The sequence below is a fragment of the Misgurnus anguillicaudatus genome, chromosome 11 (genome assembly GCF_027580225.2).
Source record: "Misgurnus anguillicaudatus chromosome 11, ASM2758022v2, whole genome shotgun sequence".
In the NCBI taxonomy this organism is placed as follows: Eukaryota; Metazoa; Chordata; class Actinopteri; order Cypriniformes; family Cobitidae; genus Misgurnus; species Misgurnus anguillicaudatus.
In genome coordinates, this window is record NC_073347.2 from 5,045,897 (window position 1) to 5,190,075 (window position 144,179).

The following is a 144,179-nucleotide window of genomic DNA, read 5'->3' on the forward strand; positions in this document are numbered from 1 at the left end:
TAATGGCAGTCTATGGGAGATGTTGCTAGGGTGCCAAAAATGGTTGCTAGGGGCGTGGCTTAATAGCTCTGGGACTATCCTGATAGACTGATTGGATGTCTGAGTAAAATGAGCCCACCCCCTTGTCTCTACGACATTTAAAAGCGAAGATATCCTATCTGGAATTTTTTTATTCCCTTATATGGTCGTGTTCCTTGCCCAATTATAAGTCAATGGGAAATTTCGGGTGCCTCTTACACCCCAGGGGTACAACTTACACCCCAATGTGATGTATGTTCTTACAGAGCTTACCACCCTCTTTAAATAATGTAACCCACATGTTTCTACAAAATTCTCGATCGGACCTATGACCCGTCAAAATTTGGCGCAATGTTAAGTCAATGGGATTTTTTGGGTCGTTTTTCGCCCCCCTTTCGGAAATCCTGCACCAGATCGCTTATAAAAGATATAGCACACCATTCCTCATTAAACCGGTCGATTTGAGCCCTCTTTCATGGGTCTACGACAAACCGTGCGAGACGAGTTACGCGCCGAAATTTTGTCCAGATATAAGAATAATAATAAGTATGCAAGATAATAATAGTGATGCCTTGCATAAATGCAAGCACCACTAATAATAATAAGTTTAAATACAATATCAGTATGTTGGCTTTGTCAAGCCAACATAATTAATACCCAGAGGAAAATTCTTTTGGAACTCTATTATCGAGAATATTAATGGGAAAACAGCTTGGTTAATTCCCTTTAAATATTGTATAAATAACAAAACTAAAGAAATACATTTTAAGATTTTGCATACCATTTACCCTGTTAAGTCAATAATTTCTAAATATTCTGATATTGATGATTTATGTTCCTTTTGTAAAATTGAGAAAGAAGTGTTAACACATTTATTTTTTTATTGTAACATAACCCAAGTTTTTTGGAAAGAATTGGCAACCTATATTTTTAGTAAAGTAAAGGATGATTTTTTTCTTTAAAGGATATAATTGTACACTATGAAAACAATGCTAACAAAGATCTTGAGTATATCGTTAATTTATTCATATTACAGGCTAAATTCTATATACATAAACAAAAGTATTTAAATGCATCCCCAATTTTCAATGTGTTTTTAGCAGAATTTGAATGTTTTATTTCTTCTTTAAAATTGTTAAAAAACAAAAAGTCATTAACATGTTTAAAGCACTATGACATTATTTTCAAATGCCCGATGTCCAATAGAGGGGTTGCAAGTTTACAAACATTGCAGGGTGCGCGCGCATCCAGGAGGCAGAAAGCCCGCTTGGTGAGCTGATCTGCTACTGCAACAACAATTGAAGCGTTCTTTATTATTTGTATATAAATAAGACTTGATTTTAGATGGATCTGTTATTCTGTCTTTATTTTTGCAGTGTTACTGTGATACATGTATGAATTATAATGTTATAATTATAATGCTAGTAACGTAATAGTCGCATCTACTGGTATGTTAACATCAGGCACCAAGCACTGACTCTGTTGGTACTATTTTCCACGCAAAAATTCCTTGGCATTTTGACTTACAGACAACGCTACTAGCATACAACACAATGCACGTCTCTTCTTTCTGCCTCTCGGTTGCGCGCGCAACCAGTTAGTGACGTCGCCGTGCAACCCGTCTATTAACACTATATTTTGTTCTGTATAAAACTGTATATATGGCAAGTCATAAGCATATTAACTGATTACGTATCAGTTACGTATTACAATATCAACGTTAACTTTAAATAAGACGTCTTATATGACGTATGCAGCCCACATAAGCGACCTCCGGAGGCTGCAGCCTTCCGATTGGTATCACGGTATCTTGTTGGTCACCATGGTAGCGTGCGCGTGTCCTGACGCGGCTGCCGTAGCCCGTGCGCGGAAACCCCGCGGCATCACACGAGCCGACGATCAGGTGCAGGAAACACAAGATGGCGGCGATCGGCAGATAGTCAAACGCTGGCGGTCAGAAACAGAGTGATGATAATAAAACCAAACAAGAGACCTAAACGCCTGTCTAAATAAGACATTAAGAGCATTATGTGAGGTTGTGTGTGTAGATTAGTGATCGAGTTTTCAGCCGCTTTTTTTACTTAATCAGTTTGTGTGCCGGACTCGGGCTTATTCGAGGTAAACTACCACGGTTTAGTTCAGTTAAAGAGGATTTAAATGCCGGTGTGATTGATTTTATTACGTCAGTCAGGTAAAGTGTCTGTTATCAGAGGTGAAGAGTCTGTAAGTGGGTTTTCATGAAGTTTTGCGGTCCGTAGATCAGGAAGATCCTGAGGTAAACTGGTAACGTTAGTGAGTGAGTGGATGTTTTGTTACCGAGTTAAAGTAGTTGGGTTTGTTGTGTGTTTATTGAGGTTTAGTTGACTGAGAGCCAGCTGTGTGTATAAAAGTGATGACGGTGATAGTCCAATGCTGTTTTCTGTTGTAAATAACCCTGATAATATAGTTTAACGGCTGCTGGTGTTAGAGTATTAGACTGCTGGTTATCTGTGGTAAATATGACAGATAATAGAGTCTGAATTATGCTCGCGTTAGTCTTTTAGACTACTGGTTATCTGTGGTAAATATGGCACACAGTAGAGTTTGAAGGCTGTCATTGTTAAGTTTAGTGTCTTGAAGATGAGTGACACTCGTCGTCGTGTGAAGGTCTATACTCTGAATGAGGACAGACAATGGGAGGACAGAGGTACTGGACATGTGTCCTGCTCTTATGTGGACACACTGAAGGACACATCACTAACCGTCACTGCTGAAACCGATGGTAGGATGCATAACCATTATCACATTCACTGCTATAAACATTAACCATATATGTTATAGTCCTTGTCTAAAGAGCTGTGTTGTTGAGATCATACCAAAAATATGCATGATACATAAAAATACTATATCATAGTTAATTTCAGTAAATGTTTTTTTTTTACACCTTTTTTATTCATAATTCACTCACAAATAGGCATGAGGTTTTTAAAAGATATTAATGAAATGCACACATTTATTTTAAAAATGATTTATTTAGCGGTAACGTTTTAGTTGCAGACTTTACTCTTATGCATTTTTTCTGTCCTTAAATAAATAACACCATCTGAACATCAAAGACCACTATCCGAATACAGAAGAGTCAGTCCAAGGATGGGCTACCATTAGGGGTGTAACGGTTCCCAGTGCTCACAGTGCGGTTCGTATCATGTTTTTGTGGTTGTGGTACGGTTCGGCATTGGCAATGTTCTAGTAAAAACTTCTACTGCCAAATCAACAAAACACTCTTGAAGGACAGGTTTGGTATTTTGCACTTAAAGCTGTTTTCGGATTGTTGGTGGTGGGGTGGAGCGGTTTTGGCTGGGATTTGGACGTGTGGTGCTGGCCCGAGAATTTTTTGTGTTTGTTGTTTCACCTCCCATCTCTACAATTAGGGATGTTAACAATTAATCGATCTTCGATTAATTGTCGATAAGAATTTACTCGATAAAACTTAACGATTGTTGAAAAACAAGATCATGCACGTGTGTGCGGCGCCTGCGCAAAACACATACAGTTGGAGGAAAAAAATTAAGCGAGCGCGCAAAAGTTAAACTACTAGCTATGATCACAACGATGCTCGATGCCAAGCACACGCATGTGCTTTTTAAAGTCATGCGAGACGAGGCTGGCTGGCTGCCAACGCAACAAAATTACATCCGCAGTGGATCTGACAGGGTCCGACGCAGAAAATGCAAATACGTTTAGGATACTGAAAGCAAAGACCCTCTTCGGGGAAACCTGCAAGATTAGCATAGCAACGCTGCTTCATACAGAGAAGGAGACCAGAAGCCGTTTTTAATGAACAGATTAAAATGTAATCTTAAATTATGGCAAGAAACTGTCAAATGTAAACTGTAACTGATTGTCGTTACACCCTGAATGCCCACAACATATATCACTGATCATCATTATTGACTGGCTGAGGCGCTGCGTGTTTTCTAATGGAAGGTTGGCATCTCCGTAATATAAGCATCTTTGCTGAAAGTACGTCTAAGCTGAGGTGACGACGAGAAAAGTGCCCTGCGTGTGCTTCTTGGATATAATTACAAACAGTGTATCAACGACTCGGAAAGCGAGGTAAACAACTTGATAAATAACACTTGATGATAATAAAACTGTTATTTTGACATGGACTTTCATGCGTCTGTTGCAGAGTGCCCATGTGAGGCGGAGTTTACTGTGTCTATTAGTCATTATATTTCATTACGAGATAAGTTTAAATTGATGATTTTATCAAAACAACAACTACATTGACTCATTTTACAATCCCACTAGCATGTTATTTAGACAAAATAAAATCTTTTAATTCGCGTGAGGAAGCTGACGTTTTTATGCACACTTTTATGTCATTGGCTATATGCCACTGCAGTGAAGGCTTATTGCACTATTACTGTTAACGATTATTCGATTGATTGATCGTTAATTTAAATGATCATCCAGTGTTTCCCACAGGATTTTGAGGAGACTGTGGTGGTGATGACGTCACCCGCTAATTAGCATATATGTGACGTCATCATGTTGTGTTTGCGTTTGATCTAGTGTTGGCACCTGAAATATGTTTCACTTCTACTCTTTGATCTGTATCTGTATTTGATCTGTATTATATATAAAATTATATTTTAAGCCGAATTAAGCTGTTTTAAATTGTGAAATAAAAATGTAAATGGGAATCATGAAAATTCTATTTGTGGGGGCCAGTGTTGATTCTGTGGTGGGCCACCACAAATAAATCAATGTATGGGAAACACTGTCATCGAATATGGGAAATTGCATAAATTGACACCCTATCTACAATGGGTGTATAGGTGCACTGGAACAATCCTTACTAAAATGCATTGAACTTTCGTTGACAAAGAGTGGTCGGGGGTGTTCACTGATGTGCTCGCACGGGGATCGCTGCAGAGGATGCTTTCCAACAGCTGTTTTAGCATTCGTTGTTAACTTGTGGACCTATTTTTCCAAACGCCTCACACCCGTATATTCTTCCGCTTAGAGCTTGAATAATAGACACTCCAGCCCAGTTGGTGGCGATAATCCGCCTTTGCCGATTGCAAGAATAGAAACAACGTTCCCGGCGTGGAGTAATACCGTACCTCACAGCACATCTAATACAAGTCAATGGAGTTGGCAAAAACTACGATAAAACCTGTTGGAGGACATCTTTTGCGGCGGTTTTTGTGTGAGCATACCAGTGAACACCCCCGACCACTCGGCGAGCCCCACGTCCCTGCAAACGAAAGTTCAATGCATTCCAGGAAGGATTGCTCCAGTGCACCATTAAACCCATTGTAGAGATGAGAGGTGATACAAGAAACACTCGAAAATTCTCGGGCCAGCATCATATGTCCAAATTTCAGTCAAAACCGTTCTATTTCATCATAAATAATCTGAAAACAGGGCGTTAAGTGTAAAATACCCAACTTGTCCTTTAATCTCTGGACTCCTGAATTACGTCTAATGTCATACAGTAGCATTCGGGAGTTGTCCGCAGTTTTGTTTTGAATTTCATTACTGTGTGCCACCAGACAGTGAATTTATGATGTTATCGGTCAAGTGCAGGTTCATCAGCACAGTTGACTGGACAGCTCTTCTTTAATGTAAAGGACGTGAGACACAGATGATCTGTTTCTACAGTACTGTCATGCGCAGTGGTTAGCGGAGCTTTGATTGTTTTTGTTACTTCACCAAAATATCCATTATAGATGCGTTAATGAACCGCGGTTTAAACGCATACCGATCCAAGGAAGGTGAACGGCATGGTTCAGATTTTTACAGAAAACCGTTACACCCCTAGTTACCTTACATTGGCCAATTAAATTATACTTACTTTAATTTTTAGTCAGTGTACATCTCATAAATAATCAGTGTTAAGGGATTAACTAATAAGCGGTTGAAATTGCGGCAAATGTTTGTGATTTTATTGATGTGTTTTGTGGTCTATTGTAGGATCATTATTACTGGAGTCTAAAATTAATCCCAACACTGCTTATCAGAAACAACAGGTGAGCACGAGCATCCATCAATCCTATCACACACGGTTTTTTACAAGTGTAAAATCTGTAAGTTAATGTCTTTAACTCTATGTTGTGATATATACCTCCTCAGGACACGCTCATTGTTTGGTCTGAAGCGGAAACCTACGATCTGGCGCTGAGTTTTCAAGAGAAAGCTGGCTGTGATGAAATCTGGGAAAAGATCTGTCAGGTTCTTTCACTTTACGTACATTATCATGAGTTGATTCATTAAGAAACTTCACTTATTAACTTCACTTGTTAATTTTTGTTCACAAAAAGGGATGAAGACAGTTGACCGACCAATCATTAACAGCAATTTAAAAATGATAACAAAACTAATTCTTGAAATTCTTGATTCTTATTGGTCATTTGTGATGTTCTATGTAAGAGATAATGTACAGCTAGACAGTTGTTATTGCAGATTAAGAGATAATTATTGCACGAGTGAATATATGGACACAAAAACATTGATTTAATCATTTCTGAAAAACGCACACCTTATACACAACAACAAATTCTTACGACTTTAGGCCAAGACGGAAAGTTAAACAAGACGTGCATGTAATTTGGTTCAGTCACCACTTGTAAATAAAATGTTATATTTTATTACATATATATTTATTTGACAAAGAGCAGGCTAAAGCACGCACATCAATTTAAATTGGGTGCTCGACAAAAAAAACGTAATAGTAGTAATGCGGGGTCGGCAACACCAAAGCTCCAAAAGTATCAAAAATATTTATTGATTAAAAACAGTGTTGGCATCAGATGCCAAGCACTGTTTTTAATCAATAAATATTTTTGATACTTTTGGAGCTTTGGTGTTGCCGACCTTACATCACTAATATATATTTATTTGTAAATATCAAACTGCACCTGTCAAGATGACCGGCAGTAACAGGATTAGGCTTTGTTATTATTTCAAGCAGTTGCTTTCTGGGAATAACACACTTTGGAATGTTGTCACTGGCAAATCAGAATTAAGTATTAGCGTGTAACAATCAGTGATAACAGTATTGAACAATGAGAGCTAAACTGATGGATTTGACCGTACACAGATTAGAAACCATTGGGCACATATAGTGCACACACAGCTTTTTATCAGTCGAATGATGAGTTGAATGCAGTACTTTGACAACAGCACATTCCAGCATTCATATTTTGAGGACATGGTGTAGATGACATGATTGGTCAAAAAGTTTGTGTTTGCCTTTAGCGTGGTGGAAATGAAGCTTTTAAATAAATTAGAATTTGCCATTCCTACTTTCAAGTTGGAATGTAATTGTATTTTTGCTTGTGTTCAGGTGCAGGGGAAAGATCCATCCGTGGAGATCACTCAAGACCCCATTGATGAATCTGAGGAGGAGCGTTTCGAGGAGATCCCAGAGACCAGTCATTTAGTGGAGCTTCCACCCTGTGAGATGAGCCGGCTAGAGGAGATTGCCGAGCTGGTGACGTCTGTGCTGTCGTCGCCCATCCGAAGGGAAAAGCTGGCTCTTGCCCTGATGAGCACGGGATACATGAAGAAGTTGCTTCAGCTCTTTAGGGTGTGCGAGGACTCGGACCATAGAGAAGAGTTGCATCATCTGTACGAGATTGTACGTGGCGTGCTCTTCTTAAACAAAGCCACCCTGTTCGAGCTCATGTTTTCAGATGACTGCATTATGGATGTGGTGGGCTGTTTGGAGTATGACCCGGCACTGGTTCAGCCCAAGAGACATAGGGAGTTCCTCACGAAGACGGCAAAATTCAAAGAGGTGATCCCCATCACAGACTCGGACCTCCGACAGAAGATTCACCAGACGTATCGAGTACAGTACATTCAAGACATCATACTGCCCACACCGTCTGTCTTTGAGGAGAACTTCCTGTCCACGTTAACCTCGTTCATCTTCTTCAATAAGGTGGAGATTGTCAGCATGCTTCAGGTGCGTGTCCTCAATCACTAAGGGTGTAACTGTGTTTGTCACTTCTGCCATATTTGCACCAAATATTGTTGGAAAAAGGTGAAGTTGGAAAAGTTGGAAAAAATTTTGATTCAGTATGTATTCACTTCTAGTTAGGCCCTATTTGTTTAACACATCACTGCATAAATTCCAACTCACCTTTTGTTCAGTGTGAGAGATTTTTTTTAACATAACAGTGTTTACCAGGTATAACAGTGTTTACCAGGTATCCGCACCGAAACCCGTGGACTGGGGTTCATGTATAAACTCAGTTCTCGTGTGTTTTTAGATGCATTCATGGCAGTCGAAAGGCAAGTACCATTTTCTGTGTTAGGGGTTGGGCAAACTTCCTAAAAAAATCATATACCAACCAAGGGTTTGACAATCAAACTGTTCTGGGAAAAGTGTTGATTGCATTTTCTGATTTCTGTATAACGACTGATTAAGTGCTTTTTGTAAGCACACACAGCTGCTTTGTTTTCTGGGTAATGCTGGGAACCACTGTACAAGCGTCATCTACTGTCAGAGATAAAATATGCGCTTTTAATCATATCGACTGATGTTTTTGTTTTCTGCTGGTATTTTGTTTGTCAAAGGTTTTACTTTTGGTACCAGTTCCTGAATGGTACTTTATTTTTTCACTAGGAGCACAGTAGCCCCTAACTGAAAATTTTAGGGGCACACACCGTAATCAACATGCTAACCAAATACTCACATTTCTACTAATTTCCACTGTATTTATTCAGGGTTCCCACGGGTCCTTGAAATCCTTGAAAGTTTGTTAATATACATAGATACAGGTCATTAAAAGTGCTTGAATCTATTTTATGCCAGAAGTTTTCTGAAAAAAATAAATCCAAATTATTCCCTGTGTAGTGTAGGATAATATCATAACAATTCTAGACTTTTTAAGCACACATGCTAAACTGTTTACTTTAAATGCTTATATCTTCTGTATGCGAATGTTGATTCATACCAAAATGCTTTTTTGCATAGTTGTGTTTGACACATGAAAACGTCTCCCTTGCCATACTTCCTGCGTCCCTGTAACGGTCTTTGGCAATATTTCAGATAGCAATATACTTCCTGGCTCCTGCGTTACCCTGTCTTTGTCGTTAAACCTCACCATTGGTTGAATTTGATATACACATTCAGACGCACTTACACCTGGAGGCGTCCCCAAAGTGTCACCGCAGTAACGCAGCATGAGTTCCCTCGAAAGGGAACTGTAACAATGTATCTTATAAAGGTAACACGATGTAACTTTGCTCTCACTTGAAATGTGTCCCCACATTGGGTCCTTAAATTTGAGGGTATTGCACCAGGAAAGTCCTCGAAAGGTCCTTGAATTTGAAGTAAACTAAGGTGTGGGAACCCTGTGTATTACTAATAAATACTATGATGATAGATGCAGAAAGTACAACGTGCTGTTTCAAATTCAGTGTCACATCACAAAAAAAGGTCAAATTTACTGTTCGCACATGTGCGACTGGATGTAAAATTCAGTTTAACACTCTCAAATTTTGGTGGCAGTCTGTAGCCCTGTTAATAAATTTAACTCGACAAAAGCAGGTGCCACCAGGGCTTGTGTGTTGAAGGAGGTTTTGTGTAAGGACATCTCTAAAAAGGTTACCGGACAGGCTCTGTCTTCTTACAGTCGAAAGTCGGAACAACTTCCTACTCTTTAGTGTATTCCATCCATGCACATTAGGGTGGTCCTTAGAATGGGTCAAAATATTTTTTTTAAATGTTCAACTCTCACCATCTAAATGTGTTAGGATATCAATAAAAACACACTGCAAAATTTTGAATTGTTCCTACAATATCTAGAGGTTGCTCTAAGCCTTTGAATATTTCCGAAATCACATATTTTTGCAAAACTGTACCATTTAAAAACGGACAACACACATAAAACTTGCTTCTTGGAGGGTTACTTTGTTCAAGTTATTTTAGTCTCTTCTGATCCGAGTAACCATATAGCAGACTTGCTGTGTTTTGCTTTAGCTATTGTCTCAGTGTATATTGTCTATTGTGCTTCATTCACATTTAAGCTTTTTTGCTTTGAAAGACATATCACAACTAAAGCAGGAGTTTTAATTGCATGGAGCATTGTCAAATAAGTCCATTGCTGCCATATATATTATTAAACAATTATACACATGCTAGCACAAAGTATCACATAATACGCAAATGTGTTAAACTTCAAAGGCCTTGAGGAACCTCTAAATGTTAATTAATATTGAAAAAGAAATTATTTATTTATTCAAACATATTAGTGGGTTGACATAGGGGTGGGCAATATCTCGATATTCAAACTATATCGATATATTTTTAGAACTCGAAATGGATTTTGACATATCGTATATATCGATATAATGTTTATATTAAATTCTGATTTCGCCACTTTGCTGCTTTGCCTTTTCTGTGTGCTGTGCTCGCCCCCACCTCCTTGCCTTCGTTCCCCCTCCCCTCGCGTGTTGTCTCATTTAACATGGCGGCGCCCGTCACGGAATCAACACTGGCCACCACGAATAGATCTTCCATGATTCCCATTTACATGTATATTTTACTGTTTAAAACGGCTTAAATTCGTTGATGGGAGCGTTCAGCGCGCCCCTTTCTCTCTCTCTCTCTCTCTCTCATTGCGTGAAGTGCTTCAACAGTGCGCATCTCTCTCTGGTAACAGTGAAAAGGTGGCAGTGCTTTAATGTCCGTTTCTCTGTATACTTTCTTTTTCGCATAAATGTCACTGACAGAGAAGACTACTGATCTAGTTTATCAACACAAAACAAAGGTTAGCAGTAGTGCTTCACACACACACAGACACGTTTTCTTGATGTGAGAGCTTTTTCTCTCCCTATGATGCGGTGTGCAAGTGCATGTGTTCTGTAGTTTTCTGTGTAACAACAATAGTGTTTTCTCTCATATTTAACCCATTTACTCCTAAAACGCCTAAAACCTATGTTATTCCAGGATAAATACCCTTATCTCCTGAGGGTTTTCAGAAAAAATACTAAGAATTGTCAACGTCTACCAAAAACTTAATATCTGAAGTTGAGTTGTTTTATTTTTGAATAAAAAGAAGACTATGTATTTTTTTAATTTATAATTAAAGTATAATTTTTGTATTTTTTTTAAATGTTGCAGAAGCACTTTGTTCCTACGTGAACTACCTCTTTGCACTTCAATAAAAAAGACCTTGTGGATTTTGACATATTTGTTTTGCAGCAGTTTTTTGGGGAGGGTATTTTTCACGCAAAGCCATCGAGATATAGCAAAATATATCGAGATATAATTTACACTCCATATTGCCCAGCCCTAGGGTGAGAGCATGAACTTTTAAAAGTTGAAAAATAAGGACCACCCTAGTGCACATTTTTCCGTCTTGACAGCATTTTACTTTTTCACAAAAAGTCACATTTTCATGATGTGTCCCCTTTAAGATGCAGGTTTGGCTGTTTTAATTTTAAATTGCTCCAAAATTTTCAAATACTATTTGAGCCTGTTAACAAGCAAATAAACATCTTGTTCATGTACTCTTTTAGTCTTTCTTGTCTGTTGCTTAAAGGAAAATATTGGAATCAGCTCATTTGCATAAAAAAGAAATACATAAATAAAAGAAAAATAATGATCGATCCATCATTAGTCAATATGCTGGTTCTTCTCAACAAAGACAGAAAACAGTACCAACACAATAACCATTTGGCAATTCCAGCTTTATGAAATTTTTAGTCATAACTTTAAATATAAATACTTAGAGACTGAATTAACACCAATATATTTCCATTTTATTTATTATTTTGTCCTAAACCCTTGATGATTGAGGCCAGACATCAAAAAAATATCAGTCTATACTCATGTTTTCTGTTTTAGATGAGGGAAACATGGATGCGTTATTGATGTTCCAAAAAAGGACACAACATACTTTGTAGGAATTCTGAGAATTAAAATGCACAAACCGAAAGCAATAATACCAACCAAATGGAGAAAGGACATCTCTTCAAAAAGTATTTAAGCTTTATTAAAATTTTTGTATACGCATTTCTGAGAAACTCTCCTGCAACCGGGTTTATAAGTTACTTTCACCATATAAATAGTACTACAGAAAAGGATTTGAAACATGAATGAATCTGCGTATTTGACTGCCACTTGTTTGTTTTTATGAAACGTGTTTTATAACTGATTAGGATTTGTACTTTTTTAGATTTGATTTATTAGATATTTGTGTTTGTTTTCATTTGAGTGATATTGTGTATTGTTTTTGTAATTTTTGTTGTCCTGTGCTGCCTATCTTGACCAGGACGTATAATATATCTCAATGAGACCTTCCTGGTTAAATAAAAAAGTCATAAAAGAAAATATGGCCCTTGCACCTGAATGTTTGCCTTGCATTTCTCTCATAGCAGATATTTTCTATAAGGTTATTTGTTTGAATGCATAGGAAATGTCAGGTTCTGTCTTAAATTATTGTTGTTTGTCTGGCTCAGGAGGACGAGAAGTTTTTAACGGAGGTGTTTGCTCAGCTGACTGATGAAGCCACAGAGGAGAATAAGAGAAGAGAGCTGGTACATCATACAACAAACACACACAGAGACCCATGTGATGATTTTCACAGAGCTTCGTTTCTCACGTTCACCATCTTGTTTGTGTTTCACTTTTGCTGGTCAACTTCTTTAAAGAGTTTTGTGCATTCTCACAGACACTGCAACCACAAAACAGGGATGCTTTTTTCAAAACGCTGGCAAATCTTGGAATTTTACCTGCACTAGAAATTGTTATGGTGAGTTAAATAAGTTTAAGCACTTAAATAGGTTTAGGCAAAAAAAAAAAAACGAAGTTAACAGCGATACATTTTTCACAGTACAAAATAAAACCAGACATAAGCCCTATATGCACAGTAATCGTTTCTAATGAGGCTGTCTTTAAAAATATATGTGCATGCTTCCTCCACGCTAAAACGCATGCATTCGGATAAAGATAAGTTTGCAGTGGGTGTGTTTATACAAGTTTATAATTTATAACACCTGGAAATGTGCTGCACGTGTGGTTAATAACATGATCATATACATGACTGGGATATTTGATTTTACTGTTGTGTAATTGAATAAATATTACAATTGTGTTTAGCACTTGTTGCTGCTGATAGTAGACATTTTAAATGTTTTTGTGATTTTTCTTTTCTTTATTTATATCAGCCCACTCGCTGTAGAAGGGCAGTGACAGCTTATGTCCATTTAACATGCTCGCAAAGAAAGCCGCTTCAATGATGCAAATAAACACAAAGCGAGTGACCATACGCTGCTTTTTAGTGGTCTAAAAAGATGTGCAGAATCACTTTTGCATTGATCCCATTTTAGAAGCTGAGAGATGTGGATTCCGACGGCAATTAAATTACCACACAACCTTGGTGTTTGTCAATAAACATTAGGTAATTTGGCCGTAAATTTTTAAGCGAGTGGTCAGAAAAAAACACTGACATTCTACCTAACGTCCCCAAGAGAAACAATTACCGTCCGAATAGGGCTTTATTCAGTCCTTCTAGAAAAACGCGGAGTTTTTTTGTGATTGTTGCAGGCAAAAATCCACGATTATGCGGCACGTTTTCTTAAAAAATGCGATGGAATATGCGGGATATTTATGCAATGGAATTGCGGGAATTTGCTCAAATTGCGGTACTTGCAAAAACTGCGGAAACTTGCAAAAGCTGAAATGATGTTCACGTCACATAATCACGTCACTTCATAACGTTCCCATGGCAATAGAGGACACGGCTGCGCTTTTGGGAAGTAAATGCAACATTTTTCAACTTTCTGCTAATATATATGTGACTTTTTGCTACGAAAATGCAGAGATTATGAAATTATGCAAGCCCCGCATATTTTGTGCGTGGAAATATGTAATTAATGCGGCGAAAGTGTGTCGTATTTGGAAAAAATGCAGCCCCGCATAAATATGCGGACTTTGGCTGATTATGCAATATATCGCGCGATCGCGTTTTTCTGGAGGGACTGTTTATTACACAAAATTTGTACAAACTATTCTAGATTACTCGCACACCTTGCATGCTTATTCTGATTTGAGTTTCATCAAAGTTTCCAAAAGATGAATCAGACTCAACTTTTCTTTCATCGGTTCTTCAGATGAATCTTCAGATCTTAAGTAGAAGTGGCATTTTTGCTTAAAGCTCCAGTGTGTACTTTTTTTTAGTTAATTCTTAGCAAAAACCCATGTTTTCTTCCAAAAGTATGTGCTCATTCATGTGTAATTACTTCCACCCCACTAATCAAAGTATTCTCGTAAGTGTAGAATCTGCTATTTAAAATACATACGATCGAGTCGCTCTCTGGCTGAATCCATGTTGTGCCTCCATCTTTGAAATACATTCGCCGACGAGGGACATTCCTGAAATTCAAGCTCCGCCTTTCGCGCTTTCAGAGTACACTCAAGCTGGCCGCGAGCTGAAGCCTACGGAGGTTGCATGTGTAGGCGGTATACGTCATCAAGACAGTCTTATTTCAGAATATTAACAATTATAAAGCTGACATTTATTCTTAGTTAATTGTAAATTGATGTAATATGCTTATGACTTGCGAATGTAATGCTCAGTTAATTTAAATAAACCAGGCTTGATGACGTATGCAGCCCGGATATGCGACCTGCGTTAGACTGAATCCTTCGGCCGCACGCCGTGATAAACCTGCGTTGAAAGCCTGTTAAAGAACTATTCTCGAGGACATTAAAACAAGTCGCCAAGGAAGCGAAACAGGGATTTTAAACGACAACGCGACAGGAAAAACATCAAGACCAAAGTCAATATTGGAGTTAGTTTTCCAAGATGGGTCTCATTGGACAATGAAGTTGCTAAGTTATCTTCACCACAGGTAATTCAGCATATTCGTTTACATATACAGTTTATGTTGTAAACTTGAAGTTTTATAGTTCCTTGTGTAACTATAGCATGGGTATGCGTAACACTTGTTAGTGTAAACATGCATGTGGTTTAATGTCTTGGAACAGCCACACGCCGTCTCTCCGCCCATTTATGTAATCTGAGGTACTGAGATAAATGTTTTTCATCTTTTCTGACCTCTAACACAAATACACGGTGTACAGCGCTATTTTTAGCCTTTCATTGATAAAAGCGTCTGATCTGCGTGTCTTCCGTTTCATTTTACAAGCGTGTGAAAGTTGAGCGATCTTATTTCACCAATATCAGAGAAAGCTCTTGCATATACACGGACATGTAACGTTTACTTAAACATAAGCATTGGACTCTGACATATTAGTTCTCGTCCATTTAAACCCGTCATTACTCTAGCTCATGAGTAAATGACAGGAGAGGAACTGGTCCACAGACCATCTCCTCAGTAATCTGAAGAGAAGCGGTCGAAAATGGACAAAAAGAGACGGATTTAAACACCAAGTGTAAACGTAATGTCTCTCTCTCGTCCACTTGTGATCTGATTGACGAAAACGCATCTAAATACCAAGTTTAACAGCCCCTGTGATAATTTCCTCGCGTGGATGAAAAAGGAGTGTCTAAGCTACGTTTATGGTTGCTTTTTGTATGTGATTTTAAGCGGATATATACAATCAGACTTTTTCCACGTTAAACATAAATCTGTGTGCTTTGATGGATCACACGCAAATGACATTGCAAATTGTTCATTTTTTTCATTGCTTTTGCTTTGTAGCTACTGGAAGCCATGTTAACCTTGGCATGACACGGCCGGGCCACCGTACGAGTTAAAACGCGTTCCGAATGGGGGGGGGGCTAGAAAGTAATATTCAGTTGGTTGTCATATAGACTTTCACCGCTTGATGGGAGTAGATCCTACACAGTGGAGCTTTAAAAGGTTTTGCAATATACAAGTTGTTTGTCAAAATGATCTGCACTTTGTGTGTGTTTATTCTGTGCCCTTGTGTCTTTAATGTTTGTAATACACACATCTGTTTACATCATCTGAGAATATATATAATGGTGTCATAATTCTGAAGGTGTGTTGTTGTCTTTTAGGGTATGGATGATGTACAGGTGAAGGCTGCCGCCACTGATATCTTCTCATATCTGGTGGAGTTCAGTCCGTCTATGGTTCGAGAATTTGTCATGCAGGAGCCACAGCAAGCTGATGATGTAAGTAGGATTTTGGTCAAATGCCATTATTGGGTTTTGTCTGAAAGAAAAAATGTCCGAAAATAAAAAACTAAAAATAAATGTTTCTCTGCTTGGCAGATTTCAGTCTGACTAGAGCCTTTATTGCAGCGCTACACGGCACAACTAACTGCAGACTGTTATTTCTCAAAATATACATTTATCAGGGTCCCACGGGGTCTTAAAAAGCCCTAAAAGCATTGAATTTATTAATTTGGAAATAATACCTTAAAAAGACTTAAAGTCTTGAATTTTGATGTCTGGATCTTAAAAATTGTGCTGTATGTAACTTCTCCATATTGTATTTTTCCTTACAAGTTTCATTTGTCAAATCAGGGATGCAAACACAGCGCTTTTTGGCGCCTCCCGCTTTTTATTATTAATGGCATTTTGCGTGTGAGCACATCATGTCTCTTCCGATGAGTCTGCTATACGTTCACATGCTCTCTGTTTCTCTGTGAATTGGGTGCGACATGAAGCGAGTTCAGCGTCACATGTTTCTGAACTTGAGCTTGAGTTGTATGCATTAGAGGTTTTTACGGAGGACCGGGTCCGATTAACATTGTGTGGAAAATGCCCATGATCAGAGTAAGTCAGCGCTAATGCATATGTGCAGTTTCAAGCTGCGTGCCTCCGTTTCTATGGCGATAACAACAACTGATTGTTTTGAAAGTCACGACCACGCGCTGCACTTTCTTCCTCCCTCCCTTTGTTTAATAAGATTATTGTCAATGAACCATCTTTTTATATCTAAAAAGTTTGCTAAAGATCACAGAGATGGTAGCAAAAAAGCAATGTGAATGTCAAGCCCATTGCACGAGCAAAGCTCAAGCTGACTCAAGATATAAAAAACGCAAAGCTGTAATGTAAAGTCACCAGTCACTGGGACAGCAAGTATACTTTTGAATCTAAAATAATAAGTGTATTAAGCTCTTCTGCAAGAGAGGAATTAAAAGAGAGGCACTTTTACTGCTTTTTACTCTGTCTAAAAAAGCGAAAGAAAACAACATAAACCATTATAACACACTGGTCACATTTATAATCTTTAGACCTGCACTTTCTATCATTAATTACTATACATATTATTCTGTAAACCAGAGGCAGGCATCATGCAAATGTTTTACTTGGTTACGTAGATTTGTAAAAGCTAAAGCAATCGAATGACTGACGACTCGTTACGGTCATTCAGAATCGACTCCCTCTTTTAAATGTATGAATCGTGCACTTTCAGATGAACTACTGCAGATCGTTTACGTTGATGGACAGCTACATTACACACTGCAGTAAAGGTAATTTTAGAAAATTCATCTGAGGGGCACTTTAAAATTACTCGCGCGTTTGACTCCTCTGAAACACAACAGTATATCTAATAATACGAATGAAAATTAGCCCTCGGCTAAATCCGGTACAATACATGAGATGAAAATTTTATGTTAAAAATTGTGCAGGGTCCCATTATAAATGAATGAATGAATGAATAAAAGTTGTTAATGTTCATCATGTTTGTCACTGATGATGAAGAGCAAAGTTTCAGTAACTCACGCGGGACTGTTTTTGACACCTGCCACCACCAACTGTATTTTAGTCATTGAGGATGATAAAAAGAAAAGTTTAGCTTCCAGAACAAATCCAGGACACCCATGGCCGCACGTCCGCACCCAAAAGAAGTTTTTGTGATAAAAAATTCAAATTTACAGTAGTATTAAAAATGACAGTATGTGATTAAGTCGTGTCAGCTTTGCTTGCCTAAACCATTCAAAATGTCAGCGTTTATTTGACATAAAACATTTGAATAAACATATTGAGGTGAGTTTCAGATGCCTAGGATTTTTGTTTGTATGTATTTATGCATGTATGTATAAGGTACCGTTACTGGAATCGGGCAGTTTGCTTGTAAAAGAAAATTTGAATCGGACGTGAAAAATCAAGATCGTGCATCCCTAGTATGAATTTACTGTACTCCTTCCACCCCTGTTGGTTTGTAGTCCAACTCAGAGTAATTTAATTAATGAAACTGAAAAAGTCTTAAATTAATACAATTATACAACCATTTTTAAAAAGTCATTTTTGGCCAAGTGCATCCAGAATTTTCGGTATCGGTTTCAGACAATAATTTTCATTTTATTGCATCACTAGATGTAAGTATGACACATTGACTGTATGATGATGACACAAAGATCCGGTTTGTCTCAGGTATTCATTTAGGGAGAAGCCTTTTGAAACATGTTATTTTATGTCAGTAGCATTTGAATGTGCTTATGTTTTTCTTTGTGTTTAGGATGTTCTGCTGATTAATGTGGTAATAAAGCAGATGATCTGTGATTCAGACCCTGAGCTCGGTGGTGCTGTGCAGCTTATGGGTCTTCTGCGGACTCTCATTGACCCGGAGAACATGCTCGCTCCAGCCAACGTGAGTGTGTCTGTTTGTTACCTTAATTTAAAGTCAAATAAGTATTTTAATTGAAGTATAAAACATTTCTTAATTCAGAGTGGCACACAAATTAAACATCATTAAACATCAAATATCCTAAAAATAAATAGCTTCAAATTCTAATTTACCTTCAAATTAAAAAAGGAAGGAAAGCTTTATTGGCAGGGAAATGTTTTCTCTTAATTGACGAGATAACTCATCAATGGCAGGGAAAGAGTTAACACACTAGCAATTAGTTATGAGTAACGTATATGTTTGTATTTACAGAAGACTGAGAAGGGCGAGTTTCTGAGTTTCTTCTATAAGAACTGCATGCATGTGCTCACAGCTCCACTGTTGGCCATCACCACCGAGGAGAGCGCTGGTAAGATCTACATTACACAAACACTCAAATAAAACCATCAGCCATTATATAACGCGTGTCTTTTCACTTAAACCTTTACCACAGATTTGACTGAGGGATCCACTAAAGTCAATCCTGTTTGTCCAGGTACATATCATTTGAGTTCACACTTGACTCATTTTACCTGCGTGTCTATGAGTTTATCATCTGGGTTGTTTTATCTCTCAGATAACTTCCAGACGGCTCAGCTTCTGGCTCTGATCCTGGAGCTTCTGACCTTCTGTGTGGAGCACCACACGTACCATATCAAGATCTACATCATGAACAAAGACCTGTTGAGGAGAGTGTTGACACTCATGAACTCCAAACACACCTTCCTGGCATTGTGTGAGTATCTCTGCTCTCATCTTGAATAATTAAGGCATGTCAAAAAATTTCAAATCAAAGTGCTTTTTCACACACCATGCCACCTAAGGCGGTTGTCGTGACTACCGCACCACAGCAGCGCAATCGCAGTGGTGAAGTGCGACCCACAGTAGTTTGCATGTCACAAACTATAAAAAATATAAAGTACAATCTTGCCCATTTAGAAGGCAAATGGCCAGCAGACTCGGTTAGCAAACTATTTGCTAAAGGAGGGGCCTCTGATATCAGTGATGACCTGCTGGGCACTGTCTTGGAGGCACAACAATGATGGTCGGGCAACGAGTATATCCGCGGGTGCTGCGTATAATCAGTGGAATTGGGTAGGGTGTTAAAAAACGTTTTGATTAATTGTGGGTGGATAAAATCAGTGCGATCAGTGATCAAATTCAACTGCATACTCTAGACATGAATGTGCTTTAAATGTATTTTGCATTAGGCAGACCGACAGACTCTAATAAAAATATGTGGTTAAAGAACAAAAATGAGTTGAAGGGTATGTAATAAATATGCAACGTGTGCGTGTTTGGGATGTCGCAGTGACAGAAACTATGACAATTCAGTTAAAGTCTGAAGGGATTAAAGCTTGTGTTTATGCTATTAAAAAGGTCATTGTACTATGTTTTGGCATGCACGTTTGTTAAGATTGTTGTTTTACATTTCTGTATTTCAAAATATGTGTATGCATTATATATAAGCCTAAATGCATCAATGTGTGGGCACATTCAATAACTACCGCACCAGAATTGGTAAATTGAGGCATTACCATTGCGGTGGTAAAATACGGCCACCATCACAGCACTAATGCCACCACTATGAAATTGATTTTATTTGATGAAATTGAGCTGGTTACGTATGCCCGTATGTTACGTGACCAATATTTTGAGGTTGCTTTCTCCTCTCTAAACTGTTGCTACGTCCTGCTGACTTATCACCTGTTGACGTATCACAACACTACAGAAACCGAGGCGTGTGTGTCATGGAAGTCACATGGAGCATAACATGGAGCTATCTTCCACTAAGTTATTACAAATCCATGGGTGTCGGAAACCAAAAAAAATTTGGGTGGGTCCAAAGTATTTATTGGAGTAGATATTAAATAGCATAGCACAGGGAACTACACTGCGACCATTTTGGTCGCATATGCAACCTTTTGAAATGCCATTGCGACCCTAATTTTTAATGGGTCGCAAATGTATCACTGATTATTTTTGTACCTACCTTATGTTTTAGGCAATATGCTATGATTTACTATAAGCATTTATTAAAACAGAAATGTGTATTTTAAGAATACGTTTCATAACATGCTCTGAGCCTTCAACACGGTGAGCGTTCGCGTGCTTTCTGTTTCTCAATGAATTGGGTCGGTGCGACGCGACGCGAAGAATCTGTCACATTGTATCCTTCCATGTGTCTGAACTTGAGCAGAGTTTTACCATTAGAGGTCTTTGCGGAATACCCGTGACCCGTGCGGTTCCAGTTAATATTTTAAATGGTCAGTCGCGTCGGTGTCGGTCCTAGTTTAATTACTTCGGGTCCCAAGTCTGATTAATACTTTGTGTAAAACCCGAGTCGATGGGAGAACAGCCTCGAGCGCTACCGCGTTGAAGCTCGAGTGAAGTTTCAGCGTGTCTCTGGTTTCTATGGCGATAACAACTCTTGTTACGACCACGTGCTGCATTTTCTTTCTCCCATTTTTTATAATCTTATTATTAATAAACCATATCTTTTCTTAAAAGTTTGCACAGATATGGTAGAACAAAGCAATGTCAAGCATTGCACTGAACGAGCAAAGCTCAAGCTGACTCAAGATATAAAAAACGTAAAGCTGTAAGTAAAGTCACCTGTCACCGGGACCGCAAGTAGGCTTTTAAATCTGAAATAATAAGTGAATTAAGCTTTTTTTAATCGGTAAGAGAGACATGTAAAGATAGAGCAGAAGCAGTAAAAGTGCCTATCTAATAGAAATTATAACCGTCATAACGTCACATTTATAATCTATAGACCTGCACTATACATAGTATTGTATATTGAGTTTGAATATAAAAGGGTCATCTAATGGCTTCATATATCAGTGCAAAAACAGTAAGTGTTTTCGTGGTGCTTTGACAAACAGTGTCAGCTTTGTTCAAAGAAAGTTTGGGGTGGTTAGATTAATGAAATATAATGTGAAATTAATATTAATGTTCAATAAATCAAAGTATTGTGTTGTGTCACACATTATAAGTTCTTTGTCACATGTATAGTAGACCATTTTTTGTCGGTGGGTAATGATTGCCCTTTTCCCCAGCTACCACCACAAGTAAATTTCAGATCTGTGGGAAACACTGCAACGTTAAAAAAAAACAAGGCGGCACGTGGTTTAAAAGATGGCAAGTAAAATTGCATGTAATACAGTTTCATTATTGTTCATTATTATCCATAATATAATATAACTAATTTGTGCGACCAAATCATGTTTTGCGCCAGTAACTGAAAAAGTCTTTCAAATAATTATAGGATTGTAAATGACTGAATTGATGAAGAGCATACAATGCATTAGGTTAACCTACCCAAGTAGTATATACTATATATGTCTGAGACGATGATCATTTAGTTTCATAAATGACAGGGATTAAAATAAACCAAACATGTCATACCTGGCTTACAAAGAAATAAAGAAATTATTTAAAGACCAGGGGATAATAAAAAATACAATTTCTAATCATACCATAAAATGCACATTTGCATCAGGTGTCTATAAGATTGTAGTCGGGCCAATATATTAAAATGTAAATTAGTCAGCAGTCTCTTCGTAAGCAAACCAAAAGTGACAGTAACAGAACCGAAACTCCAAGGTTGTGTAAGTGAAGAAATAAACCTTGAGAGAAACAACACTCAACCTGAAGGATCAGTTCTCCTCTGAAGGTTTAAAACAAGCTGCCTATCAGCGTGAACAGAATCAAGTTAAAACGGTCATGGCTTTTAGACACGCAGTCCACCCGAGCCTATTGATTCCCGACCTGTATCCGCCCCGCAAGTGACCCTTTAATATTATACCACACGTTACATCAAGTATTAGAAGTTCACTTGTGTTTGTGCAAGACTCTGGTAAAGGCTAATAAATCCTATGTGATTGTTCAGGTGTTCTGCGCTTCATGAGAAGAATCATTGGGCTAAAGGATGAGTATTATAACCGCTACATCATGAGAGGAAACCTGTTTGAGCCGGTTATCAACGCTCTGTTAGACAACGGGTCCAGATACAACCTCCTGAACTCGGCCATCATTGAGCTCTTCGAGTTCATCAGAGTGGTAAGAAACTCTTTCAGAAAAACATCATGTCTGGTACTCCTGTTCTGCTCGGGTCTGATGAATCTTGTTTTACTTCAGGAGGACATCAAGTCTCTGATCGCACACATTGTCGACAACTTCTACAAAGCGCTGGAGTCCATCGAGTACGTGCAGACGTTTAAGGGTCTGAAGGGCCGATACGATCAGGAGAAGGACAGACAACAGAGTCGAGGATTCAGCAGGTGCCCGACCACCGCAGAAACCGACTGCATCTGCGTACACTCGGCATGAACAAACATATTCATGAATTCATGTCTTACAGGTATCGCAGGGACGGACGCTCATTTGAAGAGGACAAGGACATGTGGCTGAATGAAGATGAGGAAGAAGAAGAAGAAGAAGAAGAGGATACAGAAGCAGACTTGGACAAGTGCAAGACAGATTATGGGAAGTACATGGAGAATGAGAAAGGTATTTCTGCATTTGTCATCGAGTGAACGGTGTCAATGAACTTTTTGTTGAACTGCTTCCTTCTCTCTATTTGAACATTTATGTGGGTTTTGTATCTCTTTTCAGTTAAAGAATGTCAAGACAAAGAGAATCAGCCCAAGCGGACGTCCACAGGCAGCTTTAAGTTCACCATCTCTCATTCTTCAGGGGCTGCGAACAGCTCCAAACCTCCACCCTCGGCTTCCTCCAACAGCTCCAAACCAGCCACACCCACCTCCAGCCAGACACCGAGGGTACGTTACGCATGTTCTTAAAGACGTAGTACTGACATACTTAATGTTCATAAAATGTGTTTTATCTTTTAACGCTGCTCGTGTTCATCAGACTGGACTGGTGGGCCTCGTGGACTATCCAGATGATGATGAAGATGAAGATGAAAAGGAGGAAAGTGATGAAGAGGAGCAGTCCCCAAGGAAACGGCCTCGTCTAGGTTTATAAGACCGGTTGCAGTCCTGTTTCCTTTGTTTAATGGTACTGCTGTCTCTCATCTCCTACCTCCAATCACAACAGCAGCAGCAGTCGTCTTCATGGCGTCAGGGCTCATGGGACAGCCACACACAGGCTAGCAGGACTAGCCACAGTACTGAATGCTGACTGGCTGTAAGAGTGACATTAGCACAACTTTTGCAGTCCTGAAAGTACTGTGTAGTTTTCTTTTCACTTTTTAATTGTGTTCTGAGTGTTTTTTTATTATTTAATTAATAATGAGCCCCTGCCAGTGTCGTGTCTTTTGCACATCAGCGCAGGCCCTTATTAACCTTTTAATCAGTTGTCTGTAATACTGTCTGAAACATCACATCGCTGGTTTTTAAAACATGAAATTGTGGCAAAGTGTTTTTTTGCAGCCGAGTAGCAGTCGTGTGATGTGAACTGTTTCTGAAGGCTTGAGAGGTTACAGCAGTGTTTCCCATCAGGATGTGTCGGATAACAACACATCAAGCTCTTCAGCAGAGAAAGAAGATGAGCTTTTCAATCCAAATAATAATAAGATAACCGAAAGTGTTTTCATAGATCTGCATTCTTCTTAACATTGGACCTGACATCTTTTAAAATGTTCGGATCTAAATATTAAAAACTGTTTCTTCATTTTTGTGTAATTTCCTACTAGTACCACTTCCGTTAGAGAGCATTTGTAAAAGTTTAATATTTTTTACAGTTTTCTGATTAAATTTGGTTCTGAATTAAACAAATGAATCATGTTTTTGACTAGCTGCTCACAAAGAGGGTTAGAGTTCGATGAGAAAATGTTTTTAGGAGGGTGTGGGGTCTCTCAGGCTGAATTGTTATTTCTTTCAAACAGCAGAGCTCTGATTGTAGACTCACGAGTGTAAATGAAGGACTGCGTTTGATAAATGTGCTCTCATTGTGTCTTTGCAGTGCCTGCCAAAGTTGACATGGCAGTTTCTGTTATCAAATGCACGTCTTGCGTTCTGTGTCGGACTTTTTTAAAAACCCTTTCTGAGCTTTGCATTTAGACACAAAGATGTGTTTTGTGTGAATTGGCCTGAGAGAGACCGCTGAATGAGTGTGTTTAATGCTGCCTTCATGTGCTATCAGAATTAGCATATTTATGAGTTTCCTAAGTTGAAATTGTGCATGAATGTCCTCTGATGTTATGTTTACATTTGATACCCAAATTTCCAAGATGGGCAGGCAATACTTTACATGTAAAAAGCTATACTAATTGGGACATTTTTTATTTTTAATGATATTTACAAAACAAACAAACATCAATCAAGTTGAAAGTAATATTAGTTACCATTTGCATGTTTCTTCTTTCGGTTTATCTAGCATGTTGCGGTTATAGGCCTACATGCATTTAAGGTCACAAGTGTAAAATTTTGATCATTGAGTTTCAACATATAATTAAATAGACAAATGTGATGCTATTTAAATAATTAAGATGATGAATCACATCACATCTGTTTATAAAGGAAAGACCAAAGTTTGCAAACACTTAAATTTAAAAAGGCCATGGCTTTAAAATTTGACTCTTTCCATGTTTAAGTGCTATAATTGGGTCCCCGGTGCTTCTATCAACCTAGAAAATGTGAAAAAGATCAACCCAGTAACTTCGTTTTGGTAAACCGTTCTCTGCCAAGTGGCAATTTTAACATGTTATTATTATAAATTATTTATATGGTATTTTGAGCTAAAACTTCACACGTGCTTCAAAGATTTAGTTGATGTCTTGTGACATGGCCCCTTTAACAAGAATACTTTGATGATCAAGCCTGTTATATAATTCTTATCTGCCTGGTTGCCTGCTACCTGTATTGTCTTATGAGATATAATCATATTATTTAGGGCCTTTTCACACCTGGTTACTTCATGTGTTTTCTCTGATCGCATAGCCATCTAATTCATTTACATTCGGCCACATAAATGCGTCTTCATTGGCTTGAATGGATATTAATACAATCTTCTATTCCTGCGCAAAATTATACAACGAAAGGCAGCACTTAGATTTACATTCCAAGTCGCTTTGGATAAAAGCATCTGCTAAATGAAAAAGCAATTAGAGCAACACAAGAACAGCAATACATAAGTGAACTAGAAGTAGTCTCATCAAATCTAACACAGAGTAACATATACATAGCCATGGTTTATTTTTTTGAAGGACTGAAAATATAAAGATAGAAACTAGAAAAAGATGATAAGTGAGGTGTTGGCAGAAGATATTTTAAAGACGGCTACAGAATCAGATCTTGTCGCAACTGGCAGATCATTCCACAGATGTGATTTTTTTTCCTCTTTTTTGGGATGGTCGTTCTTTGGCACTTAGGCTACTGTATGTTGGGCAAGGGCACGAGCTGGAGCGCGCAGTGCTGTAGTAGAGCAGCAGAAGATTGAGACAGCTCCTGCTCTCCGACTACCGTTATAAGATCTTTTAACAAAGTGAATAAAATGTTTACTTATTTGTCATTTTGTTTTTACCCGAGTTTAACATTATTCTAGCGATTTGTTTTTCTTTCTTCATTTAGTAACTTATCTGAAAACAAAAATATATATTTTAAGGATTTCCGTGAAGAGAATATGATGTTAGAAGTTTTTGATTGTTTTAAAAAATGGAGAGCTAGGCCCTGCTGAAAAAAACAATATAACCATTACAGAAAATTCTAATGGTTTCCATTAAAATACCAATAGGAACAATTAGCTTTTACCATTAAAACCACTATACTGTAGTGTGTTTTGGGCCATACTCCATTAGAACCAATAAAATTCCTAATACAACCAATTTTATTGTTTTTTTCAGCAGGGTAGGCGGCTAAACTAATGTTAATCTAGAATAACGTTCTCATAACAAGAAAACTTGGAAAATAACGTTATGGGAACCAAAAATTGTTAGCTGGGTTACGCATACGGGGCAATATGAAACTAGAGAAGTTGCAGACGTGCAGGTTTTTTTGGTTATACGTGAGCAGCATGTTTTTATGTTTACTCGCACATTTCTTAAGTACCTCTAAATAATACTGTTCAATATGTACCCGAATTAACTTCTTTTCTTGAGATTGATGACGATTGACCAATCACGATCGTTCAGAGTGGACCAATCATAACCCTCGCGCGCTGTATACCGAAAGAGCGCATGCGTGAATTGTGTTTTCACGATGGCGTCAGTCGAGCTGAGGAAACATTTAGAGGAGTTTCTCGATCGTGTTGGTATTGAGACGATCTGTGTTGATCATCCTGAGGTGAGACGAGATGAATATAAAGAAATGAGTTCGGCTATCAGAATGAGAAGAGTTTACAGAGATCAAACTGCTGCTGCAAGTGCAGAATACAATGTGACAACTCTCTCTCTTCACTCAGGTTTAAACCCTTAATCAATAATAACTCATGCATTTATTCATTCTCCGAGCTTTTTTTAAGGTTAATGTTTTATCGACTAAAAGCGAGGCTACTTTTCTCTACAGTTTTTACATACCACATTACTATTTCTCAGTGAGAATAAAACTAAATGAAAACTCTAAACCCCAGCATATTTTATATAATTCACATAATTTGAGTGATTCTGTATAATACTTGCACTTGTGTGCATACTATAATGAAATATGAACGTGCTTTACACGTGCTGAAGTGCTCTTCTTCTTCTTGACTCGCGTCATTTTGCTCATAGCTGATTGGTCCAGTTTGGGTTTTCGAGCTCTGCTCTGGATCAGGTTAGTCTTGTATCATAAGTTAAAATGGCAATAATAATAAACTGCTTTAAATCAGTCCACTTTCACGAGTTTCACAGTGTTGAGATTGCAACATTAAAATGTGTCCTTTTCAAATGTTGGCTTTTTAACTGGACACAAAAGGCTTTTTTTACCTGGCATACATGCATTACGTTGCTTTTTAATAATTTAGTTTTGTAATATATAGTAAATGTAAATATCCAAACAATTTCATGACTTGATTTAATTACATTTTGTATAAACACAGCTAACCCATACTTTGGAAACAGTATCACAGAAAATTTCAGTGGTTTTGAAACTTTGGCTCTTTAAAACCTTGGTATACCTTGAAACTGGTAACCGGCCCATGTCTAGCTTAAACTAAACTTAAACTTACCTGCAACTTTCATTTTAACTTCCTTTGCTGCAGATATGAATGAAGAACTGTAGCAGATTCTGAAAACACAAACCGACCCAATATTTGGTGGTTTAACAATGCAGACTTTACCATTACTTGATTACATTGCTATTCTAGTTATTTAACAAAAACAAATTGTTAAGGTGAGCAATTTCTTATGAAAAAAAAATGTAGGTGTTGTGTGAAGTCGTGACTCTTCTGATTCTATAGACAAAATAAAATAATCACTTAAAAATCTGAGACATTTATACAGATAAATACAGTACAAACATCACAACATGACTAAATCAAAGAAATTATTTATTAAAGGTTTTGTTTCAGCAGTATAATTCACTGAATAATTCCAGCAGTTTTTCAATAGACAGGAACTTTTTTTATTCACTCTTAAGTTGAATGACTCGCACACAGTTAAGCTTGTTTTACAGTTAGGCGTCAGTTTATACTTCTGTGTTGTTGTGCGGTTACTACAGTATGAACTATATGTTGTCTTGTGTGTTAAAGGTGTTCACTGTTGATGAGATGATGCCTCATGTGTCTCATCTGAGTGGAATGGTCACGAAGAACCTCTTCCTGAAGGACAAGAAGAAGAAGAGTCTTTGGCTGCTGTCAGCGCGACACGACCGTGAACTGAACCTCGGTGACGTGGCCAAGCGTCTGGGGCTCGGCAGCGGGAACCTGCGGCTCGCCGAGGAGTCTCTGATGCTGGAGAAGCTGAAGGTCGGCCGGGGTTGTGCTACAGCTCTCTCTCTCTTCTGTGATGAAGACCAAAGTGTGAAGGTGGTGCTGGACAGAGATCTGACCAGCGGGGGACACGAGAGAATTTATTTCCATCCCATGACCAACAGCGCTACCATGGGCCTGAAACCAGACGATCTGCTGAGATTTCTCAAGGAGACAAACCATGAGCCCATCATCCTAAACTTTGATCAAGCGTCCTGATCCTCCAAAGTGTCAAACACTGCTGATCTTTGAGCTTCGTGAAGACGGCTTTCTGACTATAACTGCTCAGTGGACTAGCGTGACATGCTCGGGCTGATTTAAACTCTTATTACATTTATGGATTTAGCAGACACAGACTATTCAATCTACACATTGTTTAATGGGTGTGTACTGTATGTGCTCAACAGTTTTTGTAATGATTAGCAGCAGGTTTTTGGTGTTTATCTGATTAACAGTTTTTATTTCCTGTTGTGTTTTAAGATTTTGTTGAATGAACTGTAAACTGAAAGTGCTTTTAGGCAATCTTACAAAATTTGTTTTGCACCGTTTATCCTCAAACACCTCTAAAATAAACATTTAGGGCTTTAAAAAACTTTAATATATTATTTTGTTCTCTTATTTTCTCAATTGAGTTTTATCACAATGTTAATAAACATACAAGTACATAGAAATGCATGCCAACACGTCTGTGTAATCCACGTGTTAATAAACATGACAGTTCAATTATCAGTGAAAGATTGTGAGGCTGACAGTAAAGATGTTTGAATCACTTATCTACCTGATTGATGAAGAGAAAACTGAAGCTGTATAAAGTCTGTAATACACAGAAGAAACAGGAGCGGAGCAAATACTTTTTGGTCAGTTTTTCTATGGTTTTCAGTCCTTTAGGGTTTGGATTTATTCTTCTGCAGATGTATGAAACACACATGCAGTCACACCTGTCATGTAAAGATGAGTTTATGATCGTCCATCTGTATGTGCTGTTAGAAAGCTCATTGATTATAAAGATGTGGAAATCTCTCAGAAACACCAACAGATCTTTTAAACCACATCAGATTTCACTTTATTTCTGATGAGGAATCTTACTGGTTCCTTGATTCAAGGAAAATGTCATTTTTGAGTCCAGGAATAAAATGAAAAGAGAGTCATCGTCTTTTTCATGGCAGGATATTGTGGAATGGTTGAGTCATCGAATTGACGTTTCTCTCTTAAAGCTATCAGCAGATGGAAATAAAGAGAAAGAACAGATTAGAGACAGAAAGAAAAAGAAATGAACATATACAGACACATCTGGTCACATAAAAGACCTTTACTATAGTATAGAAATGACCTTAGGATTAAACACATTTTTCTGGAAGTCATGTGTGCTATATTTACTGATTTAAAGGGGACAGAGAATGAAAAACCATTTTTACCTTGTCTTTGTTGAATAATGGTAGTCTACCCGCATTCACAAACATACAAAAAGTGCTAAACATGCTAAACATCTCAGTCTCATAGAAATTCCTCTTTTAGAAATGTCAGCCAGAAAACAGCCCAATCTGAAAAACTGATGCTTATCACAGGCATCTAACTGCCCCTCCACTTTAAAATAATTGGCTACATTTTTTGAGTGGCAGCAAAGTCAGCCAATCAGTAATGAGATTGCAAGTTAAGCCAGTAGGGGGAGCCAAATAGGTGCAAAACCACTTGTTTAAATTCCCCCACCATAATAGAGCTATCTGAGAGAGGTTTTTAGGAAGCTTCTAAGGCATTACAGACCCAAACAAAAAAAAATTTGTCTACATGTCACATCACAGAACAAGGATAAATACTCTGTTAAAGGTGACATAGAATGATTGATCGGACACATTTATGTTTCAATGCTGATTATGGAAGTTTGATATTGTTTGTTTTTATGAGACATATATATTTTTCTTATTTCTCAGTTGCGTTGAGTGATGAAGAGATGTGGTTTACTCATTACACATTGAAAAATTCTTGTACTGAATTTAGTTTTCATAAATGTAACTCCGTTTGGTGTGTAAATGAAAAATCGATTTAAATGTTTGGTTTTCAATGCCATATCCATTTGTCATCATTACATTTAATAATATAAAAATAAATAAATTCTACTTAAATGAAAATGTAATTTCTGAGAATATAAACACTGTAAGAAATCACCTACTTCCATACTATAGTAAGTGAAAGTCAATATGCGAGCTGAGTATTATTTGAAGAAGTGTAGGTGAAATGTATCTGGATGACCAGGCTAGATTTGTGTGTTTTCAGTGGACATTTAACAATCCTGTGACATCACACAAGCTGAGACTTATCTAGCTATATCATATATATATCTACATGCACATAAACAGTCGCTCCAGAAAAAGATATAATGATATTGTTTTTCATTGCTCTGTTCATCAACTATATTTCAATCGACCATAATATTAGACTGGAGTTTACACATCAAGAGGAATATGGCATAGGTATGGTCACTTCCGATTGGCCCGAAGTCTTAAGAATTGAATGAAAATGACATGCAGGTGTGTTTGGAGATGAACTTTGCAGAACTTAAGTTGCCCATCCCTGCAGTAGACACATAATCGATTTCAGTACATACATTATATAATATCAGATGCAGCGAGAGAGAGAGACAGACACAAACTCACCAGATTATTTCATTATGAGCTTTGAGCTTCAGCTTTGCTTTTAGATTTCCTCTTTTCCTCATCTGCAGAACAAGAGCAGGTCATAATTCAACTGAACATTACAAAAACAAACTTCATGATTATAATGAAGAATATAACATCACAATCACTAGATTAATACTTGCACCTGTATTGAGGGGTTAAATCGGATATGCCATCTCATCCCTGCAGGATTGTGTGATTCTGAATTTAATGGAAAATCAAGCAAATGGCATCTTGCAATTTTTAGAAATTGCTGTGGATTTTCCTGCAGAATTTGACCCAGGACAAGTTACGTGACATCATCATATTGTGCGATGCTCAGTCTGCTTAATAGTAAGAGCATGTAATGTAAGTACAGCTATAAAAGATCTCATATAGATCACAGAATTGATAGATAAGTCAAATGTGAGAAACCGGCTTGCGTGTCCATAGCAATGAGCCAACTCGTTTCAATGATGCTCAAAATGCCAAAACTTATCTGCATTGAGTTATGTCCAGTGTCCTAACGCGTTATCCTACCCATCAGATTGTGCTACCTTCAAGTTGTAGTGCTTAGAAGTTCTTCCGCTTCGAAATCATGGAGGGGTCTAATGATACATCTGCAAATAAGTATTTGAACACCTGTCTACCAGCTAGAATTCTGACCCTCAAAGACCTGTTAGTCTGCCTTTAAAATGTCCACCTCCACTCCATTTATTATCCTAAATTAGATGCACCTGTTTGAGGTCATTAGCTGCATAAAGACACCTGTCCACCCCATACAATCAGTAAGAATCCAACTACTAACATGGCCAAGACCAAAGAGCTGTCCAAAGACACTAGAGACAAAATTGTACACCTCCACAAGGCTGAAAAGGGCTATGGGGAAATTGCCAAGCAGCTTGGTGAAAAAAGGTCCACTGTTGGAGCAATCATTAGAAAATAAGCTAAACATGACTGTCAATCGTACTTGGCCTGGACTCCATGCAAGATCTCACCTCGTGGGGTCTCAATGATCCTAAGAAAGGTGAGAAATCAGCCCAGAACTACACGGGAGGAGCTGGTCAATGACCTGAAAAAAAGCTGGGACCACCGTTTCCAAGGTTACTGTTGGTAATACACTAAGACATCATGGTTTGAAATCATGCATGGCACGGAAGGTTCCCCTGCTTAAACCAGCACATGTCCAGGACCGTCTTAAGTTTGCTAATGACCATTTGGATGATCCAGAGGAGACATGGGAGAAAGTCATGTGGTCAGATGAGACCAAAATAGAACTTTTTGGTCATAATTCCCCTAAACATGTTTGGAGGAAGAAGAATGATGAGTACCATCCCAAGAACACCATCGCTACTGTGAAGCATGGGGGTGGTAGCATCATGCTTTGGGGGTGTTTTTTTTGCACATGGGACAGAGCGACTGCACTGTATTAAGGAGAAGATGACTAGGGCCATGAATTGCGAGATTTTGGGGAACAACCTCCTTCCCTCAGTTAGAGGATTGAAGATGGGTCGAGGCTGGGTCTTCCAACATGACAATGACCCGAAGCACACAGCCAGGATAACCAAGGAGGATAACCTGGCCTAGCCAGTCTCCAGACCTAAACCCAATAGATAATCTTTGGATGGAGCTCAAACTCAGTGTTTCTCAGCGACAGGCCAGAAACCTGACTGATCTAGAGAAGATCTGTGTGGAGGAGTGGGCCAAATCCCTCCTGCAGTGTGTGCAAACCTGGTAAAAAACTACAGGAAACATTTGACCTCAAACAAAAGCTACTGTACCAAATATTAACATTGACTTTCTCAGGTGTTCAAATAGCAGCTGTATCATACAAACAGTTAAAAATCATACATAGTGATTTCTGGATTTTTTGTAGATTATGTCTCTCACAGTGGACATGCACCTACGATGACAATTTCAGACCCCTCCATGATTTCCAAGTGGGAAATCTTGCAAAATAGCAGGGTGTTCAAATACTTAATTTCCTCACTGTAGGTGTTGGGTTGGGGTTAGTTTTGTTTTCTATAGGAGGTAGCAAACTATTGAGTATAATCTGCGGTATTTCTCAATAACGTAACCAGTCTGATTATAATGAAAATGTCCAAACTGGATTTGAAATGAATGCAGTAATGTGTAAACAACACGCAGCGTGACAGCTTGTGTCAGAGAATGAGAGAGAAAGAGAGAGAGAGAAAGATTTTTAAGTGATATTATTTCTGAATGAATAACTAGCTTTACATAGGAATATTCAAATCAGTTGAATTTCAGTGCTTTTTATTTTTATATGAAATGAAATGTTGAAATGTATTGTTATGAATTGACGCCAGAAAAGGAATTAAAATGTGTACTGAATGTTGTCTGTGGTATATCTTTCAATCATAACAAGTGTTTAAAAGAATTATCCTGTGCTTGCCAATTCAAGTAATTCTTTAAAAAAGTAAAAACAAATCCCAGCAATTTTTTGGCGATGAAATCATGAAAAAACAGTGAAATCACATTGGGACTGCAACAGTCGAGAAAATAACATTGTGATGCTTTAGCCACATGCAATAAGTATATGGACAAAATAATTAAATAACAAAGACATATTGAAGGAAATGCTCATTTTAAGACATCAATCGAAAGCTTGGGACTAAGCGATAGGGGTAAAGCCATGCAAACATGATCTTCAGAATAATACACACAAACATAAGAGTAAACAAATGCACCATAAACATACAGCATGTCATTTAAATAAAATAAAGCAAATGAACGCAGCTCAGAGGAGCAGACTTGTTCTACAAGCCTCAGATTCATAAATATTAAAGTAGGTCCATCTGCTTCTTAACCATCTGTTTTAAAATCTGCCAAATAAAAAAAGAGACACCCGATGGAACGAATTCAGTCATTATTACAAATGATGAAATCTCACACAAACTCAACGTGTTAAAGCAATAATCACATACTATCATGATTATCATGTGACTGGATAAAAACACAGAAACGTGACAATCAATCACTCCATCATTCAAAAGTCATGCAGACAAGAGCTCAAATGACTCGGCAGTTAGAAACTTGACAAGAAGATCCCAAAAAGTGTCAAACATTCGTTCGGCCATTCGGACAGGAAACAAATGAAGGTGATGTGATTGTCAAATGTTCATGCAGGTGGAGGGAGAGGTTACACACAGCCGTACTCATACCACAGCGACTGGCCATCTTCTGAGGGGAAACACTGATCGGGGTCAGAGGCGGGCGTCTCACCACTCGGATCACTTTGTTTACTTTGAGGGGCTTTATGGGGAGGGCCACTAATGTTGCTAACCAGAGACGTATTGAGGGACAAGATGGCTGGATTTCTAGCGCTGCCCTTTGCCACTGGCTCACAAAAGATGGAGTCCAGAAAGATGGAATCTACAGTGAAGGAAGGACCTAAAAAAGCTTGCAGACTAGACAGCTCGGGCTCCTCTACGCTGCCGCAGGGCATGCTTGCGGACTTGGGCAGGGTTGTGTCGGGACCGGGTGCTTGGGAAACGGAGCCGTACTCACTGGATGCCCTCGGAGTCTTGGACCTGGAGGGCGACGGGTCCACCAGGACGGGCTGACGGATGTCTTTGGACAGCAGATCGTGGATGCTGGTCCTCCTGACGGTGCCCTCGGCTGTGGAGATGACGCTGCTGGCGCGGGGCAGCCCGGAAGATGAGGACGCGTCCAGCCTTTCGGACACCGAGGCGGCCCTGCTCTGGGACGAGAGGCCGGAACGGGGCGGGGCCGAGCCTTTGACGCGCGTGCTCTCGGCCTTACGCAGACTCGGACGTCCCGGTTGGCCGGATTGAGTTGAATTTGACTTCGGAGCTTTCCCGCTGGCTGAGCGCAAGATGCCCCGCCCTTTCGTGCGCTCTCCAGACAGACGTGGTGATTGTGTTGGGAGGCCGCTCTACACAGCAGAAGACAAAAGGTTTGACAATCAGCAGAGTCTAAATTCATTTTCATTTAAACTACTTTAGTTTGGTTATTAGACTGGGTTTGGTGAGATTTCCTGAAATTCTTCACCTAGAAGAGCTGGCTTTTTACGTTTCTTTAGATAAACACATGCTATAAATGCCTAAATTCAGTGTAACTAATATCTTGGTACTCATTGCTTACTTGTAATAAGTAATAGGTACTTTTACAGGAGTAATTTTTGTCTACTCTACCTGCCTCTGGTAACAACGCCTTATATACATTCAGACATTTCACTGATCAGACAGCTGAAGCATATCTTAAATCACACATCACAGCAAAATGGATATAAAATAAATCTGCTCTTGTGGCTTCAGCTCATTTACTTATCACTACATGACAGATTTGTGGTGTGATGTGTCTTTTTTATGTCTCTCAATGTTTTTATCTTTTCTCCAAATCATTATTTTCATTTATCGTATTTCTGTTTTTTTCTGTTTGTGCCAGAATTCTTTCTGTAAAGCTGCTTGTCAGTGAAGCACATTGTAATATAATTCCTAAAGGTTATTCAAAAAGTGCCAGCAGTGCTATTCTGCTTTGTGTGGTGTAAAACGTTGAAACTTGATAAGATGCACAAGGCCACAGTCATCATAACTACATTATAAACTCACCTCTGCTGGGTCTGTGCTCTCATTCAGAAACTGCTGCAGGGAAACCATCTCACCGCCGGTGGATTTAGTCCTGCGTTTGCTGTCCGGTGGGATCGCCAAACAGTTCAGAAGCTCTGTGTCTCCGGCGCCGTCACCTTGAGCTCGAGCCGCACTGCCGTTCATCACACCTGTTGAGATGTCAATGAAACGCCACATAACATTATCAGCTAAACTCACTGCAGGCATTCAAATACACACCGATGCTTTTTAAAGCTCATATTCAGTCAAGAGCAGAGAGAGATTCTTTATTTGTTTATTTAACTTTTTCCCCGCCAGCGTTTTTTAAAGTTGCCAGCCAGCGCCATCATGTTTTATGATTTTCACAAAAGTTGAATGCTTTCCAGAAAATGTTCTTCTTTAAATATGTAAACATACAATAATCAAATGAAAGAACAGACCCTCTGCTTTCAAAATAATTAGTTTGTTCTCTTTTTATCACCCCTTTCTTCAAAAATACCACATTTGAGCAAAAAAATTATATAGACCATTGCAAAAGATGTAAACAACGCTGGTCCAGAAGCACTTCCTGTTTCAGCTTTTAACACTATAAACGTTGGGATAAAATACACCAACAGAACATATAAACCTGAATTAATTGAAGTTAAACAAACATCTTAAAGGTGCAGTGTGTACATTTTAGCAGCATCTAGTGGTGAGGTTACGAATTGCAACCAACTGCTTAGTCCACTGCTCACCCCTCGCTTTTGAAACACATAGAGAAGCTACGGTGGCGGTCACCCAAAAAACATGTAATCGTCGGAGACAACCTAGTAAAAAAAGTTTGTCCGTTAAGGGCTTCTGTAGAAACATGCCGGCCCAAAATGGCGACTTCAACGTAAAGGGACCCTCTGTGTATGTAGATAAAAACATCTCATTCTAAGGTTATAAAAACATAACAGTTCATTATAAAAAGGTCTTTATAAACCCCTGATCATATAGTTTTGTATATTATTTTGCATTTCTGTCATGAGATCCTTCTAAAAATTACACACCGCACCTTTAAAGATAATGATATATGTGAAATAAAAAAAACGGTCACAAACTGTAACAGGAAGCATTTCTGGACCAGTGTTGTTTGTTTACATCTTTTGAAATGGTCTATAATAGAATTTTTTAAAGGACTTTTGTTAGAGATCAGATTCAGAGCGATGATCAAAACATACACAGAGTTTTTACTGTTTTTGGATCAGTGGATGCTTAAGTGTTTTATCAGTTTGGTAAGAACGCCACCTAGTGGATAATAGCAGAAATATAGATTGCCATAAAAACATGACTTTGGCAGGAAAGTGTTTTCTCTTAATTAACAAGATAACTCAACGGCGAGGAAAGAGTTAATAAAAAGATTGTAGCACGGATCCAATATTTTTTCCACTGCTGATTACATACACTTAAAGGAACACGCCCACACTTTGGGAATCCAGCCCATTCACCGCACCCCCCAGAGCCAGACAAGTCCACACACACCTCCCCCATCTCCGCGCGCGCTGCAACTCCGTCCGACGCAGCCCCCGCTAGCTTAGCTTAGCACAAAGACTGGAAATGCATGGCTCCAGCTAGTATACTGCTCCCAATAAGTGACAAAATAACGCGATCATTTTCCTATTTATGTGTTGTGATTTGTATAGTCAAACCGTGTACAAATAACAAGGTGATATGAGACACAGCGATCTTTTAACAGTATACATACTGAGAACTATATTCTCTGAAGACGAAGCACTGCCGCATGGGCGGAGTGATCTGCTCGCAGCACACGAGAAGCCCCTGGTGAGGAGCAGAGAGTTCGGTCAGAGTTGTGCAAATCACTCCGCCCATGCGGCAGTGCTTCGTCTTCAGAGAATATAGTTCTCAGTATGTATACTGTTAAAAGATCGCTGTGTCTCATATCACCTTGTTATTTGTACACGGTGTGACTATACAAATCACAACACATAAATAGGAAAATGATCGCGTTATTTTGTCACTTATTGGGAGCAGTATACTAGCTGGAGCCATGCATTTCCAGTCTTTGTGCTAAGCTAAGCTAGCGGGGGCTGCGTCAGACAGAGTTACAGCACGCACGGAGATGAGAGAGGTATGTATGGACTTATCTAACTCTGGGGGATACGGTGAATAAGCTAAATTCCCAAAATGTGGGCGTGTTCCTTTAAGACCAAACTCATTAGCTGCTTTCGCTCTAATGCTGCGTTTACACCAATCGCATTTGAGGCGTCAAAATCCTAGTTTGCCGCTTGAACAGTTTGAATGCATTTGCATAATTGACGACTCAGAGGCAAAATCCGCTTCTTGTGGGAGGGGCAAGTGCAATGCGGTTGTCTGTTTGTAAGATGGTTGATGTTGATTGTGCATTTATCGAGAGAGTTACCGGTTTGTATTTGGTAACCTTACTATAGGGGGAAAATAAATGGCACGGGTCGATAAACATCACTTGACTCAAAAGTGAAATGTGTATTTACAACTTACCAGGTTGCCCAATGTCCTCACTGACACTCTTCCAAGCGAGATCCTTTTTATTCCTGTCTCTATAGAAATATGAAGTTATGTCGTATAGCTCCGGGTGACTGCTTACCGACAATATCAAGTGTTCCTTCATGTTCAATGAGTGACTCCGGGCGGGGCTGCCGCCACAGCAGCAAGCAAGCTCCTGATTGGTTAACGGGGTGTGAAAATCTGCCAAAGTTCAAATTTTTCAACGTGGTCGTCAGCCGCAAATTCGCGTCAAACGCAAAATGCACAAAAAGCATTTTGTGAGGTGGAATTATGTATACTGCGCCTCGCCAAAAGCCTCATCCGCGCTGCGAGACCTCACATTGTCTTAACATTGAAATCACTTGCGCTTCACGCCTCTACAGAGGCTGGAGTAATCGCAGCAAAAGGCCACAATTACACTGGCTGTTTAAAGTGACTCAATACCGACTGACTTCTCCTAGACAAAGTAAAAGAACAGGAAGTGGGCAGTATCCTGCATGTTATGTTATGTCAATGGCAATTGTTAATATAGTTTGTTTGGCAAAAGTAAATCATGTGTAAACTTACACTATACTATACCTTACAGAAAACTATTTCTATGTACTCAGATTGGCACTGATCACTAATATGTGCACCTATTCGTGAACAACACACAACACAAAGCATATACACAACCTGTATTTTTTATCTAAGATGGCACAGTACCCACACATATACTTAAAGCATAAACCATAACCAACCCAAACCAGTTTTATTTTTATTACTTAAAGAAACATGTACAACCCATCATCATAGCATGTTATTGAACACCTGGCATCGAAAAGCAGCACAAGCCCATCTGGATTTATGATTGATTTGGTTTGATGATAACGTTATGAACATGTTTCATAATCAGGTATGTGTCGCTATAAATGTGATTTAACTGTTGATAGAGCAATAAATTCATGAGATAGTGTTCAGATACAAGGTTGGGAGTAATAGATTACATGTAACGGGATTACATTATCAGGATAAAAAAACTAGTAAGCGTAATCTGTGATGGACTAACCCTGAGCTTGCAGCAGACTGGACTCCTGTGATGATAACACTGTGATGTCTTCACTCGATTCATTTTCTACAAACAACAAATCAGCATAAAAACTCATCAAATCAAAGATAAAAAGAAGTCCAGGTCATTGACAGTTATACAGCAGATGAGTTGAGTTTCACAGATTCACAATGACTCACAAAAGACTCTTGCAATAAATGTTTAAGTACAGTAAGTGAACCTTTAAAGAACTTCCCACTGCAAAAACAAATGAATGATTATACAAAATACAAAACACAAATGATTTGATATTGACAGCAGTCATCTACCTTTACCGCTCATGTATTTGGCTCTGTGGCTGTCAGTGGCGGTAAGCATGGCGTAGTCTTCAGCCACACTGCAATAGTCCACAGATCCAAAGTCCTTCATGCGCTGAGAACCGATGGCCGCAACGTCAGGGGCTTCTAGATGATCGGTACTGCTGGACCATTGACCTTCAGGCAGTGCTATCGTCTGCAGCAGGTCATTCATCGCTAAGACAGAAGAAAATAAAGATTCATGGAGGAACACATCAGGATGCACGATTAAAAAATAATCATCACGTGTGCCACAGAACAGGTTATTTTTTAAAGTTGTTCAAATGTTTTTTCTAAAGAAAACTGGTTACTTTGTTAATATCAATTTAACTTTAATTATTGCCAATGAAATCATTTAAGTGGGAACCTTTTTTTAATTTTGTAATCTAAATTTAATAAATCTGGAATTTTTGAAATATGATGCAGGGTCACTAAACTCAACAAAATCATTTAATATGAGCAGATCGCGTACAAAAATACTTTAGATTTAAAAAAACACTACACTCTACCTGTGAACACTCTACAGATCGATGTGTCATATACACTCACTTAAAGGATTATTAGGAACACCTGTTCAATTTTGTCATTAATGCAATGGTGTAATGGTGTGGGGGATGTTTTCTTGGCACACTTTAGCCCCCTTAGTGCCAATTGGGCATCGTTTAAATGCCACGCCCTACCTGAGCATTGTTTCTGACCATGTCCATCCCTTTATGACCACCATGTACTCATCCTCTGATGGCTACTTCCAGCAAGATAATGCACCCTGTCATAAAGCTTGAATCATTTCAAATTGGTTTCTTGAACATGACAATGAGTTCACTGTACTAAAATGGCCCCCACAGTCACCAGATCTCAACCCAATAGAGCATCTTTGGGATGTGGGGGAACGGGAGCTTCGTGCCCTGAATGTGCATCCCACAAATCTCCATCAACAGCAAGAATCTATCCTATCAATATGGGCCAACATTTCTAAAGAATGCTTTCAGCACCTTGTTGAATCAATGACATGTAGAATTAAGGCAGTTCTGAAGGCGAAAGCAGGTCAAACACAGTATTAGTATGGTGTTCCTAATGATCCTTTAGCTGAGTGTACAGGTCATCTATCCTGAATAACCCAAATTTAATAAATCCCCTTCAATGAGTTATCTATGGACAGTGTTCTACATAGACGTTTTGTGTGAACTATTACTGCTGAGTAAAACAGCTTTAAAGTTTGCACTAAGAAAAACATTATTTTTCTCAGTGCTGTAAAAATCTACTTGAGGTAACATTAATCTTGACTGAGCCATTTTAATAAAAATGGTTGCTAGCTAGTTGCATCATGCATATTTCCAATAAGTTTTATTTGTTTTAGGAAAACATTTTGCTTGTCAATCACAGAGGTGGGTAGAGTACCCAAAATCTGTACTCAAGTAAAAGTACAAGTACTTATACAAAAATGTACTCAAGTAAAAGTAAAAGTATCAATCTAATTATTTACTTGAGTAAGAGTAAAAAAGTATTAGATGAAAAAACTACTCAAGTAGTTAGTTACTCGTTACTTCCGATCTGATAGAGAAGTAAGCGCAAAAGCACTGAATTTCAGACTACTTGGAGGGTTTTCACAAACCTCTCCTTAAAATTCTCATTGTTCTGCTTATATAGAAGTAAAGCAGCCTCTCTTAGTCCTGCAATGGGTACATTAACATCACATAACGTGTCATTTGAGAAAAAAATCTCAAACACACACACACACACACAGATGTTTTTCTGACGGTTAACTCTGTATTTATTTTCATGTTCACAACACAAACTTGTCAGTATCTGCCTTTAAACATGCAAACAGTAAACAAAAAAGAACGTGTGTGTCTGTTTGTTATCATGTTTTTATATGAATAGATTATTTTCATTGCCATTAAAGTGCAATTACTGAACATAAACAGGAGCTTAATAAAAATGATCATTTAAGAATTTCATATGGAACTTATCTGTTTGTGCAAATCAACTCTACATTTATTATAATATATAATACATGTTTCTTTAAATTCAAACTTTATTCTTTTATTTTTTATTCATTCATTCTGTAGGAAGGATTTAAATAAAATACAATCCCGTTTTTATTTGAATGTATTTTCTACACATTAGTGAGGTCTCCGGATTTGTGTATAAATGCGAGACGTCCTTACATTATGCTGTTCAGTTTGTTTAGTTGTGGGGAAATTATATGCAAATGTGCAGATGTGAACGTGCTGTTTCAGGTTTAACTTACACTTGTTTGGTCATCGCTTGCACAAGAGTGCATATGGCAAAAAAACTCAGTGTGTGAAATTACCAGTGTTCAAATAGACATTACTGTGACTTACCACTTCAGGTTGGATCTTGAATTCCTGTACGCTGAGATGTCAGCTCGTTTATTGAACAAAGCATGCATCGCATTATGAAACTATTCTTTTTGACCTCTTGGAGTGAAAACATAGACCGAACTTGAAGCCGCCATGCATGATCTGTCTCTGATATCTCGCACAACGCACACGCGCCCTCATCTGCTTCTCCTATCATCTACGCGCGGTCCCGCGCGTTAGGGTGTGACCGCGCGGTCGCGCGCGCTAAAGCATGACGCAGCCTGTCTCGCGAAACTTTCAAACACGCCCTATAAACTTTTTTTTTTTATATATTCATTAATTAATACCATTTGACAGTAGCGCAGTAACGCGGCCGAATGTAGCGAAGTAAAAGTACAGTTTTTTCACTAGAAATGTACTTGAGTAAGAGTAAAAAGTACCTATCCTTAAATTTACTCTAAAAGTACTAGTTACCCAAAAAATGTACTCAAGTACATGTAACGAAGTAAATGTAATTCGTTACTACCCACCTCTGGATCAACATATAAGCACATAGGCTGACTCTTGTGTAATGTGTGTACAGTTCGAAACATGAACATACTAGCATACTGCTACTGGCCTTTATACATTATGTGCAGTCAGATGAGAACAGAGGACGTGAGGGTGACAGAAGATTGATTATCAGATGTCTTACACATTGAGCGGCGGTAGACGGCCTTCTCTCTGTCTTTCTCCTTGGATCTGTTCCTCATGAAGGGAAGCTTTTTAAGGGCTGTCACCGGACAGCAAGGCAATGAAACGCAGCAGGTGGAAGAAAAAACAGAGGCATGTCATAATTAAAGCAAATCTCCATACCACAGTCACACGTCACAAACAAACATACTAGTGAAACACGTGACACACTGATGAAATACACAGCGTCGTCTGATGCCAACATCACAACAGAAAGATGATCATTAAAGGGTGCAATGCAGGAAACTGATCAGATATCCTGTGGCATTAATGATGAGAAATAAAACTAAGACTGGGAATGAGCGCTGGACTTCAGTTTCACATGCTTTATGCCTACTATATTGCACCTTTTAATTAATGTGAACACTGAACACACGGCTCACTGACCATTAGAGGAAGCCTGTGTCTGGCTTTTCTCAACTCTCTTTCCTTTGCAAAGAAAGCAAGAAAAACAAAAGAAAATGTTAGACCTGAACCACACCGGCACAGATCATGGCGATGTGAAAACAGCAAAGATCTCATACAAGAGCTTAGGGCCTCTTCATGTGTTTTCTGATTTGTTAAAAATGTTCCATTTACATTTGGCCACATAAATGTGTCTTGGCAAAACGAATATGAATCCGATCTTCTACTCCTGCGCAAAACGCAAATATACTATTCATTACTCCGCCTTAAAAAACTAAAGATGATGTTTATTCAACAAAAGGCAGCACTTACGGTATGTTTTACTGTATGTTGGGTAGGGGACGCGCGTCTCCTTGCTCGGCATGAACTGGAGCGTGCAGTATAGAGAAAGAGTGACGGCGCTGTGATTTAACGTACAGGTCCATGAGGGGGAAAAGCGTTTACAAAACTCTCTATCAAGGTTTTATTTCTTTGTTTAATGTCATTCAAGTTTGTCATTGGACTCTTTTATTGGTTCTAGAAAGCTTTTTTACCCGCTGCCGTCGCTCCATAAAGCAATAAGCGTGGCGTCTTTGTTTGCCTCTTTGCCGGTGTTGTGTCGAAGTCTGTTCCCCCTATTTTTCCCTTCAGTGTAGTGTTTTTATGGCGTTTTTATCACGTTATAGGTTTTATTATTTATATATTTAAAGTTTTAATGGCTACTGAGACCCATATGTGTGCATTTCTGTAATGTATCTGTGTTGTTCTTAATGGTAAATCAATTATTTTTACAGTATGAATCATATTATATGTATAATATTTATTTAATTATGTATGCAAACTAGGGCTGTCAATAGATTAAAATATTTAATCGCGATTAATCGCATGATTTCATGAGTTAACTCGCGATTAATCGCAAATTAATCGCACATTTTTATCTGTTCTAAATTTACCTAAATGTAACACTTTTTAAGTTTTTAATGCTCTAATCAGCATGGATTTGGATAATATATATGCTATATGCAAATGTATGTCTACAACAGACTGTTTACATTTTCAACAGAACCACTTTTGCTTTTGAGCCTTGTCACTCTTAATAACTCTTTTAACATCAATCAGATCCCGAACTTTATCTCTCTTAATAATTATTTTAACATCAAGAAAGTCCTGCAGTCTATTTTCTATCATTTCTGAATGCTTTAAAAACGAAACTAAAAAGTAAAGGAAGACGCATATTTGCTTCTTTATATGGATTTGGGACGGTACACCTCACAGAAAACGTGCAGATAAAGAAAACTGCACGTGCAGAAAACGTGGATTTTAGATGTTTAATGACCATTTAGAGCATTGGATTCGCTAGACGAGAGCTTAATGTTCTTATTTTTATGAAAAGCTCCGACTCATCTAGACAGCGCCTGTCACTTGCTGCGTCTCAATTCATCCAGCTGTGGGTCAAACACAAATTGCGTGTTGCATTAATCGCGCGTTAATAAAATTAGTGCCGTTAAAATGAATTTGCGTTAACGCGTTATTAACGCGTTTATTTTGACAGCCCTAATGCAAACATTAAATTTTTAAAACAACCAGTAAAGGAAAAAAAAGAAAAAGACAGGCTATATTTTAAAAGAAATACCCTAATAGAAAACTGTCAAATGTATGAAATATTTAATAAATTGTATTATAAAATACATGATATTATGCCTTTTTAGTATAACCAATTCAAATCTTTAATATTTCTAAATGTAACGTGATAAAAACGCTATAAAAGCACTACACTAAAGGGAAACATAGGGGGAACTGAGTTCGACACAACACCGGCTAACTTCCGGGTGGCGTGCTTACGTTTGGGTTTGAGTTATGCGCTGAAATGTGGTTTCATCAACCAGATGTATTTACACTTGTCCAGTTTCATCTGAAATGCATCCCAAATCACCTCCTAAAGTGGTTTGAGCGATCGGGTCTCGAGAACGTTTTGGAGAGCATTTACACCTGCTCTTTTTACCATCGGATAACTATCCGATCAGAAAAAACACATGAAGTTTCCAGGTCTAAAAAGCCCCTTAGGGGCTGTTTACACTTGGTATTAAGACGTGTTTTCGTCAATCGGATCACAAGTGGATAAGAGAGACATATCACGTTTACTTATTTTAATCCGTCTCTTTTGTCCACATTCGACCGCTTCTGTCCTGAATACTATGAGGGGGTGGTCTGTCGAGACGGTGGGCGAGTCTCTCTGCTGTCATTCAAAAGTGAGCGGAAGTAATTATGAGTTTATATGGAACCGAAGTAATATGTCAGAGACCACTGCTTGTTTAGCAAGTAAACATGCTGCACCGTGTTTTGTATGTGTATATGTTAGAGCTTTCTGTGAATTTTCTGCGCAATTGATGAAATAGGATCGCGCAACTTTCACACGCTTGCAAAATGAAACTGCGGAGATCAGAAGCTTTAGTTTTATCAATGAAAGGCTAAAAATAGTATTACGATGTATTAGAGCAGTTAGCAGTTAAAATGTCATGCTTTTAGTAAAATACTCTTTGTAAATTACTCATTGCTTTAGAGGTTGCGGAAGCAGAAGTTCAGATTGTCAGTGCTTAGACCATACGCAGCAGACTGCAACAATCTGGTTTGCATGGCCGTCACCATGTTGGACACCATCTGAACCAAACAAGTTTGTTTTGTTTCACAGACCACATGACATGGTTCCAGTAATTCATGCTCTTGGACAGGTTGTCTTCAGCAAACTGTTTGTTTTCTTTCTTGTGAGCCAGCTTCAGAAGAGGATTCCATCTGGGACAACAGCCATTCAAATTGAATTGTTGCAGTGTGTGGTGTATGGTCTGAGCACTGAAAATCTGAACTTCTTCTGAAACCTGTAAAGCAATGTAGGCAGCACTCAAGTGCCTGTTTATGAAGCACTTTCAAGAAAAAATCCTTTTGAATAATGTGCAGGTCTGATTCAGAACTACTGAAAAGCTTTCTTGAAGTAATTGCTGCCAAATGAGGTTTAACAAGCTATTAAATACAAGGGTTCACTTAGATTTTCCTCCAGCACTGTGAATGTTTACTGGGTGTTTTCAAAAAAGACACAAGAAACTAGAATTATTTGTTTATGCACATTGTGTTTGTCTACTGTTGTGACCTAGATCAGATCACAATTTACGGCAAATCACTGTAGAAAACAAGTTTATTCCTAGGGGTTCACATACTTTTTCTTGTATTATATGCAGTATGCACCTAGCCACATCTCCAAAATGCCTTGTTCTTTTATGAATCTTTCATTGTGAACAAGGAGTAAGAATGCTAAGATGTATTCCCTAAACCGTGAACGAGTCAAGGGTCACGTTGTAAAACACGATCTCTGATACTCACTGTTGGTGCGGTGGCTCAGTGTATCCTCCAGCGAGTTGGACCCGGAGCCCACAGATGAACTGTCCTGACTGTCAGGATGAGGCAGCGTCAGGAAACCTTCACTGGACTCGGAGCGGGACGGGGTCTGCGTGAGAGAGCGCACCCGCTCACGACTCTTGGGCTTAATGAGTTTCTTCATCTTCAGAGTGATCCAGTTGCCCCTCCTGTAGAAACATCACATCATTTACATTACTTGTGTACTCTTAAAAAAACACACGGCATGTTCTTAAGATGATGATGCTGGGCCAATGACTCCTATCACCTAGTAGCTTTACCTTTTCTCTTTAGTCTTTAGTTAGCAGATGCTCCCAGTTCTTAAATTTGAAATATATAATGCGACGCAGATGTGCGACCCCCTTAAAGGGGGGTTCACCCAAAACTGATCCATTTACTTCCATAGTATTATTTTTTCCTACTATGATCAGTTTGATTACAAACTTTTCTCAAAATATCTTCCTTTGTGTTTATAATTTTTTTAATAAAGGTTGGTAACGACATAAGAGTGAGTAAATGATGACATAATTTTCATTTTGGGGGTGAACTATCCATTTAATGTATGTGTGTTGACTGCATCTGAATGAACAAACATTCTTATCTAACGTTGATACGTGATTGTTGTTGTGTTATTCAAACATGAATGGGCTTTAAGGCTATGTTTACATTAATGTGTTTATCCTTTAAAACGTGTTACTTTTGCTACGTTTACGCCTTTCATTTACACTACACCACCGTTTCTGACCCTCATAAACTGATTCGTTGGTAAACGCTGCAGACCCTGTTTTAGTTTGAGAACTCAGACGTCGCGCTGCATTGTAAATGAACGTAGACAGAGTCTTATTTAAACGAACAGCTGATGTTAACGTGACAGCACATCATTTTCAAAGTAAAAATTATTTTTATTCAAGTAAATGGAGGTTTTGCCAAAAATAGTAAACATCTACCAACCAGCTATTATAAAGGCTATATCAGATTGTTTTAAAATGTATCTTTATAGATAATGTCCGTTTATAATTATGTTTGAGTATTGTTGGGTTTGAATATTGTTGTAATGTTGTTTATGTTTTGTTTAAATTTAGACTTTAGAAAGATAGACTTTAATTTTAAATGCCATATAGGGCGTTGTAAAGGCCAATATGAAGGGAGAATTGTAATGGCTCAGACATTATTTTCAAGTTTAATTTAAGTTTTGTTTTACTTTAAAATGAATTTCGTTTTTAAGATAATTTGTCTCTTAATTTTAATCAATGTTTTGTTGATAAGTTTTGTGAACATAAAGTAATAAAAACAACGTCATATTAAAGCAATAAGCCCCAAGAAGCAGTGGGTTACCAGTGCATTTTATAACGGCTAAGGGGCGTTGTTAGGCACGACGCGAAGCGGAGTGCCTAAAACCCCCTTAGCCGTTATAAAATGCACTGGTAACCCACTGCTTCGCGGGGCTTATTGCGTTTATAAAACGGTTGCTTCAAATTATGTATAGCAGGATTTCATATAATAAAACACAGCAAATAAGTTGTAATTATATTAGTACAGATATTAGTCTTCCGCCAAACAAAGTAGTTCCTCAGACTCAAGTGTGTCTGCAACAGAGCGGTTCCCAAGCAAAACAGACGGAGCAAAGACACAATGAAAATATGATTCATTAGGACTGTGGTGTTTATTTTCATAAATTAACATTCATCTAATTTATACATTAACATTTATACCGTGCAACTGTTGACGTGTGGATCAAATATGCTTGGAAGCATGCTTAACACTTTCCCTGCCAGCGTTTTTTTAAAAGAGTTGCCACCCAGCTTTAGTTAAACATTATTGCCTTCCAGAAAAATGTTCTTCTTTAGATATATAAACATACAATATATCAAATGAAAGAACAGACCCTCTGCTTTCAAACAACAAAATAAAAACGTTTCACCCTACCTTCAATTGTTCTTTTATCCTCTCAAATTTTGAGCAAAATGTTGGGATAATTCCATTTCTGTGAATGACTTTTGTTAGAGATCCGATTCAGATCGCTGATCCAAAAATACACTTGAGGTTTAAAGTGTTGAGTGAAAGCATCAGTGTTTATGTTGTTGTGTAAGATCGCCACCCAGTGGATAATATACGGTACAACTACTCCTCACGGAAGCATTAACAAGAAAACTCAACAATATTTATTGACACTTATCTGGATATCGCCATTAATTGTTCAATTGTTGAGGATTATAATTAATACAATATAATATAATTAGCCCACCCAATAAATCAAAATTGACAACAAAATCCGACATTTTGACAGTTATTTTCTACAGTACACAACAACAGTGGCGCAGTGATACAAGCTATGTAATACGGTTTGAGCCGTGGGTTTACCGGTGAGTTTTATCACAGCTGAGAACGCGTTTCAACCAATCAGAATGAAGAACCAGAACTGGCCGTTTTATAATAATATTTAATTCTTATTTAGCCGATTTCGCTTTTTGCTATTTCTGTGTTGATAGCGGAGGACGTGCATGGACCTCGCACACTTTTAAAAATTAACGTCATATTAATTTTTAATTAATTGATTGCACACTGAACAGTGAAAGGTGTTTTTCTGAAGGATCCAGTCAGTTTGTACGAAAATTTTCAAATGGACTATAAGATCATAAATATGAACTGCGAACAATGAACTAGGCTATTATAAATATAACAGCGTAAAAATGTCTGAAGAGGAACTCCCTACATTAAAGCAATAAGCATTTCTGTAGGCTAAAGCTATACTTCACCTCTTATTATGTTTGATTGAAGTTTGCATTTGCTGAAATGTATTTTTGCTTCAAGTTCGCTACTGTTTAGTACTGTTCACTTGAATGCTTCCTTTTTAAATCATAAAGACCTTTCTGTTTGGTTTATAACATCATCATTAACCTATTAATCATATTAATATGTTGTAGGGAGGAGCTAAAACAATATAAGACTTTCCCAAACACATTTTTATAGTCTGTTATAGTTGCCCGCAGGGCCTGAAGTTAACTTTTTTGACCACCAGCCACTGTGGCAGGTGGATTTAGAAATCCACCTGCCACAGAGACTTTTTACCAGCCAGTTTTTTTTTGCCTGAATAGTGAATGATAACGCTGTCTTTATTTTATGAATTAAATATATTTTTTTTTCAGAGCTACAAAAGTGAATTTCTCTTTGTCTTAGGTTGTTTGATTAACATTAATGACACAGACTTAAGTAGGTTTATTGAGGTTACTGTCTCTTTAAGACCAGCACAGACTGGTTTTTGAATCTCTATACATACACTTAAGACATAAAGAAATGTTTTATTAGAAAATTAATACTGTTGAGATCATTTTGTTTATATGTGCTCTGTCAAGAGCAGAAAAATTTGATGTACGCATGCTTTAGGAACGCGTCTCTCGGATGTGCCCTATTGAGTCCCCTTAAACCCGCGCATGCACACAGAGACAGAGGGGGCACAAACTGCGCACATAAACGCCGCAATGTGAAAATAACAAGATTTAAAACTCATTTGTCAATAGTCTACCTCGCCTACACGGCCCACCAGTTGGGAATCACTGGTCTAAAGGATACTTTGAAAACATGATCTGTCTCATAACTTCATCAATCATGTTAATACCCAAATTAAACCTAAAGCTGTCATACCTGAATAAGAGAGAGAGCACATTTACCTTCGTGGAGGGGAAGGGTCATAAAATTTATACTGGTCCATTATCTTCTCCTCAAGTTTCTCCTTCTGTCTCCTGAGCTCATTCAATTTATCACTGTAAGTGTTTGAGAGAGAGAAAGAGAGAGAGACACACACTGTGTCAGGATACAGGTACACAGGTAAATAACTTCACCATGGACAGATTAATAGCAGAATGATGATATCGCACATGTATTGTCTCTGCTCAACGTGAAACAGGTCTTTGCTTTCCATGGTCTGCTCCAGCAGGGTTCGATTCTGCAGCATCAGGGTCTGGATCTGATCCAGCAGATGCCGGTTCTCCTCCTCCAGATTCCCTTTTAACTGACTCAATAACTGCAAGACAAAATCCACACAAATCCTTCAGCACAAAATATCCAAAAGAAAACGATCTTTCCCTCCTGAACACAGCTTGTAGTGTGAGCTGTTTAGGATACGAGAGAAGAAAATCTGTCAAGATTCTCCTAACGTGTTGTAAACACTACTCTACATGCAAACCCATGTGAGCTCATATTGAAATGTGTATACCTCGCACTGGTTGGTCAGTTTGGTGGAGGTGATGTCCAGTTGCTGGTACTGTTCTTTGAGTTTGGAGAAGTCTGCCTCGAGACGCGTCTGCTCCAGTCTGGCCGCGTTCAACTGACTCTTCAGCGTTTTATGATCCGTTTGCAGAAGTTCGTTGTCCTTTAGCAGCTGACGATACGTTGAATTCAGCCTACAAGGGTAACGTACACTCGTGAGAGTCAGACATTATTAAAGAGTGTTCAGAAGTCTTTCCCTCATAATGATGCTTACGTGTCGTGGTCCTCTTTCAGCTTGTGGTATTGTGTGGCCGTGTCCTGATGACTCTTGTTTTCAGAGATGATATTCTCTCGCTCTAATTTAAGTTCTCGCTCCAGCTGTTCTAGATCAGTCTTCTGCTTTAACAGCTGATTATACCTGCACACACATCACATTTCAAATAGCAACAGTGTCACTTTGTTTGATCAAAAATCTGAGTAGTGCCAGACCGACAGCAACCTCGTCAACACGCAGCCGAAACATTTTTTCATAATTTTTCATTTGAATAGCTTAGGTGCATTTTAGTCAGGCTAGGGTTCGAGTTAAAGTCTAATACTATTTTAAATACTTAATAAAACAACAACTGAGCAACTTGGTTTGCACCTGTTCTCAAGGCTGCGGTGTTGGACCTCCAGGGTCTTGTGGCTGCTCTTCAGGTCTCCGTGTTTACCGATAAGATCCTCGTACTCTGACGCCTGACGCTCGTGGAGGGCAGATAGTTTCTCGTGATCGTTTAGCAGCAGATCATAGACTGTGCGTAGTTCTTCTTTCTCCCGAACGGCCGTGTCCCTCTCGCTCTCTGTACTGGACTGCTGGGCCTGCAGCTGAGCATTTTGGGACATGAGCGAGGCGCTTTGAGAGTTCAGAGTGGAGTTCTCCACCTGCCGGGAAAAAACAGCACAAAATTTTGTCTCGTTTTAGACAAATGCCACCAGAAGTCGCAGGACACAAATTCATGATTGCTAAAAGTCAGTGATCTGAGCCCCTGACCAATAAATGCTTTCATTGAAGTTGTGACAGCGTTTCATAGAGACAATTCCAGTAGAAAAGAGATGAATGTCACCTGAAGTTTGGCGTTTTGTGTTTGTAGGGTGGTGTTGTTCTCCTGTAAGGATGCCGTCTGACGCTGGAGAGCTAATATCTGAGCCTGTAGATTACTGCTTTGAGACTCCAGATGTTTTAACTGTGTCCGCAGGGCCTGTTTTTCTGCTTGAAGTGTGGCATTCTACACAAACAGACACAATACAAGCCATTTCACTAATGCACTTTTATCATACATGTCAATCCTAAATGTCACTGAAGTGTGCTGTGAGTCTGCGACTGGTTATGTTATTAGTGGTGAAAGTCTGACCACAATCTGGATTTTTTTTATTGAATAGTCTAAATGAACCTCAAAAGATGCTGTCAGGGGACCTCTGGTTAATCGAAAAACATATTGAAACAGTTTTCTGTACGTTTAGAGTTAGATGGGGCAGCTGAAGCCATCTTGAGATGTTGTGTAGCACTTGTGTTAACTGCTGCCCAGCCAGTGCAGTTGTTTTTGCTGACACATGAATAACTGTGTCGTCAGCATATAGCTGGCAGTTTACACCCTGACGTTTGACCTGTTTTTAAATGTCAATGTTTGATGTCAATCTTAATGTCCTTTGAAACATCTGTTGGCCACTGGGACATGTTTCAAAAGAATATGGATGCTTTTTGAGGCCCCAGCTAGGAAAAAAATGCTACTTAAACTTAATAAGGCTGAAAAAGAAATTACATTACGCAGTAAATATCTATGAAGCACACAAATTATTGACGTCATTGTGATGTCCATGTGACATCAATTTGACATCTAAACCATGACACTGATTTGATATGTAAACTGAATTGCAAACATATTGGCCTGCATATAAACTAAATCAATTTCAGTGTTGGTATTAACTTCCTATTTTTACCCAATCACCACTGGAATAAAAATACCGTCCATACAGTTATAGAGGATCTTGATCAAGTCTTGACTAACATTTGATGTCAAATCGATAGCCTGCTGGGTTATTTTTAAAACTGCAGCACAATTGAAACATAATTGTCTGGTCTGATTCTTCTGTTTTCAGTGATATATGACACATTTATAAAAAAATCTTGTTAAACAGGTCTATTTATTATAATGCCTCTTTCTAAAAAGCATAAAAACCCTTAAATCAAATGTACAGTACCACAAGAGCTTGAATTACCATGTCCATTTACTATGATGATTTGTATTTGTAGTAATAAAATGAATTATCAGCATCAATTAATTTATATATAAAACATAATGGAGTCAATTTGACGTGACAAATAATTAATTACCTACAGCATGGGTCTCAAAACCATTTAGGTTGAGGGCCCGATTAGAAAAAAATTTCATTTTTATGGTCATGACTGCTTTGACTATGCTCTAAATCTCATTTAATTCTGTGACTTTAGCTGGGTTTTCACATTATTATAATGTATTAATCTTAGTACTTACTCTTCATTTTTTAAAATAAACCTGTTTGTGTGCAGAAACAACTACTGCAAAACAGGAAATTTCCTCAAATTATCTCACATGCTTGCGACAAATCGAGTGACCACTAACTTAAATCCCATTGCGACTCATTTACATTCTCTAAAACTTTTCTAAACTCATGGCTACATTGCATTGCTGCGGTCACTCTTTAAAAACTAAATTAAATTATTCAGTGTAGAAAGCCCTTCAGAATCCTCAGTTAAATCTTGTGATTTGAGTTGATACGTACATTTCTTTCCACCTCAATGAGTCGATCTTTGACCTTCAGCAGCTCACGTGTGACCTCCTGACTCTCCTTCTCCCATTTACTGACACTCTGTATGTCCTCCCGTCCTCTAGAGGGCGAGCTCTGGGCCATACACTCCTCCTCTTGGCGCTGACGCAGCGCCTCATAATTCTTCTTCACCTGCCGACAGGTTTTTTTAAACAAAGAATTAAAAATTTACTGAAGACTACCGGCTAGCAAAAAACCTCAGACACTGGCTTGTTTTTTGGCTAACCGTATGGAGTTCCTGCCGTAGCTGCTGGTTGAGGTTGGAGGACTCCTGCAGTCGAGCCTCTAAAGCAGAAATCTTCTCCGCTTTGATTTCCAAAGAAGACTTCAACGTAGACTCCAGTTTTGACTCCAGGAGCTTAAACCTGACAGATACACAATTCACTTCAGATATCTGACAAAAATCACCACATATATCAGCATATATCAGATATATATCAGCATTCCTGTATATATCTCACACAGATTTTGAATTTGTTAACTTTAATTCATTGTTGTATTTTTATTTATTTTTAAGGGTTGTATTTTCTTTGTGATTTCCTTTAATTTAATTTTTGACGCCGCTTTTTTAGGAGAGCAATCGCTCAGGAGAGACCGACTGCTAACTCGCTTCCTTCGTGGCACTCAGAGGCTTCTGTCCTCACTTTTTCAGACCAGGAAAGCATATGGTGTGTCCTGTATGAGCACTGGACACATATGTTCATAGAACTGGGGGGGACATCTAAACACATCACATGCTTTGGTTAGCATAAGAGGGGTGGCCCAGCGACCAAGCAACCCTTAGAAGTAAATGAGACACTGCGTCTTCCATGCCATACTCCTTGCATTCCTCTCGCCAGTAGCTGAAGCCGGCTTTGCTGGATGCCCTTTCATAGCTTCACGAATTTTAAACATTTTCAGAATTAAGTTCAAATAGATTTACAAACGTAAAGCATTACTGTATTGCATAAAGTAATCTAATTTTTATTTAATATCGTGCAGCCCTAATATGATGATGAAAAGTTTATGAAAAAACTACATGTAAATAACCTGTCATCAGAGCACTCCTCATCGGCTAGAAGACCTTCTTTATTGAGACCAATCTTCTCAAGCTCGTGGGTCAACTTCTCCAGCTCATTATTAATCTGCTGAGCTTTTAGTTTCTCGTTTACCAGCTCCTAAATAAAAAAAACAACACCATCACATCATATAAGATCAGACACATCATGCTGTAACAAATCTCTCATTGAATTGGACCGTACCTCTCTCAAAGTGACCAGTGTCTTTTTGTCAATGGTAGCTTGCTTGACCAATTCTTTATTGTCTTTCTCCACGTCTTTAATTCGACCGCACGTCTCTTTGAGAGTGGCGACCTCCTTACCAAAGGCACGATTCTCCTTCTCTAGATGAGCGATGCGCAGATTGTCTTCGTCTAATTTAGAGTCTTTGATTTCAACCTGTTGTCGAAGGCGTTTGTTCTCCTTCTCCAGCTGTTTTTTGTCTCTCTCCAGCTGATTGTTTTCCTGCTCTAGAACTGTGTTCTCCTGTGCCAGCTGCTCCAGACCTTTACTGGAGATCTTCAGCTCCTCGAGGCTCTGCTGCAAGTTATGGTTTTCAGTCTCCACATCCACTAATTCTTCCTCCAGTTTCTGGATTTTGCGGCCGCTGTTTTCCAAGGCCTTCTGGAGCCGCTGGTTCTCTGTATCCAAGCCTTGGTAACTCACCTCCAGGCGTTCTGTCTTTTTAGATGAAGCCTTTAACAGCTCGAGACTCTTTCTGAGTTGAGTTCTTTCATTCTCAAGCTCTCTGTTCTCCAGCTCCAATTGTGCAGCTTTGGCTCCTGTTGAGCGTAAAGACTCTGCCATGCGTCTGAGCCCAAGGTTTTCCTCATCCAGCTGAGAGTTTTCTTTTTCCAGGACCTCCAACTGGAAAGATACGTTCCTCAGAGCATCCGCAGCTTTCTTCAGCTTCCTGCTCTCAGCTTCCAGTTCTGCATTTTCCTTCTCTAGGACCTCCACCTTCTCGCAAGTAATGGTGAGAGTGGCGAGTCGCTTCTGAAGACTCTCCTTCTCTCGCTCCAGTCGATGAACTTCCATCTCTAACTCCTCTGCCCTTTCTCCTTTCTCTTTATAGTGCTCCAGGTCTTTGCGCAGTTGTTTCCGCTCAAACTCAATCTTGTTAAGCGTGCTGCTGGTTTCTTTAATGGACTCGTGAAGCACACGGTTTTCTTTCTCGATGTCTTTGACACGAGCTTCAGCGCTAACCTGGGAACGCTGTCTGAGAGAGGTAATGGTCTGGTTAAGACGTTCATTCTCCTGTTCGAGTCCCTTAACCTGTCATACAGACACAGTTCATCAAAAAAAGTTTTGCAACGAAACTCTTCAAATACAGTTCCAACATAAAATATTAAATGAGCACCTGTCTTTCTGAATTCTCCTGGAGTGTTTCCAGGGTTTTCTCCAGCTGAGCTTTTTCTTTCAGCAGATCTGCGCTCAGAGTCTCAGCACTGCGCAAACACTCAATGTCTGCAGTCAGCTGCTCCAGCTGTGTAAACATACACAACACACAGACACACACCTTCTGTCTTTAATAATGTCACCTGCTGAATGCTGCTGGTCTGACTGCAATTATTACACTTCAATCAACACATTATCACAGGCACAGGTGATATACAAATGAGTATGAATGATATGTAAGACAAAAAATTACTTGAGTATAAATAAATAAACACACATATAAATGCAGAAATACAATACAAAAAAATTATTCACATCAATGTAGAAATAAATAATTTTACAAATGTACTTAGTTTTTTGTAATACTACATATCTATATTTATTTTTGTATTTCTATGTGCAATTATTTACACATTTCTTTGAGTTTTATTATTTCTTATTTTTAAGTATCAATAAATACAGAAATACAGAAAGAGAAATACAGAAATAAATGTAGAAATGCATACATATAAATATGCTACTGTATATATTTCTATTTCTTCCTCCATAGTATGAAGCAAAAACATATGTAATCACACACAAGCACGCACGCAACCAGTTCCATGAATCATAAAGAGGAGCACAAGTATGGGTGTGTGTTCGTCTTGAAGCGCAGCGCTGCGCAGACTGGTAAAGGTGCTAGTGGTCTGACAGACTGTGATTAATTGCGTTAAATTATTTTAACACGTTAATTGTTAAAATAATTAATGAATTAATTGCATTAACAGGGTTCCCACACCTTTGTTAAATTCAAATTCAAGGACCTTTCAAGGACTTTCCAGGTCCAGTACCCTCAAATTCAAGGACTAAATGTGGGGACACATTTCAAGTGAGAGCAAGATTACACCGTGTTACCTTTTAAGATACATTGTTACAGTTCCCTTTCGTGGGAACTTGCGCTGCGTCACTGCGGTGACACTTTGGGGACGCCTTCAGGGGTAAGTGCATTTGAATGCGTATATCAAATTCAACCAATGGTAAGGTTTAACAACAAAGACAGGGTGATGCGGGAAGTATATTGCTATCTGAAATATTGCCAAAGACGGCGTTACAGGGACACAGGAAGTATGGCAAGGGCGACGCAGCGTCTCGTTCCCTTCTCAGGGATCAACAGTTACATACGTAACCCGAGACGTTTTCATTTGTCAAACACAATTATGCACAAAAGCATTTTGGTATGAATCAACATTCGCATACAGATGTAAACATTTAAAGCGAACAGTTTAGCATGTGTGCTTAAAAAGTCTAGAATTTTTATGATATTATCCTACACTACACAGGGAATATTGATTTTTTCTTGCATAAAATAGATTCAAGCACTTTCAATGACCTGAACCTATGTATGTATTTTTAAAAACACGCGTTTGAGGCGAATAGGGCGTGTTTTTACAACAAACGTGCCGCCCATATTGCATCATCCGCATCGAGGACGCGTCTGATCGCCTCTTTGCATTGACTTTGTATGTAATCTACTCGCGCAAATCGATGAACTCGCATCTGGTGTAAACCCACAGTTAAAATAGATTTTTGTAGTGCACTTCTGGAATCTTTAAAAGCCTATCTGTCTGAAAAGCTGTGATTGGTCAAGCTGGCCCAGTTTGTTGTCACTTATGTAGAGTGTGTATGGGAAATGTCCCGGCCCTTACCGGGAGGTGTGCACTGTAGCTTCTTAGCTGCAAACAATGGCAACAGTCCAACACGCAGAGGGATATTTATGTGAATTTACCAATAAAAGTCTCACCTTCATAAGTTTTGCATCAGTTTAATGCGTTGTTCGAGCTTGCTAATGTTATCGAGGTCAGTCACGAATGTATGTGAAAACTGTGCATTGTATGGACCTCACTATGAGTCAGCACCTGAGTTTTCAAATAGACCGTTAACCGGTTTGAGTGCTGCTGTGAGTGGCAGGATCAGATTACACAAGCATGGAAAGCCTTGGACAGGATGTTTCAGAGATGTTTTTATTTTGCAATTGCCTTACAAAACATTTTATGCCATATCAGATCCGAGCATTCAAAATGAGATCCACAGATGCACACAAACTCAATCAGGGCTCTACACTGGGACCAAATGGTCACATTTGCAAGCATATTTTTTGCAGGTGCAACTAATTTTTTTAAAGGGTCGCACTTGTGCCACTTGCAAAACTGATTAGTACAGATTTTTAATTTTAATACTCTAAAATGTTATTTTATGAAACTCTTACATCTATAGCTCATCCAGTCACTATCCCCTGATGGCTGCCCTCAGCTGTGCAATTCCCTCATTTTATCTGGACAGTCAGGTACCCCCAGCAGCGGTAAAGCCAGCAACTGGTCTGTGTGAGGCGACCAGTTGTTCAAACTTTAAATTAAACTATAAAGCTCCACAATGACAGTATAAAGCATATAAGTTTCATATGAAACAAGAAACAGACCCCTTTTTGGTGCAAATAAGATGCTGATAAGTGAGAAAGTTGAGGTACTTCAAAAGAAAAACTGACTTTTTCATACCAGGGTACTCAAACGACAACACATGACCTCAATTTATTACGTTTAATGCGAACACAATAAAAAATCAATAGAACACATGAATCTGATTAGACCCATGTTATATCTTTTATGATTGCCAGAGTGACATTATTTTTGTGCGACTGCAAGGTCCAGAGGTCCAGCAGTGCTCAATGTAAGTATTCAATATTTAAAACCAAGAAATTAGTCTATAGGCTAATATAACAACCAAATAATCATTTTATTAATCAAAATAAAATGTTTACTTAATGGATGTTTATACCAGTAAGTTCAGTTAAAGTAGTAAAAAGAAACATACAGTTAAAGTTTTACTGTTTACCAGTGATGGGAATAACAGCATTATAAATAAACAGCGTTACTTTATTCAGTAACAAGTAATCAAATACATTACTATTTCTCCTGTTACTGACATTAAAATGATCCGTGTTACTATAATTGATCTCACTAAAGCAATTTTCACCTGAGTAGCTTTCTCTCAACCAGACCTGCAATGTTTTTTCTCTTGTGTGTGTTTGTTGGGGGGGGGATACATAACTGATGATGATGATGATGATTGGTGTGTGTGTGTGTGTGTGTGTGTGTTACAGGGAGTGGGACAACCACATAACTGATGATGATTGGCTTAATTTCTATTGTTAGCCAACCAGAGGCAGAGTTCACACACAAGCACAATGCACAGTCCGAGCACTGTAAAAAAAAGTCCAGGCAGTGTTGCCAACTTGGTGACTAGATTTAGCAACTTTCTAGACCTCTTTAGGGACTTTATTTCAAAAAAGTGACTAGGACAACTCTAGCGATCTTTTCCGGCGTGGTTAGAGACTTTTGAAGAATGACGTGAAAACGCATATCATTCTCTCTTCTCAACAAGCAGCGGGTGCTCCTGCTGTTGGCCCCAGCCCCATTTTAAGGCACTTACAGGCAATCTCACACACCAGTGACAGAGCGATAGTAAACGACCATAAAGGTAGCGGGTCACAAACATTAAGTATGATAAGCACTACTTTTCCATCATTGAGGTGAATGGCAAGAATGTTTGTGTAAGGTGCAACTTGTGCCCAGGAAGAAAAAGTCTCTCCATGTCTGTGGAACGTCATTCTGATCTAATAAAGCACCTCACACTAGTCCCTTTCACACATACAGTCTTTACTGGTAATTTACTGGTAAATTGCAGTTAACAGGTCATGTGTGCTCCCAATTTACCAGTAAGACAGGTTGTAAGATTATTGTGACCAATTTTGTGGCGATAATTTCCAGAATTTTTTTTCTCTCTAATTAGGATACCAATCAGTCCTTCCAGCAAAATGGATAATGCATAATTAGCCAAAGTGGGTTGCTATGCGGGGGACACATTATTTAAATACGCCGCACTTTCGCCGTATAAATTGCAGATTTCTGCTCGCAAAATATGCGGGGCTTGCATGATTTCACATTTTCGTAGCAAAAAGTCATATTTCTTAGCACAAAGTTGAAAAATGTTGCATTTACTTCACACATGCGCAGCCATGTCCCCTGTTGCCATGGGAATGTTTGGAAGTGACTTGCAAACAGTTTTTGCAAGTTCGCGCAATTTTGGCAAGTTCCCGCAATTTCATTGCATAAAATTGCATAAATATCCAGCATATTCCATCGCATTTTTTAAGAAACCGTGCCGCAAGTTTAAGGATTTCTGCCCGCAACAACCACAAAAAAAAAAATTCTAGAAGGACTGACCAATGCTTGTCTAATATTTAATTAGAAGTTCTCAAGTAATTAAATAAGTAAACAAATGAAAATATATCACAAATAAATTCAACTTCAAGATACAGATACACTGTTTGTTTTTTGATTAGCCTAGACTGCTGTCATATAGTGGTTTTAAAAATTGGGTCGCCAGGATGATTTAAGGAAAATGTTATTAAAATAATTAACCACATCAGCCACATAAATATTTGATAAATGTGTGATATTAGTGAGAACATATGAATCAATCCTTATCGGCAACACAGAGAGGTGCGTTGCGTAATCTTGTTTTACAGTCACTTTTTAAAAAGTTTGAAAATGGCTTACCTACAGTAATGCACAATAGCCAAAACTACCCTTTCCCTAAAATGTGCGTTTATTTTGTGTGTTATTATTATGCATGTATGTGACCGGACCGTTCAAGTGCAAAGCCTTAAAGGAAAACAGATCGGACAGATGCCTTTCTTTTGTGTCTCAAGTTCCCAACATCTTAATATAAGGACTATAAACCAGTAAATTGAAATGCATTATGACATTGCTTTACCTGGTTTTGGGCATTTATGTGAGACAGCAGGTCTCAAACAGACCTTTCAGGTATGTATGCTCATGAAAATAATGCATTATACTAGCTTATAATTAAAAAAGTAAAAAAAGATTGTATTTCAGAATATTAGATTAGAAATTAATAATTTTATAGAAAATATGAGACATTTAAAAATGTTGCAATTATTTTGCCATGAAATAACAAATAATGCAGGATCGCAAGACATTTCTTTTGATTTCGCTTTGTGTTCTGTGACCGCAGAAAAGTGAAATAATGCAGAATTAGGGGCTAATCACACCAAAAGCACTTTAAAAGCTTGGAAACAGCTGTCTTGTCAAACAAATATTGAAGCGTGAGCGCTCTTTTGCTGTTAACTGTCATATTAGCAGAAACTTTAAAAAGAGGTTGCTTACTCTGACCTTGTTTGAGGGTGAGAGGTGCACTAACACGCAGGAGAGAGTAAGCGAGTGGAGTCTGGTTCTTCAAAGCAACTGTAAACTTCCCTCACCACAACGTAAGACCCGCCTCTCCCCTCATTTGATTGGACAATGGGAAGACGCGAATGACGTTGGGCGCTCCTCCGCTCTCAGCGCTCCTTCAAAAGCGTGTGCTGCAGCTGGCGGCAAAAACCGCAACGTGCTCGGCACGCATAAACAGCGCGCAAATGCTCCCTGCCCATAGAACATCATTCAAAAAAGGCGCCTGCAACTGCCATAAACGCTTTTGGTGTGATCAACCCCTAAGATGGTCTTTTTGTATGCATAATATTCTGCTATTACAATAAAGGTACTCAAAATCATTGGCGTACAGTATATCTACACATAACAAACTGCTTGTTAGCGCGTCTCCCACTAGCACGTAAGAATAACATAATACATTTGGTGCGAATCGGGGACTGTATCACAAGTCCTTAAAACACCTTATCACGCCTTAAACGAACCATACCAGAGTTTGTTTTGAACCGGACCGAGACCATCTCTTTAGCTGGGTCTCGTTACAGTTGTTTGGTCGACACCAGAGTTTGATTGCTGTATTTACACCTGCTCAAAAGGTTCGCACCAAGGGGAGAAACAAACTTGAGTTCGATGCAATCGAACCAAACAAGACAGGTGTGAATACGCCCTTAGGAAAGTGAAATAAGTGAACCTGCAGCTAAATACTACATCAACATTATCCAGCAGGGGGGCATTACGCAAATGTGTACTGAAGTAACTGAAGGACAACAATTTACCTATTTACAGTAATCTGACAACTTGCTTTACATAACTATACACTAAAAAAGGGTAATAGCATAATAGGTGCCCTTAAATGTATAAAAATGTATAACCCATTTTTTTCATTTCTCAGGACCAGAAGGTGGCACTGTACTGTCAAATCATGACTGTATTGACAGATACAAACTTTTTTGTTCATTCACACTGCCATGATTACCCGGCATCTGATGGTCCCGGAAAGACACGTGACCTGTTGAAAGTCCTGCCCTCTCTTCTACGCAGCGTCTGAAGTTTGCAAATTATTATTTCTCTCTCCAGAAATCACTCGCGTGCATTTTTGTTTATGATAAGACTATAAAGGAGCGCGTGAACGCACAGTTCTATTGTTTCGGCTTCTTGTTCACACAGAGGGTTTTCCGTATATCTGACTAGGTCCTCTTTCCGGCAACGATCCCAGAAGATTAATGGGACGAGTTTGTGTTCACACAGATGCTTGTCTGGCAATTTTGCGGGTATTTTCTGGGACCAAAGGTCTGTGTGAATGGGGTTTATGAAAGAAATATGCTGTAGTTACATTAAGCTTAGTAGTTTTGACCCTGTAACTTGCAGACCTTTTTAATGCAACAACATTAGACATTAAATAAAGTAAAAATGTGAATAAGCATAATAGAATCCTTTAATCTAACTTGATGAACAATCAAATGTATATGAGCAACTAAATCTTATTTTAAGCAGCTTAGCTAGCTTAACTAAAGCTTATCCAGCTATTTACTCAGATTACTTTCTAATGAACATGTACCCCCCTCATACCACACTCATTGTCACATCAGTTTAAACATTAGGCAAGTTCATTGTGGAGGGAAGTATATAACTATAACTGCATTCTAAAAATAAATGCCAAATCACAGTAGAAATGTATTAAGCTGCGTGCACATCGCCAGTAACTTTGGCTGCGTTTACATTTTGCATTAACATGCGATCTCGGTGATCCGTTCACGCAGATCCGATCATCCGTATATCAGGACACGGCGCGTTTACATTTGTCACATAAATGTGGCTTCTGTATCTGGATGTGTGATCGGATCCCGTGCGGGGAGACGCGCGCTGGGTGGATAGCTGTCAATCAAAATGGGTACAGCTGTCTTTAGCCACATGATTTAGGGTTTTCGCGCTAACCGCAATCCTGTACTGTACAGTGCTACTGAGAAGCCAGCAGCAGAGAATAACTAGCAACCCTAACAACCGTGATGTTCACATTTTAAGCGTTATATTTTTTAGCTTTAAAAGCCTTATCTTTAAAAATCTTATAGCGTCCTACCGCAGATATATGTCCTGTTTAACTTTTCCTGTACTTGACTTTCACCCGCATGCTTTAAATCAACAACAAAATCCGTGTTGCGGTGTGAAACATGACCGACTCCACTGTTTTATTCTGCCTTAATAACGGGCTTTTGGCTCTGCCTGAACTTATATGTATATTTATATTTATATTTTAACCATAAACTGTTGTTAGTTATGTTTCCTGGTAATTTTAATATGATTTAATTATAAGAGCTAACAATTTCCTAAATTTCCTGTTCATAGTGCGTAAGAAGTAATGTAATTTACAAACACATAAGTAACCTTGCATAAAACCAACACTGAATAAATGTATTTGGTTAATGTTATTATGGTTTGTACGTGTTTTAAAGTAACTTAAAATGTGTTAAATGAGACAGAAACAGACGATTGACCAGACAGAAGCGCAACATTCACGTTGATATGTCACCATTGAAACTCAAACATTATAACGATCCTGAATTCTGCCATTAAATATTAAATCTCTCTATGAATAGGAACATATAACATATGCCTGAATAACTTAAATACAGTCAGCAGTGTTAAAATGCTTTTGAATATCGATTTATTAAGATACTTTTAAGCGTACCTTCCATTGCTCCACAAATATGAATGTATGCGTCTTTCACCTGCGCTCCATGACCTAACGTCCTTTATTTTTGACAGTTGTCAGTGAGAGGAGATGATAGTGGGTGGGGTTTTTTGTGACGTTGACCTGTAAATGCAGATACGATGGCTGGATTGCGTTTACATTACACTGATCCGATCACAAAGCGTCCTCGACTACCTCTGCATCAGGACACACAGATCGGATAACATTCCGATCACAGACGCGTTTACACTTGTCTTTTCAATGTGTATGTGGACAACATCCGGATACAGGTCGCATGTTAATGCCAAGTGTAAACGCAGCCACACTGTCGCTGTTTGTCTACCATCTATTTCAATGAGGTTGTTACAAGAAGATCCTAATTCTGGTTGTCCTAGTAAAAATTATAAACTAAGTCGTCCTCTCAGTAACAGATGAAAAGACTGATGAAAAGAACTCTACTGATTTACTCCCATTTGTAGCCATTGTGATTCACAGTGGGTGTGCGCTAGTTACTGGTACTACATGGTGTTCAGCGATTACATCACTTGCCCACTGCGGCACCTAATCCTACAATCACTTTGTTTTATAGTAATAAAATCATTTAGTTTAGTTAAAGAGCTGATACTACAATTAAAACCTTAAAGTGTTGACTCAATTCAGTGTGAGCTGAATGCTAATCGCAGCACAGATCAGCGGCAGGTGTGACATTTCATTCATCACTTGATAAGAGTGAGCCAAGCTAACTGACAAGACGTTTGTAGAAGCGTGTGCTTATTTTTGTTATGTTAGTTAAGTTTCACGTTTAATATTAATAACTTCTTCATTAATTTGCTGTCTTTATTCAGTAAGAATAAAAATGAACGGCTGTCTTGATGCTCAGTCCAAAATACATTCCTTATAGCTGGGACGGGCAGACTCTGTACAGACAACATGTAAGAAATACTGGCGCACACAGAAAACAACTGCCGCCTATTCATTGCCGCTAATTCAAGAGTAAAAGGCTCACTGCTGCATGCACATTCATAAGTGATTTAATGCAAGCACCACATTCAAACAATTGCCACCCTTGCAATACTGCTAATTTAAAAGTCAAAGTAAATTGCGCACTACTGCACGTACATTACTATGCAGTTTAAAAGCCCCCTTCCACCACAGTTTGTCACAGGTTAACTAACTGGTGGGAAAATTTCCTCACTGTCAAATCCCTAGTGTAGCCTGGCTAACACCAGAGCAGTCTCATAGAGAATGAGACGTGGTCTGGGAACCATATGCTCATTTTCTCGTATTTGAGGCGTGGTTTACAAATGCCCAGAGCTGTTTATTGGGCGCTACGAATGCCTACGAATCAGGTACGAGTGCAACTAAAAGCTATGCAACTAAACCGGTAGCTGTATATTGTATTGAAAAGCAACACATTTTAGATGCCTAGCAGGATGGTCCTATAAAACTCTGTGGTTATCATGTCTTGCCATATCCAAACATCCTTCTTGGATGTGAAATTGTTTAACTCCAAAAGTTGCTCTTTTTTTTAAATAAACTTGCGTTCAAAACTACTTAGAACACTGTCTAGGGCTGCAGTGAAAAGTAACTTCGCGTCTGCTACCGTGTTATAACAAATATCAAAACTGCTTCGGTGTGCTGCATAGACGTCGTCATCGTCTTGCTGCCCCCTCCCCGTTCTGTGATTGGTTCCCTATTTCAGGGGCAAAAAAGGGCCAGAGTTGCCATGCTAGACTTGCAGCGTGAATAAATTTGCGCGCAAGGCAGCATGGGGAAACCCAGGCTATCCCTAGTGTGTATGCAGCTTTAGAATCCAGCTTCAGATTCACAAACACATTAACTATATTATCAGTGGTGTATAAAGACCTTACACAATAACCTGAACTGTTTTATTACCTTAGAAGTTGTTTTTATCTACATACACCACGGGTCACCTTACATTGAAGTCGCTGTCATGTTTCTACAGTAGCCCTTAACAGACAAACTGTTCTACAGAGCGTGTTTCATCCCTACGTTGTCTCAGATGACGACGTCAACGACATGTTTGTCCTGTGGCGGCTACCATATGCGTTTTAAAATTGATGGGGTAAGCTGTTGGTTGCAATTCACAATCTCACCACACTCACATCACCTTTAAGAGAGATCTCACTGACCTTCTGAGTAAGTGTCTGGTTGTCTTTCTCTAATCTGAGGAGTTTGTCATTCTCACTGGACGCTTTCATCTCCTCCACTGTCTTCAGAAGCATCTGATTTTCTTTCTCCAGTTTAAGCAGTTGACTGGATGCCAGTTCATTCACCTCATGGCCCAAAGACTTCTGTGGTACTGTGGTACAAACACACATGTCTCAAAATAATTACCTCTTTTTAAGATTCAATATTACTGGATCACTGGAATTTCTCAACCAAGCAAATGAACCTGGCACAACTATTACTGATAATCTGGGATTTAACATTACATTTAACATGCATGTCATCCATTACACCTCTGTGGAGCTGATAACTTCTGGGTTAGGGTGCCTTCAGTGAGGTCAGGTGTTGTTCTGAGTCGGTGTACCTTCAGTGAGGAGGTAAGGTGTGGTTTTGGGTCAGGGTACCTTCAGTGAGGTCAGGTGTTGTTCTGGGTCGGTGTACCTTCAGTGAGGTCAGGTGTGGTTTTGGGTCAGGGTACCTTCAGTGAGGTCAGGTGTGGTTTTGGGTCAGGGTACCTTCAGTGAGGTCAGGTGTGGTTTTGGGTCAGGGTACCTTCAGTGAGGTCAGGTGTGGTTTTGGGTCAGGGTACCTTCAGTGAGGTCAGGTGTTGTTCTGGGTCAGGGTACCTTCAGTGAGGTCAGGTGTGGTTTTGGGTCAGGGTACCTTCAGTGAGGTCAGGTGTTGTTTTGTGTCTGGGTACCTTTAGTGAGGAGGTAAGGTGTGGTTTTGGGTCAGGGTACCTTCAGTGAGGTCAGGTGTGGTTTGGGTCAGGGTACCTTCAGTGAGGTCAGGTGTGGTTTGGGGTCAGGGTACCTTCAGTGCGGTCAGGTGAGGTTTTGGGACAGGGTACCTTCCGTGAGGTCAGGTGTGGTTTTGGGTCAGGTTACCTTCAGTGAGGTCAGGTGTGGTTTTGGGTCAGGGTACCTTCAGTAAGGTCAGGTGTGGTTTTGGGTCATGGTACCTTTAGTGAGGAGGTCAGGTGTGGTTTTGGGTCAGGGTACCTTCAGTGAGGTCAGGTGTGGTATTGGGTCAGGGTACCTTCAGTGAGGTCAGGTGTGCTATTGGCTCATGGTACCTTTAGTGAGGAGGTCAGGTGTGGTTTTGGGTCAGGGTACCTTCAGTGAGGTCAGGTGTGGTTTTGGGTCAGGGTACCTTCATAGAGGTCAGGTGTGGTTTTGGGTCAGGGTACCTTCAGTGAGGTCAGGTGTGGTTTTGGGTCATGGTACCTTTAGTGAGGAGGTCAGGTGTGGTTTTGGGTCAGGGTACTTCAGTAAGGTCAGGTGTGGTTTTAGAGAGCTGTTCTATCTCCCAGCCCAGATGCAGAGATTCATCCATACTCTGTTTCTGAGCCATCTCTAGAGTCAGATTTTCCTCTAACAGCTCCTCCATGCGCTTTCTATCTATGTCTCGCTCCTAAAACACAGATTTATTTGTCAGTACATAGAAAAGCATTCACATGTTGACACCCAACTATTGTTTTCATATTAAAATAATAGAGTTGTATTTTTTCTTGCATGCACTCATTTCATAAAGAAGTAGGCAGTCTAAAGCACAAACCTTACTCATGCATTTTGAGGTGGTCCTATGAAAAGGGTTTCTGCAGGTGTTATAAGGGTTACTTTAAGACTAGTAGAATAAGTCTCCAGTGTCCCTAGAGTGTGTAAGTGACGTTTTAGCTCAAAATACCCCATAGATAATTTATTATAGACTGTGTCATCGGAGGCACGTGTGATGACGCGATTATGCGTCTGGTCAGAACTTTACTTCTGGTTTCTGTTTTTTTTAATGATCTGACTAGTTGCTAATGGTCTGACTAGTTGCTAAACTAAACTCTTGAAGAAAACTCATCGAAAATAACAAATGCTTTGGTTTCCAAGGTAATCTTTGTGTTGTTTATTTTGCGTGTTATATAAATAAACTACTTTAAAATGACTTTGTTGTTATTTATTCTTAGCAGAGTTTACAGGAAGTTACGCGTTGACCACGAAAGCCACTTGTTTACGTTGTTACTGCTGAAACCGTCTATAGCAGGGCTATTCAAATCTTACCCTGGCGGGCTGGAGCACTGCAGAGTTTAGCTCCAACCCTGATCAAACACATCTGAGCAAGCTAATCAAGGTATTCATGTTCACTAGACAATCACAGGTGGGTAAGTTTGATTAGGGTTGGAGCTAAACTCTTGTAGTGCTCCGGCCCTCGAGGGTAAGATTTGAATAGCCCTGGTCTATAGCATGTCAAAATAGGCACTTTATAGGTGTGAGCAAAAATACAGAGTTTTGTGTGTATCTCTTTAAATCCAAACGAACTGTCCCTCGCAGCTCGCTTTCCAGAGTTTTAAGAGCTCTGCAGCATCAGCTGCAACAAACTGCAGGAGAATCTCACGGAACAAGTTAGTAGTAGAAGTCAATCATCTGGTCTATGCATACTAAATACTAGGGGTGTGACGAGACACTTAATCCATGAGATAAGACGAAACATGAGATTTTGTTCACGAGAAAGAGACGAGACGATATTTTTACACTTTTTAAGAAACCCTCAATGATAAAATGAATAAGAAACTGAAATCACATTATTTTTAAATGTTTTAACTAATCAAGGACTGTCCCTAACAATTATTTTACTAACTGATAATGAAGTAATTTGTTATTTTGGGGTAATAAAAATAGAACCAAGTGAGCAGTAGCCTTTAAAATTACACAATAACGAAGATGCAATAAATAATTGGTTCAAACAAAGTATTAAAACCAAGTTACATTAAACAACATTACAAACACATTACATTTACATTCTTTACACTAGAAATGATACAGTCACTGTCATTTTTGGGCAAGAACATGCAGACATTAAATCATGTAAACTTTGTTTGAGGGTTTAATCTGCTGAGACTTCACATCTGACACTGATCAACAGACAAACACAACACGTCTCAGACTTCAAACGAGTTCCCAAACGAACATTATTGAAAACCCAAACAAAAAAGCAAACGCAGTTAAAGACTAATATAATGCATGCACTGTAAAAGGGTCAAACAGAAAGCTGCATCCTCCGGAGGTCGCATGTGCAGGTTGCATACGTCATCAAGGTTTATTTCATTAACTCAGCATTACATTCGTGGGCATATTACAACAATTTGCGATTAACTAAATAAATAGTAAACTGTATAATTGTTAATAGTCTCTAATAAGACAGTGATGAAGTAAATGCAGTTTAAAAATGCGACCTCCGAAGGATGCAGTCTTTTATTTGAGAAACGGCCAGCACCTCCACAAGAAATCTCGCGAGATCTCGTCGCACAAGATCTCGTCACACCCCTACTAAATACGTGTTCATCAGCAGATGGGGAACGTTGGGGGATAAAAATAAAGAATTTAGGTCTCATGATGCATCATTTTACAATAAAACGCATACAATCACTCAGGAGTTTACTTTTTGATCGAACCACAAAAGCACATTTAAATGATCTGTAATAAAACATGTTTAATGCTCGTATTGTTATCCTCATATTCATTTTGAACTTAAGATAAATAGATAAAATGATAGGTTATGCTCATATTGTATATGATTAACCTCCTAAGACCTAAGCTTTAGTTTGTCTTTTCTTTTCAGATATATTTCAGTAATTTTGGAGTTAGGTAGAATCAATAAATATAATAACCAAATATTTTTTCTTTGAACATGAAGCAGTGTAATTGTTCATGTTTGTGTACAACAGGTTCCAGTTACACAAAATTAATTATTATGGCGCAATCCAGGTCTTAGAGGTTAAAGTGAAGACATTCGTGTTGTCCTGTCATTCTCCAATTCTCTCAACAGATTAAACTACATATTTATGCTTATATTGATGAAAGTAAATACAGTCGCATTGCTCTCTCTCACTCTCTCTCACTCTCTCAAACATCAGCTGATTTTAATAGTTCTGCTTAAAAGGATGAGTTCAATCAAAGAGCCAGCAGCTTCACTTTTCAGGATGTATGAGGCACAGCCAGTTTAAGCACAATAATAAAAAAAAGAGGAAACTCATATATTAATATATTTCTTCTTTGTGTTTGTGTCTTAATAAAGAGACCATAAAAAATATGGCAGTCATTAAAATTGTGTTACAACAACAAAGCTTGTGGTGTGACCTAAGACTTTTCCACAATACTGTTGCTTTAATGAGTACTGCTGTATTATTGGAGATGTTCACTCACCATTTCCATGTCATGAATCTTGTTCTTCAGCTGCAAATTTTCCTTCTCTAGCTCATGAAGTTTATCAGAGCGAGCTCTGGATGACTCCAGCTGATCCTCCAGCATGCTTTTGGTCTCCAGCAAGACATGATTGTCCTCTTTCAGCTCCTACATCAATGCATATAATCGATAACTGTCAAACTTATCCCAGAATGACTTGACAAGCACATGGTCACATGATCTCACCTCCACTCTGGTCCTGTAGAACTCAATGTCATGGAGTTTCTCTTTGTAGCGCATCACTTCACTCTCCAGTTTATCTACTTTGATGGCTTTTTCTCGGAGAACGTCCAGCTCGTCGCGATATGCCCGCAGAGAGCGTGCGTCAGACAGCAGCTGTAGGTTCTGACAACACATGCACATAAACGTTTGACAGCAGAAATGAACCCTTTATGGAAACACCTTTAGCTCAGGAAGATTCTTTCATTATTTACTCTCATCATGTCATATTCAGGAGCTAATCAAAGATGACATCACATTAAAGCTATCGTTGACTTTAGTAGACCTGCAATACAGTGTTTATAAGCCTGATACAGTTTAAATTGTTTTAGCTAAAAAGCCCTTTTGTGAACCACAGAATAAAGTCAATCATACAATATCAAAATTATTTCTTTTGAACTATTCCTTTAAGTTCCCTTCCTTCCGTTGATGATTTTACTTCTCAGAGATATAGCCGCATCTATAAATACAAGTGCAATGATTGGCTAAGCTATTATTGGACGTTTAACACGGTAACATGTAAGTAGTTAAGGGAATTACAGTCATCATGACACATTAAGTGAGTGAGATTTAGTTGAGATTAAAGTTTGCTAGTGCTGGTGTGGTGGCATCTCACTTCCTGTTGGAGCCTCTTTGATTCTGTCTCCATGTTTTCCAGCTCTTGTCTGCAGTCCAGCAGTTGTTCAGTTTTTTCTTCTCTGAAACACACACACACAAACAAACAAACACTCCATCAGCCCAAAGTTGAATGCAGTTTAATTGGTTAAATATCAGAGCTGGTTAAAGTTGATTTCTGTTTATCAGTTTTAATTCAACTGTAATGGGGGTTTCACACTAAAACTTGGAGGGCATCCAGGTCTGATTGACACAAGAGTTTGCAATTGCATTTGTGCTCTCACAAAACAATCAACATGACCAGTAATGACTAGAAAACATTTGACTCTTTTAAACTGATTAGTTTTAATGAACGGTTGAAACAATTCATTCACCAAGCAAATCAATCAGAGCTCAGTAAATTCATAAAAGCTTAGTGAGTGAACCGCATAATTGAGGATGTAAAAGAGCTTAAGACTTTTTAGTAAGACTTACTGCACATAATGCAAATTATTGACAAAGTGTTGACAAGTTACAAGTTAGTTCAGACTGGCATGAGGTAATACATTCAAATTAAGCAATAATAAAAGCCAGAGCTGATAGTTTAAGTCAATTCGGCTATAGTAGACTAAATAGTTATGATGAAAAAGGAAATATTATGTCATATAAGGGTTTTACATAATTATTAAAAATTATTATATAACCCTAGCATTATTGAAGCACACAGAATGGCGACATGAGGAGCTAAAACACTGAAAACTGACTGAAGTAGGTAAACACAGAAGATGACAACAAAAAACGCAGAGCATACATACAAATATATAACTTATATATTAATATATTTCTTCTCTTTATTATTTGAATTATATTATTGATTTATATCTTGAAGAGACTTGTCATTATATAGGGTGCTGTTCATTATGTACACTATAACAATGTATTTATTTATTAATATTTATCATTACTAACACCTACCGTATTTTTCGGACTATAAGCCGCGTTTTTTCATAACTTGGCTGGTGCTGCGCCTTATAGTCAGGTGCTCCTTGTAAGTCAGTATGAATTAATTTTGACATTTATGAGGCGAGAGACATCATTACGGTCTACAGCCGCGAGAGTCCGCGATATGCTGCTTCTGTATTTATGTAATTCAATAGATTCAGTGATGCGAAATGAATTCACGCTAGTTGGCTTGTTCGGTTAATTTAGACTATTCGACCTTCCTGGTAAGTTCTGTATGCTATGGTTTATCCTTTAAATAACTGATAATATTACTTTTAACGTACAGACATATATTTAGCTTGCTGTTCTGTCTGCTATTGTTTAGTTGAATAACTTGCCTTTCCAGATTAAATGTCTGTTCTTCGGCTTGGATTTTGTGAAATAATTTTCTTAATAAGTGCGACGTATAGTCCACTGCGACTTATGTTATTTCGTCTTAATGACGCATTTTTGGATGATGTGGCTTATACTCTGGTGCGGCTTATAGTCCAGAAAATACGGTAATGTGATTTTTCTTTGCAGTGATATTTTTTTTTTTAAATGATAGATGTCATTAAAATAATTATAATGCAACATTGTTTTTTTTCAGCTCAAAATAAGCAGATATTAAGGGCCAGATTTACCAACAGCTTGCCCAAACCATTTTGGCGTTAAATAACAGCAGTGGATAATTAGCACTGAAAAGGTGTGGTCTGGTTATTTTTGCAATTGACCTTATTGGCACATGCATTTCTAATGAAGTTTCTAATGAGTTTCCTTTTCAAACCCAAAATTTATTGAAGGAGATTATTTAAATGATTCATGCATCAGCATTTACTTATGTTGGCGCGTGTGTTATGACTGGTATTTGCGCCATTTTTGGAATTGCGCTCTCATGCCAATTTGCCCTGTTGCTCATTTTGAGCTAGGACAAACCTTGTGACCACTTAACTACAGCAGGTTTCTGATGTATTAAATGATGTTATGTAGTGTACAGTCAGATTTGGTATTGTGGTCAAAATTTAGGCTTAGATTTAGTTACACTTCTAGTTATGTAAAATATAGGGCTGTCAAAATAACGTGTTAATTCCGATTAATTAATCTGAGAAAAAATAATGCGTAAAAAAAAAATAACGCAAATTAATCCATTCCGTATTGACCTGGAAACATTCTAGCCACCATTCGACGGTAAAATGAAGGAGGGAGACGAGAACGCGCTGGCTGTGACTGGATCATTGGGGCTGTTTGGGTGGACGAGAGAGACACATTACGTTTACACCTGGTATTTAAATCCGTCTCTTTTGTCCACTTTGGACCGCTTCTGTCCTGAATACTTCTGTCGAGACAGTGGGCTCTCCGCTGTCATTTAACTGCGAGCGGGAGTAAGGATGAGTTTATATGGACGCAAACTAATATTATGTGGGAGTCGTCTGCTTGTGTTTAACTCTTTCCCCGCCAGCGTTTTTTTAAAAAAAGTTGCCAGCCAGCGCCAACATTTTTCATGATTTTCACAAAAGTTTAATGCCTTCCAGAAAATGTTCTTTATTTAAACAAGCAATATATCAGATGAAAGAACAGACCCTACGCTTTCAAACAAAAAAAAAAACGTTTCATCCTACCTTCATTAGTTCTCTCGTAATCACCTCTCAAACATGGGTAGGTTTCTTCAAAACCGCCCAATTTTGAGCAAAAAGCTGAGATAATTCCATTTTTGCGAAGGACTTTTGATAGAGATCAGATGCAGAGCGATCTTTAAAACATACACGGAGTTCTTTCTCTTTCACGTGAGGCACTACTTCCGGGTTGTATAATAGCGGTATTGCGGAAAGACGGAAAATCTCGTCATTGGCAGGAAAGCGTTTTCTCTTAATTGACGAGATCTCGTCAATGGCGGCGAAAGAGTTAAGTAAACATGCTGCACAGTGTTTTGTACTTGAATATGTTAGACAGCTTTCTCTGAATTTTCAGCGCAATTGATGAAATAGGATCGCGCAACCTTCACACGCTCATTGACATAAGTTTATAAAAACAGCCTGATGGAAGTGATGATAAAAATAAAGTTGTCTGCAGCAAGGAATTTGCATATCACTGGAGTTCTTCCACTCTAAAGTCTAAAGTACCACATTAATGCAAAGCATTCAAGAATGTCCCGTAATACCAAAGGTAAAGGGGCTGTTTTTTTAATTTAAGGTTAATGTTCAATTGCACAAAAAGCTCTGCAATTGATATTGCACTGTTAAACTTTTGGTAAATAATCTTCCTAAAGCACCATTGAATTTATTTCCTTAGCATATTACTGTAGGTCATTTTTTTGATTTGTTATGGCCATTATTTGAACAGTGAAAATACTGTAATAATAAAAGAGTTTTTGAACTTGTCACTAATGCTGATTATTCATTGTTTCATTTAAATTGAAATATGATGTATGCGATTAATTTAGATTAATTAATCACAGAGTATGTAATTAATTACATTACATTTTTTAATCGATTGACAGCCCTAGTAAAATATTTATGTAAGGTATACTGTAAAGCAGGGGTCTCCAACCTTTTGGTGAGCAAGAGCTACCACAATGAATAAAACAATCTGAAGGGCTACTTTTTTGATATTGTCTTTTCAAAACTTTGTTTTACTGGTGGATTTTATTGTATTTTATTTGCTGCTGTTTTATGATTGTTTAAAATGTTAAGCTACTATAAAAACTATGTAATAAATAAATATTAAAATTGAGGCTATTAATAGAATGTGCTTTGGCAAGAAACTCAGAGACTCCATGCAGGCACCATGTTGGAGACCACTGGTGTAAAGCGGTTTATAGCAAATTCAAGCTATTATAGCTTATGTTTTTCAGTGTGTGTTCTCCCTGGGAATCCTTTGTGTTGCTTTACACAATGCTCTACCAACTAATCTACAAGAACACTTACTGCATAGGTTTATGTTAAATGTGTTGCACTGTGGGGTCCTGTAAGGTACAATTATTTGTTTCTTTGTTACTGTATGTGCCCATATAGCTCGTAAAGCTCAACTTAAACTTGCATTTAGACTATACATTTTTTTTCATTTAAATTTAGCATTAACAATCAACTGTTTAATAACGTCCCTAGGAGTATGGCATATTTATCTTTTGACTTTTTTAAAGTACTGTTTTACTTTATCTGTTCACCTGATGGTATTAATAAAAAAAAATTTGTATCAGGTAACCAGTCTATATTAATCCTCAATTGGGAGATTAAAACGGTCAAAAGCTGGTTAAAAAAAAAACTTAAAATCCTGCTATTTAATTTTGTATTTTACTGCAAAACAGTAAAATTGTATTCAATGTCACATGTGAAGTCAACCCAACCCACCAAAAGGCCACTTACCAATGACCCTACACATTAAACTGGAATCCATTAGGTTGTAAACATCAGCCATTGCTGGCTGGAGCACTGAAATGTGGATTCCAGTAATATACTTCCCCTTATTTAAATGACTTCCTCCAACAGTTACTTCCTCTGTATTGTGTCCAGACATGAATGTGTTGTACAGGGGAAGCTGAATAATTCATACCACAGTAAAAGCACTTCAGATAGCCGCATTTATCAGACATTAGAGGAAGCGCAGGGCTGATTACCACAAAGTACAGTTATATTAGCAGTTATCTGCACTGGATGGAAAACTGAACCATGAGTATATGAAGCAAAATAAAAGCAAAGCTCACAGCTCCTGTCGCAGGCGTCTGATCTTGGCTTTGGCGTCGGCGAGCTCTACAGACAGGTGCTGCACGCTCTCTGTGCGTCGAATGCTGGGCGACTCGCCGGGCGACGGTCCAGCATGGACCGCTGAAGAAATGAGCCCGGAGTCTCTCTCCAGAGTCAGAGATATGATGGTCTGACAACACAACACAAACATCAGTTACTCACAGATGGCAAACAGAATCTGAGCATCACAGTCATCACCAGCATGTGAAAGCCATATACCTAATGTTGTGCTTTAAAGAAGTTCTAATGTGAGATTTCATATTTTCAACTTTAGTTAGTGTGTTGCTGTTTGAGTATAAAATATCTGCAAAGTTACAATGTTGAAAGTTCACTGCAAAGGGATATATTAATGTCTTTAATAGAAATCGCACTATAATAAGCATCTGATCAAGGACTTCAGCTCATTATTGTGTCACAATGACTATAATCTGAATAAATACACAGCCTGTTCCAGCCTTCAGATTACTGGGCACAAACATTGCACAGGATCTCATAACTTATTTAAATTGCTGCCTTCTGGCAAATAATTCAGATCCATCACAGACCAGCATCTGCCCCAGTGCTATACGGGTGCCAGGTGCACAAACATACAGACATAACTGTTGAACCCGCAGGTTTAAAAAAAAAAAAACGGTATACCTAAGTGCAAGTCTACTTTGGATATTTTACTTTTACACTGCCTACTTTATACAATCTCAGTATATTTTTTATATATTTTTCAGTATATTTTATATCCGTTTACATTCTGGTATACTATCTTTTACTTTTCATTGGGTTATTACTCTCCATAGGGTGCCTAGTTTGCAACAACTTATCTACATGATGTGTAATAGTCAATGCAAAATGTGCCATACTACTTACAGTGCTACTTATGCCACCATATGGAAAACAATGCAATTCTCACAGCTTTCATGTTATGTGCCACTGGGGAACAAACATGCATTACTGAGAACTCCAACGGTTGTGCCTACTTCGTATACCTTATTTGCTCTACTGCCTTGACTATACTTGTTTTGTGTTTATTGTGCCATCTAAACTGTATTCTTGGTGTTTTCAGACCTGTTGATCGATTGCTTTGTTCCGAAACTGGGGGTTAAATAGCTACAATGTTGGCTCAGTTCACATTTACAAGGCGATATTTCCAAACGAACTAGACTTTGTTAATTTTAAGAGCATGAAACAAAACTTAAAGGGATATTCCATCGTTTTGTCATATTAAACTATGTTATTACCTTAACTAAGAAGAGTTTATACATACCTCTATCATCTTAGTGCGTGCACTTAATCGCTGTGGTGCGCGCCGACACTTTGGTAGCACTTAGCCCAGTTCATTCAATGGGACCAAACAGAGATGAAGTTAGAAATAGCCAAACACATCAACGTTTTCCGTATATAAAACGAGTAGTTATACGACCAAGTATGGTGGCACAAAATAAAATTCTCATAATGAGAGGGAGAGTTTTACTGCGCCGAGTCGAAGTACTCCTAAAAGTGCAATTCCTCCATACATTATAGTTACCCCTTTAAACCCCCTTTGAAAAGCACCACGTTTTATTTTGTGCCACCAATACTTGGTTGTATAACTCGTTTATATACTAGTTTTAAATAGGGAAAACGTCAATGTGTTTGGTCATTTCTAACTTCATCTCTGTTTGGTACCATTGAATGAACTGGGCTAAGCTAAGTGCTAACAAAGTGTCGCTGCACGCCACAGTGCACGCACTAAGTTGATAGAGGTTTGTATCAACTCATCTTAGTTACAGGTGCAGTGTGTAATTTTTAGAAGGATCTCTTGACAGAAATGCAAAATAATATACAAAACTATATTATCAGGGGTGTCTAAAGACCTTTCATAATGAATCGTTATGTGTTTATTACCTTAGAATGAGACCTTTTTACCTACATACAAAGAGGGTCCCCTTACATGGAAGTCACCATTTTGTGCCGCCATTTTTCTACAGAAGCCCTTAACGGACATTTTTTTTACCAAGTTGTCACCGACGATGACATGATTGTCCAGTGGTAGCTTCTCTATGTGTTTCAAAAGCAAGGGGTGAGCAGTGGACTGAGCCATTGGTTGCAATTCGCAACCTCACCACTAGATGCCGCTAAAATGTACGCACTCCACCTTTAAGGTAATAACAGTTTAATATGACAAAACGATGGAGTATCCCTTTAAGCGGGACATCATTCTAACCATGTAACTACTGCAGATAAGAGCAATCAGAAGACATTATATAAGGAACAAGTTTTGAATGCCATTGCATTGACGTGTTTACCAAAATTCTTTAACAAAGAGCTATTAGGTATATGCATGGTTAAAGGGGACAGAGAATGAAAAAACATTTTTACCTTGTCTTTGTTGAATAATGGTTGTCTACCCGCATTCACAAACATACAAAAAGTGTTACACATGCTAAACATCTCAGTCTCATAGAAATTCCTCTTTTAGAAATGTCAGTCAGAAAACAGCCCAATCTGAAAAACTGATGCTTATGACATCACAGGCATCTAACTGCCCATCCACTTTAAAATAATTGGCTACATTTTTTGAGTGGCAGCAAAGTTAGCCAATCAGTAATGAGATTGCAAGTTAAGCCAGTAGGGGGAGCCAAATAGGTGCAAAACCACTTGTTTAAAATCCCCCACCTTAATAGAGCTATCTGAGAGAGGTTGTTAGGAAGCTTCTAAGGCATTACAGACCCAAACAAAAAGATTTTTGTCTACATATGTCACCTTTAATAAAGTCACCTTTAATAAAGCAATAAAATGTTCATTGGTCTGTTGGGTCGGATTGCTTTCACACTTATACCGAACCACTCCAGAGTTCATTTGCACCTCCTTCAGGTGGTCGGAGCATTTGTTTTGGTGCGGATCCAAACATGATTGTCGTGTTCACATATGCCTAAACGAACCAAAACAAGGGAGAAAACTCACCGGGTTCCGAAACAAAGGTTCAGGTCTAAAAAAAACGTTTTTAATTGGATGTATAGCTTTGGAAGGACTGCTCTAATTTCAATAAAAAAATCTTGAGTCCTTCTCCTGCACATTTTATAGTAAATGGCTTCCTATTTCAATACCGTTGATGTTTCCTGCTTATTATTCCCTCTTCCCAAGGCACAGTCAGCTTAATGATGAAGGCCTTCTTAGCCACTGTGAACCACACCACAGCATCTGGCCTTAATGTGGCCTTGCCGCCAATCTAAGAGACTACACAAAGGCTTATCCTGAAAGATGAAGCTATTCAGGACAACCTGTTAAGTATGTCGCACAACCCATAAGCATGTTTTATTCTTTGGTGATCTTTTTAATAACAGTTTCAATTATTTTACAGTAATTTTTATGTTACAGCAACATTGCAAACAAAGGCCCTGTTTGGTCCCACTATCCTGTTAGCTAAAGGCAAATTCATAGTGAATGGACAAATGCTGACATTCTGATGGCGCTTTGAACAGTTGAGTCAGTCTAAACAGATGCAACTACCTGTAATGGTAAGGGGCTTGACATTTTTAATCAGCAAGGCCCAGGCGATTAGCCAATAACCAACACACAGGGTCAGTCAACCAAACTGAACACAACGTGCATTTCTGTAGGAGGGACTTTACAGAACTAGAAACTCAACAGCCTGTTTTTATGAGAATAGAAACATCTGTTTAGAATAAAGGTATTGAAAAACGAAACATGAACACATTGTAGTGCACCCCAAAAACAGGGCTTGACATTAACACTTGTCCATGACCAAATGTTTTGGTTGGGCAAGTAAAAAAGAATTTTACTTGCCCAACTGGACAAGTTCCTTCTTATCCAAAGAAAAACCACATGATGATGCTTAATGTCCAGCCATGCCAAAAACATAAAAACATGGGAGGTCTGTATCTGTGGAGGGTAAGGTAACCCATAATAATGTATATATCTTGCTGTGAAAACATTGTGCTCTATATGAGGAGTGTGTCTAGAGATGACTACTGCAGAAATTAAACAAACATCACTGGACTGATGTAGTGACAAATAATGTAGTAATGACTTTACTTAAAAAAAAAATTTGGCTAAATGTCAATTAATGTAGTTTTGAAGTCTATTGTAAATTAGGGCCAATCTCATTTCTCTGTCTTACCCCTTCCCTTTTGTCGCCGTCTTCCCCTTGCCCCTCGTCTAAAAAATGAGAAATAGACAAGCGAAACGTTGTCATAAAGAAGATGCCGTCGTCTTAGGTTGTGGTATCGATTGCCTGAACTGAGCTCAACAAATACAATAACTTAGCTGCTAGCTAGCGATTCAAAACAAAAACATTACAATTAAAACCGCTTGAACATTTTATTAAATGTATCATAAATCATGAGTGTCATAATATAATTTCAATTAAACTGCTGAAAATAACATTACTTTTATTTGTGCGACTCCTTGACAGTTCGACGTTCAGCCATAAAACATCTTGATGCCGGCTCTCCTGAGAAATTCCTAAGTTAACGTTTACCCCTCTCTTTCAAGTGTGGTCCTTATCGCACTTCGTTTCAAGGGCTATGTATCCCTACGCCTTGGTCCTAGCCCTTGATTAAACTGAGTATTGAGTCGCCACTTTGCGACACATGAACGCGCAAAACCGAGGGGTAGGGGTAAGAGAGAAATGAGACGCACCCCAACAACTAAAACAAATAATAATAAATAAAAACATTATTTTTATGGTTAAAATGTTTTTGTGTCTTTGACATATCTGTTTTAGGAGGAATTGAATTAACTACTGAACATGGACTGTGTTGTGTTTATGTGCGGTACCTCAGCTTGCTGATCTCTCTCATCTACAAGGCGTTTGAGGTTTAAGGTCATGTGTCTGAGGAGAGTGTCTTTATCCTGCGAGATGGACTCGCTTTCTTCCAGAGACTGCAGATCTAACACGTTCTCTAGGTTATGGGTCACCTTTACAAACACACACACAGATAATACACAGGATGAAAACTGCAGATGTAACATCTCAACACAACATGTTGGTGAAAGCTCATGTGACTCAGACCTCTTGAATGTGAGCCGCGATGGCTGCCTTTGTGTCAAAGTCCAGAGTCTGAATCCTGTCAATGTAATCCTCCTTCCTCTCACACTGAACACACACACACAAACACATAACAAGTCAACATGCGATCTACATATATCTCACAGATATATTCCTGAGTTTACTCATAAGGCCATAGAAATCTCACCTGTACGGCACAGCCCAATAGCAGCAGTAATAACTTCCTCATCTCCTCCAGGCCTTGCTCTGAAACATTTAAACAGCCTCTTTACAGAACCCACAGATAGGATCAAACATCTTTCACCCACTCAAATTAGTTTTTCATTTAATATCACCAAAAACACGTGTCTGCTAAACACAACGCCCATTTGAGCAAACTGTTGAAACATGTTTAAATGAAGCAGAGAAACACTATTAGCACTCAGTATTAAAATGTGAGATGTGTGTTTCATTGACTCTGTATTGTTTCTTCTTGACAGGAAGCTGACATGGACATCCTATGATGCACATCAGTGTGACCTCAGGACAGCTGAATGAACTGTTACTGCACTGTCATGAAAGTTTAGCATTTGCACGGGTTTAAAACACAAATAATAAACTGAGAAACTGTGTTTAGTTTCTGTACCTGAAAACTACTGTTAGATCAACCTGAGAAACCTCAACACCACTCATGACTTCATTTGTATGTTTGTTCTGTTCAAAATGCTATAAATCTATTGAATCAATATATAAATGTGCATTCAACTTTGCCATGTTATATTCCTTTAGTTGACTAGTGGTATATACACAGATTAAAAATCACAACAAACCTTAATGACATTAATCAAAACATTTACTGTGTCATTAAGAACAGTGTCACATTGCAGAACTTTTTTTATCAGGGATCAGCTGTAAAATGTTTTGATAAGAGATGCTCCGATCGATCAGCAGATGATCCTTGCTATGCTTCTCAATGAATTACGCCGAAAAGCCGCTACATCCAAAAGCCAGGGGGCGCTCTCGTGCAGAAACTTAGAATGCGCTGTAGATGAAGAACAATACACACGCAGCTATGATGACACGCAGCTCCAGGAAATGGCTTAAATGCGATCTAAGCGAATCTGTGTGACGTTACTTTTTGTTGATGTTTGAACTGTTTTCAAACAAACGGAGCGTAGCTAACTCCTCCCTTCCGTACTTTCATGAACGCGCCTAACCCCCAAATCCTTCTTGTCGTTTATTGGCTGGAACACTTTGTTATGTTTCGTGTTGGTAGGTTTGGCCACTGTTGTTATTGCAGTTTGTGGAGCCTAGGCTGTCTACAGAGATCGCGTATTTTACAGTTTGATCAGCGGACAGGCAGCAAGCAGATAGTGAGGAGATGTTTGCTGTATGTAACAAAAAAGGTTTTATGGTCTAAAACACGTGAATTCGCTTAAAGCACCTTTAAGGATATATTATATCGCTGTTCTTCAAACCTTTTCAGGTATTTTCATGATAATAAAGAATATGTTTAATAATTATGTTTGACGAGTGTTGCTTTTTCAATTTCATGTTATAAATGACTCAAACTAACAGTGATTTTAGATCGATAAGGACTTACTGATCAAAAGCGTAGTACATGAAATAGCTGTGAATAAGATCGGCTGTCCGATTCAGAATAGTGATCGGCCACGTATTTTTAGTGGAGATTTGCAATGATCGGAGCATCCCTAGTTTTGGTCCTGCTTCATTTTCATTGAGTTACTAGAAAGTTTTTCATGATATTCCCTGGGGTCAATGTGTTAGCATGAGAGAGACTTGATGCTGTCATGTGAGAATAAGCAACAGCCGGCATTTTTCCTGTGCCTCTCGTGTAAATTATTCGATTTTGATGGCTTACGTTTTTTCCCCGCCACAGAAAACTACCACAGCTTTATCAATGCCATCAAAATTACTATTTTGTTTTTGTTTGTTTGTTGATCACGAAGGAAAACAAAACGAATTCAAAGCACCGCCATTGTTGTTTACAATGCGCGGAATGGTGTGCTTTGATTTGTTAAGTGGATTTATTGCATTCGGCAGAGGAGGACGACTGCCGTTTGTCACGGTTTGGTGTGCCACGCTCGCTCCCCAAGTCTCCATGAGGTGCACGTTCTTTCTCCTAACTACCAAGAGGCGCACTCGATCCCCTAGTCCCTGCGAGGGATCTGCTCTTTTTCCTATCTCCAGCAAAGACTGCATACTCATCCCTGAACTCTACCTAGAGCCCTGAGATCTGCCCTGAGTATACAGAACTGATTGAACTTTGTTATGGCTCCTCTCTATCACCTGAGCTGTGTCCCATACTCCAACCTAGCCTCAAGACACTCTCACCTTCCTGAACTCAGGCCAGTACCCGCTGGCTTCCCTAAAGAGGATAAATATCGCATTCATAATCGCAGGTGATTCATCCGCGATTATGAATGCGTTATTTCCCCTCTTGTCAGTGAACTACAGCTCTGTGTAGTAAATGCCGCTCCATCTGAAAGCAGCTGATGGCGATTTACTACTAATCAAGAAACCGGCTTCACTGACTAGATGCAATGACAATAGCGTGTGATTTCTTGTGAACCCCTAGTAATAAATAAATATTAAAATTGAGGCTATTCACAGAATGTGCTTTGGTGGGCACCATTCTGGAAATCAACGCTCTAGGGCCCCTATTACTTGATTAAAGCCTGATGCAAACAGACCTAACAATACCATTACAACGTACCACTAAGAGGCGTCTTCCCCAACACAAGTACATCAGGAAGTGACATCATCACCAGCTGCTGTAAAGTCTCCTGAAAGACAAAAGCACACAAAATTAACACTGGTCACATGTATTACAGTGCATAACATTAACATAACTGTCCAACAATATAAAATGTTATTAAAATTAATGACAATATGTGAAGTGCGAAATATTGAAAATTATCCAAAGGAATAATTTTAATACATCACTATAGCATCCACAATAAGCAAACATTACAGAGGTCAATGTGCTCTATTTTAATAGTTGCTTTATGTACACATGCAGATGGTATGTGAATAATTCTGTGGCTGTAGGTGATTGAGGTCTGGTAACGCCAGAGGTTGCATTAGACCGTCATTTTGATGGACTGGATCATAACATTTCCAGCATAATCAATTATAATTTGTCATTTTATATTTTAATAATAATAAGACATTTAATAGCTTTTTTAAATAAACTGATAAAACAATAAAATACGTAAAAGTAAGAAAAAAGCAAGCTTTAGTTAACAAAACATCTGTGTGACGCTTTATGACTATTTCTGTATCCGAAGCAGCTCACTCTAGTTTTTCACAATGTAGCAAATGCCAACTTGAGTCAACATAGGGGAAAAGTCAACAATAACGATTAAGCGATGTTGGACGCTAATGTAAATAATACAGTACTGTCTAGGGCTGGGTTTCGATTCAAATTTCAAGAATCGATTCCGATTCTCAAGATCTTGAATCGATTATCATTATTCGATCCGATCTAATCCGATCTTTGATATTTAGATAAGTGTTTTTGAAAAAAGCCCGAAATGGTGCCAGATAGGGGTGGGCGGAATGACCAAAAATCTATTCCATGAGTCATTTTATTTCACGGTAACGGTATATTTCATGGTATACATGTTTTTCAGTTTATATTGTTTTTGGATAATAAAAATGTGCAGTTATTTGCCACTCACTATAGCTTTTAACTGCTCACCACAGTTTTAAAATATGGACAATTTAAAGTAAATAATGTTAAAGTGAAAATGCCCAGAGGATAGCAACAGATTAAGTCTTGATAGACAGAATCTTATTTTTAATTGAGTTATTAATTTTATAGACTATTGAAGCTATAGTATGCATTGTATTTTATATTTATGCATACATTACATTAAAAATAGGCAGTATGTAAAATGAACAGATATATATTATGCACAAACCTACAGACAGGATAAATACCTGTATATAAGAGACGGAGCTCTAGATATAGATATTATGACGGGTGCTGATGTGATGAAGTCTGTTTTAAGGTCTTGACGCTCTTTACTTCCTATTGCACATTAATATTTGCGTCTCTTTCTCGTCTTTCTGATCAAAGATGTTTGGACTATAAGTGAATTAGGCGTCAAACTACATCGCTCCAACAGCGCACGTGTCACTGATATAAACGCGAGTTTTGTCTTAGCTTGCTTAAAGTTCAGAAACCTTTACAACTTTTAGCATTATGTGTAAGAAGAACTCTTTATTTGGCGACCCGTTGCGCGCGCCTCAAGAAACCTCTGCCCGTGAGACCGGCTGCATGAGCACAGAGGGGGAGAGAGAGAGAGTTTTGCTGGAGACCCGCGGTGGATTCACTGGTGTTTATTATAAAAATTACACAAATAACTCGTTCATTTGTTATGAATGGATTATTTTACATATAGATCGCAGCTTTGAGCGTTTCTAGAGTTTTCAAAACAACCGCTTGCTTAACGTTACTGACCGCAATGTTCGTTGTTTTAATGTCCTTCCACCTCGCGCATGCGTGAATTCAATGACGCGGCAAGTTTAAGTTATTAATTATTAAATCGAATCTTTAGAAATTAACATGAAAATCGATTTGAATCGGTGAATCGATTTTTTCAACACAGCCCTAGTACTGTCACAAACATTTTCAACAAACTTCACCTGCGCTCACCTGATATTGGGGGGGTGGTTAATGGTATTTATGCATTCTGACTTAACACATAACATATAAACAGCTTAAGAGTCTTCATGCTAAATGCTAAGTGTCAAAAAGCAGTTGAGCGTGTAACAATTTCTGGGCTGAACTAAGACCTCCTCTTTCCTAAAAGTTTCGGAAAGTTCTTTCTCTTCAGAGATATGGACTGTAATTATAAAACAATGTTTTTGATTGATTATTGTCTTTGTTAATAATAAACAAAGAACATAAACCACCTTTACATATTATTGTTTATTTATTATCCAAAAAGTTTCAACAGCACAAACAACATAAACAAACGGCTTTTGTGGACTAAACTTAATTTCCAGTAGAATCAACAGATCAGTCCCTTTACAGTAATTTATTTCTGATAACAAGTTAAAAATTACCTTCATTTATACATCATATCTAACGCATATCAATTATTACATTGAGCTAACGTTACTGTGTAAAATGTATTTATACAATGTGAATTCTTGCCTGGCTGCCGAACCTCTCCGCGCGTCTTTAGCAAACAAAAACATTTTATTTTTTGGACAAGGTATTTGTTATAGACATCAGTTAAGCCGCTAGCCAGACCCATAAATAAATTCAGACCAGAAGTTCGAGAATCAGACACAGTCAATCAATTAAACTCTAAATTAAAGACATTTCTCTTTAAAAAAGCATTCACATGACTTGTCTTGTAAATATAATGCCGCAATAGTTAGCTTGTCTGGAACCAAGCAGATATTCATCTATTATACTGTATGACATAACAATTGCCATACTCACCATACAAATTAAACGATATGCAAAAATCATCCAAAAAAATGTTTACGCGGCTGAAAAGGCCTGGTTGTTTTATCAGCTGTCTGAGCGCCGGCTTTCTTCAGCTGAGCGCTTTGGTTACTGTGATACTTCTGATTTGATTGTCAGTCGTTGTACAATATGCCGGTTGATTGTTGTGATATTTGTCCCGCCCTCCTCCACTGTGATTGGACGGCCGTGCGAGAACTGACATTGACGAGCTGAGCTTTTCACTCAAAGTTGAAAATCGTTCTTCTCTCTGGCTCAGCGTGGAAAACCGCCGATCTCCGGCTTTCAGCGCGAAGAAAAAACGCTAGCTGCTGGCTGATTTGAAAACGCTGAGCTTCCATTGGAAACATTTGAAAACATGCGCTGGCCGCAGACGTAAAACCTTTGGTGTTCACGCCCCCAGTAGCCTACCTAAATAAACATTTTCATATGTGTCTCTCACTCAGTTTAGTGTAACTCTGTTATTATGGTTACCAGTGTTTATAGTAGCGGATTCATTTCTAACTGTAATCAAACTGACTGGAAGTACCTGTGCATTAAACGGTTTTAATGCACACCTTCTAGCCAATCAGAATTGAGTATTTAAACAGACCATGGTATAATCCAATGTACACATTAAAGACTATGCAGTATTATCTGATTACTTTATTTAATTTCTGTACTCTACCTGAAAATTACAGACCAGCCTAAAAATGTTCCCCTCGTGCTAAAAACCCTTTCTAATGGGGAACTTGTGGCAGTGACACAGAGGCCGTTTCTCAATCTGAAGCCTGCAGCCTCTGGAGGTCACATTTCTAAGCTGCGCATCATAAAGACTGTCTAATTTCAGAATATCAACAATAAACGTTATAAAGTTGACTACTATTTTTAGTTAATCATAAATTGTTGTAGTATGTTTATGACTTGCGAATGTAATGCTCCGTTAACTCAAATGAACCAGACTTGATGACGTATGCAGCCTGCATATCCGACCTCCGGAGGCTGCAGCCTTTCGATTTAGAAACGTCCGGAGGTAACTAATTTCCTTGCCTTCTTTCTGAACCACTTTTCCACAATGACGCTCATTTATCCTCTCTATTTTGTGAAAATTGCAACTCCAAATCCACCAAATAAATGACTGAGTGACAGCGGAACGCCGCAAATGAGATGAGAGAGGAGAGAAACGATCGGGTCTGATTGGTGAATGAATAGGGTTTGGTTTTACCCTGTATGAGCTAGCAAGTTTGACTGATATTATAGCATCTTGGATTGTAATTTAAATACGTGAACACGTGAATGCAGCATCTGAATACAGGGAAATACTGTATATGCAAGTGAATCGGCATCATTTAAAATGAAGATCGCATAATGTATGAATCGAGATTGTGATTCTTTTTTTCGATTAAAGGAATAGTCTACCCTTTTGCCATATTAAACTATGTTATTACCTCAACTTAGACGAATTAATACATATCTATCTTTTTTCAATGCGTGCACTGTGTAGCGCGTCGTGAATGTGTTAGCATTTAGCCTAGCCCCATTCATTCCTATGGTACCAAACAGGGAAGCCACCAAACACTTCCGTGTTTTCCATATTTAAAGACTGTTACATGAGGAGTTATACCAGTAAGTATGGTGCCACAAAATAAAACTTTTTTTGGTGCCGTGGGAATGAATGGGGCTAGGCTAAATCCTAACACATTCACAACGTTGCTGTACAGTGCACACATTGATTAAAGATAGATATGTATTAATTCGTCTAGGTTGAGGTAAGAACATAGTTTAATATGGCAAAAGGGTAGACTATTCCTTTAATCGTGCAGCCCTAGTACAGGCACAACTAGTCCGTCAAGCTCGAGCCAGTCCGTGCTTCTCTACGCAGCAGAGGCCGATGGTTGCGGCGTCTTCCCCGGGCTCCTCTACGCAGCCAAAGCCCAGGCCCCAGCCTACTCCTCTGGCTTCTGTTCCTCCATCTGCCTCAGCTCTTTGATGTATTGTGGCTCATAAAGGTGCCACGAACAGCGGATTAGAGCATCACGCTTGCGAAATCACCCTCTTCCACATTATACTGATTACCTTCCGCTATTATTGTGATATGAAGTCTGGCTCACTCCACAACGTCTGTTAGCTTAGCATAAAGACGGCGACTGATCATTTTTTCGTCTGTGTTCGTATATTTTCCTAAGTCCCACCCACTGATCTGTAATAGGTCTTTAGCGTGAGTGGGTCCCACCCATAGCCCCCATCTTGGAAAAATGAGGAATGAGTGTCTGTAGTTTTACATCCTCGACAAAGATACAGCAGTTCCTTCTTTCAATGACGCTTTTTACATCATTGAAAGAAGGAAGTGCAACACTGAAAACTTTATTTCTCCCGTCTCAGGGGAAACTGAGGGAATGATGCACGACCATTCAAAAACATGACTGGGGTTCTAACGATACAAAGCTTAATGCAAATCGGTAAAGTGTTCCTTTAAGATAAACATGCAAAAACATTCAAAAAAATCAGGAACAAATTTAAAATAGTTTAAAACAGTTTCATTGAGCACTTAGGTTGAATACTTCTGGACCTCAGTATGCCACGCATAAATAATATGGCACTCCATGCGTCCACACACAATCTGCTGCGTACATTTGCCTGGGCTCCAGACTTTATGTTGCCCATTAATCTCACTACAGTAATATTACTGAATTCACAACTAATGTCAAACAAAAAATATATATATCAACATGACTGCATCAATGAATCAGAGTAAATCCCTCACCTGATAAAATGATTTGATTTGCTGAATGAGAATGGACAGGTTCTGAACACGCAGTGTGGGATCGTTGTTCACTTTCCTGTAAGTTCTCTGGACACTTCCCTTTGGATTTCTGTCAAAACAATGCAAAATGTTGAGTGCTGCACTAAACTCATTATGCTAAACAAAATTTTAGCAGCTTTCAAATAGGACAACATCTCTACATTAGAGCCCGACCGATTTATCGTTTTGCCGATTTTATCGGCCGATATGAGCATGTCGCAGATATATCTGTATCGGCGTATAAGCCGCAGATATGAAGCCGATATGAACGTTCCTTACAGAACACATTAAATGCATTTGAAAGATGTAAGTACTTGTTTGTCCAGCAGAGTGCGCCATACTGGTTGCTAATGGCGACCCAGATCACTCACTGTAGTGACACCATCCAATCCCCCACCCCACCGAGCGCTGATAAGGGGGCGTCTTAAATACCAGAGGGGGCGATCACACAAAATGCATTTAATTCCCCAAGCTAGAAAATACATGTAGCTTTGGTACGTCCCTTAAGCTTTAACGTGTTATAAACAAACATCTCTGGGATACAACCACAAAAACTACAGCTATAGTGAGCAACGTACATGATCTGAACACTTTTACTATATAAAACAACAAAAAAGCATAGCCTACCTAACGTTACTTAACAGCACAACACTGCTAATTTGAAGTTCAGACCCAGCCTGAGGTAGTTTCTTTTTAATCCATTTCGAATGTCCATGGTGAAATTAGTTAATGCAATATAATACTTTGTGTTTGCTTTCCGTAGTGCAAATATTTTTCACGTAATGGTGGGGGACAGTGTTTGCAAATGGTTTCTAGCGCAAAAACGGTCCAAACGCAACATTTTATCTAAATTTTGGTTCAATTTGATCATTTAACGTAGTTGTTTTTAACTGCCACAAGTAAGTCACCATAAGCTAGCGAAACACCAGCAGATAGAGAACCACAATAGCAAAATGACAATAACTCGTTTACACATTTAGCTATGCTTTAGGATAGGCTAATTCAAATACCTATTCGTTAATTATAAATTCAATGTCTGTTTTTTATCTATTAATATTAATACATGTATTTTACTTCTGATAAACAAGTGTGTGTGAGAGAGATGCTTACCTTTAACGTTAAATGCAGAACAATTATAGGTTGGTTGTACTTTAACTTGCAAGGATGCTGAAGAACATAAACATCTCAACTTTTCAAAACTATGTACAGTCTGCTGAAGTTAATGCCAGAATTGACATGACAGCCGAACATTTGGTTCTGTGCATCTGAAATGCTCCGGTAATCATCCACGCCACGGCATTAATTGATGTGTGATAACCCGGATTCCGGTTTGCAGAATTTGCAGTGCTATTTTCCATATATCCATTGCTACAGGGCAGGACCGGGTCACTCTCCCACTCCTTTCTGTAACTTTTGATATACTTTCGCACTTCGACTTCTTGATTTCCCGCTGAGACTGAGAACGCGGGGTCATTGTCGACGTGGGTCAACCCGTAAACACAAAAGGCTTGTTCAACTCCATGCGGCGCTGCAAGAACCGACAGCCGGATGACGTCAAAGTACCGCGAGAACGATTCGAGAAATCATGCAAAGTGTAATTTCATCTCGCTCCCGCGGCGCTTTGACGTCATCGCCTCACAGTTCTAGTGGCGCCGCTTGAAGTGTAACAAGCCATGGAGTGGGCGTGTATTTATTAATGTCACGGTAGACAACAGAATACATGCACACTTGATTTTTTTTGTTTTGTTAAATAATTAGACTATTAAATTCACTTTAGGAAGACAATACACAAGGCAAATGTGATTTTTAAATAAAATTGTATCATTAAAATCCCATTCACATTAATGGTGATATAAGGGGGCGGGAAAGTGCCGGTGAGGGGGCGACGCCCCCTCACGCCCCCTCGTGGCGCCGGCCCTGCCCCACCCCCTTCACTTCAGTCAGTCTCTCAGTTCAGGTGGCTGCAGTCACGCAGTGTCTTCTTCACAACATTTTTACACCTGGTATTAAGACGCGCTTTGGTCGATTGGATTATAAATGGACAAGAGAGACGCATTCCCGCTTACATTTGGTGTTTTTAATCCGTCTCTTTGTCGACTTGCGAGTTAAAACGCAAGTGGGAGAAATGACGCGAGACGGAGAAATGACACGTTTAAACTACGCGCAGCCGTGCACTTATATATCACTATATGAGATTACTGCTGCTTGTGTTGTTAGGTAACATGCTCATTTCAGAGCAATTGATTCAATAAGCTCGCGCAACTCTACACCCTTGCTAAATAAAAGAGGCGGAGCGAAGACGCTTTATTTTTATAAAAGTCTAAAGTTTGCACGGAACCCTGGGTTTGTGTTATAAAAACGTTGTGCACAACATTAAACATAGTGTACATTAGTATGTGCTCCGTCAAGCATTGTCTTCGTAACTGTGAGTGGCTAACTAATTTGTGAAGAACACAACTTACTGTAAAGCTAATATTAATCAATGACTTCATAAGTTTCTCTTTATAACGTTATTCTCGTCAAAACTGCAAATGATGCAAGTTTTATGTATTTTGTTCTCTTTGTGTTTTAAAGTTATTTATAATAAGTCAAGTTTACTGTTTAGTGCACTGATATCCAACTAATTTTGGATAATAAAGTTTATTGTTAACTTCTTGCCTATAGTACATATCTTTGTCACATCAATATAAGTGTTGGATCACCACATTTGTGAGTGATCACCACATATGTGAGTGATCATTGCATTGCATTGTATTTATTCATATACAGTATATTATGTTAAAGTATATAGTGTATTCTATGTACAGTACTTTAGTATATACTGTAGTATATACTGAACTATAATATACACATAAAGAATATCGGCCGATATATCGTTATCGGTCTTTTTTTACTCCCTAATATCTGTATCGGCATCGGCCCCAAAAAACGCATATCGGTCGGGCTCTACTCTACATGTTTTAAAACATAAATAAAAACATATTAAGTTGTAATCTTCGGGGATATGCGGATTAGGACATTTTGCCACAGATGAATGAACTCATTTTAACCTTCAACTTTACACCTTGATGAGTATTAACAATATTTGTTATTAATAAAATAAACAAGCCAGATATAAAAGTGATATACATTAGGACTGCATGATTCTGGGAAATAAATTAAATCTGGTATCCCTAAAAAGTGTTTATAGAGTTTCATCTCAAAAACACACCACAGATATTTCATTATACGATGTTGAACATGGCCATTTGTGGCTCTTTAAATGCAAAGAAAGCTTCTGTTCCCCTCCCCATATGCATAGTAGGGGGTAGAGCGCTTACATACTGTATGTGCTTTGGACTAGGCATGGGCCTGTTACCGGTTACAAGGTTTTAAAAAGGTTTCAACCCACTAAAATGTTCTGTGATATCGTCTCTAAGGTATTAGCTGTGTTTATACAAAATTTATTAAATCATTAGATCATGTGATTGATTTGATGTTTACATTTAATATACATTAAGAAAATATATATTTTTAAAAGCCTATTATAGTTGAAAGGCTTTATTTTACCTGGCATTTGAAAATAACACATTTGAGTGTTGCAATGGCAATACCGCAACACCGTGAAACCGTGGTATTTTTGCTAAAGGTTATCATACAGCCAGAATCTTATACCGGCCCATGCCTACTTTGGACTATATCAAAACATGGGTCTCGGCAGAAGATTGAACTACGCGCTCATTAGGTGGAGTCTGTGAGCGGTTATGGTTGGGGCATAATCAATGTGACATCACATTGATAGGCGATCTCCAACAACCTGTTTTGTGTGACCTGTTGTGGTTTAAAGGAGGTAACACAAAGAAGAAAAGATGGATTTGTATAATAACAGGATGTTTCTGCACACACACAAAGGCGACTCATTTTCTGCTAGAAACACATTTAAAAGTGCATTTTCTAGGTTAGGGGGGCTCTCCCACGATTCTAAATGCCAACTAAACAAAATAATAATTAACTTAAGACAAAATATGCATGGCTGAAAACTCTTGAAAAATGTTAAAATGGTTTGATTTATTATTTAAAAAACTGATCATTTAAATATTTTGAATATGTAATGTAGAAAGAAATAATAATGGCACTGTGTGGTTGAAAATAGCTGCTTGAAACTTTTTTAATCCAGGACCCACCTAGACCACTAAAATCTCTTAAGATCCACTTTTTTTAATTGAGATATAAGTAAAAACGTTCACTTTCATTTTCCTTACAACAAAAGCAATAGTTTTTAATTCTAACAGTCTGTAAATAAAGTAAAGCGAACAACGTATCCTGTTGTATTTACAGACAGACAGCAATGACATAGGTGACCAGAATGAATGTCCCACATTTGCATCCGTTAAAGCAAATCGGGTGAACGTTTAACTGGCGCGTTTAAATTGCAGATGAAGCTTACGAATCGTGCAGCCCTAATATACATGCGTTGTTAAAGAAATAAAGCAGCTCACGTATGAAGAAGCAGCAGTTTGAGCCCGCAGCTCACGCTGTATGAAGAAGCAGCAGTTGACTTTTATAATAAGCACACTAGTGCTGGGTGGTATGACCAAAAAAGTTTTTTTTTATGCCGGTTTCACGGTATATGACGATATCTTTTTATGCATGACTGGTGTTAACCACATTTTCTATTGACACAGAGGGAATACTGCAGTAGATTTACTGAATGTCTTATTTTACCGTCATGATGAGTGAATCTTTAAAAACTAAAAATGACACTATGATTCTAATGAAGTGAAGGAATCAGAATGCATGACAGTTGCAATCAAAATACACAACCTTTTTTTTAACATTAACTTACATATAAATAAACAATCCCCTTCCCCTTAAACTGCAAAGTTTAGACTTCTTTATTAACTGACCAGCAAGAAAAGGCAACTTGCATACATAATATTTAAAGGTGGGGTGTATGATCTCTGAAAGCCAATGTTGACATTTCAAATCACCTAAACCATCACTCCCCTACCCCAATAGAATCTGGACATTCTTTTGATAGACCTGCCCCACACATACGCAACCCAGGCAACAATGTTGTTAGTAGACACACCCCTCACTGCTGATTGGCTACAAGTGTGTTTTGGTAGTCGGCCTGACTCCCTTTTCCAAAGAGTTTTTTAAAAATTGTGCACTCCACCTTTAAAGGGGCCATGGCACAAGACTTTAAGATGTAAAATAAATCTTTGGTGTCCCCAGAGAACATATGTGAAGTTTTAGCTCAAAATACCCCATAGATAATTTATTATAGCATGTTAAAATTGCCACTTTGTAGGTGTGTGCAAAAATGTGCCGTTCTGGGTGTGTCCTTTTAAATGCAAATGAGCAGTTTGTTGCAATTGAAACTCAATTGTGCTGTGAATTATTTTCTCTCTCTCCCTTTCTCTGCACTAAATGGCAGTGCTGTGATTGGATAGTGCAGATTAAGGGGTGGTATTATTATAATAAGAGCTCCTTATGACATCATAAGGACAGCCAAATTTCAACTACTTATTTTTTCACATGCTTGTAGAGAATGGTTTACCAAAACTAAGTTACTGGGTTGATTTTTCACATTTTCTAGGTTGATAGAAGCATTGGGGACCCAATTATAGCACTGAAACATGGAAAAAGTCAAATCTTCATGCCATGAAAAAGTGTGCAACTTGCATTAATACTACAGATTGACCAATAAACAGATAATAATAACAACCTCAACCACCACCAATGTTGCAAGCATTCACCTGGATGATGTGATGGCAGCCAAATTGCGCCAGAAGGCCCACCACACACCAGCTTATTAGTGGAGAGAAGAGTAATTAGTGGAGAGAAGTAATAGCCAATTAGTATATAAGGGGATGATTAGTAAGCCAACAGGCAAGTTTGGCCAGGATGCCGGGGCACACCCCAACTCTTTTCGAAAAACATCCTGGGATTTTTAACAGAGAATCACATTACACATTACAATGTATTAGCAATATGTCTTTAAAATTAGCCAGATATTCAATAAGCTGATCTCAGTTCAGCAGCTAGCAAATACAATTACTAGTTAGGATGTAACTGATCTGTTGCAGTTAACAGACTATTTTATTGAGAAGTTATATCCAGTGTTATATTTAGCATATTTTAATGATATGATTGTTATGGAATTTTTTGTCCTTTACACATTTCTTGTGTTAATGTATTAGTTCTCCCGCTCTCTCTAGCTCTAATCTCTGCAATGTCTAATGAATAACCTTGCACTTTCTCATGGTTGACTGTTGAGTGCATGGCGCCATAATACGATTGACGTGTCATCCATATGAACGGTAAAACAAGATGGTGCATTGCGTTTGAAATGTGAAATAACATAGAAGACGACATTACAAATTTGCAGGTCGCACATGCATGATTGAGTACTTGTAAAAAAAGGCTTATGCTTTCTGAAAAAATGAAGCCCTAAGTTATTAGCACGTACAGCTGTGCCTGTACACGCATCACAGTGCCACAGTGAAAAGGGTTCCCTCTCAAACAGTGTTGCGCAACATTCCGCACGTTGTTTAAGCAACATAAACTGGTATGGGGGTATATTAAAAATTCATATCATAACAAAAATAAAAACCAGCACTAAAGCACACAGCTCGTGATGTATTGCGTATGTTCTCTGTCAAAAATGAGAGTGGTGCAAGAGCATGTGACGTCACAAAACAACTAATCGATAATAAAATTCTTGAACAACTATTTTCATAACAGATTATTACTGATTCTTTGATTAGTTGCAGCAGCCCTAGCCCTACATACATCACCACATTATGCTTACTTTAATTGTAAAATTTTTATTAGTAAGTTGTAATGCATTATTTTCATGAGATAAGAATACACATAAGAATGGTCTGTGTGAAACTACTCATCTGTTTTCTCACATAAATCATGCCAAGGACCGGGGTAAACAATATAATAATGTATTCCAAATTGTTTTGTAGTCCTTGTAACAAGTTGTTAGGATATTAAAAAATGTCCTCAACAAACCGTTTTCTCATTTTAGACTTTATTGCACTTGAAAGGTCTACATACATAATGATGTCAAAATGTCCATCGTGGAGAAAGTATTTCAGTCATGTCTAAAGTGAACAAAAAGTTTGGAAAAAGGCAGATTTAGACATGCGGTTATCGTATCTATTCGTCTTAAAGTGACACGAACTTCAAAAAACAAACAGCAGCCTTTTGGTGTATTTATTAGTCCTATTTTCATTTGTTTCTTTGTTCTTATTTTATTACTGATTTTTTAACTTGATTATTTAATTGCTTGTATACTTTTTACTTAAAAGATTTCATGGTATTCTAATTTTTTTTAAATAGCAGATTTCTTCACATATTTCTGGTAAATACCACCACAATTCATTCATTTTGATTGCAAAAAAAAAAACATTTAAAAAAATTAAATCTTGATGGGACTGAAAAGTTCCTCAGCACAGCAGTAACAATTTTTTCAACTTTGGGTGAAACGCTCAGCTTGTCAATGTCACTTCTCACTCAGTCACCCAATTACAGTGGAGGAAAGGTGGGACAAATATCACAACAACCAATCAGTGCATTGTTCAATGACTGATAAACAAAGCAGAAGCATCATACTATGATAGCAAACAAAGCGCCCACAGTTGTTGTCCGCCTGGCGTTTTCAGCCCCGTTTAAATGCTTCGATGTACATATGCCCCCTTATACTTTACATCAGAAGCAGCGCAAGTGAATCAGCCAAAATTTCTTAAAGCGATTGTGTCTCTCAGATTAAATACTCTACTGTTGGTGCCTTTTGCTGCTACTTCTAAGCATTGACTATACTGCTAAAGGTGTGCAATAACTTATCCAAAACAACTTAAACAAGAGGATTTATTTAATAATCGTGACAGCCATAGATGACACGACCTCCACCTCATTTTGAGCCAGGATAAACCCTGGTGTGACAGTGTCTGTGAATGTCCTGTGATGGTCTGACCATCTGGCCAAAGTGTTTCCTGCAGTGCCTTTGGTCTGAGATGTTGGCAAAGACTACAATTACACAAATTTAATTTCTGTGCATTTATGTTATGAACACCGATGATGGCATAAAACTAGAGGTCGACCGATTCATCGGCTTGGCCGATTAATTGGCTGATTTTTGGCATATTTAAAAAAAATCGGCTTTGGCCGATTTTGCTGCAAAATTAGGCCGATTATTAGGCAGACGCATCTGCGGGCACCTAAGCATTGTTGTAGAACTCGTGACGCTGCCTCTTGCTGCAAGCAGATCTCCCGTGTGTGCAGCCGTGCCTTGTTCACAAACAGCTTTAGTAAATGATGGCGGGATCGCGCGAATTAAGCAGCCAGTACAACAGCACGACGGGCTTATGTCTCGCGGTGCACTGTCCGTGCAAAGATTAAGCTCATTTCATGTGATTAATGAGTGATGATGATCTTTGTTTGCGTGACAGAGGGAGCAGAGCCGCACGCACACTTTGTCTTTAAACTGTCTCCCTGCTTTTATTACTCAAAACAAAACTGACTCGATGGCGAAAGGTCGGACGACCAAATCATATCCACAGAGGAAATGTTTTTCGTGTTGTCACAGTAACACTTTGTTTACAGTTTTGCGCTGCTCAGCCTGGATTAGAACACAACGTCTCCGATTCGCAAACTGACTCCTTTGAACGGATTCGTTTGAATGAACGGTTAAAACAACAGATCTGTCCCAACACAGCACAATCAGTCACTTATAGCGCCTCAGAAATGAGAATGTAAATGTGTTTAGAAAGATTTGCCCTAAATAACAGTCTCAACTAAAAAACATAGACATTTACTATGTTAACTTTATGATGAATAAATAATTTATCAGGTCTACCAAATAAGGATTTTATCCTACAAAGCAATAAAAGCCATGTTAAAAAACTGATCAAAGATGATGACAGCAGAGTGTCAGGTAATATCTGTGTCTGATAAATGTATGGTGCATGGTATGGTCTTCAGAAAGACCAGTCATAATTTTTTTAAATACTTTGACTTAAATAGTGACATTTTTACATTTAAAATATCTGCTAATGATGTGAACATTTTGATTATTATGTACTTATAGAAAATCGGCCAAACATATCGGCCATCGGCTGCCCTGATTTCTAAATATCGGCATCAGCCAGAGAAAAAGCTATATCGGTCGACCTCTACATAAAACCACCAAAATGTGATTTTAAAACTACATACAATGTGCAAGAAGGCAGAAGGACAAATTATATAATGTATAAACCTACAATACTGTATGCATCCTGTATAACCATCTTATATCATTTAGATCTAGAAGTATTGTAGTATTATACAACCAAACTCCATATTCTAATTTTAATAAACAGAACGTCTAAAACAAAATATAAACATATTGAAAAGGTATACTGCTGGGGACTTGCAACTGGCTGTTGTACTTGAATAAAGAATGAGGTGAGTCTAAAAAAAATGACAGGTTATTTTGTTTATGCTTTTTTGATTTATAATGTAAAACAATGTTTAATGTAATAATGCGTTACATTTTCAGATTTATATTTTATACGATTTTTTTAAGTTAAAAGAAGAGATATTAGTAATTCCTTTTCTGTGATTTAAGTGCATTATACATACAAGGCAGTAATCAAGTTCATGTAACGCATTCTGTCTTAAATAATAAGGTCACCCAACGACCACAAGATTAGGCACTGCCCACTAATACCCCCCTTGGCGACGGGCCTGTATAGGAGTGGTGAGTTATGTGTTAATGCGAGACCTGGCAAAAGGTCAGTCTATCATAATATCTGCATCAACATGCTGCACAGTATAAAGCATTACTATTCATTGGTTTGTAGATCTCTTGATAATATCAATAACACTCATTTCTGATGTTCAGCTGACAGGAACATTGATTATACATCAATAAAGTGCTTGTTCAGATACAGTTGAGTTTTAGAGAGCAGACTAATTCCTGATCAATCTCAAAATGTTAACAGCTAAACATGCACTTCACACACAGACAGTTATGGGCTTTAGTTATGGCTTATGGGTAATGGTTGTGTCAGTTAACAAACGTCCTAAACAATCATTGACTGTGTGTTTGTATGTGTATAATGAGTGCTATGTGTTGGCAGTCATGAGATGCAGATGAGATGAGCAGCTGCCGAAAACACATCAGTGAATACATGATGCCGTTAATCCCACCATTAATCAACCAGATGCTTTACAATGTTTTACTAAAACTAGACATAAATGCTAGCCTGACGTTGTCATACTCAATTCTAGTCAGAATTTGAGTCTGATACCGCTCCATTGAGCTAAAATTATGAGGCGTGTCTCAACCGAAAAATGCCTCTCCACTCAATTGGATAGACCTACGACCAATCAGAGCAACGGAGTGTGTGACTTATGTTGAAATGTCGTCTTTTGCAGCCTGACCGAACTGCTAGCAATTTCGCTACAATGATACTAACATCATTGTGATTATACTAAGTCTGAGTTAGCGAAGGTACATCAACACCTACTATGTTTACAACATTTCATTTATATCACAACATTAAGTATTTACTAAGTCATACAGTAAGACTATCTCTTACCATTTGTACGTTAGGTGAACTTCATCCACGACGATAGCTACCCATTACGTTGGCTTGAAAAATATCGTAGCCTAGCATGTCCCTTCACTTATTCAGCAGTCACGATTCCGGGCTTCCGAAAAGAAGCTGGCAACGACTGCTAATTATATCCATCTCGTCGTGCATGCAGAGTTGCATCGCCGTGACACTCATTTCAGTTGCTTCATTAACTTTGTCCTCCATAAGTGCGACCTACTTTTGCCGAATCCCGTAAGAAGGACGGCAAAAACATAAACAAATGCCTTGATCGCGTTTCTCTGTTCCTCTTTTTAAATCAATGCTCTGTCGATATCTTTTAAAACAGACTCAATGTCAGAATCCACACATCTGAATTCTCCAGCGGCAGACATTTCATTGTAAACAGATTCAACACACGCGCTCTTTGGTGACATGGTTGATACATTACTGTTGATCATCTGTCCATCATCGTATAAAGCCCACCCTCGCCATTTGATATGTCGACCAGTTTTGGGACTGGCATAGTAGCTCCTCAACGGAAAAACGCCAGACCGATCTTCCCGTTTTTCAAAATGTGGTGTGCGAGGCTAAGATCGGCTGGCACCCAGGCTACATAAATGCAAACATTACCAAGACTTTACACTCATATGAACACACAATGAGAGAAACGCATAACCTCAGTAATGAGCAAGCTAAATAACTCAATGTATAATACAAAACTCCAGTCACGCATCTCACCTCTACATTAGGTATGGGCTTGTATGAGATTTTGACAGTATGATAACCTTTAGCAAAATTACCACAATTTCAGATTATCGCTAAATTGAGAGCTTACATCTCTGAAATGTAATTTTTAAATGTCTTGTTAAAGGATAATTCACACAAACATAACTTAAAATATATATTTTTGTGTTCATCAGAACAAAGAAATTTATACAGGTTTGTGACAATAAGAAAATGATGACAGAATTTTTATTTTTGGGTGAATTATCATTTTAAAACGCATATATTTATTAAACACAATATATTTTATTTCCAAAAAACATATAGAAAATTTGAAACATATGTCAGCAGCAGCTTTTGACCGTTTGCTGTTAGAGCTAATGCTGTCCTAAAAATAAAAATAAAAACATTTAACCTAAATCTGTAATTCGATTAGTCTTATTTTATCTTGCAAAAATGTGTAAACTATGAATTACATTAATTTATTTTTATATAGTAGAATGTTTATAAGAGTCTTGTCAAATAATAAAAAAAATTATTGTTGATATTCATATACACGTAAGGAGAGAGAGAGAGAGAGAGAGAGAGAGAGAGAGCGTAGGTAATGCACGCACAACGCAGTAGGAAAGACAACAGGGATAATGTTGTGACTTTTTAACAGATGCACACAATAGCAGAAGACTAAAAAGTATAGACGTGATACCATCAAACTTCCAAAACTTCCAAACATCTTCCCCACTCTGAAGTAACATGAGGGAGGAAAATAGCTGATGTTAGCTAGTTAATTAGCCATGTCATCTGCCTCGGTAGCAAGTAACTTCGTATAGAGCTATCTTTTTCCCTTATAGCAACACTATGTAGTTTTTTTACCTTTAAATAATGTCACTAAAATTATTTCAGTGATAGAACAACTTTTAACTGGACAAATTGTACTGTTGCTGCAACCTGAGCAGCCTCCTAGCTGCTACAAGCACACTCTGAAAGTGGCGGTGGAGGGTAGAGCACACAGCCCTGCCCCTCCCCCTGCCTGCAGAAGACTGTCTGATACCAGGCGCTGTTGCGCTTTTCAACCACATGGGGGAGCTGTAAGTCATTTTTACATGAAAACTACATAGTGTTGCTTTAAATTATTCTGTATTGTCGTGTTATTATAGTTAAAAAAGCCCTTCTAGGGACAAGTGTTGCAAATTAGCTTAAGCTACTACAAGCACTATGCATGCATCGGATGACTGTCTTTTCAGTTTGTCTATGTTTATTGTATCTGTCCCTATATAAATAAACTTAGGTTGTTTTCACATCTGTAGTTCGGTTCATTTGGTCCAGACCAAAAGCAAAAAATGATACATTGTAACTTTTTTAGCAGTTTTTGGTTCCTTTTCACACCACACTGATTGCTCTGATCCGCACCAGTTGAAACTAACCAAATTTCAGTCATGTGATAAGACCCACCTCACTCACTGGCCACATGTATTGGAACGTATTTCCTAAACTCCTTCTCGATTGGTCAGAATCAACATGCGCGAAATTCCAACGGAACCAAGGAAGTAAACAAAAATGAGGAAAATACAGAAGACACCATGGACCGACGGCTGTGCGCTGTAATTATGTCTCTGTGGTTGTTATCCATAGTTTGTATACAGCACTTTAGACAAACTGTTCATTTCCAGAAATCTTCACATGTGCGGCTTAAAAAAACAACGTTTTAATGCACTACAAACGGTGAAGACACCAAATTTCTGGAGGTTCCGCCCGCACCTCCTCACAACTCCAGGTTGGTCCGCGACCAGTCTTTGTGCTAATATTGCTAATAAAAACTGTTAACTAAGGTCGGTTCGATCTCGGATTTTGTTCTCACCCCAAATGAACCGCTCTAGAGTTAGTTTGAAAGCGCACTGAGACCACCTCTTCAAGGAGGTCTCGGTCCGCTTGATTGATCCGCTTTTGGTGCGCACCAGAGGTCGATTGCTGCATTCTCACCTGCCCAAATGAACCACACCAAGTAAGCAATCAAACTCTGGTACGATTCAACCTAACTAAATTAAGCAGGTGTGAAAGCACCCTTAAATAATATTTCACAATTGAGTGCTAAACACGCCGACTCTCCCTGACACCAACCAGAGGTGAGGGGTCGAGTTACTCTTGCGCTGCGCACAGCCTGATGGATTACTGGGTTGTGTCACGTTTCGACAGGTGAAAAAATGGCTCAGACCGTATCTCTTTCCCAGCCAAAGTCGAGTTTTTACGGCAATCAACATTTCTGCTATGCAGTAGGTGCCCCTGTTACACACCTTATAAAACCAATTCAAAACCAGTAAATACGCAGTAAAAACCAGTTTGTTCGTTTGGATCATCTTTCTGAATCTGATCTCTAACAAAAGCCTCTAAAAATGCCCTTTTGTGGTATTTTTGTTTAAACGTAGAGTATCTGTTCTTTCATTTGATATATTGTTTATATATTTAAAGGCTGGCTAGCGCAGGCTGGCAGCTTTTTGGAAAAAATGCTGATGGGAAAAGAGTTGTTAACGTTATAACAAAATTTTTTAGTGGTTTTGAAACTGTAACTTTTTGATGACGACATCTATGCGATACACCGATTGGCTATGAGCTACGTACAGGCGCATTTGATAGACATTTGTAGCGCCCAATAAACATCTCTGGGCATTCGTATACCACGCCTCAAATGAGAAAATGAACATGTGGTTCCCAGACCACGTCTCATTCTCTATGAGACTGGTCTGGTGTTAGCCAGGCTAACGTTTTCCTCCAGTGGGCGCAGTTCTAATAATAGTAGTACTACTATGTAAAGTTGCCTGTATCCACTTTTGTGTCTTTAAACTATCATTTTTTTGGGGTTGACAGCTTATAAAAACATTTTTGGTTTTTTGGTTTGTTAGCTGTACATCCTGTCACACAGCAGCTTTTGGGCATTATTCTGCTATTTGTATTAAGCCAAAAATGACAAGGAGGCAGCCTTTCGCAATACAAAGTCAATAGAGACGGATGGATTGTTTTCCCCCAGGTGGGCGTGGTTTTCAGGTTATGACGCGTTGCGCTCTGTCTCTATTGCATCGTCGATGTTATAGGTCAATTTTAAAATCATGTCATTTTATATTTTGGTCACGGATGCATTAATCATTTCACTATTATTGCCCTGTCATCATCAAATGAGAATTAAACACAAAACACAAATTATAAGCTAAAATGTGTAGCCTACTATACTTCTCTGTTACACACACAAAGCTTGACATACACAGCAGCTATTCTGCAATACTGTATGTGTAGAGTATACCCAGATAAATGTCCATAATGTACTTAAAGTGCTCTATTTCACATACTTATTTTGTACTTAATATACTAGTAATATACTAAACATTATTCTTTAGTAATCTTAAGAACAACTACTTACCAGTGATTTTTAAAGGGTTCACCCAAAAATAAAAATAAATCTTCCATTATTTACTCGCTGTCATGTTGTTACAAACCTTTATAAATTAGTTTGTTCTGACAAACATGAAGAAAGATATTTTTGGGTCCAGATTTCTATTTAATTTTAACAATTTGAATTTTTATAAAACAATATAAAACAAAAAAAATAAAACAATGTATTTTATTTAGATAATTTGTCTGTCTTTTATCAGACTTGCCAGTTGTTATCATTTCTATTTGTGCTGGTCAATTATAAACAAAAAGGTAAAATTAAACTGCTAGCAAAAACTTGAGAGAATTGGGTGGGGCCGAGGGGCCGCTGCTGCAAATACCTGGGGGGCCCCTTTCCAACAGATCTAATCTCACTCCAATCTTTTGGTAAAACTCAAAAGCCCTCCTGATCTCTATCAAAAATCCTTCACAAAACTGCAATTATCATAAAATAATCATTTATTTCCAGTCACTACTGGTGTTAAACGCACAAAATCGATTAATGCCTCACTGTGCTGACAACATAACAGCAACATCACAGCGGCATAAGGCTGCAACTGCACACACAATGATCCTGTGCAAGGATTGTTCGTGTTTTCCCTGAAGACACATGACAGAAAAACATGTCAAGAGTCGTTGGAGGCATGACATTTGGTTGAGGCAGCCACCTCAAAAATTCCAAAATAATAACAAGTTACATATAGATATATATCTTTGTTCTATGTGCTTACTGCTAAAGTTTTCTGTGTTTAAGAGACACGCGTCACCATTCTGTGTAACAGCAGGGGCTAAAGCTCAGATATCATTGGACCACTGTCCATAGAAAAGGCTTTAAATAAAAGCATCTGCCAAATCCAAAAGCATATTTTACACAGAGACAGCATTATGCTGCGTGCACACTACCAGTCTCTTTCAATGGGGTCATTAGGAGGCGTTTCTAATTCTTGTTGTTCAAGTAACAATTATAAACAAATGAGTTACTGTCCACAGTTGTAACTCCCGAAAGTCGCTCATCATTTGCAAAAAATTTGATGGTTTTTCACCTTTGTCGTGCTGTTGGAAACGCCTCATCCAATAGGCAACAGTCACTGTCGCTTATGTTGCCAGAAAATGCCAACTCTCCATTAAATCAAATGGGATCGTGTCGCGTTAGAATGTAATCTTTTCACACTTGCACCATAGAAATCTCTAGAATGCAAAATGTTATTAAAGCTGAAACCTTTAGTCATAGCCAATGATGTTTCAAGTTTTCACAAATGCTTACTTAGGGGCCAATCAGACAGCACACTGGCTTTATTTGATTGACTTCAGAAAAGAGCAGTGCACTGCGGTTGCTACAAGACCACCGAATCAGCTGTCCTGTCAGTCAAGAATTAAAGCGTGCGCGCTCTTTCAAACGCTGTTAACTGTTAAGCAGAAAGACGCTTAAGGGCCGCTCAGAGTTGACTTTTTCAACTTCAGGTGCTCAATTAGCTTCTGCAAAAACGCGATGAGCTAGAGCTGGGGTGTATAAACAGCATGCAAAACGCTCACTCCCCACAGCAAACAATTTAAAAAGGTGCCTCTTACTAAACACATTGTCTGATCAACCCCTTATACAGCTATCAGTGATACAGTAAAGATGATTTATCAACATGTGTTTACTCACATCTGAGTCATGATGTCATTTAAATAAACACCATCCACTAGTGCCATAAACTCTGACACGTGAGATCCATCAGACAGCAGCTGAGACGTCGTCTTCACCTACAAACACACAACAAACACCAATAAACACACAAATACACCATAATAACACACTATAAACACACGAACACAACACACTATAAACACACAACACACCATAACACACAAAACACTATGCACAAACACCACACCACAATAACACACTATAATCACACAAAACAACACTATAAACACACAACACATCATAACACATTAGATACACACAGCACACCATTATATACTATAAACACACAAACACACCAAAAGAACACAAACGCACCATAACAACACTATAAACACACAACTTACCATAACATCACACTATAAACACACAACTTACCATAATAACACACTATAAACACACAACATACCATAAAAACACACTACAAACACACGAACACAACACACTATAAACACACAACCCACCATAACACAAACACACAAAACACTATGCACAAACAACACACCACAATAACACATTAAACACACAAAACAACGCTATAAACACACAATACTATAACAACACTATAAACACACAACATCATAACACATTAGATACAGCACACCATAACATACTATAAACACACAAACGCACCATAATAACACAGTATAAACATATACCACATCATAACACACAACACTCTATAACACACTATGAACACAAAAAAAACATTTAAATAACACACTTAAAGACACAATACACCATAAAACACTATAAACACACAATACTATAACAACACTATAAACACACAACACAAAATACATTAGAATACACACAGCACACCATAATATACTATGAACACACAAACGCACCAAAATAACACTATAAACACACAAAACACCATAACAACACACTATAAACACACAACTTACCATAACACCACACTATAAACACACAACTTGCCATAATAACACACTATAAACACATACCACACACCATAATAACACACAACACTCTATAACACACTATGAACACAAAAAAACATTTAAATAACACACTTAAAGGTATTACGGAGGATTTTCTTTTTCCGGGTGGATCATCAAGACTATTGGTCCTCCTAGTTGTCAATCAGGAGTATTGCACAATTGCATTTTTTTAAAAAAAGTGGAGAAGGCAGTTCTTTTCTAAAATTCGAGAAAATCCTCCGCTATACCTTTAAAGACACAATACGCCATAAAACACTATAAACACACAAACACACCACAATAACACACTATAAACACACAACATACCACAATAACACTATAAACACACAACATATCATAATGACACACTATAAACACACAACATACCACAATAACACATTATAAACACACAACATACCACAATAACACACTATACACACATAACACACCACAATAACACACTATAAAACACAACATACCATAATAACACATTATAAACACACAACATACCATAATAACACACTATAAACACACAAACACAACACACTATAAACACACAACACACCATAACACATTATAAACACATAACATACCATAATAACACAATATAAACACACAAACACAACACACTATAAACACACTATGCACACACACCACACCACAATAACCCACAATAAAGACAGAAACGCACGTCTGAAGAAGAAACGTGGTGAATGAATGATGAGTATCTCACCCAGCACACCAGAGGAGAGAGCAGAAATTCCTCCAACAAAGACGTAAAAACTTCATTCTCCATCCTCTCCATTTCCTCAGGAATAAATCGAGATATTTCAGGAAGGTCTTTGTGCAGGATACGAGTGTGTTTATAACGCGCTCATGTGGAAAATTGAATGAAACACACACTCATCCTGTCAGGAACCTCGTTATGGATCCGCATTCATTCGTGTCTTCCGACCTAAAATCCAGCACATCCACAACGAATAATTCCTTGCCTTTATTCTCCAGTAGATGAACGCGAAGTGATAAATCCATCCGATGCAAAGCCGTTAATTTCCGTTAGCTTCGACGTGACGTGACGTGTCGCGGTTATAACGGAAAATGTGCGGCGACGCATTGAGCGCGTGTCGGTGACGGGTGGGATCCTGCGCGAAACAAAGCGCCGCCTGTGCGTGCGACATCAAACACAACTCGGGCACTGATTTACTCCACTTCCGCCTGCTGCACACTTCTACACCACAACAGAGTAGTTGTGTAGTATGCAGGTGACCTCACGTGTCTCTTTCATTCAAATGAGTTCGGTTATTTTGCAAATGAATTCAGCCGTTTTACGTTTGCTCCATTTTCCAGCTCATACGTGTATACAGCATACATTAGTGCGCACTGCGCAGCTAGTAGGGGTAGTATGGTCGCCCTGCTGGACCTCTGGGGTTCTGACTAGAGAAAATACAGCTACGGCCAAATCTCGCAAGATGTTGAGTTTAGGGTTAGGTTTGGGGATAGGATTAGAATGAAAACTGCGCTAAATCCGGCGAGATTTCACGAGATTTTGGCCGTAGCTATAACCCTTCTAGCCTAAACCGGACTCTGGCAGTAATATCCGTAGGGGGAAAGGCTGATCTTAGATCAGTCTCCATCATACAAATCAGTTAGGGAGAGGCTGTGTGCTTCCATTCTTTTAGGGCACGCGTCTGATATGTTCACGCGCTTTCTCCTCATCAACAGCCGCGCGCTTGCATCATTTAAACATTTAAAGGTCATTTCGTTTGACCTCACTGACTTATTAGTAAATACATATTAGTTTCTCCCCTTTATTTACTTAAAGGTGCCAAAGAATGCATTGAAATAATCTGTTAAATTGTTCTTTAATATCTACATAGAAAGTAGGCCTGTGGCTTTATTAGGTGCAAAAAATATCCGGAGACGGCTTTACATATCCATTTATAACCCTAGGATTTGCCTGTAGAATGAAAAGGTCTATTATTACCTTAATTGAGAGGGAGATGAATAATCATGTTGAGCTCTGCTCTGATTGGCTGTTTCTCATAGCAGCTCCTTCTCTGTGTGTCTAAACCAGAGGTGGCCAAAGTTGTCCCGCAATGACCTTTAATTTGGCCCGTCATGCCACATGAGATAAGAAAAAAGGATCAACGTCATTGACGCTAGGACTGTGACGGTTGTTGGTGAAGTTTGCGGTGATAAAAATGCATTCTGATAGCTGGTAGCGCAGATACCTCTCCACAACCTTGAGTGACCAAGAGAGAATGTCTTGCCTCATTGTTCCACCCCCAAGCCAGCGGGTCATTACGGACATCAGTTGCCTCCCCTTGCAAATAGACCCGCGGTGGCGAAGTGTGAGCCGCGGTGGTGTGCACATCAAAACTATGAAAAATATTAGGTACAGTCTCACCTAGCAAGATGTCTTAAAGTTCATGTGAATGCAAACTGCCAGCAGACTCAAAGTTAAGTGTGTTATTTGCAAGGGGAGGCAAACCGATAAGACCTGCGGGCTTGAGGGCGGAACAATAAGGCAGAAAACCCTCTCCCGGCCACCCAAGGCTGCCAACAAGCATCAATCTGCGCCACCAATACACCATCACAATACGCTTTTAGCACAGCTGGAAACATTATAACCCCTAAAAGGTTCCTCACTTCTTGTTTCACTGATGGAAGTGCTACAATAAACACGCACATAGGCGCTGATCCCGTGGGTGCTCTGGGGATCGGTTCGAGCACCCACCGAAATGGCCAAGCACATAAGCTCCGTTGCTTCACATTAACTTCACATTTCTCATCAAAAACCACCAGGAAAACATGACCATGCGCGCTTTCCTCACCTTCAAAGCGAGCACCCACATGAACATGCACGTTTGTTAAGACACTTATATCTGAGCCTTGTTTACATTGTATAACAAAAAATTTAATTGAAATTAAATGCAAGGAATTTAAATAAATAAAAGAATTTAAAAATTATTGGATTTTTTTATACAACAGTTACCTTTGAAAATAAAACTGCATTAGTTAAGCATAAACAGTAGTAATATTTGCTTATTTATTTTTTAAATATTAGAAAGTTATAAATTAGGAGAATCAGGGCAACTTCAACATAACACATTAACATTAACTTTTGGCTAACGGCCCTCAGTCAGGTTTGATTTTTGACCCTTGGTAGGAAAAGGTTTGGAGATTGTTAATAGACATTTTTGAGTGGCAAGTTTGTGTTTGTTTTCAGAGCTGGGTAGATTACTTATGAATTGTAATCAGTTACTGATTATGAATTACATGACAAACTTTGTAGTCAGTATATAATCTCTTAGATTACACATCGTTGGTAACGTAATCTGGCTACTTTTGGATTACATTTAGATTACTTTTGACAAATCTTATTTATTTCAAATATATAAAGAGGAAAAATATATTTAATTCATTTTCACCAACAAGAACCTTAAAAACTAATTTTTAAAGTGCAATGTGTGGGTTGACAAGTTGCTAGGGTCCAATTACGGCTCCGGTGTGGTCACGTGGAAAAGTGACATCAATGCAAACCCTCTATTGTGAACATCGTTGCCATAGTTTGAATAATATGTAATCATGTAATCCATTAAAAAGTAACTGTAGTCTGATTACGAGTATTTTAAAATGTAGTTTAAAGGGGGGGTTTAATGGTATTTCAAGCATTCTGACTTATTAACACAGTTATAGAGTTGTTTCCTCATGCTAAACGCAGGCAAAGTGTCAAAACAGCAGCTGGACGTGTTACAGAGTATTTCTGTGCCGAATGCACTTCGCCAGGGTTCGTACAAGTTTCGGCTAATTTTTTTCGATTATGGTTCTAACTGACGTTTCAGGGGTTTTCGATACGTATCACTTCTTTATATGGGCTTCCGCCGGAAAACTTCCCCCGGAAAACCCCGCCCACCCATCAATCAGCGGGAGACGCTAGAGCTGCTAACAGCTTATCACACCACTCAGCTTTGTTTAATTTCAAAAGTCAACAATGGCACGAAAGAAGAAGTGTGTTTTTGGATGTAAGGAAAAGAAAGCCAGCCTTATGGAAACAATGGATATAGTTTATTATCTGGGGTAGCAGCGGAGTTTTGCGTGTGTGTTTGATGCGGTGGATTTTCCCAACCAGGTCATGGCGAGTTGCACGTGGTAAGTAAGACTTCTGTCTTATGTTGGAAATAGTCGTGTGCATATTATATAAATGACACAAACATGTAGTGAATCAGTTAAAACAGTGTTGTATAGTGTTGCATGACTTGTACTCGCTCCTCCCGCGATATAACTCCTCCTTCTTCATATTTTCGTACGTTATGGGAAAGATTCGGTAAAGCTAATCTTTCTTTTATAAATCTGATTAAACTAAAGACTCTTCAGAGATATAAAGGATGTCATACTACTCTATAGGTACTCCAGATTAACATCAGAAATGCAGAAACGGTGTGTGTTACGTGAGCTTTAATCTAATTACAAGTACTTGTTTTTTGGAATCTGATTACGTAATCCAGATTACATGTAATCTGTTACTACCCAGCTCTGTTTGTTTTTCAGTATGGACTTGCAAAACGTAACTAACGTCAATAGTAGAACTAAACGTTAGCATATAGCAATAACTAGCATATGGCGCTAATTTAGCACTCACAACTAACTTTGATGTTGGAATTTTAACAACATTATAATTAAATTAAAGTGTAATTTTATGTTGGGGATTTCAACTAATGTTACAGTTTGTGTTATGTTAAGAGTCTTTGCATGCACAAGGTTTACATAAGGAGCAATCAATCGTGTTTGGGGATCATGATATGCCATTACCATGTTGTTATGATTACCACCATGGCTCCCTCTGCTGGCCATCAGAGGGTTTACTCCATATCACCTCAGGACTGCACTTCCCACAAACCCATGCAATAGACTGATTACTGCCACAACTAACTGCTCATTATCTGGACTATTTAAACCCTGCTCTCACTCTCTAACTTTGCTAAGTCTTGTTTAGATGTAACACTACAATTCTGAGTGTTGGTACCTGTATTCTCTGGTTTTTAACTCTGCCTGTTCTTTGGATTATTCTGTACCCGTTTTGGCCTTGTTTGCCTGTGTTTGTATTGCTCTTCTGTGTATGACCTTTGGCTTGTTCTAGCACCATCTTGGGTTCCAGCAATTCCCTGGCCTCTGCACACAGGCCTGCCCCACCATCTCTCCCCGGTTCCACATCAATTCCACCACCCACCTGAACTTTTCTTTTTGCCTGAGAGCAACTGGAAGCTGCTCTTAGGAGGGGGGCTGTGTTATGATCCCCACCATGGCTCCCTCTGCTGGCCACCAGAGGGTTTACTCCACATCACCTTAGGACTGCACTTAACAACAACAAAAAACCATGCAAAAGACTGATTACTGCCACACCTGCTGCTTATAATCTGGATTATTAACAGACCGTGGCTGTTTCTCAATTCCAAGAACGCAAAGAACGGACTTGCGTCCTCGTGGAGATCGGTCTTGCCAGGCGACCTTGGAAGAACGAACTCGGAAATTTTTCCGCAATGACTTCTGGGGCGTAAAGCGATTTCAGCAAGTCTGCACTCGATGCATCCTCGATATCAAGAACACATCCGGGTATTTTCATGCGTCCTCTGTCCTTGCGTTCTTGAGAATTGGAATGAACTTCGACCGTTAATGATGACGTAGAGCGAGGACACGAGGACGCAAGATCGCTGAAGAACGCATATTGAGAAACAGCCCGTGTGTCTCAATTCGTTCCCTAGCTCCCGACGTTGTGAATCAGTATATCGTGTACACAGGTTCGGGCACTGGTAAGGACACTAGCTCACTTCACATTGGGACAATGCTCACTTATTTTTCTGTCACGTGGCTGCTTAAGCGTGTAATCACTCACATCTGTTACTCATCAACAACCGGCAAAACCAACATCTTTCTGACTTAATTTTAAAAACAGTATACATTGTGAAAAATGCTGTCATCATTCTCTTACATATCTGTGCATAAAATTGGAGGCATATAATTACATTTTAAATGTAATAAATATATTTACAATTTTAAATAAATATTTTTATTTTAAATAATGAGTAGATTGTGGTCCCTTACTGTGTAGCAATGTGTGGTTATATTTACAACTAAAATAAACGTTTGTCTTTATAAAAGTTCTGTAACATTTCACAAAGTTTATTGAGTCAGTTGGATCACGTGATGTTCGGTTGGCAAGCTTCAGAAAAGGTCACGTGATTTCCGGTTAGGGAACATAGCACATAGGCTGTTTCTCAATATGCGTTCTTCAGCGATCTTGCGTCCTCGTGTCCTCGCTCTACGTCATCATTAACGGTCGAAGTTCATTCCAATTCTCAAGAACGCAAGGACAGAGGACGCATAAAAATACCCGGATGTGTTCTTGATATCGAGGATGCATCGAGTGCAGACTTGCTGAAATCGCTTTACGCCCCAGAAGTCATTGCGGCAAAACTTCCGAGTTCGTTCTTCCAAGGTCGCCTGGCAAGACCGATCTCCACGAGGACGCAAGTCCGTTCTTTGCGTTCTTGGAATTGAGAAACAGCCATAGATAGCATCGATGCTCACTGGTTTTTGCGTTGCATTGTGGGAATTTTTAGGGAACGAACGTTCCAGTGCACTGAACGGATTTTGTGATTGAGACAGCCCTTAAAATGGCCGACTCCCTGATTAGTGCCCTGACTACTGAACAAGGGAGCTGATTGAGACACACGTAGAGTATTTCTGTGCTCTATATACAGGCTCATATTACAGTTGATGCCCTCATTTGCAGTAGACTTCCTTTTAAATGTGGATGTCAAAATTGTATTAAAATTATTGGCCTCAGATATTATTTCATCAGACAGGCTTCGTGAAGGGGTAGCACTCCTTTAAAACTTCTTAACGTCGTGCATTCTTCTGTGTTTATTTGTGTATAGGGTATTAACAGGGGTCTCCAAACTTTTTGCGAGCAAGGGCTACCACAATGGATAAAACATTCTGAAAGGCTACTTTTTTAAATAAAAAAAAAATAGTTTTACTTGTTTATTTTATTCGACTTGTTGATACGTTTTATCATTGTTTAAATGTGAACATACATTAAAGAAGCCAAGCTTATATAAAAAGTTGTAAAAAGTACGTATTAAAATTGAGGCTGTTAACAGAATGTGCTTTGGTAGGAAACTAACAGACTCCGTGCAGGCAACTGAGAACACTGATGTATAGTGATAATTTCTCTATAGATGTAAAGAAAGCATTTGATACAGTAGAAAGGAACTAATTATTATTCGCTGTATTTGATCAATTTGGATTTGGCTCAAAATTCTCCTCCAGAACCATCTACTTGATCATCAACCAAAGGCTGCTGTAGTCACAAATAAGATATCATCACAATACTTTTCTTTGTCCAGGGAAACACGGCAAGCTCCCCTTACCCACATGGAAAGAACCTATATGTGGATATATGTGCATATATGAAACCTATATGCAGCTTATATGCACATATATGCTGCATATATACAGCATATATGTACATATATAAAAATATATATGCGCATATATGAAACATATATGCAGCTAATATGCACATATATGCAGCACATATACAGCATATATGCACATATATATGCACATATATGAAACCTATATGCAGCTAATATGCCCATATATGCTGCACATATACAGCATATATGCCCATATATGATAATATATATGCTGCATATATGCAAAATTGAGGTGCATATAAGTGCATATACAGGCCATATAGGTCTCCTGTATTGCTTCTTTATATCCACATATGAGCCCTATAAGTTATGTCTCCTATAAAGCAGGATCTGGTTATATGTAGCTCATATCTCACTTTGGCAAATGTCATACATGCCCAGCTCATATTTTCTATTATCAAGGCAATAACTAAGAGCTAACAAAAAAAATGCAAGAACTTATGTATGTGCAAACACATGAAATTTGTGTCACATGTAATTGCCATTTTATGAAATTTAACTACACTCTATGAAAGGATGTGTTAATCCTATTTAACACACTATGTGTCATTCCATCTTGATTTTGAGTTTAAATAAAGAAAAGTTATGATGTCTGCACGTTTAAAACATTTACAAGGTCTGTCTAGGACATGTATAACAAAATGGTTTACAATTTAACAGCTACTGTTCCATGATCTTTAACAGCGACAGTAGCGCAGAAGGTAGAGCAAGTTGTCTAATGATTGGAAGGTTGGGTGTTCGAATCCCACCAGTGGCGTGTGGGATTGCATTTTGTTTTGTGATCGGAAGGTTGGAGGTTTGAATCCTGGCTCCTGCAGGTGCATACTGTCATTGGTTGGACCTTTATTTATGTTAAATTTATTAGCAGCTACAGATTTTAATAATTTTACCAATATGTAGGTTAACATATATGTACATATATGTACATATAATATAGGAAAACGGCCAATTTTATATATGTCACATATATGTAAAACTTATATCAAAACCTATATTGAAACATATATGTTTATATATGTTTTTTCCATGTGGGTAGCTCCTTGTTTCAGTATTAATTTGGCAATAGAGCCACTCTTATCAGTACTTATGGGGGTACACAAAACGTGAAGCATCGTCGCACTATGATAGGGTTGGTTAGTGGTATTACAAGAATGCGTGTTAGGTATAATGTTTCTTTGTATGTCAATAATCTATCGTATGCATGTATTTAAGCCAGGGCTTTGAACCAGATTTTTTCCCCCAATTGGTTCGTTCCGAACAGAAACAGTATTTTAACATTTCTGGTTTAACCCTAAAATTGAAGTTCCCGAACCGGTTAATAACTTTCCATGATAGCTGTGGGACATACAAATAAGTAAGCTGATCATTAGAACATGCCTACATTTGTTGAGTGCACTTAAACACACACACAGACGGAGGACGAATGCCAAGCGGCGCTTCGGGAAGAGGATGCAGCATAAACAAACGCTCAACATGAAGTGAAAATTACGTTGTTTTTCAGTGCTTTATTGCTAAATGTATTTTAATGAGACTACAGTTTGAGACACAGTACCGCAACTCTCTCAAGTTTATACACCATGAGTTGTGATCTTTGAAGGGCGTAGGGATAATCACGTTTAATTGGAGTTGGACCGGACACATTCAACCGCATGTGCATCTGTGCGTGCAGAAAGCTGTTCACTTTAGTGACTTTTTGTGGTTAAATTGTTTAAAATCACTTAAAGACTATTCCTTTAAGTGTTAACATTTGCAAGCCTTTGAAACACATGCAAATGATCAACTTTCACCCGATTTAAATTTGCGTATTAATCCGCAAATCGCATGCGAGCCGATTCCGAATCGTGGGTGGTGATCTATACGGATCAAGAATCAACTGCGATCCGTTACACCACTATAGTATTAAAAAAAAAACATCTTGAGAAACTTGGTAAACTACAATATTTACCTATTATGATTGAGCATTAGAGACTTGGGCTTGAGTAGGGTACTTGATGGTGGCAAGCTTCTCATTTCACAGATGAGTCAACAACGACCGGAAGTGAACTTCACCGAGTCATATCGCACAAAAATCACTTCAAAGAATGAAAAAAATTAATGATATTAAACGGTTACCATCATTTTAAATAAATGATTCTGTTCCGGAACATATATTTTTTGAAAATTTCTGGTTTCGTTTCGGTTCCTTGCAAAACATCAAAAGTTTCTGGTTTTCATTCCGTGAATCGGTTCAAAGTCTTGATTTAAACCATTATCATGGATTAAAGTATATGGGTACTTTTCAGGTTATAAACTTTTCTAAAATGTGCTTCCCTAGAAATCATTTGGCTGATCAGATTAGAGATACAGACTTGCCTTTCTGTATAACAAAATCAGGATTTAAATACTTAAATAATATTACTCATTCACACTGGTCTGTCTGAAGTTAATTATAATACCACACTCAAAAAAACGATTCCTGGCAATATTAGCTTTTAAGTATTTGGATCATTTAGATTTTATTTAAATACTCGTTTTTTAAAATATATGTAATCCGATTTATTAGAATATATATAAATCTGTTCAATTTAAAAAGTATTAGATTTAATCAGTTAAAATGTATGAATATGAATTAAATAAATCTAGCCGTGAAACAAACCAGATAAATTCTATGAGATTGGTTTACATACAAATTTCAGGAAACTGGCTTTAGTAGAAGCGGAAATGACGTCTATTCACACTCCAGTCAGGAGGTGGCGCCAAAATCAAAAATAGACGCTACAGCACAAGCACATGGACTTCGCCATTTTGCATTGGACTGGATCGTCATCTCACTAGTCTCCAATCGCCAAATTGTAGGTGAGTAAAGTTAACAAGTTTGATGTGATTATCTTAAATATAATTGTCTGTTGTTTAATTACATGTGTGACGCGTTGCATGTTTCAGAGTAAAATACACCTCACTACACAGACGGTCTGTTGGAAGTTACCCTGCAATGTCTGTTGCTTTTATTGGTTAATTTTTGTGGTTTAATGTTTGAAACCTAAGAATAAATAAAGTCATAGGCTACTATAGGCTTATCAGAATAAAATAATCATAATCTCTGTGACTTTATTAACAAAAGAATGTTACAATTATACTATGTTGTTGAGTGCATTGTGTGTCTAACTAAAACTTTTTTTTTTTACAGATACAGCATTATTTCATCGTCTATATGGTGGGACAACCTGCTAGACAGGGTATGTAAGTTATGCTACAAAGATATTGATTTCTGATGCAAAGCTGGATTTTCATCATTCCAGTGTCAAATGATCATTTAGAAATCATTTTAATATGATGATTTATTGTCAATATTGGAAACAGGTGGGTTTTTTTTTCAATAACTGCAGTTATGATAAGCATAAGAGGCTTATTTCCAAACATTTCACCGGTAGTGTACACACATGCTGGGACACAATATTTCTGAAACAGAAAAATACATACTCTTCGTCTCACAAAGTCTTTATCTGTCTCTATAAAAACTATTATCTACATAAAATATTGTTAAAGAAAATCATTAAATAATGTGGGTTTTTTGTCTTGTTCTAGTTGAAGACATCTGTATCTACCTCAAAGAAGGCATGGAGAGACAGATTAAAGAAAATGTGGTAAGTGTATGTCAACCTACTCTATTTTTATATCTATTTATTTATATATATGTATGTATGTGCACGTGTGTGTATATAAATATCTTATGGATAACTAGATGTTTAAACAAGGTGATTATCTGTTTTCAGGTCTTTTGATGGTTTTGTGACTAATGTTCTATTATTTTACACATTTGAATCAGTCTACATATTTTAAATATCAGAGTTTGTAAAACAATTTGCCTGCACAGATTTGAAAATTTCACTTTGACTGCTATTGGGACTGATTTTTTTGTTGTTCTTCTCCAGAATTGTGAAATTGGTGAGTTGGGGATTGCACAGACAGTGGAAGTTTTGCAAAACCTACTTGGTGTCACACATGGGTGTGAAATTACTTTTTGGACTCATTTATGCACTTAAACTGAACTACCAGAAGAACATCAGGTGCACCTTTGACCTTTCAAAAAATCCTAATGGAACTGGACTTGATACAACCAAGCAATCACTGAAAGATGCTTCAGTGAATACCTGACAGACACGCTGATGCATCCCCCTCAAAGTGGGTACATTTTTGTAAATTTACAAGTTAACTTTTTAAAATTAAAGGAATATTGCACTTTCATTAAAAAAAAATCCTGATAATTTACTGTCGGTCATCGAAAATGCTTGTCTTTTTTTGTTCCGTCGAGAATAAATTTTTTTTTTTTTTTGAGAAAAACATTCCAGGATTTTTCTTAATTTAATAGACCTTATTGGACCTCAGCAGTTAAGTTTCAAAGCAGCTTTAAAGGGCTCTAAACGGTCCCGATCGAGGCATAAGGGTTTTATCTATTCAAAAGATTGTCATTTTTGGCAAGAAAACTTTTAAAACGCAACAACTTGTCCTGCATTATCCATGTGATACACAGTGTGACATTGTGTACTACGTAATAACGTTGAAGTTTACACATCACAAATGTAAAACGCACATTTGTGGACCATTTTAAATAATAAACGGACCCAAAGACATTAAGTAGTATCATTTCGCATACAACAACATCTGAACGCTCCTCTTTCTCCTCACTTGTAAACACTGGAGCGGTAGTTTCAATTATGTCATGCTAGCGTGTCACACAGCTAGTGAAAATTTGTTGTGAGTTAAAAGTCCTCTTTTATTTTTATTTTTGAAAATGACAATCATTTGGCTAGATAAGACCCTTATGCCTTATTCGGTATAATTTGGAGCCCTTTTAAATCTGCATTGAAACTGTAAACTTGAGGTCAAATAGTCTTAAATTGAGAAAAATCCTGGAATCTTTAACTCAAACTTTATTTCTTCTTGACTGAACAAAGTAAAACATAAACATATGGGGTTAGAAAATTATCGGGATTTTTGTTTTATTAAATTGGAATATTGCTTTAACAATTTTAAAAGTTGAAAAGTTTTTGAAAAATGTAATTGATGTATATCTAACATGTAATTAGAGATGCATGAAAATTGTTAATGGCACACAGCCACTCAAAACACTAAGCAATGTGCCAATGTGTGTTTTTTTTTTACCACCCAATCATTCTAAATTATTATTATTACATCATGTCACAGATTTCTGAAAATGTTAAAGTAATGTTGTTGTCCCTGATTTATGTCTACCTCGAGTTCTACAGGGTTTTTTGTATTTCTGCAGCCTGTTTGCTCAAAATGTTTGCACTTATTTGTGGATTGAGGTTGATTGTGGCTGAAATGTCTGAAACACACTTATTTATTTAATTTTTGCACACATTACGAGGTGTATAAGCCATGGCTATCGTGCTAGTTGTTAGCTGCTCTTTTTTGCTGCCTTATGAGTAATGCCTTGAAGTATTAAATAAATTGATAAAATGTAAAACCAAGTGGTCTGGCTCTTCTTTTATTTTTTGTGGTTTTTTTGTTAAAGCATATTGTGATTTAGGAGGGTGAATGGGGGAGGAATATATAAATGGTTTATTAGTAAGATATCTAAATGTAATGCATTTTAAGTGAATTGGGTTTATTAATAAAGAATACATAATCAATTTTTTTAATGCATTTAAAACACATTGGATTAAGTAAAACTATTACATAAATTTTATTGGTTTCATTTACATATATCTAAAAAATATCTATCATATAAAGTTTATTTGTTTTTTTTAGATTAGAAGTATGTAATCCAAATGGATGGAAATGTTACATGTAATCAAAATACATAAATCTTATGAATTAGGCCTAAATATTTTTTTGAGTGCATACATAGAAAACATGAATCTGACTTCCAACAATCTATCTGTCTTTAGCTGGCTATCAACATCACTTGCTGTGTTCTATATATATATATATATATATATATATATATATATATATATATATATATATTTTTTTTTCCTAACAAAATCACTTTGATTAAGCATTTCTGGAGGAGACCTGACCTGCTAAAGAGAGATGGCCTCCATCCATCCCAGGAAAGACGTGCTGTACTCTGTGGAAATCTGACCACTAGTCTTGTGATAATGTCTTACTATCCAGGGCCCAGGTCAGGAAACAAACAGATCGGCTTAACTGTCCGTCTGTTAGCTGCCTTGACATGTCAAGATCACATATATCCCAGCACATAGAGTTTATAATACCAACACATTTCGACTGTGTCTGTTCCCCAAACAAACAAATACAGAGCAGCGTTTACCTCTTCTCGTACAAATCTTATTAATATAAAATTAAATAACAATATATTAACAGATACAACTCAAATGTTCAAATTTGGCTCTCTTCACATTAGATCGCTTACCATTAAAGAACCTGTTATCAATGAAATCATTACAGACCAAAACTTAGATGCGCTCTGCTTAACAGAAACCTGGCTTAAAACAGATGATTACATTCGTTTAAATGAATCCACAACACAAGACTTTCATTATAAGCATAAACCTTGCTTAAACTCGCCATGAAAAAAAAGAATAACTGTAATTTGTTTTGGAATATGGTGGCATTTTTTACAAATGACTTATCTGTGACTTATTGACTTATTTTTTAAAAATTCATGTGCCCTCATAACTTTTTAATCAAAAACCTCCCATCCTAAAAATGGTCTCTTCCGGTCATATGGTATGGCAGGTGGGCGGGGTCCAGAAGATCACTGCAATTAGCAATTAACACCATGATGAGCCAATTTAAAATGATCCAATCAGATCTCGATGGACAAATTCAAATCCAGCCCTGCCTTATTTCATTTCAGAAGCCATTTCACTCAGATATACGTCATCATGTGGAAAATAAGGCAATCACTACAATCTACAATAAAATATTTAAAGTTAATCATAAATCTGAACTAAAAATTTAATTCATTTGAAATAATGTTGCTAAATATGGAACTAACTGATCATAACAAACAGCTTTCTTTCGTCCTAGCTACTATCTACAGACCTATGGGCCACCACACAGATTCTCTTTAAAAAACTGAAAATTTCTTCTCCGAGCTATTAGTCACTGTAGATAAAGCTCTTATCATTGGTGACTTTATAAAACAGGGTGGGCAAAGCAGAGTATAAAAATGGTTGAACTCACCTTTACATGTACTACATTAGTAGTCTGAGACGACGGGGCTTCTGCATAAAGATTGAGACGATCTCGTCATAATTAAGTGTATCTGAAGAAAGAATACAAGAAGAAACAGGAATTTCTTAGTTTGCATTTGTTGCAAAAGAGCGTCGGCTTCTAGTTTAGTTAGACAACTGCTGGTTTCAGAATACTCGGCAAATGTTTCCAATATTGCATCTAGCAGGGTCAAGACCTTGGTCACTGAGCCCGACTTAGATCCCCATCTTGTGTCCAATGATCGTTCCAACTCCAAGCACTGCTGTCCTGGATCCAGCTCTTTTTGAATGCTCATAAATCCTGCATGACGATTGCTTCCATGAAGCCATGAAGAGAATTAAGTGTTTCAAAAAATGTATTTATGTGTCTAGATACTTTTGCAACACTGCTTAAAACAAGATTAAGGTGATATGAAGAACAATGTACATAAACAGCAAGAGGAAAAGTGCGTTAAAGTACGCTCTGTACTCCTCCCTTTGCACCCGACATAACAGAGGCACCGTCAAAACAAAATCATAACTCTGGGTCCAGGTTAAGTGGTGCCAACACTAAGTATTTTCTCTTCAGCCGTCATGTCACATGTATCCAAAAATCCAATACTAACAATATCTTGTTTGGCACAAAAAAGTACAATATCAAGCACAACTTTTACGTGTTGCCGATTTCTTTCCGCAAACGACTCGTTAACTATGTCTTTATTTAGCCGATCGAACACTTTACCTCTGCTATCTGGCTAATGACACTGTCTGTATGCGGCCAATTTAGCTTGTGAATGCATGTGTCCTTTGCTATCCTGATGTTTCAAACATGCCTGACTCAGATGTTTCCAATCCTTAAATCCGTCCTGTGTAAATTTTGCATCACTCTGCTCAGGAAAATGTCTGCAGGGTTTGCAATAAACCGCATCCTTCGTTGTGCTGTATTCCAACCAGAGGAATTTCTTATACTATCGCAAAGAAAAACATTGTTGTTTTCCTGATATTGTATTGCATGGAAACCGTGCAGTTTGGGCTGCATGGCTGGCTCGTCCAGATTAGACAGGTCCAGTGGTGGTGATGTTGATGCCATTGGTCAAGTACTGTCCTCCGTGTGTTTAATTGACTCAAGCTCATGAGGTTTAGGGTCAAACTGCATGTGGTCTGAGCTCATTTGTAGAAGGCCTGTGGCCGGTTACATAAAACTTTAAGACTATAGTCTTAAAAGTTAGTCATGAATTTTTTCACTTTTAGGCTTAGTTTCTTGCGTATGTAGTTTAAGCTTTGTGAAATATTGACTGATTGATATTTGTTTTGCCATTTTCGAATTCTAATTGTACAAACACCTGGATCTTACAGTAAACGTCTTTACGTTTTTACGTAGGTGGAACAAACAATAACTAACGAATCATATTTGATTTTTCACATTTGACATGCCTACAGTGTTAAAGTGTGACGTTTATTCATAAAAAATATTTTTGTTGTTAATTAAATTAACCTGGCCTTTTGATAGGGTGGGCCACATAGATCGTATTTAACCAACCACTACCACTTTATGTACAACCCCAAAACAGAAAAAGTTGGGACACGGTAGAAATTGTGAGTATAAAAGGAATGGACTAATTTACAAATCTCATAAACTTATATTTTATTCACAATAGAGTATAGATAACAAATCAAATGTTGAAAGTGACATATTTTGAAATGTCATGCCAAATATTGGCTCATTTTGGATTTCATGAGAGCTACACATTCCAATAAAAGTTGGGACAGGTAGCAATAAGAGGCCAGAAAAGTTAAATGTACATATAAGGAACAGCTGGAGGAGGCCCAATGTTTAGGAATAGGAATGTTGTCCTATTCTTGTCTAATGCAGACTTCTAGTTGATCAACTGTCTTAGGTCTTCTTTGTCGCATCTTCCTCTTTATGATGCACCAAATGTTTTCTTTGGGGGAAAGATCTGGACTGCAGGCTGGCCATTTCAGTACCCGAATCCTTCTTCTAAGCAGCCATGATGTTGTAATTGATGCAGTATGTGGTCTGGCATTGTCATGTTGGAAAATGCAAGGTCTTCCCTGAAAGAGACGACGTCTGAATGGGATCATATGTATCTAGAACTTGGATGAACCTTTCAGCATTGATGGTGCCTTTCCAGATGTGTAAGCTGCCCATGCCACACGCACTCATACAACCCCAAACCATCAGAGATGCAGGCTTCTGAACTTAGCGCTAATAACAACTTGGGTTGTCATTGTTCTCTTTAGTCCGGATGAAATGGCGTCCCAGTTTTCCAAAAAAGAACTTCAAATTTTGATTCGTTGGACCACAGAACAGTTTTTCACTTTGCCAAAGTCCATTTTAAATGAGCCTTGCCCAGGGAAAACGCCTGTGCTTCTGGATCATGTTTGGATATGGCTTCTTTTTTGACCTACTGTATAGAGTTTTAGCTGGCAACAGCGAATGACACGGTGGATTGTGTTCACTGACAATGTTTTCTGGAAGTATTCCAGAGCCCATGTTATGATTTCCATTACAGTAGCATTCCTGTATGTGATGCAGTGCCGTCTAAGGGGCCGAAGATCACCAGCATCCGGTATGGTTTTCGCTTCTTGACCCTTACGCACAGAGATTGTTCCAGATTCTCTGAATCTTTGGATGATATTATGCACTGTAGATGATGATAACTTTAATCTCTTTGCAATTTTTCTCTAAGAAACTCAGAAAACTCTTTTTCGCCGCAGCATGGGGCGAATTGGTGATTCTCTGCCCATCTTGACCTCTGAGAGACACTGCCACTCTGAGAGGCTCTTTTTATACCCAATCATGTTGCCAATTGACCTAATAAGTTGCAAATTGGTCTTTAAACTGTTCCTTATATGTACATTGGAATTTTCTGGCCTCTTGTTGCTGCCTGTCCCGGCTTTTTTTGGAATGTGTGGCTCTCATGAAATCCAAAATAAGCCAATATTTGGCATGACATTTCAAAATATCTCACTTTCAGCATTTGATGTGTTGTCTATATTCTACTGTGAATAAGGTATGGGTTTGTGGGATTTGTGGATTGTTCCATTCTTTTTTTGCTCGCGGTTTCTGCGGTGTCCCAGCTTTTTCTGTTTTGGGGTTGTAAATGAGGTAAAGTCATGTTACTCTCTGGTTAAATACATTGTACCGCAGGGATCAGTTCTAGGCCCTATCTTGTTCTAGTTTTATATATATATATATATATATATATATATATATATATATATATATATATATATATATATATATATATATATATATATATATATATATATATATATATATATATATATATATATATATATATAAAAAATATATAATATATATATATATAAAATATATAATATATATATATATATAAAATATATAATATATATATATATATATAAAATATATAATATATATATATAACAAGAACAAGAACAAGATAGGGCCTAGAACTGATCCCTGCGGTACAGCTGTATCAGCCATATTAGTGACGCGCAGCCAAGAACCTACTTTAAGCTTCAAAAATGATCTTCTCAAACCATGGGTTTGGGGAGAAGGGGAGCGGAAATATAGTTCATCTTTTAAATCCGCTTAGAAAAGCGCTACGTTTTATTTTGTACCACCAAACTTGCTCGTATAACTACTCTTCTTAAATAGGAAAAACGTTGATGTGTTTGGTCACTTCTAACTTTATCTCTAAATGGTACCATTGAATGAATGGGGCTAAGCTAAATCCTATCGAAGCGTCGCAGCGCGCTCCAGCGCTTACGTGCACGCACACAGATGATAGAGGGATGTATCAACAATTCTTAGTTAAGGTAATAACATTTTTTAATATTGAAAATGAGTAGACTATTCCTTTAAGACACTACGGGGTACCACAAAAATTAACAGATATAATCAAGGCCTCCTATGAAGGACTATCCTGCAGAATTGTTCATGGCCAACAAACAACCGAGGCCTTTGGAGTACAGACTGGTGTTAGACAGTGCTGTTTGCTCTCACCCTTCTTATTCTTGTTGGCCATTGACTGGATCATGAAAATGTCTACAGAGCAAAAGAGAAATGGCATTCAGTGGACACTATGGAAACAGCTTGATGACCTGGATTTCGCAGATGACCTGGCCCTACTGTCACATACACAGCAACAAATGCAAGAGAAAACCAGCTCTGTAGCACATTACTCTGCATGCATCGGCCTGAACATACATAGAGAAAAGAGCAAAGTCCTAAAAGTGAATACATCAAGCACTTCACCTATAACACTAGAGGGGGCGATTCTGGAGGAAGTGGAAAGCTTCACTTATCTCGGAAGCATCATCAACATACAAGGAGGGACTGATGCTGACATAAAAGCAAGAATTGGCAAGGCAAGAGTTGCTTTCAACCAATTGAAAAAGATCTGGTCCTGTAGGAACTTGACCCTCAAGACTAAAGTCAGGTTATTCAACACCACTGTGAAGCCTGTCTTAATGTATGGAGCAGAAACATGGCAAACAACAGCAGCTGGCTTAAAAAACATTTATCAATTCATGTCTCCGAAAGATCCTCAGAATTCGCTGGCCCAATATCATCACCAATGAAGAGCTCTGGCGACGCACTCAACAGGAACCCATTCAAGAATTAATCGGTCAACGCAGATGGAAATGGATTGGCCACACCCTCAGAAAGCCAGCCTCCAGCATCACCAGACAATCCCTTACCTGGAATCTGCAAGGCAAGAGGAAAAGAGGTCGTCCCAGAATAACCTGGAGAAGGGAGCTGGAGGCAGACACCAAAAAGAGTGGTCACAATTGGGGAAAGTTGGAAAGACTGGCCTAGGACCAAGACGCCTGGAGAGACTTTGTTTGTGGCCTATGTCCCAGAAGAGACGACAGGCTATGATGATGATGTATGTGTAGTTAGTATCATGTGTTTTTCGTAGTGTAACGTTAGTTTAATAAACTGGTTTTCCATTTCACAGTTGAATTGTTTCTGTGTTCAATGTTCATGAAATCAACGTCAATTTATCTGCCTTTCAATCCTGTACAACATGCTTTTGAGGTAATACTGTATAGCAGTAGGAAAGTAATTTTCTAAAGGTCACGGAATTAACTGCTTAATGTACAATTATGAGTATATTTGCAGGACTAATGCATTTATTATTTGTTATTATTCTGGTAAATCAGGTAAAACTTTATTAATTTGTACATTTAAAGGTGGAATAAGTAGAATTTGCCTCTAGATGGCAACAAAACAGCAATAACAACAAATGACGTTGATTAATGACACTCCGAAGCAGCGTGGAATTATGGGATTTGTAGTCTTTAAGGGGAAATTCCGCCTTGAAATGATCCTGGGGTTGGTGGCAGGCGTGTGCCGAGTTCGACCGTTCGCTGGAGTTTGTTTTCGTGCTGGTCTGGCGTGACCAGTGTTGTTGCTAAACGCAAATTAGCAAGTTATGGTAGCCTTCGGGGCATCAGTGCATTAAAAACGAAATCGCTATGTCTATACTACTAATAATGCTCAAAATAACCCCACACTTACACTGTAGCACAATGAGGGTCTCTATATGTAAACCGAAGCATTGAGAACTTTGCAAGTGTACAGGCAGTTTATTAAAAAGAAACATTTACCGTTCACGTCTGGATCACATATCCATGCGGGCGCCATCTTGGGAAAACTAAACTCTCGCGTGAAACGTTGTTGCCCTGAACAGGTGTTGTGCTATATTGTATGTCATTATGCTTCAGATGTTACTAAACTGTGTTTTGTTGGAAGAGGAGATAGAAAGACAAAATTTCTCTCTGGCTTCCATATTTCTGCTGTATTTTATTTTATTACAAATTTGTATGTTTTAAATAACAATTGCCATTATTTTATTTATTACTCTGTAAAATTATTATCCGTTATGCCTGCCCAGGGACTACAGGTGAAAATTAGCAACTGTTGCTACAACCTGGCTCGAGACATGTTCTCTTGTTTTTTAACAAGTTTAATGTTTAATTGTGCATTGTCCCCGTTTCAAATAAATACTTTCCATTCCATTCCATGAACAAGCGTGTAGCCCGACAGGCGCTAACCCATACTTCCGCATTTGTCCACGACACTGTTGTCATGTGCTTTTTACGTTAGTAAAGGTGGTAACAAAGGGTCACATGGATATTAACGTCATTGACAGGAGACTACACTGCCCCGTGTCAATGTTTTGACTTGCAATTTTCTCACGGTTTACAAGTAGTTGAAAACATTACAGATATTGATAGTAATCATTTGGACAAAATATATAACACTGGCCTAGTGGTTTTTGGATATTTTACTGCAAATATCTTACAAATTGCACCTTTAATCACAGTAAAGTATACTAATTCCCTTTGACTTAAATCTGGGAATTCACTTAGCTTAATGTAGTGTTTCAGTAGAAAGTTCAATAGTGTTTTAAATAACATTATTCCCTTCCTCCCGCTGAATCGCTACAACAAAAGTGCATTGACTTATTGTTGAATAAATGAAGAAAACAACCAATCAGTGTAACATGGAAGCAGTAACCAAAGAATTAGAGTGTGTTATCAACTCTGGCCCCTGTAGACTGATGTCACTTGCTAGACAAAGAGGCTCTGATGGTAAAGCATTGAATAAGTGGTGTAATGATCTAAAATGGTATACTAGAAGTAACAAATAAGAAAGGAGAGGAGCTTCCCCTTTCATTGTCCGGAACAGGGAACGTGGAATAAAGAAAAAATAAAGAGTATGAAAATTTGGACGACTAATTATATAGCTAATCAGGATTTGAAAACCAAAAAAGATGGAAAGAAGGAAACGAGGAAAGCTTTGTCAGATGGAATGGAACTGTGGGAAAAAGCTAGAAGTTGGGGTAAGGAAGCTGAAAGAGTGATGGCTGATAGAGAAGAGGTCAGAGCACAAGAGCGGGTAAAGCACAGAGAAAGAAAAGAAAAGACAAGATTGCTAGAACAGGCATTGGACACTGCAAACCAATTATCTGTGGTCACTATGAAAGGAACTATGCAGCTTACATGTGGAACTGTATGATGAAATGCATAGAGACAAGGAAGGATCAGTCAGTGAACAAAATCAGGCAGTAGAAGGAGCAAGCCAGCCTACCAGGACTCAGCAAACAATTGAACAGAGCGAAGGCAATAACAGAACTAACTTAAGACATGAATTCTTTGGGGTTAGCAGGGCTGTCACATGACAGATAGTTGGAAATAAGATTACAAGAGGAAGAAAGGATGATTTTGGAGCAAGAAAGGCAGGATAGAAAGAAAACAAAAGAAAAGGTCAGGGCAGTGCAGGCTATGGAACAGAGAGAGACAGACACTGATCACTGGCTGTATATGAGAATGACACAAGAGTACCCCCAACTCCTAAAGGTGGTAAAGATATAACAAAATGTCAGGACCTGATGGACTAAGAACTTATAGAGCTAAGATGTTGGTAGAGGAGAGAAATATAGATTTGGACTATAGGGACACATTAGCTTTAGACTTTGACCCAATAGAGGACAGGTCCCAATTATCGAAAAGCACCCCTAGGAGGAGTAACTAAACTAGGGGTGAGTGTATTCCGTACGTTTATTGAAGGAAAAACAGCTGTGTATGGGCTCATATGGATTTAAAGACTATAATAAACCTATTGCCAAGTTTAAGAGATGGTGCTGGTCCATAGATCATTCTATTGGAGAAAGAAACAAAAGGTACACAATTGGCGTTGGGTGACATTAAAGTTGGGTGTCAAAAATCACTAGTTTGATGGAAATGGAGGATATGTTGTGGTCAGCAGGTATAGGACATAGTGTGGTTTTGTCTGACTTTGACCGCCAGTCTCTTGATTGTTTTCGAGGCAGACTCTGGGATGGCCAGAGAACTGAATTTCCTGTCAAGTTTGACAGCACCAAACTGACCCCTGCTGCATTGGGTCAGGAGGACTTGGAAACTTGAAAAACCTGGAAAAGGCAGGGGCTGAGAAGATAAGATACCCCACTTACCCAAGAGACTTTGAAACCAGACTGTTTAGAAAGGAACTGCTGGACGCACTGCCAGTGTCTGTGCAAAACAAACTGAGTGACACCCCAGGGCTGGATGCAATGCTGCACAGCCAGTGGGTGGAGACCCTAAAAACACCATTCCTCCAAACACCAGAAACATGAAAGAGACTAAACAAGCTTTTAAGCAACAAGCTAATAAGACTGAAGGAAAGCTGGCTCAAGTTAGTCTGGAAGAAAAGAAAAGACACAAAGACAATAGAAAGGCCCCCAGGGTAACCCATGTCGTGGGATGGGCAAGGTCATATGAGTCAGCATTAGACATTTATTACTAATCAAGGAAACTGCTTTCTGACGAAATGCACATAATAATAACAACATGCAATTTATCGTGCAGCCCTAATCAGAATCCATGGCAGCACCCCTCAGGGCACAGCCCCATCTCAACCAGTAGTTGTAAATGTAAATGGCACCTAGTGGACAGAGTAGAGGCTCTAATTTCTAAAGACGGCAGAGGGGCAGAGGAAGAGGATATTTTCAAAACAGGGCATCCGTTGATATGGGTCCATATTTTGGGCAAAACAATGTCTGCTGAGGATGTGGGAAAAATACTCATGCTAAGGTGTGACTATCCAAAAAAAAAAACATGGAATTAATATGGGTGTTCGGAGGGTCCCATTAACCAACAAGGAAGCCTTATCCAAATATGATTGGAAGAACCTAAATTAACATACATAATTAATGGAGTAAAAATTCAATGTTTAATTGACATCGGGACTACATGCAGCTCAATTGATCCAAAATTGGTACCTGGGGTTGTTGCATCACAATCATCTGTTAGAACAATGGGATTCTCTGGAAAACCTATGTAAATGTGTCTATCAGAACCATAAAGAAAAACTGTTGTAAATCTATTTCTAAGGGCACCTCAGGTCCCAATCACATTAATTGGAAGGGATATTTTGTGTAAATTAGATGCTACTATCAAAACCACCACAGGAATTAACTTTGCAGTGTCTAACCAAAATAACTAAATAGGAAATAACCCTTTAGATTAGCCCAGAAGCATACTGGATAGGAAATTGGAAAAAAATAATGCCAGCAGCCAGGGAAAAAACTAAAGATTTACAGGGACGAAGGCCAAGATTTGAGGGTCACTGTACAATGAAATATTGCCTAAATGGAGAGGATTTACAGTATGAGCACAGCTTCAAATTAGGAGAAGAAATTGAGTTAAGAAGTGAAGGAGTGCCGATATGTGAGGCTGGAGTAGCAGTGAGAGTCAGCAGTTGTAAACTGGATAATTTTGCTATGTAAGGAAGCCACTCCCATGTGACGGTGTGGTGAAATCATAGGGTTAGGGACGTAGGACCTTATGTGAAGTCGTCATATTCCATTGAATGGGAAGGAGAGGAAGGCTGGATGGAGAACAAGGAGCTAGGTTGGTACCTTATTCCATTTGAAATGACTGAGAAAGGTATACAGCAGAAGCAAATAATTGTACAGGACCAGCAGCACCAAGGAGCAGGTAATTGAGATGTTACCTCAGGAGTTGTGGGCTACAGGTGAATTTGATGTAGGTCAGATGACCAATGTTCAACCAGTAGTAATTGACAAAGCAGGAAGCAGAAGACCAATCAAAGTACAGTACAGGATGACAGATGAGGGAATGTTGCATGCAGAAGTGTTTGTTGACTTGGTGAGAAACAGAGCATAGAGACTGTGGAGTTGACAAAAGCGGTAGCTCTCGTGAGAAAATTAGGGATGCCGGATTACAAACAACCATTTTTGGTCGATGTAGCAGTGTTCAAAGATGACCTAGCCACGGCCATGATGCAGCAAAATCAGGGCACAGTAGATAGGCCTTTGGCAGGGTATTCAACATATTTGGAAGACATCCCTGATGCCAGTGTGTGTGAGAAAGAGCTAGAGGCGTTACACTGGGCATACAAGAAAGCTTCACAGATAGCACTAAGTGCTGAAATAGAGTTAAGATCAACACATGAAGTGTTGGGGATCCTACAGCAGGAAAGGTTTAATTTGTCTCCAAACAGGAGAATATGGATACTGGATGTTACTGGAAAAAGGAAACTTGAATAACGAGGCTGAACCAAAAACGAGACTGAAGCATTATTGTACACTGTAGAGAGGGCTCGCCACACAGTTGTATGACATAAGGCCTTAAAGACATGAAACTGAGAGCAGACTTGGGTTACGAAGGGGATCCCAGTTACAAGCATTTGTTTGTAGATGGTTCATGCTATAAAAATGAGATGGGTAAAAGTTGCATGGGATAAAGTGTGATCCTGGGAGATCAAGTGGCTGACAGATTTAAAGTATTGAGGCGTGAGAGGGTGTGGCATGGCACAGGTCTGCCCAGTATGCAGAGTCAATTGCCTTAATTGAAGCATGTGAAATTGGGAAAGGTCTGCACATCAAATGTGTATACTGACTCCACCTTTGGGCATGGCGTGGTGTATTATTTGGGGGAATATAGCGTGAAAACTGGTTTAAGCGAATGGCCACCAAATTAAACATCTTACAGAGATCACACAACTATTTGAGGCAATACAAAAACCAGCTAAAGTAAATGTAATTAAGTGTGCAGCATACACAAAAGGAGACTCATTATTGACAAAGAAAATAAAAAGGCAAATGAGGAAGCAATAATAGGCACAGCCAAACCAGAGCAAGCTGAAACTATGGCCATGGTAGTGACAAGATCAGGTCAAACTGTAATTGAGATCAGAGAAATACAAAATCAAATTGACAAAAGAGCATTACAAATTGAAAAAATGGAGTGGCAAAGCAGAGGTGTTGTTAATGTACAGGGTTTGTGAAGAACAGAGCAACAACAATTAGTCATACCATCTAGAATGGAGAAAATTGTGAAAATGATGAATGCACATGGTAGAGACCATTGTGCAAGGGGAAGATGATAGATAAGTTCTTGAGACAACATGGTATTTAGTTCATCAGTTTGCAAAGTAAAATTAGCCAATTTTTGTTAGAATGTGACACATGTATGAAAAGAAATGTCAAACAAGCAGTACACCCATTTGTGTTTTTCCAAGTGTGGAAGAACCGTTTGTGCATCTGGTGATGTACTTTGTAGATATGATCCACCCAGTTAAGGAGAAAATGTATGCGTTTAATTTTTTAGATGGACAGAAGCTTATTCAGTAAGCAGAGTGTGCAAGCTGGGGCTGGAGCACTTATGAGGGAAGAGGTCCCAAGATTTGGGCAAGGTATTGCAGTAAGATAATGGACCAGGCATCAGGTCAACCAGTTGCAAAAAGCACTTGCTAGGGTAGGAATAAGCCAAAAATTTGGATCAGTGCATCATCCACACAAAAAAAATGGAGGATCTAAAAATGAAATGAATAAAGATATTGCTGAATTAATGAGAAACCATAAAGCTTTTTTACAGATTGAAAGCAGGCCCAGAGACACACCTGATGACAAAGAGACTGCAAAACAGTTTCCTGTGGGAACGTGGGTGTACATCAAAGTGTATCAGCATAAGTGGGGTGACCCCAGAAGGGAGGGGCCCTACGAGGTGAATGCTGCTAGTCCCACAGCCGTATAGGTAAAAGGCTCACAGCTGTGGTAGCTCAACACTCATTGCATACTTGCACAATCTCCAAGGCCATCTAAAACTGCATCTCATAACTGAACTAATGATTGTCATATGAATGAACTCTTATAAAGCTTTTTCCTTAGATCCAGATGTGTGAACAATGCCAACAAACCAATACGAAATTAAGGGACTCTGTGGGACTTTACCTGAGGGGAAATGTAAGAATTGTGAAAAGTATTAAAAGAAGACACAAGTATAAATGCTGTAGGATGTACAATCATACAAAAGTATATGTTTTATGAGAAAATAAAAGTATTTGTTTAGTGTGTAAAAGAATTCAATCCAAGTGTCCAAAAAAGGAAAAAAGAAACATAACCAGATAGTTTTTAAAGAAACACCAAAATCATGGAGCCAAACAGAGACACGAGAATGGTGGGTATTAGAAACTCATGCCAGATTATTAATCGCAGAGTGAAAGAAACAGGATGGTCAGTAGAGGAGCTTTGGGAAATCATGCCAAAGAAATTGAGAATGACTGTAGTTGGAACACTGGGATTGTGTGTTAGGAATAATGATGTTAATGATTGCAGAAGATACAATTGAAAGAGCAAGAAATGGTATGGCTCCGTTTCTGCTGAAGAAAATCCACAATAATCTATATGGTATTTTGAGCTAGAACTTCATATACATACTCTGGGGACCCCAAAGACTTTTGACATCTTAAAAAAGTCCCTTTTAAATAGCTGGATGAGAAAGAGATGCCAGTTGGTTTTGCAGAACTAGCTTGGCTTTATGTTTGACGATAAAGTCTTTTGGAAATAAAACTTACTGCATTAGCATTATTCTTAAAGAAACAAAAAGAGAAAACCACAACAATGGCAAGCCAATCCATAGCAACTAATGGGAACACCCTGGCAACTTTTTAGCAAGACCTATATCTCTGCATTAGAACATTGTAGAGACAAAAGGGGGTGGGCTCATTTAAAATTATTGTAACGTTTTAAGACCAGAGTTTGCACTCTTCCTCAATGGAACAATACAATCACCTCTTGTTGCACTCCGTGTTAATCTATGTGTGTTTGGTACAATATTTACGAACTGGTTCAATACACGAGGAGCCAGTTCATGTTGAATTTTGTACATTAGACAGAGATTTGTGAATTTTATCCAATTTTCAAAACTTAAAAGTTTATATTTTTGTAAAACATGACAATGATGGTGATTTATGGGCTTCCTATCAAGTACTTTAAGAGTTTTTTATATAATCAAAATGTAATGGTTTGCAAGAGGTGTTGTTTGCTTGTGACCAAATTGTCATACAGTAAGTGATATGGGGTATTATCATTGAGTGCATAAACATCATTGCGGCCCTTGTCGACATACAGCTGCGAACATGTCTAAAATTTGCAAGGTTAAATTTAATACAATTACAAATCTTCTTAATATGTGATTTAAAATTAAGATTTTTATCAATATGTACTCCAAGATATTTAAAAACAGAAACAACTTGTAATCTCTCCCCTGCTACGACTACATCTGGTTCTGCACAATGACTGTTTGATTTACTAAAAAACATACAGATTTTGATACATTCAATTGAAGACAGTTGTGATTTAACCATTCTGTAATATTTTGCATCGAGTTTGTTAGCAGATTAGCAGCTTGAGATGCATTATCAGCATGAACAAAGATTACTGTGTCATCTGCATACATTTGGGTGTGGATGTTAAGACAAACATTTGGGAGATCATTTACATATAAAGAGAATAAAAGTGGACCTAAAATGGAGCCCTGAGGAACACCTGCAGATATGGACATAGCATCTGATTTTTGATTCCCAACTCTAACAAACTGAGTCCTATGTGTTAAATAAGATTTAATTGTACCTGCAGAAAAGTTAAAATTTTGCAATTTTGATAATAAAATTGTATGACTAATGGTATCAAAAGCTTTTTTTAAATCAAGAAAAACAGCACCAACAACACCTCTGTCACGCAGGTCGGAGCGGACCCGAGATAGCCAAGGGTCACGCCCCTTCCTAGTTTCCACCTCGAGGAGGTTCCCAAAGCCACCCCAATGACCAGACAACAGAGTATACTACGTTTAAAATAAATCTATATTTAAATATTTAAAAGGGAGGGGAAAGTGGAAAAGGCTAATTAAAACAACTCTTTCTCTTCTTTCTCCCAGGACTGAACTCTGCGTAGAGAAGAGTATGGGACTCCTGTCTAGGGGCTCTCTGCTATCCGTGGCGCCCTCCGCTTCTCCTGGAGGCAGAACAAAGGAAATGCAATGAGTATTTGGTTCAGTGTTTTCTGGCTACTTGCCACTTGTGTTCGTGGAGGTCGTGTCTGAGGTGGTGTTTTCTCTTCTCGCCCTTAGGGTTTTCTTCAGGATCGTGTTGGAGCAGGGGTCGAGGATCTGCATTCCAGGACCTCTCGTCCTTCTTCGGAGTTGTACTGCAAGATAGAGGTAAGTGACACCACAAGGGTAAGTTCTTCGTACACTGGGGCTTTTCGTTCTCTTCACAGGCGTTCTGAAAGCAGAGGTAAGTTACACTTCATAGGCACAAGTGATACACAGACTGGGCCTTTTCGTTCTCTTCACAGATGTGCTGAAAGCAGAGGTAAGTTACACTTCATAGGCACAAGTGATACGCAGACTGGGGCCTTTCGTTCTCTTCACAGGCGTGCTGAAAGCAGAGGTAAGTTGCACTTCACAGACATAAGTTTTGCACAGACTGGGACTTTTCGTTCTCTTCACAGGCGTGCTGAAAGCAGAGGTAAGTTACACTTCACAGACATAAGTGATACACAGACTGGGGCTTTTCGTATCTCACCCAACGCTCCTCCCGGGGGGCGGTGGACTTACAGTGCCACGGCAGACAGGGCGTACGAGGCCGAACGCTTCCCTAGCTCTCCCCCTTCTATCTGGTTCCAGGGATACTGAACAGGGGCGAACTCTTTGAAGGGGCTCCGTACACAGGTGGCTCTTATGAATAGCTGCACACAACAATGGCCTTCGGCCCAAACAGCAAATACCAATGGGTTACTCACTCTGGTGCACAACGGATTCACCACCGCCTTCTCCCAGGGTCAGCGATGGTTAACGTGGTCACACTGAAGATCCTGATACTTGTTTCCCTTCACTTTCACTGGTCTGGCCTCAACGTGTTGGTGCTCTCACACGGGGTCTCTAGGCTAAGGCCAGCCTCTATCTCTAAAAGCACAGCACTGCACTGCAAGCTTTAGTGTACATACACAAAATAAAGGTCAAGACTCACCCACAGCATCTCACACACACTTCGTGAACTAAGGATATGGCCCACTCGGTCCCAGGTCTCTTGTGTGGCTCGTCAGGCGTGGTTTACAGCACAAAGGAAAGGAGTTTAGGGTTTGTCGATGGATCTCCTGTCCGTTCCCACTATACCTCAATCGGCTCGCCCACACTTCGTTCACCAGTGGGGCCGAAGCTGTATAATAACACTCACAACAGACTTCAAACAATTCCTCCTTCTCAATGTTTGTATGATACTCCAACCGTTACTCACATGTCAGCACATCAGTGGATCCATACTGTTTATCCTCCTCAACCCAGTTGCGTAGTGCATCGATCTCCTTTTCACCCAGTCACCTTCAATATGAATTTCTCCTAGCTGGAACTATTTGCAGTCTTCCACTTCTTTCCCCAAGGGAATGGTTTCGTCAAAGCACCACAACAGGCACAACAGAGAAGCACTTTCCGGTGTAGTGCTCCTTTAACTCTCACAGCTCCGTCCTTTTCGCCTCTCTTGGCTGCCGCACTCTTTCCTTTCGCTATAAGCAATCCGCGGATCAACGGCGCCCTCCGGCTCCTCCAAGGACAGAGCGTGTGGTTTGGTCTGCCCTAGGCATAAAGGAGCTCGTGCCCGAAAACAACTCTGCTTCTTTGGACCTTTTTATGTGTCTGTTCTTTACTCCCTCCTCCAATCGTGGGTTGCCAGCTTAATTCGCCACACCCGTTGCTCGTTTACCCCTAATCTACGTTGCTAGGGAGACAAGGAAGTAAAAAGGTGTTTTTAAAATCGGGTCCGGGCGGAAACCATCTTCAGGCGGAACCTTTCTCCGCCACTTTTGGTTCCACCCTACCATAGTCACCCGGTGACACCTCCTCTATCCAACATTGACTTAACTTTTTCAATAAAATAGCAATTGGCTGTTTCTGTTGAATGATTAATACGAAAACCAAATTGATTTGGATGTAAAGGATTGGAACTTGTATTAAGATAATTTGTCATTTGTTCTAAGACAAGTTTTTCGGCCACCTTAGAAAACACCGGCAGGATACTAATGGGTCTATAGTTATGGATGGACATGTGATCCCCTCCTTTAAACACAGGAAAAACTGCAGCCAATTTCCACACATTTGGGAACAATCCCTGAGTGAATGACAGATTAACAATTTTCGTAATCGGGTAGACTAATGATTGAGAAAGATCTTTCAGCATAATAGTATTCATACCAATAACATCTTTTGCTTTGGATCGTCTTAGAGATCGAATCACTCTCATAACGTCTGCCTCAGTGATAGATTGTATGTTAAATGCTGGTTCAGTGTGACAAGGAAAATTCTTATATTCAGTAGAAAAACACTTGATGATATCTCCTACAGAATCAAATAAATAATTATTAAGAACATCAGCCACTTCAGCTGGCCTATTTCTTAATGTCCCATTAACAACAATTCAGTTCAGTATTCAGTTGAAATCAGTTCAGTGTTTATTTAGTAGTTCATCAATTATAAAATGAGTTCAATATAGCTATAAAGCAACTCTAGAGAAAAAAAGGGATGTCATCATCCAGCTCAGTTTAGTTCTCATACAATAGTGTCAGTGCATTCAAGTCAATGTGTTTATGTATCTGAGACTCGTTTTTTCCCACAACATCATTTTAATTATTCTGGTATAAACGCACATCTATTAGTTTATAAACTGTGTAACAAATATTAATAAAAAATTGCAGGCTATCAAGACACGGTTTAGCACCATCCTTGACAGTGAGGGAGCTTTGCTTACTGTGGTAACCCTGCCACAAATCAAGCTGTGCTGGCTGAGGGATGAAACGAGAAAGGTGCTATGTTATTTCCCCTGTATACTGTCCATTACAGTAAAAGGTGTCTCTCCTCAAGTTACATTGGTACTAGGTTGGCGGATGTGCAGTGCATGTTGCTTTGCACAGTGTTTTTGCTTTTGCACGGTGCTCTCATGCGTACGGAGTGGTATGATAAATAAAGTGCACTATTCAAATAAACGTTGTGTTTAGAATTAACATGGTACATGGATGGAAAACTATTTTATTGCCCTTAATCTAGATCAAGTTAACCAACTGATTCAAACAGAAACTCCCAGTTGCAGACCATTTCAGTTCGGGGATGGGAATTTGGTGTATTCAATGAGAAATGTGAAACTACCAGATAAGCTGACAAAATGGCAAATTGACACATCAAGTTGTTAAGCTTGACAGCTTGACAGTAGCTCAACTACTGCTGAGCAAAACGCAGAAACTAGTTTGGACATGGAAAAGGACAGTGCAGTGAAGTTCAAACAATCAAATCCTCTTGAATTTACTAGTTCTGGAAATTACCGTGTTGATATCAGAGACAAAAAATATATAAAAGGTCAAACTAAAAAGGAAACCCTAACAGTGACCGAAAAAATGTCTTCAAAGTCCTTCTAAAGGTCCATAAACAGTTTGGTCTTGCGTCAGCAGACGGGCCGCAGAGGCTTACCCTTAGATCAGGAAATAAGAATGAAGGATGTTTCACTATTTTACAGCAAATGCTAAATGACTGAAATTTGTTAGAAGTACAAAAAAACAAACAAAGCCAAAACGTGCTGTTGGGTTGCCCTTAGCCTCTGAATATAACAAGACAGTAGAGTGGATCTGCACGAGTTGGAACCAGGTGTATGGTATCTTCACATCAATGACCATTTCACACATTTCAGTGCGGAAAATATTTTGAAAATAAAAAGTCATCTGAAATTGTCAACTCCTTCATTCACACTTGGATTAGTGTCCATGGCATCCCCCACGGGTTTTACAGTGACAATGGTGAAGAACTCAACAATGAAGTGAACAGAGACATGGCTGACAACTTTAACATTGAGACAAGAGCAACAGCAGGATACAGTTCTTGGAGGACCGGACTGTTCGAGATCATCCAGAAGGTTAAACGATAGAAAGGATGTGATTGGCACACTGCCCTTGATTGGGCCCTTGGGGCTAAGAACAGTATGTTAAATGTTCATGGCTACAGACCGTATCTACTAGTGTTTAGACAGAATCTTAATCTTCCTTCTGTATTAACTGATAAACTACCTGCTCTAGAAGGTACTACTGTTAAGTGCTAGAGTGGGAGAACACATTTCTGCTTCTACATGCTTCTAGGAAAGCATTCAAAGAAGCAGAGTGTTCTGAGATGATGCATTAGCAACTCAGGCCTACAGATGATATGTATATTACAAGGTATATTCCAAAAGAGCAGGCTCTCCTGAATGGAAGGGACCAGGAGTAGCTATTGGTCAGGATGGAGCTGTTGTATTTGTAAGGCATGAGGGGGACTTTAGTTAGAGTACATAGAGCAGTGCAGTGCTCAATGTAGGGGGCTATGTAGCAGGGTTTTTTATATTGCTAGGCAACCAGTTGTCCTGTTAATCAAATATTGAAGCGTGAGCAAGGTGTTTTTTGCTGTTAACGGGTCATATTAGCAGAAACTTTAAAAAGAGGGCATTCGCTCTGACCTTGATCGAGGATGAGAGGTGCACAAACACACAGAAGAGAGTGAGTGACTGACTGCAGTCCGGTTGTTTCAAACAACTGTAATCTTCTGTCACCACATTTGGAAAGCCCACTCTCTCCTCATTTGATTGGACAATGGAAAGACGTATACTACTTTTCCCACTCTTAGCGCTCCTGGGGCTCGTTCTTCGTACATCGCTAACTCAGTTAGCTGGATTTGATTGTTGACGATTTGGCATGATCTTGGATCGTTTGGTTCTTCGAAGCTCATCCTAGACTTGCTGTCATAGCAACAGGTCCGTAAGCTCATGTGATACGGAAAGTCTGACGCAGTCGTGTATTCTCCATTATACGAGCGCAATCTGCATAAGATGCATGATGAAGAGCTTTTCAAATTCAACAAGTAATAAAATTTGAAAACCAAAGAGTTTTTTTTTTTTAAATAACGTTTCCAAAAAAGTTTCAGTGGTTCATCCACTCAAAACAGGGTGAATGGCACTTTCACATTCGCTTTGCAGCCCTCTATTGGCCAAAACCGCACTAAAGAAGTTTCCAACCGTCGGGTAGTGGTCCTGTAGTTCGAGTGATAATGAACAGTGGTAATGAACAATTACGCTTCTAACCTGTAGGGGGAGCAAAGAGCAATAAGTCTTTAGTGTTGCTTTAAATCTTTTAGCGATGTTATTTAAAAAATATATAATACAACAAATATTTTTTCTGTACTTGTGTCACAAGGTGACGATCTTTTGGGCGGAACCGAAAGTCGGGAAACTTTGGTTCCGCCCGGATGTTTCCGCCCAGACCGGGAAGAGGAAACACCGGACATCCGGTAGCATCACAAGGGCTGTAATCAGCGAAATGGAGCGCAGCTGTGGGCGTTTAAGGAAATCGCCGGTTGATTGGAGGATTACAGCCTACAGAGGAGTATATTAGGACAGTGTAAACCACAGTTTGTGGTGCGTTAGTGTTGAGTTGAAGTACGGAGCTGTGCTCGTCCGTTACGTATTGGCAGTTGGTTGCACTTTCTTTTTTTCCCTCTCATAGTTCTCAGTGGATGTTACCGTAAGCAGAAACCCTGTGGGTAGAAGAAGACAACGGTAAATGTGACACGTTTGGAGTAACCAAGGATTAAGGAAACGAAGCTGGTTGTAAACTGTTTACCAAGGAGATCGCTGTGAGTATCGACTCTAGTTTTGATCTGAAGCCATAGCTGCCAACTTCTGTGTTATTGAACGCTCTAGGAAGAGGAAAAGCGGCCCTACCCCCGATCGAGCGTGGTGGGCGAGCCGCAGGAACAAGTGGATTACATCGCCATAGCAGCAGACCTAAAAGCTCCGGCCGTAGTGTCATCGCCCCCATCGGCCCTTAGCGAAGTGGAAGACGCTGGGCGTCGCGTGTGTGCACCTGTAGAGTGGTGGGTGAGTTTATGTCCTTTTGAAAACCTTTCACGTTGAAGTGGTGCTGTGAATTTGCTGTGGGTTGCTGTGCAAGTGCTGTGTGTCTTGTCAGACGTACCCCGCATCATCCCCTCCACTGAGGAAGAGACGGAGGGGCTGACGGCTGGTGAACACTAACTATTGTATGCTGTGTGCGATTTAAGTGAACAGTGAGGTGCGGGCCGTGGAAGTCGCCCCGTCGGTGTGTTGACAGTTGCAGAGTGCGGCGGTGGAAACCTGGAAGCTGGCAGTGTGTGTGTGTGAGTACAAACACGTACCTGTATATTACTACTTTACCTGTGTGTTCCATCTGTGGCAGAGTGAAGGGCGAAGAAGCTCAGCCGCCCCGTGGTCTCTACAAAGGGGCGCCCCTGTCTGGTATTTCGATCGGCCTACGGGCATTGAGGACAGGGCAGCGCTCGGCCCGGTGAGACGGTGTGACGATTCGCCCCCCTGCGGACCAGTGGATTCGCCGAGAGGGTTTTTGCCCCCGGCGCCCCCTTAGGAAGCTCGTCGCCGTTTGCCTTCTGTGTATGCCAGTTGTCGTAAGCCGCCCTGAGTACTGTCGACCAAAACACTGTATAGCGGGCTGAGGAAAAGCTGCGCTACCCTGAGCTGTAAACAGCAGAGAGGTGAGAAGTACCCAAGTTGCACTAACTGTGTTGTTGTATTCAAGCTGCCTGTAAAGGAAGAGAGAACAAGAGTGAATGTCAGTAGAACGAACTGTGGACAGTCACACACGCCTGAGCTGTAAACAGCAGAGAGGTGAGAAGAACCCAAGTTGCACTAACTGTGTTATTGTATTCAAGCTGCCTGTAAAGGAAGAGAGAACAATAGTGAACGTCAGTAGAACGAACTGTGGACAGTCACACACGCCTGAGCTGTAAACAGCAGAGAGGTGAGAAGTACCCAAGTTGCACTAACTGTGTTATTGTATTCAAGCTGCCTGTAAAGGAAGAGGGAACAAGAGTGAACGTCAGTAGAACGAACTGTGGACAGTCACACACGCCTGAGTTGTAAACGGCAGAGAGGTGAGAAGCACCCAAGTTGCACTAACTGTGTTATCGCATCCAAGCTGCCTGCAAAGGAAGAGAGAACAAGAGTGAACGTCAGTAGAACGAACTGTGGGCAGACACACAAGCCTGAGCTGGAAACTGCAGAGAGGTGCGAAGTAATTAAGTTGCACTAACTGTGTCCTTGTGTCTAAGTGACCTGTGAGGAAAGAGACAAGGCGAGAGCGAAGGTCAGGAGAGTGACCGGTGGAAGGAAGACCATACTTACCACGAGTTACCAGCAGGCCAACCGGCGAAGGCGACCCTAGCCCAGGTTGGACGAGTCTTCACGTCCCAGTCAAACCCTGTGGAGAGAAACACCCAGTGGAGTGAGCGGAGGAGTATCGGCTCGACGTGGCGCAGGTATCACAATAGAGAGAAAGAGATACAACCCCAAAATTCATACTGCTTGTCTTTTGCCTCCAGGAGAGAAGAGGAGGGCGCCACGGATAGTGGGATCGGCAGGAGCCTGTGTTCCCCCGTCCCCTTCCCCCCACACTTGGGTCACCAGCCCCTGGAGCCCCCGTCGCTCTTTCCCCCTTTCTGCCCCTCTCCCGTGCTGTGGCCTGTCTGGAAGGCAGAGAGGAGTTAGTTTTAATTGCCCCTTTCCCCATTTCCCCCAGTTATTTTAAATATTTAAATAAAGTTTGTTTTAATACTTACCTGCTCTCGTGTTGTCTGGTCATTGGGTGTGGCTTTGGGGACCTCCTCGAGGTGGAAATTGAGAAGGGGCGTGGCTTAGGGTTTAGTCGCCAGCCCCTAGCCGTGACACTTGTGCGACTTGTTTTTGTTTAACAGATTTGATTATTATTCTTAAACGAATTAGAAGACAAACATGCTGGTCACATTCATTTTAAATTTGTTTACATTTTCCTTAATAAAAACACCAATCAATCATACACAGCAGTAGCCTAATAGATGTTATGTACAATAAGGAATATTAGTTTTCTTTAAATAAACTTATCTACGGTTTTAGTTTTGTCTTTAGATTGTCAAGAAGGCTTACGATGTCATGCATGAAAGGGTTTGCTATCTGTTCTATACCCAAAATTTCCACATAAGTAAGGTAATAAAGTATTTGTACTTCGTTACTCGACACCTCTGCCTCATCAATGTAGACATCAAAAGAGTCAGAGTTAAATGGAACACCACATTTCAAAAATTTTGTTTTTGCGAGTAGTTTTGTAAGGCCAATTTCCTGAATAAAGATAGCCCCTCCTCAAAAAACACATTATGGGTGCACAGTGAATGCCTGGTAAAACAACTCTCAACGATTCACAGTGGATCACACCTTTAGGGTGTCATACACCGGTATTCTCATTCTCTCAAAGCAAACTTTATGAAATGCTACATTCTACATGCACAAAGAATCTGAAACTGATCTTATTTGTTTTTAATTGAAATACCTCAATGCACGTGGTTACAAGTGTCTCACTCATATGACAACAGAATTCAATGTTAAAAGTGTAACAAACTGTATCTTTGACACAGCATCATGTATTTTATTTTACTTTGAGGAATCTGTAACCAGGTCTTCATCATTTGCCAGGTATGCAGAATTCTCATTTGATTATATTTGTTTCTTCGTGTTTTAATTGGATTATGAATTGACTTTGAATTATGACCTTCCTACCTGGCTGTTAAATTGTGTTTGGATTTATTCTGTGTTGCTACGAAAGTTATTGACATGACTAGTAAATTACGATGTATCCTCGTTAGCGCAGTGACTGAAAACAGGCTAGTACCGAACTAAAATCTCAGTCTAGATGGCATGGTACATCAGCAGAGGATTTTGGAGATACGACTAGCACTTGGCGTTAGTTTAAGTTAAATTAGATTGGAGGCAAAAAGTGTATTTCCTGTTTAGAGTAACATATAAATGTTGTCTGACCACTCTAAATCAGATGAGCCTCAACCTCTGGTTATTTCAATATTAATCTAAGTTGCATATTAAATTATGGCACGATTATACAAAGCTATCATTGGAGAAGACAGTTTTGTTTTATGATAGTGGTCGTGAACCTCTGGTTAGAAATAACTATTGTAACAATGATGTTGCACCTCTATAGGGACTAAATAAAGTATGTTCAGAGATGAGCAAGCATAGGGCGGCCTTTTGAGCATATGGTCTAACCTCTAGCAACGTCCAAGCCGCATAATTATTAAATATTAATAAATGGCCGGTGCACGAGTCCAAAGCGACGTGTAGCCCAAGTAGGGCTTAATCAGAATAACCAAGCACCAAATTCTGTACACTGTAAGCCCATACA

The 144,179-nt window shown here is 38.7% G+C and overlaps 3 protein-coding genes and 1 long non-coding RNA gene across 5 annotated transcripts; 3 read left to right on the plus strand and 1 right to left on the minus strand.

Annotated features, from left to right (window-relative positions):
• Nucleotides 1–1,877: 1,877 nt before the first annotated feature.
• Nucleotides 1,878–24,317, plus strand: LOC129416357 (serine/threonine-protein phosphatase 4 regulatory subunit 3). The gene is made up of 16 exons (XM_073872908.1): nucleotides 1,878–2,779; nucleotides 5,983–6,038; nucleotides 6,142–6,240; nucleotides 7,355–7,978; nucleotides 12,484–12,557; nucleotides 12,656–12,776; nucleotides 16,014–16,130; nucleotides 18,427–18,558; nucleotides 18,847–18,943; nucleotides 19,028–19,069; nucleotides 19,151–19,309; nucleotides 22,469–22,638; nucleotides 22,717–22,859; nucleotides 22,940–23,088; nucleotides 23,194–23,360; nucleotides 23,452–24,317. Exons 1-16 carry the CDS (start codon nucleotides 2,638–2,640, stop codon nucleotides 23,563–23,565), a joined length of 2,406 nt encoding a protein of 801 aa, XP_073729009.1. The 5' UTR covers nucleotides 1,878–2,637; the 3' UTR covers nucleotides 23,566–24,317.
• Nucleotides 24,318–26,664: 2,347 nt separating this feature from the next.
• Nucleotides 26,665–29,017, plus strand: prorsd1 (prolyl-tRNA synthetase domain containing 1). Of its 2 annotated transcripts, none has more exons than XM_055170654.2 (2): nucleotides 26,665–26,822; nucleotides 28,207–29,017. In XM_055170654.2, the coding sequence occupies exons 1-2, from the start codon at nucleotides 26,739–26,741 to the stop codon at nucleotides 28,642–28,644; spliced, it is 522 nt and encodes a 173-aa protein (XP_055026629.1). In that variant the 5' UTR covers nucleotides 26,665–26,738; the 3' UTR covers nucleotides 28,645–29,017. The 2 variants fall into 2 exon arrangements, with proteins under 2 accessions (XP_055026629.1, XP_055026630.1); XM_055170655.2 differs by having other exon boundaries at nucleotides 26,821–26,940.
• A 4,312-nt stretch (nucleotides 29,018–33,329) lies between these two features.
• On the minus strand, nucleotides 33,330–108,359 carry ccdc88ab (coiled-coil domain containing 88Ab). Its single transcript, XM_073872907.1, has 31 exons — nucleotides 107,146–108,359; nucleotides 105,430–105,527; nucleotides 89,029–89,137; nucleotides 83,517–83,586; nucleotides 80,988–81,046; nucleotides 80,804–80,887; nucleotides 80,569–80,709; nucleotides 75,756–75,925; nucleotides 71,097–71,178; nucleotides 70,448–70,606; nucleotides 70,223–70,369; nucleotides 67,294–67,445; nucleotides 65,996–66,161; nucleotides 55,849–55,974; nucleotides 54,693–55,763; nucleotides 54,481–54,608; nucleotides 53,678–53,816; nucleotides 53,407–53,583; nucleotides 51,711–51,872; nucleotides 51,251–51,528; nucleotides 50,882–51,025; nucleotides 50,615–50,801; nucleotides 50,277–50,422; nucleotides 50,070–50,162; nucleotides 46,369–46,571; nucleotides 43,000–43,041; nucleotides 42,575–42,652; nucleotides 39,530–39,733; nucleotides 39,222–39,287; nucleotides 35,669–35,835; nucleotides 33,330–34,992 (listed from the first exon to the last, which is right to left on the minus strand). Exons 1-31 carry the CDS (start codon nucleotides 107,215–107,217, stop codon nucleotides 34,237–34,239), a joined length of 5,676 nt encoding a protein of 1,891 aa, XP_073729008.1. The 5' UTR covers nucleotides 107,218–108,359; the 3' UTR covers nucleotides 33,330–34,236.
• Nucleotides 108,360–116,971: 8,612 nt separating this feature from the next.
• On the plus strand, nucleotides 116,972–119,381 carry LOC129442811 (uncharacterized). The gene is made up of 3 exons (XR_012372022.1): nucleotides 116,972–117,129; nucleotides 117,479–117,537; nucleotides 117,826–119,381. It is a non-coding gene; the product is annotated as an uncharacterized lncRNA (long non-coding RNA).
• Nucleotides 119,382–144,179: the final 24,798 nt, after the last annotated feature.

Bases quoted from the DNA above. Each gene is read 5' to 3' on its own strand.
- LOC129416357 (XM_073872908.1), top strand. From the start codon at position 2,638: ATGAGTGACACTCGTCGTCGTGTGAAGGTCTATACTCTGAATGAGGAC. The intron at 12,558-12,655 runs GCTGGTACATCA...TGTTTCACTTTT, and splicing joins GAGGAGAATAAGAGAAGAGA to GCTGGTCAACTTCTTTAAAG. The intron at 19,310-22,468 runs GTGAGTATCTCT...GTGATTGTTCAG, and splicing joins ACACACCTTCCTGGCATTGT to GTGTTCTGCGCTTCATGAGA.
- prorsd1 (XM_055170654.2), top strand. From the start codon at position 26,739: ATGGCGTCAGTCGAGCTGAGGAAACATTTAGAGGAGTTTCTCGATCGT. The intron at 26,823-28,206 runs GTGAGACGAGAT...TGTGTGTTAAAG, and splicing joins TCTGTGTTGATCATCCTGAG to GTGTTCACTGTTGATGAGAT.
- ccdc88ab (XM_073872907.1), bottom strand. From the start codon at position 107,217: ATGGAGAGGATGGAGAATGAAGTTTTTACGTCTTTGTTGGAGGAATTT. The intron at 105,528-107,145 runs GTGAGATACTCA...GTGTGTTTGTAG, and splicing joins TCTCTCCTCTGGTGTGCTGG to GTGAAGACGACGTCTCAGCT. The intron at 71,179-75,755 runs GTGAGCTTTGCT...TGTGTGTTTCAG, and splicing joins AGACGCCTGCGACAGGAGCT to AGAAGAAAAAACTGAACAAC.